This window comes from Adiantum capillus-veneris, chromosome 4, assembly GCF_014529385.1.
Source record: "Adiantum capillus-veneris isolate H3 chromosome 4, ASM1452938v2, whole genome shotgun sequence".
NCBI classification, from domain to species: domain Eukaryota; kingdom Viridiplantae; phylum Streptophyta; class Polypodiopsida; order Polypodiales; family Pteridaceae; genus Adiantum; species Adiantum capillus-veneris.
This window is the reverse complement of record NC_140934.1, coordinates 38928068-39072246: the sequence shown is the minus strand read 5'-3', so window position 1 is coordinate 39072246 and position 144179 is coordinate 38928068. Positions and strand designations below refer to the sequence as shown.

At 42.6% G+C, this 144179-nt stretch overlaps 3 protein-coding genes across 5 annotated transcripts; all 3 read right to left on the bottom strand.

Annotated features, from left to right (window-relative positions):
- Window positions 1–39623: 39623 nt before the first annotated feature.
- On the bottom strand, window positions 39624–112510 carry EMB1789 (CCCH-type zinc finger family protein). Of its 3 annotated transcripts, XM_086510394.1 has the most exons (10): window positions 110772–112510; window positions 110453–110561; window positions 110301–110332; window positions 110245–110250; window positions 110014–110103; window positions 41314–41376; window positions 41087–41224; window positions 40924–40974; window positions 40675–40815; window positions 39624–40597 (listed from the first exon to the last, which is right to left on the bottom strand). In XM_086510394.1, the coding sequence occupies exons 1-10, from the start codon at window positions 112407–112409 to the stop codon at window positions 39782–39784; spliced, it is 3084 nt and encodes a 1027-aa protein (XP_086366520.1). In that variant the 5' UTR covers window positions 112410–112510; the 3' UTR covers window positions 39624–39781. The 3 variants fall into 3 exon arrangements, with proteins under 3 accessions (XP_086366520.1, XP_086366518.1, XP_086366519.1); XM_086510392.1 differs by lacking the exons at window positions 110245–110250; window positions 110301–110332; window positions 110453–110561 and having other exon boundaries at window positions 110772–112508; XM_086510393.1 differs by lacking the exons at window positions 110014–110103; window positions 110245–110250; window positions 110301–110332; window positions 110453–110561 and having other exon boundaries at window positions 110772–112509.
- On the bottom strand, window positions 45918–46829 carry LOC147459005 (uncharacterized). Its single transcript, XM_086510396.1, has one exon. It carries the CDS (start codon window positions 46809–46811, stop codon window positions 46404–46406), a length of 408 nt encoding a protein of 135 aa, XP_086366522.1. The 5' UTR covers window positions 46812–46829; the 3' UTR covers window positions 45918–46403.
- Window positions 47658–49243, bottom strand: LOC147459004 (uncharacterized). The gene has a single exon (XM_086510395.1). The coding sequence runs from the start codon at window positions 49015–49017 to the stop codon at window positions 47740–47742; it is 1278 nt and encodes a 425-aa protein (XP_086366521.1). The 5' UTR covers window positions 49018–49243; the 3' UTR covers window positions 47658–47739.
- Window positions 112511–144179: the final 31669 nt, after the last annotated feature.

Sequence of the window (144179 nt, the reverse complement as noted above, 5' to 3'; positions counted from 1 at the left end):
ATGTGATGGTTATGGTTATGGTTATGGTTATGGTTATGGTTATGGTTATGGTTATGGTTGTGCAATGATGGTATGGTTGTTATGGTTATGGTATGACAAGAAAGTTTTGGTAATGGTTATGGTATGGTAAACAGGTTATATGTATTGGTTTTACAGTTTTCGACTCATGTTTTAATTATGTTAACAGGTTTTGTTACTCTTACAATTTTGCTAATTGCCATACAATCGCTCTTTAGCGTCAGCTTGTAGGTGGAGTGTGGTTGCTTGTGCACTCTTCCTTTGGGTAGAGAGGGCTGTTTTTTTTGCTGCAATACATGCAGCATTAGTTCCCAGCCCTCTCTGCCCAAAAAAAAAAATGCAGATTTGGCCGTCGTCGGTACAGGCAAAGGTATGAGCGTCGGTAGAAGCAAAGTTATGAGTGTCGAAATATACCATACAAATACCGGTGTTTATTACGTTGTGTATTCCAACGGGTATTTGAAGGTTTACTCCGACGTAAGTTATACCGATGTGGTCATACAGACGCTACGATAGCGACGTCTCTTTCGAGGCCTATTTCAGTGCTTTTTAGTTTAAAAAGTAACTTTATTTCGTCGGCACCTGCACCGATTTCTGCGCGAGGTCTTGTAGTGGTGAGTATATCTTGTGGACTTCTCCTTCACTTCACCAGACATAAATTACATAGACTTCGCCTATTATGCTCACCTATACTAGCATTAGCGACAAAACATAATTATGCTCAAATTTCCAACTTGAGCAGTGCCTAGATTAAGTCGATTCTTTGAAACAACTTTTGTTGATTCTTCAGGTATGTTGATGGTGACAAATTTTTGTGGTTGCTTTGCTTCCTTTGTACATCATGTTTGTGACAAGGTTGTTTGTCCCATATTTTTTACTGTCATACTCACAAGTTTCATTAACTTCCTTCATTATCTTTACTATAAAATAGTGATTTATGACATAGCCACTCTCATTGGAAAACTTTGTAGGTGTTATTTAATTTATGCACACATCTAGAGTTGCCATTATTTGCCAAAGGGTTCAAATAACTTCTCAAAAAAAGGCTCTTTCACAAAGTATTTATTTTCTATCGAGCACTCTAGGATACAATCTTCCTTTTTTAGATTTCCACACTCTAATGCTCTACACATCCAAATGTGCTCCCTTCACCAACCAAGCACGCAATTATGTTCGGGATTTCATAGTTACACTGAAGTCTTCCACTAGGGTTTGATTTATATTTCAATAACAATGGTCCTTTGTTGTAACCTTGGTTGTGATACCCTCTTGCATAAGTAGAGATGGACATAGCCCCAATCTAGAACCATTTGGAGTTGATGCATGAATGACCGTCCCAAAATAATCTCAAAGTTGTTGCCTTTTCCAAATTCAACTATAGCAAACGTGTCCGCGTACTCAATTCCACTAGAGGATACAATAATTTGTTCTGACATATGTCTGCTAGTTGTAACTTCATGTGCATTTTTATGAGAGATGGTGTTACGAGATTGATCAAACGGGTGTCCACCTGACCGAACACGTAGCCGGATACCACATTTGTACTCTTATTATTTTTTCGAGCTAGTGTAGTGATACTCTGTGTATATCCTGATTCCAGAGTAGCAGGTCAATTCCTTGATTTGTAATTATGTGATGATGATTGTAAATGTCCATGTGAGTCGGCCACACTAGCCATTTAGAAAGCCCTAGGTATAAAGGTCAATAACTTTAATGTGAAAGAAGTCTTATCTTTAGAGAAAAAGGGAGCTCTAAAAACATACGCTCAAGCTACTAAGCTGCTCCAATTTGTACTCAACTTTCCTAACAATTGGGTAATTAGTTTTCAATTCTAGAACTTGCATTGTGTTCCTCTCTCTTTGCTTTTTCATTTAAGTTTAAGCATTGCCAATTTTGTTGCGGTTCGCAACTATGCATTGTTAGGAATTTTTTGGATGAGCATAAAGTCACTAGGTCATGTCAAAAAGCTTGCCCACTAGCCTCATGTATATATGTGTACATAACCCTGCAAGTTTTGGAAGTGGCCCTGTAAAAATCCATGTACAAAGGTGTGATTTTGCCAGACTTTGGTGCTGATGTTTTGGATTGTGGGAGTCCCCAAAACATGGTTTTTAATAAATATTATTAGCCGTTCTTTAAATATTCTAACTACTATTTGATAGATAAACCTTCGATGCTCTTTTAGCACACACTAAATCAAGAGGATATAGATAATGTGACATAATAGATGCATATATATATATATGTGTGTGTGTGTATGTGTGTGTGTGTGTGTGTGTGTGTGTGTGTGTGTGTGTGTGTGTGTGTGTGTGTGTGTGTGTGTGTGTGTGTGTGTGTGTGTGTGTACTCTATATATAATGAATATCACTTATTAAATGAAGATCAATAATAAGATATCATTAAAGAACTAATATCAATATGAGGATTAGATATAGATAACATGACATAGTTAGTACACAGATCGAGTATCGACTAGATATGAATCATATATTGAGATTCAGTTACTGAAATAAAATCATACAACTTTGTGTAAATGGACAAGGATATCATGCCACTTTATAGCTGCTCCAATTTGTACTCAACTTTCCTAACAATTGGGTAATTAGTTTTCAATTCTAGAACTTGCATTGTGTTCCTCTCTCTTTGCTTTTTCATTTAAGTTTAAGCATTGCCAATTTTGTTGCGGTTCGCAACTATGCATTGTTAGGAATTTTTTGGATGAGCATAAAGTCACTAAGTCATGTCGAAAAGCTTGCCCACTAGCCTCATGTATATATGTGTACATAGCCCTGCAAGTTTTGGAAGTGGCCCTGTAAAAATCCATGTACAAAGGTGTGATTTTTCCATGCTTTGGTGCTGATGTTTTGATTTGTTGGAGTCCCCAAAACATGGTTTTTAATAAATATTATCAGCGGTGCTTTAAATATTCTAATTACTATTTGATAGATAAACCTTCGGTGCTCTTTTAGCACGCACTAAATTAAGAGGATATAGATAATGTGACATAATAGATGCATATATATATGTGTGTGTGTGTGTGTGTGTGTGTGTGTGTGTGTGTGTGTGTGTGTGTGTGTGTGTGTGTGTGTGTGTGTGTGTGTGTGTGTGTGTGTGTGTGTGTGTGTGTGTCTATATATAATGAATATCACTTATTAAAGGAAGATCAATAATAAGATATTATTAAAGAACTAATATCAATGAAAGGATTGGATATAGATACCATGACATAGTTAGTACACAGATCGAGTATCGACTAGATATGAATCATATATTGAGTTTCAGTTAATGAAATACAATCATACAACTTTGTGTAAATGGACAAGGATATCATGCCACTTTATAGCTCCGCTTTGTTTCTAGTGTCCTTTACTAGATAGGATGAGAATAATATAATCGTATACAAATAATGAAATACAATGGAAAATTTCTAATGAGTTCTTAATATCACTAACCTAAGCGGGTATAAGTAAGATCTCGTATGTGGTTGTACATTATCAGTGAGTAGGGTATCTTCTTGACTTACTACTTAGAGTGATTAATGCTTACAATTCTGATACCATTGTCCTATATTATCAACTTATTGTACTAATTAATTAAAGTACTCTAATTAGCATACATAAGTAGAGTATATTCTTGTCTTATTATTTGATAGACGAACCTTCTTTATTAATTGTTCTAGTATGCACTAGATCAGAAGGAGATTAATAATAAGATATTACTAATGAGCATCTAGTGATAGAATGTAATAAGAATAGAATAGACTAATAATAGAGTCTAATTAGCTAGCAATAAAAGAATGTAGTAAGTGATTGTGGTTTCATTGTCTTTTACATAGGATAGATGATTGTATCTAAATAATGTAATACTATGGAAATTACTAATGAGCTCTTAATATCACTAACCTAGTTGGGTATAATTAAGATAGTGTATGTGACAAGATATTATAATTGAGTAGGGTATCTACTTGACTCACTATTGAGGGTGATAAACCTTCCCCATTGCTCTAGTATGCACTAGATCAAAAGGATATAAATAATGTGAACTAAATAATATGTATATGTGTGTGTGATCACTACTAAAGCTAACAATCCTAATACCCTTATCCTAGATTATCAAGTTATTGTACTAATTACTAGAAGTATTCTAATTAGCATACACAAGTAGAGTATCTTCTTGTCTTACTATTTGATAGATAAACCTTCAATGTTCTTCTAGCACGCAGTAGATCAAGAGGATATAGATAATGTGACATATTATATACATACACACACACACACACACAAACATATATATATGAGTGTCACTTATTATATGGATATCCATAATAAGATATTACTAATGATCTAATATCAATGAGAGGATCCGATATAAATAACATGACCTAGTTAGTATATAGATCGAGTATCGACTAGATATGAATTATATATTGAGGTTCAAGTTATGAAATACAATGATACAACTTTGTGTAAATGGACAAGGATATCATGACGCTTTATAGTTCTACTTTGTTCCTAGTGTCCTTTACTTGATAGGATAAGAATAATATAATTATATACAAATAATGAAATACACTTGAAAACTACTAATGATCTCTTAATATCACTAACCTAATCAAGTATAAGTAAGATTGCATATGTGACTGTACATTATTAGTGAGTAGGGTATCTTCTTGACTGACTACTTAGGGTGATGAATGTTTGTCATTGCTCTAGTATTCACTAGATCGAGATGATATAAATAATATGACCTAAATAATATGTATATGTGTTTTTGATCACTACTAATGCTTACAATTCTAATACCATTGTCCTACATTATCAAATTATTGCACTAATTAATAGAAGTACTCTAATTAGCATACACAAGTAGAGTATATTCTTGTCTCATTATTTGATAGATGAACCTTCTTTATTAATTTCTCTAGTATGCATTAGATCATAAGGATGTAAATAATAAGATATTATTAATGAGTATCTATTGATAGAATATAATAAGAATAGAATAGACTAAGAATAGATTGTAATTAACTAGCAATAATAGAATTAATAAGTGATTGTGGTTTCAATATCTTTTACATGAGATATGAAAAAAATAATTGTATCCAAATAATGAAATACTATGGAAATTACTAATGAGCTCTTAATATCACTAACCTAATCGAGTATAATTAACATCTCATATGTGACTGGATATTATCATTGAGTCGGGTATCTTCTTGACTGACTATTTAGGGTGATAAACCTTCCACATTGGTCTAGTATACACTAGATCGAGAGGATATAAATAATGTGAACTAAAAAATATGTATATATGGTGTGTGATCACTACTACAGCTAATAATTCTAATATCCTTGTCCTAGATTATCAAGTTATTGTACAAATTAATAGAAGTACTCTAATTAGCATACACAAGTAGAGTATCTTCTTGTCTTACTATTTAATAGATAAACCTTTGGTGTTCTTCTAGCACGCACTAGATCAAGAGGATATACATAATGTGACATAATAATACATAATAAGATTTTACTAATGAGCTAATAACAATGAGAGGATCAGATATAGAAAACATGACATAGTTACTACACAGATCGAGTATCGAGTAGATATGAAATATATATTGAGATTCAGTTAATGAAATAAAATGATACAACTTTGTGTAAATGAACAAGGATATCATGCCGCTTCATAGTTCCGCTTTGTTTCTAGTGTCCTTTACTAGTGTCATAATAATCAATATCTAATTCTCCTAAATGATTTTCTCATGTTAAACTGATCATTTAATATGGGGAAGTGCCAGGGGAGAAAAAGCTAGAATATTGGTTAAGCTAGCAGACCGGCCACATTAGGGATCCAAAGGAGGGAAAATAGGGATCCAAAGGGGGGGCCATCTGCAAAAGAGCCATGTGAAACAATGGGCTAAAAAGACCCTAAGTTTCAGCCCATTAAGACTTCCAAAATGCTAAGGTTCCAAAATTCAAAGGTTGTGTCCAAAGGTCAACCCTAGGGGAATTGGATGCTTTGTGTGGACAAAAAAGTCTTTAGCAATCCCTACTTAGGAGGGGGTGAGCCTTTCTTGTAGGGGATGAGAGAGAAAGACACACACACACACACAAGCTCCCTTTACACAAAGGGAATGAGGGACACATGTCAGCTCCCTAGGCCAGATGCCCACAAGGTGTACCCAATTCCTATTGGATGGCCTTGGAGGTGGACCAATGAGAATTAGTCTAGAGTAAATCTAGTTTAATTAATTTAAAAACACTTAATAAAAGAACCAATGAGAATTAAGTCCTCTAGAAGACTATTGGACAGTCTCCCAAGGGGTCCAATGAGCATTCAGCAGCCCAATGGCTTGCCTGATTCCTATTGGCCAGGAGGCAAAGGGGTCCAATGAGAGTTTAGTTGAATTATTAAATTACCTAAAGGCGCTCTCACAAAAGGGGAAAGGGGGACACATGTCAAAAGGCTATCACTTATGCTGCTTAATAGTCATTGGCTTGACCTGGGGAGGACAAATGAGGGTAGAGCAAGAGCAAATAGCAAGAGGGCTCGCCCAAGAGAGAGAGGGGGCTGATTTTTGCAAGGCATTATCACACACACACACTCACACAATCTCATGTGTGAAGAAAAGAAGACTATATCTTCCCAAGCTTTAATGGAGAGCTCATCACCTACTCCAAGCTTGTGAGATAGAAGCCTACATCAACACACTCTTGGCATGTGGATGCAAATCCAACCAAGAGCCAAGCTTCAATGCATGCTCATCTCCTCTGCCATGCTAAGTACTAAGCTAAGCTATGCTAATATGAGTGATTATGTGAGGAGATGTACATCTTTCTCGTAAGATACTCCTTCTTCCTCTCAATCTAATCTCATACCCTGCTAGCTCTCACCATCTTCGAAGGTGTGTGAGGTCTTGGGTCTGAGACCGAGGATAATTGATGTTGTGCTTGCTAAGTGTTTTGCTTAGTGCATGAAGCTTTCATCTTCATTGCACTAGCTAGTCTTGAAGGAACACAAATAATTGTATTGTACAATGTCTCTCTTGATGGGAGAAACCATAATACAAAGCCTTTTGGAGGGGGGACCGGCTCCATGCAAATCCGGTCCTCAACTGTTTTCAATAGCTTAATTTCTCTCTCTTTTGAAAGTATTGTTTATGCTATCTAACTAGGTGTTATGCTTTTTGTTGCTCTCTCCACCCAAGCACTCTTGTAATTCTCATTAGGAATCTATTCTAATGAAATGCCCACTATGTTCATGCTAATTTCCGCTACACACAAGTTTTTAGGCCATTAAATTTTACAACTAGATAGGATAAGAATAATATAATTGTATACAAATAATGAAATACAATGGAAAATTACTAATGAGCTCTTAATATCACTAACCTAATCGGATAGAAGTAAGATCACGTATGTGAATGTGCATTATAAGTGAGTAGGGTATTGTCTTTATTGACTACTTAGGGTGATAAACGTTTGCCATTGCTCTAGTATGCACTAGATCGAGAGGATATAAATAGTGTGACCTAAATAATATGTATATATGTGTGTCATCACTACCAATGCTTACAATTCTAATACCATTGTCCTAGATTATCAAATTATTGTACTAATTAATAGAAGTACTCTAACTAAGATACACAATTAGAGTATATTCTTGTCGCATTATTTAATAGATGAACCTTCGCTATTAATTGCTCTAGTATGCACTAGATCAGAAGGATATTAATAAGATATTACTAATGAGCATCTAGTGATAGAATGTAATAAGAATAGAATAGACTAATGATAGACTGTAATTAGCTAATAATAGTAGAATGTAATAAGTGATTGTGCTTTCAGTGTCTTTTACATAGGATATGAATAATATAATTGTATCCAAATAATATAATACTATGGAAATTACTAATGAGCTCTTAATATCACTAACCTAATTGGGTATAATTAAAATAGTGTATGTGATTGGATATTAACATTGAGTAGGGTATCTTCTTGACTAACTATTTAGGGTATTAAACCTTCCCCATTGCTCTAGTATGCACTAGATCGAGAGGATATAAATAATGTGAACTAAATAATAAGTATATACTAAAGCTAGAAAATCTAATACCCTTGTCCTAGATTATCAAGTTATTGTACGAATTAATAGAAGTATCCTAATTACTATCTGATAGATAAACTTTGGTGTTCTTCTAGCACACACTAGATCAAGAGAATACAGATATCGTGACATAATATATACATACACACACACACACACACACACACACACACACACACACACAAACATGTGTGTGTGTGTGTGTGTGTGTGTGTGTGTGTGTGTGTGTGTGTGTGTGTGTGTGTGTGTGTGTATTTATATGAATATCACTTATTAAATGGATATCGATAATCAATGAGAGGATTGGATAAAGATAACATGCCATAGTTAGTACAGAGATTGAGTATCGATTACATATGAATTATATATTAAGATTAAGTAAATGAAATACAATAATACAACTCTATGTAAATGGACAAGGATATCATTCCGCTTTATAGTTCTGCTTTGTTTCTAGTGTCCTTTACTAGATAGGATAAGAATAATATAATTGTATACAAATAATGAAATACAATGGAAAATTACTAGTGAGATCTTAATATCACTAACCTAATCCGATATAATTAAGACCGCGTATGTGGCTGTACAATATCAGTGAGTAGGGTATCTTCTTGACTGACTACTAAGGGTGATAAACGTTTGCTATTGCTCTAGTATGCACTAGATCGAGAGGATATAAATAGTGTGACCTAAATAATATGTATATATGTGTGTCATCACTACTAATGCTTACAATTCTAATACCATTGTCCTAGATTATCAAATTATTGTACTAATTAATAGAAGTACTCTAACTAGCATACACAAGTAGATTATATTCTTGTCTCATTATTTGATAGATGAACCTTCGCTATAATTTCTCTAGTATGCACTAGATCAGAAGGATACTAATAATAAGATATTACTAATGAGCATCTAGTGATAGAATGTAATAAGAATAGAATAGACTATTGATAGATTGTACTTAGCTAATAATAGTAGAATGTAATAAGTGATTGTGGTTTCAGTGTCTTTTACATAGGATATGAATAATATAATTCTATCCAAATAATATAATACTATGGAAATTACTAATGAGCTCTTAATATCACTAACCTAATTGGGTATAATTAAAATAGTGTCTGTGATTGGATATTATCATTGAGTAGGGTATCTTCTTGATTGACTATTTAGGGTGATAAACCTTCCCCATTGCTCTATTATGCACTAGCTCGAGAGGATATAAATAATGTGAACTAAATAATATGTATATGTGTGTGTGATCAGTACTAAATCTAGAAAATTTAATACCCTTGTCCTAGATTATCAAGTTATTGTATGAATTATTAGAAGTATCCTAATCACTATCTGATAGATAAACTTTGGTGTTCTTCTAGCACGCACTAGATAAAGAGAATAGAGATAATATGACATAATATATACATACACACACACACACAAACATATGTGTGTGTGTGTGTGTGTGTGTCTGTAGCAGTTCTAAATCTATATATATATATATATATATATATATATATATATATACGCAAACAAACACTAACTGTTCATAGACCAACAATTCTAAAAAAGTACAGTGGATTTGTACAATAATTTATTTGCAGTTGAAAATAAATTTTGTACAAGGTAATGAAGATAACAGAATATAGCTCAAGAATCCTTAAACCCAAAGTCTGGGAAATTTTGCATCACAATAAGAGATCCACCATTTGCTAAGAACTGGACGTTTTAATCAAGGAAGGTAGCCCTCACGTGCACTCATAGCCACAAGAAAACAGTTCGTTAGCACGTGACTGTACACAGGTGATGCTGGGCATCCTAGTTGTTATCCATGTCACCATAAAAAAACATAGTTCTTAACTTGTAATTTGTTCTTTTAGATAAAAAGTTTTTTTTTTTTAAACGAAGATCCTTGGCTTTTCTGCCAATCTGATACAAACGGTACTCAACCCCATAGAGCAGCCATAAATTCTGATTTTATTGTTTTTTTCAAAAAGCATTTTTTTACCAACCTTAAGATTTAAAGGAGTTTAAGGAGAAAATCAAATTTTTACCAGAACTTCATCCCTAACTAGATAAGAGTGACTTATATTCCATTGATTTATGTATAAGTAGACTCAAGCCAGACCAAAACTAACCACTTCCTTGTATATCAAAAACATTTGTAATAGAACCTATTATTTGGAACTAGTTTTATAATTAAGCTGGGATATCCCCAAAAAAAATCCAGTATTTACCACTTATTACCTAACTGAGATACCCCTCTTAGAAAAATTCATAACCATTATTCCCAAAAATCCTTACTATTATGTTATGTCAATCATACTGCTGCCACATGCCAGCTAACAAATGTATACTACAATACATTGGACGACTCAGTCACAGAGAGCCCACTCACTCAATCCGAGAAATTTTAAAAAAATCTCCGGCCGGGCTCAGATAAAGGGAACTATATGCCATACTCATCTACCATATAATGCATTCATTCCTATCAAATATCTGAAACTAGGGCAATAACCCCGAAGTATTCAGTAAATTCAGAGTATCCTTTTAGTTAAATCAGTAAATTAAATCGTCTGCTCTAAAAAAATCAGAGTAACCAGCCAGGATCCGCTTAAGGACACTATATGATTTACCTTATAGTATCGAGATCCTTTTAAACCAACCCACTAGCAAGATGGTAGGTAAGGACAAGTGCCTATATACTTTAAATTAGAATAAGAAGCCAGCAGAAGATGGTAAGCAAATTAAATTGAGTAGCCAAGGTTCGACCTAACCTTGGCCATCAGAAATCTGTCAACACATTGAATTAGTGTTAGGTTTATCAGAAACTACCACTACTCTTCCTAGCATATGATGAAAAAAACCAGTAAATTAGAAACCTGATTTTATTCAACCTCAGTCCGATATGTGCTGTCAGAATATCCGAGATAGGGCAACATATCAGAAGCCAGTACTCAGTATATACAAAATAATCTTTTAGCCGATTCAGTACAATAGGCAACCGGTAAAAAAGATCAATCTTACTTGTAGGTGATGTATTATGGTAAAAATGGTCGAGTCAATTTGCAAAAACATTATTTACTCCTACATTCGGGTATGCAAAGCCTCACATATCCTATTGTAATATTAGATGACTGGCCAACATTTCCAAAATCTGTTTTAAATGACCTCAGAATAATCTTAAGTAGTTTTAATAAAATAGGCCCCAGAACTAGTAACCGATTTAGTTCTGGGTCAGTCCTTTTACCAAAAATAACTCAGCAAAGTAACAAAACTATCCAACAACTCATATACATCTCATTTTTTTTGTGAGGGACAGGTTATTTTCAGATCTGCAGTACCCCTTTCATAAGTACATTACCCAATTGAGTAACAATATTACCAGAGTCAATCGTATATACACACCATGTCCTTTAAATACCCCACCATCCTCTTTTCCATGCAGCCATAAGATAAGAAATCATTCAAACCTAGCAATCTGCCTTTTTTTCAAAAAAGTATAAAGGACAAATTTCACTCAAAAAAACCAGTTATACAACCCCCTTTTTTTATGAAAACCAGATTTATTACTTCCATCAAACATTACTTGGTAGTTACTCGTTTTTTATGAGCTATTCACATAACCAGGAAGAGCCAGGTTCCTGAGCCAGACTACCTATACTTTATATAGTAATATACATCATTAGTCGAAGCAAAACCCCAATTCCAATCTGTCCCAAAGTCACCATACATTACCACATACTTTTCTCCTCATAAACCTTTTAAGAACAGTCTTCGGAGCAAGTAAAAAATAAAGAAAACAGTCTATTTAACTGGTTTTTTTTCCTTTTGAGAGCACGAAAAGATTTCCCTTTTTTATATATTCAAGAATCAAAAAAAACATATTTCTGTTAACCTGTAGATTAGGAGACGACGATGCCTCCACAATGCCTTTCTCCGAGTTTTTCGCCATGTTGAGCCACAGCAACCGGTAGATAAATACACACAGTTTTGAACTAAGACACGCAGAGAGACGATAACAGAGCACGCAGCTATGTGAGTATGATTACTCACCTTAGGAGCCTTATTTATACAGTTGATGCTCCTCTGTAGCAGACACGACCTTTGAGTTGGACAGGTTAAGCCCACAACCGAGGATGTCAACACAGGAACATACCACGGGATCCCTCACAGCTCAAGATCCGGAGGATTACAGGCGAGATTCCGCCATATCTGCTCCTTATGCTCAAGGGAAAAGGGCGGGGAAGACAGACATAGCAGACCCATACCCCAAAACCTAAGCGGTGGCGTGCAGTAGAGGCAAGAAGGACTTCATACCACACTTACACAATAAAGATTAGTACTATGACCAGAAAATGTAAATCCCAGTCGGACATTCCACCTCACCATATGGTAACTTAAGATAGCATTAATTCCCATAGTCAAAGCCCGGTTCTTTCGACTAGAAGCGGGTAAACTGTATTCGGCTTCGAATAATCATACCAGTAGGTATTTTCATCTGCTATCCGAGCCCGACTTTATGTTTTAGCACTCCACTAGTGTAAAAAACCATTCTACACTGTGAGAGTATAATAAATTATGGGTAAACTTTCCTAATCCCAATTGGTCTTAAGAGTCAATAAACTAGTTTTATTCTAAATGGTTGGTCATATATAATACCCAAGTTCTGAGTATCATTTCCAGAGTAAGTGGTCTTCAACTATTTTGTTTAAGTTAAATGTAAAGCCCGGTCAGATAGTCTACATCACCACAAGGTAAAATTAAATAGCAACAATTCCCATAGTCATAGCCTGGTTTATAGACTCGTAGCTAGTAAGCTGTATCAGGCCTCGGGTATATATACACAGTAGGTATTTACACCTGCTATCCCATCATTATATTAAGCTTCAGCACTCCCAATAGTGTGAAAAAAAGGGAGCCTTATCTACAATGTGAGAGTAAACACAATTTCAAGCACACTTTCCTATTTCCAATTTGGTTTAGGAAAAAAAATTGGTTTTATTAAAGATGGTTGGTCAAATTTAAAACCCGAGTACAGAGTATCATTTCCAGAGTTGAGCATTCTTCAACTATTTTGCATCCTTGGTGTATTATGGCCTACAGTCATGACCAGGTTTTTTTCATAGAAACTGCACATCTCTTTATGTCAAATGAATCTATACGTCGAGCAACATTACTCCGTTATGAACTTCATCTATTCCCACAATTAGGAACCTCTGTTTCCCAAACAAAGTGGTGGACATATCAGGACCGAGTGACACGAGTGATACTTTGGGGTCGTGAACATCTCAAGAACAATATCAGATTGGAGATGTTTACTGAAGCAATGGGTCTAGGGCCAAAGTATTATTATATCGAGCATTCAATAAAGCGTGGTTTTTCAGATCGGCTATATCTGCTAGCCCAGTTTCTACCTCCTCAGAAGATTTTCTTATACCGTAGTTATGGTCATCAGCTACGAGGATATTTTAATTGTACTCACCGCACTCAGGAGTATGGGGTAGCCTTGGCGACTCGTATCGTGCCTTTGGCTGAGCGGCCAAACACTTGCTTCTACTCTGATAGTTGTTTGTGTGATCATGTAATGGGCGGCATAATAGAGATGTAGATGCAAGGTTCCTGAAATAATCATCAGCTAAGCTTTTTTTGTCCCGTAACAGCTTTTGTGTGTGTGTGTGTGTGTGTGTGTGTGTGTGTGTGTGTGTGTGTGTGTGTGTGTGTGTGTGTGTGTGTGTGTGTGTGTGTGTGTGTGTGTATGTGTGTGTGTGTGTGTGTGTGTGTGTGTGTGTGTGTGTGTGTGTGTGTGTGTGTGTGTGTGTGTGTGTGCCCACCCATTCCCAGGCACCTTATCCTATGAGGTAGTAGACCCCATAGAATAGGGGCCTACCACCTCATGAATTGTTTGTATTAGTTTGCAACAAGCTATGCTATGGTTAGATTCATTTTGATTTAAGTAGACTTATCAGATTTTGTAAGTCAAACTTAAGGTAGGTCCAGTTGTGTTTTTCTAGGGAGTTGCAGATGCATGCAACAAGGTCTTTTTTTGTAAACCCGTTCTTAATGAACTTGGTAATCAAAGTTTTGATCTCTTCATATGCGCTAAAACAGTCGAAAGAGGCATATATTATAAGAAAAAGCATTTCTAGACAGGTGTGCAGAGAATTTTTGTACGGTCTATTGCTTTTTTTGTTCGTAAATTCAGAGGACACAAGCTTAAGCTTATCTCTTTTCCAAAAAAAACGAGTATAAAAGATTCCCAAAAATGGGGAAGTTAAAGTAAACTCAATATTCAGGAAGTGTGTTCTAGAAATGATCCATTTATCCTACCATAGCACTCTCTCAGAGAATGTAGGTTCAATACTTAAGCATGGTTGATATATATCTTTAAGAGTAATCTCAAATATTGGGTTGTTGAGGCTACATAGGTCATCCATAAAGCTAAATGAATGTGCAAAGTGTGTGAGTAACGAATTACTTGCTGGGTTATTTAATATTTTTAGGAGCCATTGATATTTGAAGTAACAGAGATAAAGATTACACATAATCGGAGAGCATGCAAAACCCATTGGGATCCCTAGAGTTTGTTTGTAGCAGGTATTACCTAATTGGATACAACTGTTATTCGGTAGCCAAAAGATATACTTATATAGATCTTCCTCTTGAAAGATGAAAGGTGCAGATTTATTTGATTTTTTTACCCATCCTTTATTCCCTTTTTGTGAGATGCATGTATACCCAAGCTCCTTTCTGTAGGCAAAGGCAATCTTTATAAGACACGATAAGGTATAAACAAGCCCAAATGGTCGATCTAAAGGGATATTTTCATAGCATTGAGTTATGTCTGCCGTGAAGATAGAGTAAATGCTTTCTGGGAGGTTAATAAACACCTCAGCTGCGTTTTTTATGACCCAAAAAGGGCAATAATCTATATTTCCTGAATCTCTTTATATCTCTGTGTTTGATGGCATAGATATCTTCGATTTCTAGTAGAACAAAATTTAAGCAGTGGGTGATATCATTCGTAACACAAGAGAACAGGCTTTTGGAAGCGTCAGAAATCCATCTAAATTTATGCTTATGATTCTTATATGTTGGGAAGAGTACAGGAATTTTCAGAGAGTCGGGACTATAACCGAGTCCTGATAATTCATTGTTCAATGTTGTAGCTACGCAAAGTGGAGAGTACTCAAGTTTAAGAAAGTCATTACTATTAAGTCTTGAATTGGTAGCCTCAAATGCCAATTTTTTACATATAAAGGATGCCGTGTTTGAGGATTTATCTAGGCCAATAATGAGCCATTTCTTTTTAGCATCAGAAATAGAGGTCTTTATTTTTGGCGTAAGCTAGGTAGTATCATTGCTTAGCCAGCTCTTCAAGTGTGTCACGCATAATTGATCTATACTGAATAAAGGCAATTTGAGCTAAGACCAGATCCTTCGCTTGTCCACCAAGCCAAGAGCAAAAGAGGGAAAGGTGAAATTTTTCTGCTTTAGCAGGAAAGATACTAGGCAGATTGTTGAGGGCATACCAAATAGCATGGTCAAACCAAATTATGCTTGACTCGCAAGAAGCTTTGGGGTCTAAGAATCTGCAAGCACACTTAAGGTAAGGCCTGAACACTTTCCACACTGTCTCGGTGTAGTAATCAGCATTGCTTTTACTAAAGGTCATCACTCCTTTAGTTCTTGCATATAAACCTGTATTCGAACTACATTTTTTATCATCAAGGAAACTCATATTGAAAGGAGCTTTAATCAAATCCCCTTTGTCCAAGAGCTGGATCCCTTTCAGAACTTTAAGTTTGCATTCCTCTATAGTAGTAGGGGCCAAGTTGGCAAGGAAGACCTAGGTTTACATGGATATGGGTGCAAGAAATCCTTTATTCGGAAACATCCACAGCCTGTGCTCTACTCCCAAGGATTCTACCTCAACTTGTCGTGACGGTAAAAAAGGAAAGGCCCTAGAGACTTTCGATACCATGTCCAAAAGCGAAGCTTCACTCAGTGAACAACGGTCTTTCTGAAATTCCTTTACTGCTTCTAAAGCAGCTGCATCTCTACAGGAGAGACTATTCGGTGGAGGCACAATAGGCGTAGAGGGAGCAGTAACAAAGATCGGACTTGAAGGAGTACGAGCGGAAGTGCGACACGAGAGAGAGAGTGCGAGAAGAAGAGCATGATGATATGGTGAACTCGCTCTACTGTAATGTGTAGAGCATCGTGATTTCTTATTAGGTTTTAACAAAAGAATATGTGTACATACCTGGCGGCCCGCCCACTTACCTGGGCGACCACATTGAGATTTATACCCCAACAACCTCCCACTTAAAGTCCAATGTGGTACTTTAAGTGTGAGAGAAGCCACTATACAAGCTAATATACAAGAGATGTAGAGAAGTGATGTACTACCCTACACCTAACTGCTTGCAAAAATGCGCAAAGCTCTCTAAGGGAAGTCCTTTTGTAAGTAGATCAGCAGGATTTTCTGTGGTGTGAACTTTGACAAGCTGAAGTTGCTTATCCTCGAGCATTTCCCTGATGAAATGATACTTCACATCCACATGCTTTGTCTTTGAGTGATAAACTGGATTGCGAGCCAATTGTATAGCACTTTGACTATCACAATATAACACAGGTATTTCTTCTTTGATTCCCAAATCTGTTACTAGTCGATTAAGCCAAATTGATTCTTTGCATGCCTCTGATGCTGCAACATATTCAGCCTCTGTAGTAGACTGAGTAACACAATCTTGTAATCTAGAACGTCATGATACTGCTCCACCAGCCAATGTAAAGACATACCCTGACGTAGACCTTCGGTTGTCTAAGTCACCTGCATAATCTGAGTCTGTAAAACCCTTTACACTTAGCTCCTGACTCCCATAGCATATACACATACTCTTTGTAGCTTTCAGGTATCTCAATATTCCTTTCACTGCCTCCCAATGTTTCTTGCCTGGGTTTGACATGTATCGACTTACTACTCCCACTGCAAATGCAATGTCTGGGCGAGTAGCAATCATTGCATACATCAAACTACCCACTGCAGACGCATATGGAATCTTATCCATTTCAGCCTGTTCTTCCTCAGACACAGGACAATCTTGTTTGCTAAGTTTCACATATGGTGGCAATGGAACACTCAATGCCTTTCCCTTCTCCATATTGAAACGTTGCAAAACCTTGTCAATATACTCTGTTTGAGATAACCAAATCAACTTCTTTGATCTGTCTCTCTCAATGCACATACCAAGTATATGACTTGCCTCACCCATGTCTTTCATGTCAAACGATTTTGCCATTTTTGACTTCAAAGCTGAAATTTCTTCCAAGTGCTTGCCAGCAATCAACATGTCATCCACATACAAAATAAGGATCAGCCAACTGCCATCCTTAGCCTTCTTTGTATATAGACAGTGATCGAACTCACTACGTTTGTAGCCTTGAGAAAGCATAAACTTGTGGAATTTATGGTACCATGCCCTCGGTGATTGTTTTAAGCCATAAAGACTCTTTAACAACTGGCATACCCAATCTTCCTTGCCTTTCTCAACAAACCCTTCTGGCTGCTGCATGTAAATTTCCACATCTAAATCACCATGCAAGAACGTTGTCTTGACATCCATTTGGTGCAACACCAAATCTAATATGGCAACCAATGCAAGAAAGCATCTCAATGTAGTCATCTTGACCACCAGAGAGAAGACTTCATCAAAGTCAATGCCTTGTTCTTGCTTAAAGCCCTTGGCAACAAGCCTTGCTTTGTACTTTGGTTGACTATCATGAGCGGTGATCTTATACCTGTAAACCCATTTACAAGGTAGAGCCTTTTTGCCCTGTGGTAATTTAACTAGCTTCCATGTCTTGTTTTTATGCAGAGCTGTCATCTCTAACTACATGGCCAATTGCCAATTCCCGGAGTCCTTCATTTGCACTACTACCTTGTAACATGAAGGCACATTGCAACCAGTCAACATGACATAGTTCATAGATGGAACAAACCTATCAGGAGGTCGCGTGACACGTCCAGATCTACGCACAATAGGTGGCTCAGGCTCAGCCACAACCTGTGGTTCCACTCTATCCTGTCCTTGCTCCTCTTGAGCCCTGACATTTTGTCTTGCACGTGCAGGTCCATCTTCTTGGAAGACAACTCTTCTAATCTCCTCAACCCTCTCTGGTTTAGAATGATATTTGGATTCATTAAAGTGAACATCATTGTTGCGGACAAACTTTCTGGATTTGGGATCCCAAAGTCTGTACCCCATCTCACCAGAATTACCATAGCCTAGAAAGATTCACTTTCTACTCTTTGGCTCAAGTTTGTTCCTAAATTCCTTTGGAACGTGAGTATATGCCTCACAACCAAAGACTCTGAGATGCTTGTATGAGGGCATTTTGCCTGACCATACCATCTCTGGCACTGAATCCTTCTGCAAAACCTTGCTAGGAGATCTATTTACAAGATGAACAGTTGTTGATACAGATTCAGCCCAAAACCCATTTGGCAGTTGTGCATTAGACAACATACTTCTGACCTTCTCTTGTATGGTCCTATTCATCCTCTCAGCAACACCATTTTGAGGAGGATTGTAAGGAGCAGTAAGTTCACGTTTTATACCTTTTGACTCACAAAAGTCCTGAAAGGCCTTTGAAACATACTCTCCACCATTGTCAGTGCGTAAGCATTTAAGCTTCTTGCCACTCTGATTCTCCACAAGTGTCACAAACGTTTTGAAAACACTAAACGCTTCATCCTTGTGCTTCACAAAGTAATACTTTCCTCGAGTAATCATCTATAAATTTCATAAACTAAGAAGCTCCCCCTAGAGATAGGTTAGGCATAGGTCCACACAAATCACTATGAAGAAGTGCCAACTGTGTATCTCTTCTACTGCTTCTATGCTTATGTGGCTGCTGTGTTTGCTTACCATACAGACAATGTTCACAGAATTCAAAATCATTAAATGAAAAGCCAGGAAAATAACCAGAACGAGACAAGATTTCCATTCCCTTCTTGGACATATGTCCTAACCGGCTATGCCACAAAGAAACGTTCGGCTGCTCGGTTACATTGATTACATTTTTAGAGACATTTGATACATAAATCATGTAAAGTCCTCCAGACTTTACTCCATGTGCTACTGTCATAGAGCCCTTGGATATCTTCCACATGTTCTGTCCAAAAGTAGTGACGTAGCCAGCATCATCAAGTAAACCTGTGCTGATCAAGCTCTTTGTAATTGCGGGAACATGTCTCACATTCTTCAGCGTGAAAGAAGAGCCATTTTGAAACTTCAATTGAACATCTCCAACACCTAAGATCTCACATGTCTGCCCATTGCCTAGCCGAACATGATCTTTAGTGGTCACATAAGAGGTAAACCACTCCTTGTTTGGAGACACATGAAGTGATGCCCCTGAGTCTATAATCCAGTCACTCAGTGCATTTCCATTAGATGCTGTAAGAAGAGCTGAGTCCATTGTATTCTTCAAGAAGTAGATGTCTCCTGACACTAGACAATCATCCTCTGCAACAGTGTTTGTCACATTTATTTCTTGAATCTTCACTGAGAACTTGTTCTTCTCACCATGGTCTTCAGCTTTCTCTTTGCCTTTTTCTGCTTTCCATTCTCTGCAGTCTCTTTTCATGTGACCCTTCTTGCCACAATGATAGCATTCTATGTCACTCTTGCCTTTAGCACTGCGGGACTTGCTACGAGACTGATTCCTCTTTCCACCTTTGTACTTTTCTTTAGTCCTTCCCCTGACAACTAAGGCTGTTCCTTTGCCTTTGTCCATTGTCTTTCTATTGGTTTCTTTAGTAAGCAGACTTCCTTCTACACCTGCTATGTTCAAACCATCTGGAGGTGCAGAATTACTCAAAGCTGTGCGAAAAGTGTCTCAACTTTCCGGTAATGTGATCAACAGGAACATAGCTCTAACAGGTTCATCAAACTTGACACCTTGAGCTGACAACTGACTATAGATTGTGTTGAATTCATTCAGATGATTGGACATAGGTGTCCCTTCTTTCATCTTCAAGTCAACAAGCTTCTTAAGCCAGTATACCTGTGAAGCTGCACTCTGCTTCTCATAAAGATCACTCAGCTTTAACCATGCTTGATAAGCCGACATCTCGTCTGCTACATTGAAGTAAACGCTTTCTGCCAAAGTCAGCATAATGGTAGAAAGTGCCAATTCATCCATTTCGCTCCATTCATCTTCGTCCATATCTTCTGGTTTTATCCCCTTGAGCTTTATAGGTTTTATCTGCTTCTTTTGTACCAACACGTGCCAAATCTGCTTCTTCCACAATGGGAAATTGGTTCCATACAGCTTCTTGATATTGTAAAGAGCAGTGTCCTGTGATCCAGCCATAGCTACGCTTCACAGTAGTTTACTTTCCTGGGAAAAATTCGGCAGAGTTTCCCCTGTAAACTGACCTCTAAACCAATATCAACCTATCAAATGAATCAAGAAAGCTTCAGATTCTGCATAAATTTCGGCAGAGTCTACTTTGTAAAATGGCTATGGTGTACTCAAAAAACAGACCAAAAAACAGCTCAAAAAACACTGTCTCTCTGACACTGTAAGCTGCGGGTAAACCTGTCCTGCACCTGTACTGTCTCTCACTGTCCTGTCACTATCCTATAAGCATAGACTGCGACAATGCCTCAACGGCAGTAAAGCAAAGATGCAATCCCAACTGTCTAACTCACAGTCAATACATCCTAGCTGCCTATCTAAGGGTGCTCGAGGGATCGCTCCAAGACCTGTATCACCGAAAGGATCTCAACATTCGAGAATCCCCCAGCTCAATAAAACCTCACTCGACCCTCAACAAAGGCTGCAGTAAATCTAACAGTACATAGACTTCCCACAAAGTCATACATCCACAAATTTCCCACTGTATGCTGTAACCGCTGCGGCGGTTGTTTGCTGCGTGACTCACAGCCAGCAAACCCTCAACAGACATACATCATCTCTGACAATACATCCCATGTGGAAGTACCTGCAATGTCAAGATGAAATCTGGAATATCAAGCAGCAAACACAAGCTACCTGATGAACTAGTGGATGTCGCCTATAGTCTGTGTGTAGATGCGCCCATGTCGTATGTGACACGCCTCCAAGAACTGTGAGCCGTCCTTCGATGTGTAGACAGCCACAAATCAACACTCTGGGAGTGTCGATATCCTCAGCACGTGCAATCGTAGGCCGAAAACCCCAAATTTGCAGAGTCGGATCTGCACCCCCTGAGACCACGTAGTCAAAAATGGCCTGCGCAAACCTTTGTCGAAGCTGAACGGTGGCCGAGATGGGGCCGTGTCTTCGCCTGTCGAATTTCACTCCAATCTGAGCTGGTGACTCTAGCCTCCTACAGTGCTGCCCCGAGCCTCGATATGAGCTCTGATACCAGTTGAAGGAGTACGAGCGGAAGTGCGATGTGAGAGAGAGTGCGAGAAGAAGAGCACGACGATATGGTGAACTCCCTCTACTGTAATGTGTAGAGCATAGTGAGTTCTTATTAGGTTTTAACAAAAGAATATGTGTACATACCTGGCGGCCCGCCCACTTACCTGGGCGACCACATTGGGCTTTATACCCCAACAAGACTAAGCCCGCAAAACTTTCTAAGGAGATTGGACAGTTCAGAACCTTTGGAAGAGAAAGAAGCTAAGTCCTGAATATGTGCTTTGGAAAGTCCAGCCAGATTCGAAGTAAATTCCATCAAAAGGTTGATACCATCAGATTTATTTTTTACAAGGAGAGCTAGTACTTTAACCCATAGGTCAAATGAAATCAGTTGGACAAGAGATAGACTAGACTCCTTCGAAGCATCATAAATTAGGACAGAAGCTTCTCTATCTTGTATACATTTTAGTACAAGAAGAGAGGCAAGGGAAAGGGGTTCCACAGGAAGAGCCAGTCCTTGGGAAAGGGAAACAATCTGCAAAATTATCATTAGTTAGAATTCCATAGTCTAGGAAGAGGCGTATAGACCTGAAGATCTAACACAAAGAGTCACATCTTTTTGAATTTTACATCCCTATGAAGATAGGGCCTAGTCCTATGTGAGATACAAGGGAAGGTCTTTTCTATTTCTTTAGCTAGTCGTAATTTCTCTGAAATTAGAGCTCCTTTTTCTGGGTCCGAGCATACTTTCATTCTTGCAGTGAGCTTTCCCACAACCTGGTTAACAGAAGTAATAGATCATGTAAATGATAGTATTTAAAGTAAAGTGAGAAACATAAATATAAAGTGGAATGGTAGTGCTAGCAACCTTTCACTAGTCAGGTTAAAAAAAACAACAGAGACTGTGTGATAGCACCCCAGCCTATTAGAGTATACACATTATACTATAATAGGCGAAAGTTTCTAGAGTCATTGTCTGAGAGAGAAAAATTGTCAAGTCAATCTCTCTTTTGCCTTTATTGTGTGTGTAGCAGTTCTAAATCTATATATATATATATATGCAAACGAACACTAACTGTTCACAGACCAACAATTCTAGAAAAGTACAGTGGATTTGTACAATAATTTATTTGCATTTGAAAATAAATTTTGTACAAGGTAATGAAGATAACAGAATATAGCTCAAGAATCCTTAAACCCAAAGTCTCGGAAATTTTGCATCACAATAAGAGATCCACCATTTGTTAAGAACTGGATGTTTTAATCAAGGAAGGTAGCCCTCACCTGCACCCATAGCCACACGAAAACAGTTCGTTAGCACGTGACTGTACGCAGGTGATGTTGGGCATCCCAGTTGTTATCCATGTCACAATTAAAAAAACATCGTTCTTAACTTGTAATTTGTTCTTTTAGATAAAAAGGTTTTTTTTTTTTAAAATGAAGATCCTTGGCTTTTCTGCCAATCTGATACAAACGGTACTCAACCCCATAGAGCAGCCATAAATTCTGATTTTATTGTTTTTTTCAAAAAGCATTTTTTTACCAACCTTAAGATTTAAGGGAGTTTAAGGAGAAAATCAAATTTTTACCAGAACTTCATCCCTAACTAGATAAGAGTGACTTATATTCCATTGATTTATGTATAAGTAGACTCAAGCCAGACCAAAACTAACCACTTCCTTGTATATCAACAACATTTGTAATAGAACCTATGATTTGGAACTAGTTTTATAATTAAGCTAGGATATCCCCAAAAAAAATCCAGTATTTACTACTTATTACCTAACTGAGATGCCCCTTTCTTAGAAAAATTCATAACCATTATTCCCAAAAATCCTTACTATTATGTTATGTCAATCATACTGATGCCACATGCCAGCTAACAAATGTATACTACAATACATTGGACGACTCAGTCACAGAGAGCCCACTCACTCAATCCGAGAAATTTTAAAAAAATCTCCAGCCGGGCTCAGATAAAGGGAACTATATGCCATACTCATCTACCATATAATGCATTCATTCCCATCAAATATCTGAAACTAGGGCAATAACCCCGAAGTATTCAGTAAATTCAGAATATCCTTTTAGTTAAATCAGTAAATTAAATCGTCTGTTCTAAAAAAATCAGAGTAACCAGCCAGGATCCGCTTAAGGACACTATATGATTTACCTTATAGTATCGAGATCCTTTTAAACCAACCCACTAGCAAGATGGTAGGTAAGGACAAGTGCCTATATACTTTAAATTAGAATAAGAAGCCAGCAGAAGATGGTAAGCAAATTAAATTGAGTAGCCAAGGTTCGACCTAACCTTGGCCATCAGAAATCTGTCAACACATTGAATTAGTGATAGGTTTATCAGAAAATACCACTACTCTTCCTAGCATATGATGAAAAAAACCAGTAAATTAGAAACCTGCTTTTATTCAACCTCAGTCCGGTATGTGCTGTCAGAATATCCGAGATAGGGCAACATATCAGAAGCCAGTACTCAGTATATACAAAATAATCTTTTAGCCGATTCAGTACAATAGGCAACCGGTAAAAAAGATCAATCTTACTTGTAGGTGATGTATTATGGTAAAAATGGTCGAGTCAATTTGCAAAAACATTATTTACTCCTACATTCGGGTATGCGAAGCCTCACATATCCTACTGTAATATTAGATGCCTGGCCAACATTTCCAAAATTTATTTTGAATGACCTCAGAATAATCTTAAGTAGTTTTAATAAAATAGGCCCCAGAACTAGTAACCGATTTAGTTCTGGGTCAGTCCTTTTACCAAAAATACCTCAGCAAAGTAACAAAACTATCCAACATCTCATATACATCTCATTTTTTTTGTGAGGGACAGGTTATTTTTAGATCTGCAGTACCCCTTTCATAAGTACATTACCCAATTGAGTAACAATATTACCAGAGTCAATTGTATATACACACCATGTCCTTTAAATACCCCACCATCCTCTTTTCCATGCAGCCATAAGATAAGAAATCATTCAAACCTAAGCGGTGGCGTGCAGTAGAGGCAAGAAGGACTCCATACCTCGCTTACAAAATAAAGATTAGTACTATGACCAGAAAATGTAAAGCCCAGTCGGACAGTCCACCTCACCATATGGTAACTTAAGATAGCATTAATTCCCATAGTCAAAGCCCGGCTTTTTCGACTAGAAGCGAGTAAACTGTATTCGGCTTCGGATAATAATACCTGTAGGTATTTTCATCTGCTATCCCAGCTCGACTTTAAGTTTTAGCACTCCACTAGTGTAAAAAACCATTCTACATTGTGAGAGTATAATAAATTTTGGGTAAACTTTCCTAATCCCAATTGGTGTTAAGAGTCAATAAACTAGTTTTATTCTAAATGGTTGGTCATATATAAAACCCAAGTCCCGAGTATCATTTCCAGAGTAAGTGGTCTTCAACTATTTTGTTTGAGTTGAATGTAAAGCCCGGTCAGACAGTCTACATCACCACGAGGTAAAATTAAATAGCAACAATTCCCATAGTCACAGCCTGGTCTATAGACTCGTAGCTAGTAAGCTGTATCAGGCCTCGGGTATAAATACACAGTAGGTATTTACACCTGCTATCCCATCAATATATTAAGCTTCAGCACTCCCAATAGTGTGAAAAAAAGGGAGCCTTATCTACAATGTGAGAGTAAACACAATTTCAAGCACACTTTCCTATTTCCAATTTGGTTTAGGAAAAAAAATTGGTTTTATTAAAGATGGTTGGCCAAGTATAAAACCCGAGTACAGAGTATCATTTCCAGAGTTTAGCATTCTTCAACTATTTTGCATCCTTGGTGTATTATGGCCTACAGTCATGACCAGGTTTTTTTCATAGCAACTGCACATCTCTTTATGTCAAATGAATCTATACGTCGAGCAACATTACTCCGTTATGAACTTCATCTATTCCCACAGTTAGGAACCTCTGTTTCCCAAACAAAGTGGTGGACATATCAGGACCGAGTGACACGAGTGATACTTTGGGGTCGTGAACATTTCAAGAACAATATCAGATTGGCGATGTTTACTGAAGCAGTGGGTCTAGGGCCAAAGTATTATTATATCGAGCATTCAATAAAGCCTGGTTTTTCAGATCGGCTATATCTGCTAGCCCAGTTTCTACCTCCTCAAAAAATTTTATTATACCGTAGTTATGGTTATCAGCTACGAGGATATTTTAACTGTACTCACCGCACTCGGGAGTATGGGGTAGCCTTGGCGACTCGTATCGTGCCTTTGGCTGAGCAGCCAAACACTTGCTTCTACTGAGATAGTTGTTTGTGTGATCATGTAATGGGCAGCATAATAGAGATGTAGATGCAAGGTTCCTGAAATAATCATCAGCTAAGCTTTTTTTGTCCCGTGACAGCTTTTTTTGTGTGTGTGTGTGTGTGTGTGTGTGTGTGTGTGTGTGTGTGTGTGTGTGTGTGTGTGTGTGTGTGTGTGTGTGTGTGTGTGTGTGTGTGTGTGTGTGTGTGTGTGTGTGTGTGTGTGTGTGTGTGTGTGTGTATGAATATCACTTATTAAATGGATATCGATAATCAATGAGAGGATTGGATATAGATAACATGCCATAGTTAGTACACATATCAAGTATCAATTAGATATGAAATATATATTGAGATTAAGTTAATGAAATACAATGATACAACTTTGTGTAAATAGACAAGGATATCGTTCCGCTTTCTAGTTTTTCTTTGTTTCTAGTGTCCTTTACTAGATAGGATAAGAATAATATAATTATATACAAATAATGAAATACAATGGGAAATTACTAATAATAAGATCTTAATATCACTAACCTAATCGGATATAAGTAAGATCGCGTATGTGACTGTACATTATTAGTGAGTAGGGTATCTTCCTGACTGACTACTTAGGTTGATAAATGTTTTTCATTGCTCTAGTATGCACTAGATCAAGAGGATATAAATAGTGTGACCTAAATAATATGTATGTATGTGTGTCATCATTGGGTTTCAATCAACATCCTTTATAGACTATCTTCCATAATCTTTGTGAATTTGGATCATTGGTTTGGATTTTGGGCCAAATTTTACAAAATTCAAAGCTCCAAGTCAAGGTTTGACTTTAAAATAGAATATTGGTTTCAAATGTGAAAAGGTGATGGGGTTGGCTTGTCACAATACCCTTTATTACAACTATATGGTCAGTTTTTACACAAAGGTGGGACGATGGATCGCGCTCCATCATTGGTCAAAGTTTAGGTTGAGATTCATACAAATAATTCTAGCAGTTTTTCTAAGCAAAATGGTAAAGTTCAATGCAAATGTAAATCAAAATCACACAATTTAGTCCTAATTTATGACCCTGTCTTTGACAACACCTCTTGTTTTCAAGCGCTTTTTGTAAGTAAATTTGGCCATCTATGAACCCTGATCATTTTGGCACATAGTCTCCTTTGGGTAGATGACATTGTGATGTAGTTAGTAGTCCAATTTTGCTACATATTCACCTCATCTATTGTTGATTCAAGATCTTTGAACTATCACCAACTTCTAAAGATATTGTTAAAGTTAGTATTTATGGTGTTCTCTTATTATTTTGTAGCTTGTTTAAAGTCAAAAAATGGTCCAAACTTAGTATTGGGTCAAGTGGGTTTCAAGTCTCTAATTTTGTTAAATAGTAGTCTCTAAACAATTCTCTGCTTAATTTGGTCACTATCTTCTAAAGTGGAGGGTGACTCCGAGATTTTATCAAGGGTGATGGATTGCAATCCATCGTTTCTAATGTTTTGTACCCAAATTCTTACCAAGAATTTATCATGCCATGTTGGGCACTCTGGCACTAAAATTTCATAAGTTGCGGAGTTAGGTGATCTGACAATCCAAATTTTGGTTGGTTACTACCCAGATTTGTGATTTTATGCTTGATCATAGAGTTTTTATCAAAAACTATACGGTTGCAATGGGCATCTCTTGGTGAGTTTTCATATGTATTTGCCACATAGCACTATGTACGGATTCCATGGATTGTGATCCATGTTCTAATAGATGTGTGACATTTGATAATATAGCCAAATAGGTGACACTAATAGGAGCATCTAGTGTCAAAATTTTGTAGATTTGAGCCTCATAAGGCCTCTGCGCGATTGATATGGGTGGGGACTTTCGGTGATCCATCATTGATTGTGTGTGCTATATGTTGCCTTTGCATGTTGAATTTGACAATATATAGAGCTAGTGTATTGTATGAGGATCTTACATATGAAGTCTAGAAAAGATCAAAGCCCTTGATTTTCAACACAAATCAAAAGTGTGTGCGCCTTTCCCTTGGCCAAAATTCTCCCTCTCCCTCACACACAAAGTGTGTATGTGTCAAATAAGCTAGCTTTTTCATATTTTACCTATATGTGGCCAACTTACCAAGTTGGCAACTTGCACACCCTTCCTTATTGACTTCATTGCTTAGTTCATATTTAAAGATAGTGAGAAATGTCCCTAGAGAAGCACGATTACATACTTGGATTACCAGTAGTAGTATGTACAATATAGAGTCAAACACAACCCACTACAGGCACCTATAAATAGGACCTACTACTTTCATTTTGGGTATGTCATATGTCTATCACTTTGCAATCGCTTTGTATATTTGTTAAGCTATTTATCTAGATGTCGATTGAGCTATGTTGTTATCCAATACTTAGAACTAATTCAGTTGTACTTTTCGCTTCACTATCTGAATATACCAGTTCTTGTATCTAGTTGTCCAATATTTGACTCTCTTTTGTTAGCTTAGTTGTCTTTCTATCTTCCCTATGTTCATTTGAAGTCTAAGTATGTTTGTTCTACTTGATTTGATCTGGCATATGACACTGAAGTTCTAACTTACAATAGCTATCAAGTGACCAACTCAATCGATACCACTCATCATAGCAAACACAGGCATAGGGAAAAGAAATCCAATTACAAGAAAAAATCAAGACGTAGGGAGTGAAAATCAAATCATCATATGTCCAAACATGGGGAAATATTAGTGATCTAAAGATTTCCTTTCCAACATTCAAAGATAGTAGGACGGACAACCTAGATGTATACATATAGGCCTTTGAACAATATGTTGACCTTCAATATTGATGAAGATGAGTAGAGAGAATACTTTCCACAAACTCTAAAGAATGCATCTAGGAAGTGGTATTACCAATATCCAATATGAAAACTTGGGACCTATAGCAAGTTGAAAAAGGAATTTATATTGGAGGACAGTGATAATCATGGGGATGAAGATATACTCTACAAGTTGGACAAAATCAAGCAAGGCAAGTTGGCAGTTAGAAGCTATGTGAAAAAGATCAAGGAGCTAACCAAATAATTGAATGAGACTCCTGTAGAGAAGAGAATGCATGCATGGTTTTTGAGAAGATTCAAAAGCAAGAAACTTTAAGAGCAAGAGGTGCCAGCACTCACTATGAAATTTAATCACTTAGCATAGAAAGCTTTGAAATTGGAGCAGTAGGCAAAGACGGACAAGACCATACTTGTAGTTGTAAAGGTGGAGAGAGTGTGGAGACTCGTGTAACAAGTGTAAATTAAAAGAGCACAAATCTTATGAGTGTTGCTAGTGTACCTAATGTAAAGCATTCAGACATTGGTGTAATAATTGCACGATTAGAATGCAAAGATGTGTACCTGTCGCACATTTGTGGAATTACTACAAAAATAAAATGCACTAGTTTAAAGAAGGCAAAGATGTGTCCCTAAGAGCACTCACAAACCTAGAACATCAAAGCAAGAGGGAATGTCAAAAAATATAAATAATAGGGTCGGCATCAGTAACATGCAATGAAGAAGAAGGTATCAAAATTCAATTGGTAGAGGTTGGGGAGGAGCTAATTTACAAAGCGTAACTTCATATGTTATAAGTATGGACATTTTGCATGTCAATTCCCAAATAATGTTAAACCTAAAGTGCTCAAAGCTAAGAAGCTAGACCCAATTCCAATGCAAGTGATCACCAAGAGCGTTGGGGGTTGTCATTGAGGAACTACAGATGAGCGGGTCAATCAAAGAAAGTAGATTGAAGAGTCTTAGAAGTGGCAGAAGCAAAGAGCAGTCTTGAAGGCAAAGGGAAATGCCAAGGAGATGGCTGAATGACAATAGTAGAGTACATTGGTGGCCAAGATTAGTGAGAGGATTTGGTGAAGAATATTCTAGAGAAGCTTGAATGAGTAGAGGCTAGAGCCATTAAATGACTTTTGCCAAAGGATCTAGAAGCTCTGGAGAAGGAACTCCTAGAGAAAGAATCTAGTAGGGGAGATGATGTGAAGGAATCTGAGGAAACAGTAGTTGGCAAGGAGAAGATCCTGGAGAAGCATGTCCTGCAAGTCAACAATCTGATTCCTCACAAAAGGATCCATCAGCCAGAAGATGCAAGAGGCCAGTATCAACATGGCACTACAAAGATAGTTACCTTGAAAGATCATTGAGCTCATAGATTATCTTTGGAAATAAACAAGACTAGATATATGTTAAGGTATGTGACTGAATTTAGAGTCTTACTATTGGTCAAATTCCCCAATACTTTCTGTATCTAGAAGTTTCAATTATAAATCAAGTGTTCATGCAAGTCAAATGTCCAAATTACTTGAAACTTCTTCCAAGCACTCTATTGCTACCCTGGACCCAATCCCCTTTGAATAAACTTGCATAAGCTCAATTTTTAGGGCAAGAGATATTAAGTGTTCTTATTATCTCCAAGGGCAAAATGAAGAAAGTTTTCAACTTTTTTGTCTTGTGCTAGATGTTCACACCCTAATCAAGCCACAAATCAAGTTTCATGGAGTTTGGTTCAATTTTGAAGCTCCTAGGGTAAATTTTGTGTCTGCGGTCTAGTTCTAGTGATGTCTATCTAGTAACTTACAAGTCCAAATGCTACCAAACTTGAATCAAAACCTCCTTATACTATGCTTATACCTGGTTGAGAAATGGTCAAAATCTTTCTTTTTTAAGCCCTCGGATATTAAGCGCACTTATTATCCAAGTGCTAATTTTTGTAACTTTTCTCATCTTTTTCACTTCCCATAGTTGTCAAAAAGTGTTTTGTTTTCATCAAGTTCTCTTTAGTATTAAGTATTCTTAGCCCCAGTTGTCTTCTTATCCCCATTTGTCTGTCTGTTTAAAGTGAAGGTTGTTTTAGCCCAAGTTTTCCCTCAAATGGAATTGGAATCTCTTGAGCCTTCACAAAAGTGTTAGCATATCACTCGAGCAAGATGTCCATATGAAAAAGGTTCAGTTTTAGGCCCAAGGAAAAAGGTGTTTATTATCTACAGGATAGGATCTGTACTTTTTTGGGAGTTTGATGGCATTTAGGTCTTATACAAGCTACAGCAAATCCTTTTGGCCAACAAAAATTACTTTAGCATGCATCTATCACTGGGGAGATAATAAGCCTATTTTTTGCCAAACATTAAAAATTTTCTGAAAAGTTGGTTTTTGACTTACTCGTAGGTTGCTATAGCCTTTACAAGATCAATGATGATTTGTACTTTTGAAAACCCTCCTTGATTCTTACTTATCGTATTCCTAATCGCGTCAGCAAAAAAGGTAGTGGAAAATGTCCATTAGCACTGGTTTATCTTTGTTTTTTTCTTGAAAAGTGCATCAATCCTCAAACTTTGACATAGCCTAAGCTATCAAAAACCACTCAAAACAACCTAATCTAAGCCTAAAGGTTCTCGATAAGTATGACTACTCCCAAGACACCTCTACATAGCCAAGGTAGACACATCTCAATCGTGCAGTTTCTAAAAGTTAGTTTTTATACTCTAAGAAAACCTAGAGGAAGCTTCAGATAACATTAGCAAGTACTAAGGTTTTTTCCTAGTTTAGATCACCTTGTCCCCACCAATGGTGCCAAAATTTGGGGCTCCCAAAATGTCAAGCCTTGCTATCTTATTGTAGTGACATGGAGAACCACGAACATGAATGGCATGTCATGGTAGGGAGTCGAATCAACTCGTGCATGGAGGCTATGAGAGGTTAACAATCCCTTGGAAAACATAGTCAAGGCCTATACTCAAAGCTACACTCAACTATATGGCAGAAAACAATGGCTATCTACGACACCACAAACGAATCTCAGCAATTCACCAAGCAAACAAATTCCAAACAATAGAAAACTTATAGGACAGGTAGACAACATCTAAAGACACATGTCTATGCCCTCAAATCCCCCTTTTGACCACTTGCCAAATTTGTGCTTATTATATATTAGGCAGATTTGACCCAACCGTTTTCAACCCCAAATGCACCCTAGAGCTTAGCAATGATGCCTCTACACCTCTCCAAAAAAATAATGTTTTGTTATGTAAATCCTAAGTTATGAGAAGCTAAGGAGTAGGTGAGAAACAACAAAAACATAGTTTTACCACAAGAAAAGCCACAAAGAGCTTTCACCTATGAACGTGATAAAAAAGCACCACTTCAAATGGACACTTCACAAGGGATTCTTGAGCTTCAAAAGATCACAAAAGGGCACATAGTGCTCTAAGAAACAGTTGTAATGCTACGTGATTAAAAAGGACCACTTCCAATGGACACTTCACAAGGGATTCATGAGCTTCAAAAGATCACAAAAGGGCACATAGTCCTCTAAGAAACAGTCGTAACGCTTTATTATCCAAGAAGACTCCTCTAGGTTTTACAAACATTGGCTTTTATAACTTAGCCAAAGGTTTTGGGTTCAAAAATGAGAAAATTTCTAGCTCTTTTGCAGCCTAAGATTTTATTGATACAATTTGGAATCATTGAGCCCCTCATTCTGGCTCATAATCACATAAATGTTTACAAATTAAATCCAAAAATCAAAGAATTACAAGGTCTTTAGGTTATAGATGTCTAGATAGATCCGAAAAAGCAGACAAGAACAACAATTCAAACCACTATCATTGCCTCCACAATCATCAAAACATCAGTAGATAGGTTACAAGCTCTACAGAAGAATAGACTGGTGGGGAGTCTAGTAATGGATTCATCACACTTCACTAGTACCCTATAAAGTCCCAGTGCTCACTTACCTAATAGAAAGGAAAGATGTCGTGACAATAACTGATGGATGTGTAGCAACTATCCAGACGGGATGGAGAACCATTGTGAATGCCATCAAATAGATGATGGAAACCCAAAGCTCCATCAAGCAATCGAATGTCACCTATCCAGAACAAGAGCTTGAGTGAGAGATTATGAAATCAAAAGCTCAAAGGAAGAAAATACTCTCACTTAAAAAATACATAATTGAAGAAGAATGCAAGAGGAAGAGGAGCGCAAAGACCATTAAGGAGCTCCAACAAAAAGTGGACCAGTTAAAGGTGCAAAATTCTAGTCTCAATACTAAAAAGTGGAAGTTTACAAAGGAGATGGTTGCATAGAGGGTACAACTAGATCAAAAGACTACAGCCCTCAGCAGTTTAAAAGAAGTGCAGAATAATTTGAAACAATATATCCTCAACAAATATGTATATCAATCATTGGTTGACAGTTCGGACACCGAAGGAAAATTAACTCTCAGTCTAAAGGATGTGCAAAAGCTGATAAGTACCATAAAAGATAATTTGGAGAATAAGAGCTCCATTTATACAATTATCGTCGCCAACCAAGCCCTCATTGAACACTTAACTACTAATGTGGATGATGAGGAAGATGAGAATGAAGAAGATGATAAAGGTGTCCCCAAAGAGTTGGTCTAACGGTAAGGCTTTGGCCTCTCAACCTATGGGTTGTGGGTTCAAATCCCCCGTTGGGTCACACTCTAGAGGGACACCTTGTGCTCACCTGGTGTTCACGTTGCTAGGGCTCTTGCCCTTGGACACTCGAGTGCATCCTCCTCCTGGAGTGGCTCACGCGAGGAGGAGGTTCCTAGCTGGTTGCTACGAGTTCTCTCCGTCGTTCCCAGCATGTGGTGCATCAATTAGGTGGCCATGGTGATGCCTACGCGTGGCTCTTGCCCCATGCTACACGGCCCTTGCCCGACCATGTAACATGGCTAATATTTGGAAGGGATAAGCACCTCCCCCTGTGGGCCCTATGGTGTGTCGAAAAAAAAAAAAAAGATGATAAAGGACAAATATAAAGAGGCAGAGGGAGAACTAGTAGGCAAAAAGGATGATGATGACGTTGATGAACCCCCTCTAGCTCCTAGATCTACTCAAGGAGGTACTTAGTCAAGTTTAAATCATGGAAAGCCTAATGTTCCATCGAACCAGCCCTTTGATAAGCAAGAAAACCACACTAAGGAAGGGCAAGGTGACATGCCACAAAAATAGCAACCAAATGTGTAGCAATAGTAGATGATGTTGATCAGGAAAAACAAAGGAAAAGTTGTGCTAACAGAGCTAGATCAGAGCATAGCTCTGGATTTTCTAACCAATTCTTAAGTCTGAGAAACTGCGTCTAGTGGTCAGGAGCCACAAACTTAGATGACTCTTTGCAAGTAGGAGACTACCCTCAAAAGTCTATTTCATTCAGTTAGAGTCTTGAGAAAAATGATGCAACAAGAAAATCATTTTTTTATCAACTACATAGAGGTCGTTCCAAATTCACCAGTACTAATGTATGCAATACCTATGAAGGAGGAGGAGATACCACGCTTATATCTAGCTCTATATCCCAAGTACAACGAGTTGGCCTATCAGATTAAATAATCGGAATTGTCGACAAGATTCGGGAGTGGTATGAGTAAATCAATGTGCTCTGGGTGGCATGGAAGAATGTACTCAATGAGATAGGCTAGAAAACAAGCGTATCTAAACTTAAAAGTTATTTGATTACCTTCACAAGAATGATGACTTACTGGAGGGGCTAGATTAGTTTACTAATCAAGTACACGAGTGAGTTGCTATAACTCTCAATTGAGGCCTCCAAGATCCTTATGAAAAACTTGGCCAGTAAAGCTAACTTTTAACCTCAGTTCAAAGAGATGGCCGAAGTCCTCTTTGAAGCTCGCATCAAAACCACAACATACGAAGTGAGCAAATGACAAATCGCAGAGAACAACTGGAGTAAGAAGAAATCAACAGAATTATCCAGAAGGAGAACACTATTTCTAGTGCTCCAGGTCAAGTTGAGCAAGGCGTCCTTCATATGCCACCTCAGAATGTTTGGAAGGCTACCTTAAAGAAGGATCTATATAAATGGAATCACAAACACTAAAATCAATGCAAAATCTAGAATTTTGGAATAGGCAAAAATTCAAAGAAAGGGGAGTCTGAGGCTATAGATAGTGAGAACTCCCCCTAGAGAAGCACCAATACATAGGCGGATTACCATTATCAATAGTAATTACCAAGCAGTAAATGTACAGTGCAAAGCCGGTATGAACCTAGTACGAGCACCTATAAATAGGACCCGCTACTTTCATTTTGGGTATGTCACTTGTCTATAACTTTGCAGCCTATTTGAATATTTGTCGAGTCATTGCTCTAGTTGTCAATTGACCTCTATTATAATCCAGTACTCAATACTAATTTAGTTGTACTTTTGGCTTCGCTATTGGAATATGTCAATTCTAGTATCTGGTTGTCCAATGTCTAACTCTCTTCTTTCAGTTTACTTGTCGATCTGGTTTCCATTTGTTCACCTAAATTCTATTTTTGTTCATTCTACCTGATCTGACATGATATGATTTGATCTGACATCTAACTTTTAAGCTCTAATTTGGAATAGATGTCGTGACTAGCTCATTCAATTATTACCTCCTATTAAAACGACTCATCTTTCTGATTTTTGATAATCACGTACTATAGTTCCAAACTTTCGTGCCAAATTAAGCCAAACCCAAAATTTGACATCTTCCAACTTTGACGTGCTTGAAGTTCTTGCTTTGAAGATAAATTAGCATTTTCTTTCAGAACTCAATTCTAATATTTTTTGTGATTTTTATTACTTTTTGAATAATATTTATCATTATTACAAAATTTTAGGAAATTAAGCTAGAAAAAATTACCGCCAAAAAATTAGCGAGATTTATTCCCTAAGGCACTAAACACTCGGATTCCCTTTGAATCCCTAGGTTGACTGAGGTTTATACACGTGATTCTAGCAGCTATTCTAAGCACAATGGTGAAGCACGCCTAAAGATCTTTCCGACAAGTGTTGAACTCGATACCTCTTATCCAATAGGATATTGGAATAACCAATCTACCACACTTGACTTCTTGAAGAGAAAAACCCTTGAGAGAGAGAGAGAGAGAGAGAGAGAGAGAGAGAGAGAGAGAGAGAGAGAGAGAGAGAGAGAGAGAGGGAAGCCACATAATTGAGAGGATATTGGTAATAGGAGCAATATTGAACATTGAGACAACATGTCATTTAGGGTTCAACAATGAGGATGTGTACATCAAGCATTTGCACTAATACAGAGAAGTAGGTTACAATTGTACGGCTTTTCTTTTAGGGGTTACCCACATTCGTATAGTTGGTGATTACTCAAAGGTTCCTACCTCCTCTCTCCTAGCCTTTGGCACCCATGATAGTGGTCTAACAAAAATCTACATAATATCTCCTCAAAAAGATGGGGTTGTTTCCAAAAACTCTCTCCCCGTTACCTAAAGGATAAGCCCGCCAATGTTTTTTTTCAACCACTAAGGCTCATGTGATAGACCTTATCCAGTTTTGTAGTCCATGTCCCACCAATGTTAGGCGTCACACATGGCTTCTCCTCATAACATAGGCCACACACATTGAGAAACAAGGATCATTGTTGGTCTTCTAAGGGTGGTATAAGGGATATTTAGTAAAGCTGAAACCCATTTCTCACAAAAGCAAATGGAAATTCCTTAGCTTTCAATCAAGCTTACCTCTTAGCTCATCCGACACATGCACATGTCATACAATACTACATGTCGAAGTATAATAAATCAAATTAAAATCTTCCAGCCACAATCTCTGGTGAAATGCCATGCACTACTAAAGAGGAGTATTGTTCATGACAGACATAGTAGTAGAAGCAGCCTTACTCCAATAATATGGTGACGTTTATGGCCCAAGGGTCTACTGTATATACCTTCAGCAAACAATACCTTTTTTTGTGGTGTGTACCTACAAGAGATTTCCTTCAACTTTTATGAGTTAATGTCTCCCTGCAACAATTGCACATACCTTCCAATACACTTTTGACTATAATCTTGGTATTCTATAATTAAGGAGACACCTCACTTTTCTCCTTCATGAAATGGCCCTATGGTTTTCTTGGTTGATCATTGAATGTCAAAATTATGTAGATCCTCTTTCAAAGCCAATCATTTAACGAGCCACCAAATTGTGTGAACCATACCTTTCTACTTACAAGTTCATCATGCAAAGAAGCTCTCTTTGATTGATGCCCAAAGCAAAGGGCACAAGCCCATTAGTATCTTTGAATGTAGATAGAGTTATAACAAGCTCCCGTCTGTACATCACAATTAGTGTGCATATATTAGCATGCCTAGTGTATTCGTGTCAAATTTCTTTGTCACCAGCACCTCTGTACCTTTTGCAAACATGGTACATATTGTGCATGATTTCATCTTGGACATATCCTAGCCAATCTCTTAGGTTTGAGAACCAATTATCCATTCTACTCATGCTCTTTAGTATCTAAGCCTACAAATTGGCCTTCAAGCCCTCCTTTATAAATTGTCCCCCACATACACCAATTTCTTTCAGTACTTTGTCACATCAAGTTAACCATCCAAGTAGTATTACACTTTGCTATTTTATAAAGATAATGACCAATCACATGCAATATCATCCCAAGTTTCTACGTTACCAAAACTCTAATCCCTTCATCTCCATGAATAGTTATATGGCTTGAAACACATCGATTCACATCGTATACACTCTTACCATATCTTCATATTCATCATGTGTTCATAACAAACAATCTCTTCGCCTCAACTATATTCATGCAAGGAGACCCATATTTGTATGTATTCTTCTACCATTCCAAGACTTTTCCATTAACAATTGAATCAAGTGACGTGTTGGCACAATTCTTTTTACTACAATGCTCATATTGATGTAGTTGATAGTTTTTTTGACCTCCCTAGGGCTCTATTCCTAGAGACTAGCATCTACAATGTACATCTAATCTGTACAAATTTACCATGTACAGGCAATCTTTGCAAGTCGTAAAACTACTTTTGTAGTGTTAATTTTCATGACCACCACACTTGACGTCCTTCTTGGCTTGCATCGTTGTCTATGTTCGAATAGAAGACCTACTTATGATTGGTTTTTCCTTATGAAGGTATATGTTTACCACCAAGATTTTTCTCCTCGATGCTTAAATCACTATTAATTATGCACACTTTGGGATTTTTCTTCATTTTGGAGGAATGCCTTGAATTGCGAGTTTTTAAATTTCTTCTTGGGACGTGCAAGCATACCTTGAGCTTCTCATAATTATGATAGTAAACCCATATGTGAAACAAATGCTATTTTCTAGCAATGCATGACCATTAACCAATATTCTACTTCTTAGTTGCATGTAGGTAATCTTTTCCACGTATCCTTGGACATTCATGAATCCTTCCCATGTAGCAAATAACCAACAAGCTACATTTTGTTCACGGTAGTTCCACTCTTCGAATGCTCACATGTGCAAGCATAGCCAACACTTCTACAATCCTTCGTTTTGTTGACTTTACAATAGTTTCAATAGCCTTTGCCCATCAACAAGTTGGTCATTCTAAGCATCTAAGAGTGAAAATTCATCTTATCGACTTTCTCATTGAAAACATATGTAGTTCCATCATTCAATAAATTCAACTTTCATTACTCAGATTTGACCTCACCACGTAGAAGAAATAAAGTTCAAGCTAAACCACTAGGCTACAAGCCTATCATGGCGTGCTTAAACATTAAAAAAAAGAACATAACAAACAACCCCTCCCTCCCTCTGCTCTCCTCTTTTCCTTTCTTTCTCCTCACCCTTCCCTTTTCCTTGCTTCTCTCCCTCAACTAATTAATGAGTTCACTAATAAAAACGTTTTGCCCACCTATTAAGACACATTTCTTAATAGTGAAAAAAACTACTTGATCGCTTGCTAGTTATCAAAATGACCAAGCCTCTTAGAACCTATAAATTTTATATATATACATACGAGGGCAAGTATAACCCACTAATTCTATATAGCAACATTAACAATTTCACTTGAGCACCCAAACTTCTGGCAATACCACAAACATAAACTTAGTGTTCTTGTACACAAACTCACATAACTCCAAAATGAACCTATTAGAATTACAGTATTATTACATAGTGCAGTCCATGAAACTCATGTAATCTTAAAGCGCACAATAGCGGACATTTCAAGGTAAGTGTCTGTATGACCAAGAGGGAAAAAAAGAACCAAAAGAAACACCCTCAAATTTGAGTTTGGACAGGGTTACGACCAATTGTTAGCCCAAAAGAAGATCAAGATGGATATCACTAGAGCACCGATTCAAGAATTAGTTTAAAAATATGTACTCAAGGCATGCCCCTAAGCCGAAAAAAGAAAAAAGTGTTTCCCCAAGCTAGTCCATCCCTTGACAATGAGCCATCTCTTTCTTCTTCGACGTTCTAATTAAATGAATCTTCTCTTCAAATCTCTGAAGTAGGAATAAATATGTATGGAATAACTAATCTAAACAACTTGCTTTCTGAGTGGGTATCAACGCAAACATTTTGTTATTCTTCAATGCCAAAAAGATAACCAGTAACAACTTTTAGAGAAGACACTATTTCAAAGGAAAGACCTTGAGGTCATTATGTTACATACATTTACGCAAATAGACAATGTATATTGGGGTATTATCAATAATCTCTTGAACGCAAGTGATGTAGGGAGCTCTTGATGAGTGACAGCCCCAAGATCTCTTCACGAGAATGACCATTACCAAACACACAAGATCCTTCTTTTGTGTGTGAGCACGCACATGAGTCGCGCTGGCCCGGGGGGGGGGGGGGGGGGGGGGGGGGGGGGGGGATCTATCTTGCTTGTTCAATTTATTCAAGATTAGTGCAGCTACCAGAAGAAAGAGAGAACAACAAATTACAAAAGCTATCATACAATGACTCATATCCAACTCTACCAGTTGAATTTTAAAAAAGAGTGACCTATATACAAAACCCAAATGTTACTGAAACAGATTGGAGAAAAAAAAAACACTTTTTACACAAAAACGAATGAGAAGCTCATAATCAGCACCACCAGATCAAATACATATACAGATTTCTTTATTTCAGAAATCTGTCCAACAAGATATCTGATGCACTTCTTTTGCACACTGACTCCTTTGACGCACTTCTCTCTTGCGGTCTTAAAAGCAGGTCCAACAAAGTCGGCGATGACTCCGGCACAGGAGCACCATTTTCTACCAGCTTTCTTTTCGATACTCTCTCTAGGAGAAGGGAATTCTGGAAATTAGAATCTCGAAAATCAAAATCCTTTGCATCGGGTTTACACGAGGCAGCCATACTAGATACTCTGATTGGGGTAGCATGTTGTCCCATTGGCAAAGACCCGGGTTGTTTAGAAAGGGTGCCGGAAACAGGTTCAACACTTTCCAAACTCACAGCATGCCTCCCGTGCACAAGTCTACTCTCATCCAGTTGCAATCGCAGAAACGCCTCAGCATTTCTCCTCCTCTCTTGGGTGGTTGTTGCAGTTACACCAGAAGAGCTCATGGCCACTGCTCCTCGTTGTCCTACTCTATCCATGCCTGTAGCTTGACTACTACTATTCAAATGGCCCCCATTAAGTGAGGGCTGTGTCTTTTCATGCGAACCACTAGAAAATGAAGATTTTATGACACACTTGTTCGCTGCATTGAGAGGCGCACTCGAGAATGTGAAACCTGCATTCTTTGCTCCCACTGCATTATCAGCTTCCTTATCCTTTGCATGTGCTTTTACCTTGCTTCCGTTGGATTTATCAGACAGCGTAGTCCCTTTCAAGCCAGCCCGTCCCACCCCATCAACAACACCATGGCGCACCCTTTCCTCCTCTTCGACTTTTCGAAGAAACTCTTGTTTTGCCTCTTCACTCATGGGCTGCACACACACAACAGTTAATGAACAAAAATTAAAGCTTGCAATCCTTGTTTACTTAGCTCGTAGTTGAGAATTACCTCATGTGAAAACCGACATGACTCTCCTCCCATACAGCGGCCTCTTGTATGAAAATACTTGCAAGGAAACAAGGAAAGTGCATGCGAATATGGACAATCGTCGCCCTTCAAGCAGCAGTTCATTACAAAGTATTTGCACACCTGCGTGACGAGACCAACTACAAATTAAGCTTTGCAATTAAAAACACAAAAACATATCACTATTCACTACTAAACTTAAATTCCGATAAAGAATGGAGCACCCCTCACCTCAGACTTTGTCAGGGGTAAGACATCATGTGAAAAAAGGCAACTTGCACCCTGGAATAAAGTTAAGTGAATCAGAGATGGGACAAACCCAAAACAATGATAGTAGTACACAAAATAACATGTAAATACACAAAAGAAATGCAGATAAGACTGAATTGTGTACCTTGCTGCATTTGCCCTGAACATAATATGAACACGTCTTCTTCTGTCTCTTCTCTGTCTTATCAACGAACGGCTGAAACTTGAGCTTGCAAATACCAGATTTCTCTAATTTTCTTTCGTTTGCTTTATGCTTTGCTCTCTGTAACAAGGTGCAAACATGAGAGAGAGAAAAAAAACTGAAAAGATAAATATGAAGGCTAGAAAAGATCGTTGGGTGCAATTCCTGACCTGTCTTTTCTTTCTCCTTTCTTCTGTCATGGGACCCCTTTTCGTCTTTTTCTTCACCGCCTCCTACAGCAAGAGAGAAACAAACCAGTTGTCAATAAACTGTTTCACAAACGACATACGTGTACAAATACAAAATGCTTCCTTCGAAAAACAAATTGTCACGCAACTGTTTCCTCCACCCTTTCATGAGTGAAGCAAGTAGAAAATACCACCAACGAAGAAATCACCTTTCAATTCATCTCACCCAATCTCCCTGCATTAATTAACACCTCCCCCCCCACCCCCCCAAATCTCTCTCATCAAAATACCACCAATAAAGAAACCACCTCTCAAATTCCTCTCTCTCTCTCTCTCTCTCTCTCTCTCTCTCTCTCTCTCTCTCTCTCTCTCTCTCTCTCTCTCTCTCTCTCTCTCTCTCTCTCTCTCTCTCTCTTTCTTTTGTACTCTTTTGTATTATGTAATCAGAATTACAAGCCCAAAGGCATTACATCAGCCCGTAGGCACACACACGAGATATTCAATGATTACAAACCATAGGGGAAAATGCAAAGTTACAAAAGATGGGTGATACAACAAAAAGCTAGGAGCAAGTGAGTGAAGCAGGAAAAAAAAAACCCATGAGATATTCAATGATTACAAACCATAGGGGAAAATGCAAAGTTACAAAAGATGGGTGATACAACAAAAAGCTAGGAGCAAGGGAGTGAAGCAGAAAAACTCCACCCGCACATCAAGAGGAGCCTAAAAACTCCACCAAAGAATCTCCGATAGCCAACTCCATATCTCCAAGGCCATATACAACGATGAATCCCAGCAAAAGAGACATCAATGTCGCAAGAAGATTCTGCACCAAAATCCAGGGAAAGAGAGCCTCTAGCCATCCCTGGCAATGATAACAAGGCTATGACATTCTTCAACCTGCAAGTAGCAGCAATATATGGTGCAAATCTGAAGGCGAGGTAGGAACCACCCAACACACCAACCGGCCTACACCTACCGAACCAATTCCAAACCTAAATCACCCATCAAACAAGAGAAAAAACAAAAAAGAACAAGCAATAAACAAGCAGAACAGACAAACATAAAACACGCACACACCTCAACCACAAGCAGTCATCCAGAACGCACTCACCCGAAGCACATGCAGATCCATGAGCATAAGCATCACAAACAAAAGAAATAAGGTGCATACAAACAAGCAAGCTAAACAAACGGATACCATGAGAAACAAAGAAAAATACATGCGTAAGAACAACAAACAAAATGGAAGGAAAGAAACCATCACAGGCAACACATGTGACTTAAGAGCGGAACAGATATCCGATGAAGGCGGCCAAGTAGAGCACCTGCGGTTCTGTAAACCTTAAACGACCATCGTAGTTAAAAGTACAATGGTTGCTTAAGGAAGGGAGCCGTTCGTCACAGTGGAAAACTCTCTCTCTCTCTCTCTCTCTCTCTCTCTCTCTCTCTCTCTCTCTCTCTCTCTCTCTCTCTCTCTCTCTCTCTCTCGCAGTGGTTGTATATTGTGTATGAAAGAGGCCTCTGCAGATGCTCAATGGCCTATCACATAGTGGATGTACAAAAGACAAACAACAATGTGAGGGCTATGTAGATATCAAAGTAATCCGTATGCTCTAAAACAGCTTGTTAGCACATGTACCTGCATTGAATCAGTAATTAGCAGATTCGATACCTGTGCAAGAGGTTCTTGCCTCGGCAATTGAGTACACAATCTCCACAACTATACATAACAAATGAGAAGCCCTTGAGATGGGCATTACGATTATGAATTCAAAAGGGGAGAGACGCACGAGAGCAGAATCATCGTGCTACATAAGACTGTTGGGTCTAAAGGCCCTCTTATAGCCTCTCTTACTCATTTGTTCATTCTTTTATACTTGGGTGTGCTCACACCCAAATGCCATCTAAATGGTCCTTACATAATAATAAAACATAGGGCTTTTAGTTGTGTGCCCAAGAAACACACTAAGAAATCGTACGATCTCCTCTCTCCCTCTCTCTGCAACAGCGCTCGCGCTCACTCTCTCTCTCTGCTCGTGGGCTCTTCTACACCCATCGCTAGCCCCTCTATCACTTCAAGCTGGTATCAGAGCCAAGTTCCCTACTCCCGCGCGCATTCCCTCGTGAGAAATCTTCATTTTCTCTCTCCTGCGCAATTTTCTCTCTCTAAAAACAGCAAGCACCGGTGTCTTCTCTCTCTCCTCCCCGGACTCAAGGAAGACAATACCTCAACCCACAAGTGCTTATATGCTGAAAACAGGTTGAAAACAAGTCATTTCGGGCCGTTTCTCTTCAAAAACATGTTTTTTTCTGTTAATTACAGCAAGCACAAGTGTTGCAGGTACATTTGGGACACTTTGGGCAACACCAATCCACCCGGAGAATTGGGGGTTTTGCCCTATTTCCTGAAATTTCAGAGCAAGTTGTCACTTCAAACTTGGGGGTTTTGCACATTAGTGCAAGATTATTCAAGTCTACGCCTACAGGTGTAATTACACGAGAAATTCTCGGGGATTCGAGTTGAGAAATTTAGGGCTTTTGCTGATTTTGCAGAAATTTCAACAAATTGTGCACTAACTTTTGGGGCTTTTGCAACTGTGATGCAATTCTGGACATTTTGTGTCATGTATTGCAATTTGTGGTACAATTGAGCAGAGTTTAAGACTTCTCTGAGCTCTCACATATACAGGAGGTTTATGTGACAATAAACACGTGTATTTACTTGTGGATGCTTCCCATTGAGTCTATGTATTGCTAAAAATACATTTTGCAGCAGCTTTTACCTCAGTTGCAGGCTTGAGGTTGTTGCAAATGCACTTTCGTTTTACTACTGAAGTGGGAGCATTCATGCAGAGGATGTATGCTTCATGTGTGTTCTGAAATTTCAATATTTACTACTGAAATTTATCTCTTTTACTATTGTACACTTTGGATAAAGTGTTTGTAACCCAGTGTTACGTTTCCTTGCACTTCTATAGTGTTCTCTGAGCCTGTAAGAGGCTAAAATTGCAACTTGCAGCCTGCTGTTATAAAATTACAGCAGTGAATTTTTTGTCTATTTTGCATCGAAATGGCTTCCAACGCATCTCTACAAGTAGCAGTGAGTCAAAGTCTTTGATGGAAATCAAAAGATTTGATTTAGAGGCTAAAATTGCAACTTGCAGCCTGCTGTTATAAAATTACAGCAGTGAATTTTTTGTCTATTTTGCATCGAAATGGCTTCCAACGCATCTCTACAAGTAGCAGTGAGTCAAAGTCTTTGATGGAAATCAAAAGATTTGATGGCACTGGCTTTGATTTGTGGAAGGAAAGAATGCAAGGCATTCTATTCCTTAAAGATTGCGAAGATGCATTGCTCGCAGCAAAACTTGAAAACTTGTCAGATGCAGATTGGGCAAAGCTGAACAAAAAGGCTATTGCTTATATTAAAATGGCTATGTCAGATGATGTGCTTACAGATATTAAGCATCTTGACACTGCACATGCTATTTGGCAGAAGTTGACAAGCTCGTATGAGAATAAAACTCCTGTGAATCAAGTTCAACTCATGCAGAAACTTGTAAACATGGAATTGGATCAGGCAAAGCCTGCATCTGAGCATTTGAATGCGTTTACAGGTGTTTTGAGTCAACTTCAAGATTCAGGGTTGCAACCATTTGATGACAAGTTGAAAGCTATCTTTCTTTTGATAACTTTGCCTGACAGTTGGAAAGCGCTTGTTGTGTCATTGTCAAACAATGCTGCTTTAACCTGTGATGGTGTAAGAGGCTCCATTCTCAATGAGGAGATTAGAAGGAAAGCCAGTGGTGAAGGCAGTGGCACAGCTTATCATGTAAGGGGCAGGTCAGAGAAAAGGAACAATGTAGCTAACAGGGGCAAGAGTAGAAGTAAGAGCAAGGGAAAATCTCAAGATATAACTTGCTATCAATGTGGACACAAAGGGCATAAAAAGCCTGATTGCAGATTTTACAAGCAAGAGCTTGAGAGAAAGAAGCAGCAGCAGGGTAAAAAGAAGGATGCAAAAGATGCTAAAGGTGATGATGACACCTCCTCTTCTTCCAAGGATGTTGGCAAGGCCAATGTGGCCTCTAGTGTGGTCATAGAGGAAATTGTTGATGTGGACGAAGCACTTGTCGTAGCTTCGAGTGTCTTTGATGATGTTGTGGCTATGGCAAGTGATATGTATATCACGAAGCCAGATCTTATTGATGCTTTGCTTTCAACACATGATGGGTTGTCCCAGTCTTGGATAGTAGACAGTGGTGCCTCATTTCATGTAACTCCTTTGGAGTCTTTTGCCACATACACTGCACGTAACCTGGGTAAAGTTTACTTGGGTAACAACTATGCATGTGACATTGAGGGTGTTGGCACCATTCACTTGGCTTTGGAAAATGGCCAAGAACTTGTTTTGCATGATGTTAGGTATGTGCCAAGGTGGAACCAAACATAAAATACTGTACGTATTCGGTACGTAAGGTACGCAGTCCTGTATGGATTGAGGTTTAAGGTACGTAAAAATACGCACTATTGGTAAAAAACCCTTAAAAATTAGGAAAAACATTTGAAATTTCACAAAAGAAGCCCACAAATATATAAACTATCAATCTATATGGCTAAATGAAAAGGCCTACCTGCATTAAACATCGATCAAGTGACCTACCATGGTCCATATACGAACATGGGACACAATACCCGATTTCAGTAATAGTATGACAGACTCGATACCATAATCTCAAAAGCAACATAGCATTGTAAGGTAAGAGACAATGTACATCAATGATCATACAAGGGTGAAGATCCAAAGATTGACTAATGATGATTAAAATACTGCAAATACAAAACTCAACACTACAATCATCCCGGCATGAAAATGGCATATCAATCATGACCAATGAGAATGACATAGCAATCATGACCAATGTCTGATGCCAACTACAAAAGCTCATAAACTAGCAAGGTGCAAATGCCAAAAGTTAAAACTAATACATAGCATGAATAATACTAGAAAAAACCCAATGGAGTCCTCAGTCAAGAGACTCAAGTCTCTCTCTCCCAAGACAACTAGCTTAGAACTCATCATCGGATGAAGATGAGCTCTCTGCAGAGGAGAGAATGTCTCCATGTGACAAGACATTGCCCTCGTCGTCGTACTCTGGCTCCACAACCATAGACACTTGTGGCTGCTCTGCAACATCCTCAAGATCCTCCTCCTCAGTGGCGTGAATGAGACGAACCGCCTCATTTGCACGTACTTGTGCTTTGCGGACAGGAAGCTTTCCTTTGCGAATGCTCTCACGTCGTGCAATATCTGGATCTGGAGCTCGCTCTTGGAGTGGAATGTTGTATGCCCGTGCTCGCGATCTGGTCACTCGTCGATCCACACTCTCCAACTCTCTATGAAGTAGTCGAAGAATCTCCTCCTGCTCATCTCTCGTCTGCTGCTCAATGTTCTCTATAGTGGAATCAGGCACCATCTTAACCTGCGTGGGATCTACCTGCTCATAGAAAAAACCGAACGTACGTTACAAAGGGTTCGATCATATCATCATAAGTAAAATCGACGAGTTAACAAAACCACATATTTAATATTACCTGCTTTGGTGTCCCCAAAGCATGGTAGGCTCGCACAAGCTTCATGTTGGCTCTACAGTAAACCAACCTCTCTAGTTGCGCAGTGCTTAGCCTATTGCGTATTTTGGTGTGGATCAATGAGTAGGCACTCCAGTTGCGCTCACAAGCACACGCAGAGCAATCCTTCAATTGGGAAATTACAATGATTTAGGGTTTAGTATTTACCTGCAAAAGTGGCAATGGTTTAGGTTTCGTATTTACCTGCGAAAGTAGGCGTAATGCAAGATCCGTAAGCTTGGGAAGACCCTGTCTCCCATAGCTCTGCCACCAAGTCAAAGGAAACTTGGTGGCCTCCTGTCTCAGTGCCACAGGCCGCACAAAGGAAGGACCTAAGCTGTTGATGAAGCTCGTCATCTCAGCATCAATCTCCAGTTGTGTGTCCTAGTCATACCTCAACGAGATGTATGAATCGCGTAGTGCAAGCAAATCTCTATCATGGAATAGTTCTGGCTTTTTGTAGAGAGGATGGAGACATGCAGCCATTCCATGTATAGGACGGCTCGTGAACGTCCACCGACTCTCCACAATAGCCAGTATGTCATCTCGTCTGCACACATCCATCAAAAAAGAAGCATCTCAGTGTAGCAGGTCCGAGCTATCTAAAAAAAAACAATTGCCAACAATTGTCAATGATGCAATCAAGGAAACATACCGCTGCTGAGACAAAGAAGGACACTCTCTAATGTGGCTCTTCATCTACAAGAATAGATGGTAAACCAGCCCTAGTGTGGACCCCTCCATATCCGTGACACGCAGCAACACGAGAACAGGCTACAAAGCCACTGTGAGAGACTGCACCTCTGTCCAAAAGCTCTCATCAAGAACACGCCTCTGGATGTACTTAGTGTTCTCCTGCTGGGAATTGTGCATGTCTCTCCATTTGGGATCCACCACTGTTTGCATCAGGGAATCCCTTAGCTTGAAGAGCCTATGGAGCACCAAATACATATAGGAAAACCTGGTTTTTGAAGGCCGTACCATATCCAACTGGATGTGGCTCCTAAAGATGGCAAGTGCTTGGTGCTTCTTGCGAAAGAAAGTGGTGATCTTTGTTGCATCAGACACAATAGGCAGCACCCAAGGGAGTTTCCCTATCCCCTCCATGAGTAAATCAAGGCAATGTGCAGCACAAGGGGTCCAAACTATGGATGGAAACTCTGCTGAAATCAAGTCACCCATTGCTTTGCAATTTGATGCATTATCAGTGACAACCTGTACCACATTCTCTGCGCCAACGTCTCTAATGGCCTGCCGAATGTGCGTGTAAATGAACTGACCAGTGATATGTTCCCCTGCCTTCCCTGCATCCACGGCTCGCAAAAAATATGTGCCAAGGCAAGATGACACAAGAATGTTGATGATGTGTCGTCGACGTATGTCACTCCAACCATCTGAAATGATTGTGCACCCAAATTGTTTCCATCCTGCCTTCACTGGAACCAAAGCCCTGTCAATCAAAGCCTTTTGCTCATCAAGCATTGTCGTGCGCATTTTCTTGTACTCTAAGCCAGTCCATGTATCTGTGGGACCAACCTGAGCAATAGCCTTCACCATCCTTTTCCATTGGTCAATCCTCAATACACTGAAGGAGATGTTGCACTCAATAAGAGTGCGAGCAATCTCCATCTCCGCCACCTTTTGTCGCTCCTTGATCCAAGATTGAGTATGCACACGCGAGGGCAAGGTGGTCTGCCTAGGCCCTGTGACATCCTCTGTGTCATTAACATCCTCAGAAAACACATCCTCAACATCTTGCATGACACGAGCCCTCTTCCTGTTAGACTGAGCCTGTGCACTAGGTTCACTACTTCCCACCGTTTGATCTTGAGTGTCCGTCTCCCCAAGGTCTCCGAGAAGGGCATCATGAAGAGCATCTTGTGTAGATTGTTTTCCCCTACCTTTGTTTACTCCTGCCATTGCTAGAAATTTTTCTGCAATCAGTTGATCTTTTACAGCAGGCGGCACCTTCTTGCATGCTCCACAATTGGCTGTACATCCTATTGCCGTTAAGTGTCTGACGACACGAGTGACCGTACTGGTCTTCTGCATCCCACAATACTTGCATTGCCAACGTCGTGTACCTGATCCGGATTGCCCTGGAGTCTTCACAATCTCAATGACATTAGTGTGAATGTTCTAGAGGGGGTTGGCTTCGCGAGGCATGGTGTTTTCTTTGCAAGAAAGGCGCTCACAGACCTGCTCTGCACTTGCTCTGCAACTTTTACAGAAGCGCACACTCTCTGTAAAGAGCTTTACTGAAAAAATAAAACGCTACCCTATCGCTGCAACGGACGCCACACGCGCTGGCCAAATTTTTAAAAAAAAAATACCGCACCGTACGGATGCAATCCGTACAGTACGGATCCGTACTGTACGGACGTACCGTACGGATTGCATCCGTACGTACGTACGGTACTACCTTGGTATGTGCCTGGCATTAAGAAGAGTCTGCTATTAGTTGGGCAGGTGGATGTAAAGGGCTACTTCACTACTTTTGGTGGTGGCTCTTGGAAAATACAAAAGGGTTCTATGTTGATTGTGAAGGGCAGCAAAACAGGAACTTTATACTATTTGCATTGCAAGGCCTTACCTGGAAAGTTTGTTGCTATGACTGAAGTTCATTGTCCAATGGAACTTTGGCATAAGAGACTTGGCCATATGAGTGATAAAGGACTACAGGTTCTCTCCTCTCTTGGGAGATTTGATGTGAAAGGTCCTTGCCTTGAGTTTTGTAAAGATTGTATCTATGATAGTAAACAAGTGAAGTTCTCTTATTCGTCTGGTGTCTCTAAAAAGTTGCATGCTCTTGATTTAGTATATTCACATATTTGCACTATGCCTGTGAGCTCACATGGTGGTGCACGCTATTTTGTATCTTTCATTGATGATTTCAGTAGAAAGACTTGGGTGTATGTACTTAAAAACAAGAGTGATGTTTTTGACGCTTTTAAAAGATTTCATGCTTTTGTGACCACAGAAAAGGGTCTCAAGTTAAAGGCCATAAGAACAGATAATGGGGGAGAGTATGTATCACGTGAATTTAATGTTTTTTGTGAGATGCATGGTATTAAAAGGGAGTTAACATCCCCTTATAATCCATCATCTAATGGCGTTGTTGAAAGATATAACCGCACAATTTGTGAGAGGATTCGTTGCATGTTGTCCACAGCTAATCCTCCGCAAGAATTTTGGAGAGAGGCTTTGAAAACTGCAGTTCATGTATGCAACCGTTCTCCAAATCGTGCTTTGGAAAATGGCATCCCTGAAGAGGTTTGGTCTGGCAAACCTGCTTCATATGACCATTTGCGTGTTTTTGGCTGCGAGGCATTTGTGCATGTGCTTGTAGATTAGAGGACTAAGCTAGACATGAAATCCATCAAAGGCATCTTCATGGGTTATAGAGATGAGGGTGAGATGGGTTACAGAGTATGGCTACCTGATTACAAGAAGGTTGTACGCAGCCGAGATGTAGTATTTAATGAGGCAGTGAAGAGCATATTCAGGTACTTAAAAGGTACATTGGACACATGTATATGTTATGGCAAGGGTACACTATCATTGCGGGGATTCTGTGATTCGGACATGGCAGGTGATCTTGACACTAGAAAGTCTACCAGTGGGTATGTATTCACACTTGTTGGAGGTGCTATTTCATGGTGTTCAAGGTTACAGAAGATTGTGGCACTGAGCACTACAGAGGCTGAATATATTTCAGCCACAGAGGCTTCTAAGGAAGCTATTTGGCTTGGCAGGTTGGTCAGAGACTTTGGTCTTCCTGTATATGATCCAGTGCTTGGTTGTGATAGTCAAAGTGCTGTATGCCTAGCTAAGAATGCCATGTTCCATGCTCGTACCAAACACATTGATGTGCGGTACCATTTTATACGACAGGTATTGGATGATGGCCTTGTCACACTGACAAAGGTCAAGACAAGGGATAACCCTGTAGATGTTCTCACTAAGTGTCTTGCTAAGACACAACATCAGCATTGCTTACACTTAGTGGGAGTTACTTAAAGGTACCACATCGGGCCTTTAAGTGGGAGGTTGTCTAAAGGCCCTCTTATAGCCTCTCTTCCTCATTTATTCATTCTTTTATACTTGGGTGTGTTCACACCCAAATGCCATTTAAATGGTCATAAGTTTGTACCCTTACATAATAATAAAACATAGGGCTTTTAGTTGTGTGCCCAAGAAACACACTAAGAAATCGTACGATCTCCTCTCTCCCTCTCTCTGCAACAGCGCTCGCGCTCACTCTCTCTCTGCTCGTGGGCTCTTCTACACCCATCGCTAGCCCCTCTATCACTTCAAAGACAAGGGAGAAGGCAAGCTTTCCATTGAAGCTTAAGCACCTTCAACCACTACTTACACACATACACACACACACACTGTAGTGCATAAAAGCCCCAAATCAGCCCTTTTCTTCTCTCATCAATTTGGGCACCCACTTCAAGCTGGCCTTGTGCTTCTGGATTTGTGAGGTGTCCTTCTCAAGCTTCCCCATCTGACATTTAAGACTAGCCACTTCTCTACTAGTCAAATTTCAGAGCCAATCAGCCAACCATCTCGTGGCTGCCTAGCGAGTGAAACTCTCAGCCACTAGCCGTTTCACACTGACCATGCAATGTCCAAGCACTTATGATTTCAAAAAGAGAAACCCAAACATTAAATAAAAATCAAGGGAAGGAAAGCAACAAATAAAGTTAACGTTTATCACAGCCTCCTGACATACCCCCCTCTTGAAATCGCAAGCGTCCTCGATTGCATACATGATATACATGCCATGGATGATTTAGGTGTATCCACAAGAAAGACTATCAAACATGAGTACCCATGACTAAATGGAATCTTCACACTTTTTTCATTTCTGTCAATTATAGACAAGCATTGTATCTTTAACAGTGTCAAGCAATGTACACTTCTATTGCACTGAATCCGTGTGAACATGAGAAGTGCTAGCTTCAGCATCAACCCCCTCTTGAGCATGCGTCATAACCTTTGACCTTTGCTTTAATGAAGTAATCTGTAGTTTTTGAGCTTCACCAAATAACATCTTGCAACTTTTCTATCTTTTATGTGCCAAAATCTGTTCAAGTATCAAGACCTCATCAAGTTCCTCAACTTCAGGTCGATCTTTGATTGGCATATCCTGTGGCAGATCTCCCACAACAGATCTTAGAAGACTTACATGAAACACATTACGAATCTTCCAATTGTCTAGAAATTTCAACCTATATGCAACATTGTTGATCTTGTCAAGTACTTGAAAAGGCCCATGATTGCGCATATTGAACTTTGGAAACAACTTTTCCTTGCCCTTCACCTCCTTTAACCTTGCCGTTTCGAACTGCAAGAGTTTTCAATCACCAAGTGAAAACAAAAGTTCACGTCGATGACATCATTAGCCCTTTTCTTCTTTGCCTAAGTCCTCTATAAGGCAAGCTTAATTATGGATTTCATCCATATTTTCTACATATCGATCTGCTTCAAAAATCGTATCTTTTGTATGGGAGGAACCTTTCTACCACCCTTGAACAATTTCAAAGGGTGTTGTCACAAACAGTTGACGTGTCAAGTCACTGAAGAATGGAGCCAACCTGCAGATCGTGACCGAGGGGCCTAAACCGTAAGAGAAGCACTAAAAGAAGTTTTACCAACTCGCAAAGTCTTGCAGAGTGGCAAATTTTAAAGACGAGTTCCCACCAACTTTCGAGACCCCGTCCGATGGGGCCCAAGTAGCCTAAAGACATTAAAGTACAGCACGACCCACAAACACACACAATCTCCAACTCTTGCGTAGAAGACGATGATGTTGCAGTTGTACGGATGCCGACGATTTGCGCTGGCACTGCCACATGGCATAATCTACGGATTTTCGCATTTTGCGTTGACTGTGCTCACGTCGCAGCCTGTACGAATTTTGGTGATTTACGCTAGGCAGCTTTTAGTGCCAGTTTTTGGAACCAGATGCTTTTGAGTTTGAAAGCTTTTCATGTAACTGCTTTTCATGACCAAGGGCCTTTAAATATAAGCCAAGAGCTCATTCTCTTGCATGCTCTGCGTGAGGTGCAGAGGATGGAATACCAACGATGTACCGAGTTCAAGCAATATAAAGAAATACCGGAAGGGGTGCCAAGGTTTGGGGCATGTGCTCTCTGGGGTGGAACTTTGCCACTCCCCATCTAGTATGCCGTGCATCTCTTTCAGTTCACAATTGTTATTTGAAGTGTTTAAAGTTGTTCAGTCTGTTCTTTTCCGTTGGCACATGGTGCCCGTCCCAATGACATGTGCCTTGCCTATATACGAATGCAATGTATGTTGTATGCATACTCAAGCAAAGGTAAATATTGTTCTTACTTGCCCTTATTGTCTAACACATCGCATTTAAGCAAGTCTAGGACAATAGAATTGGCCTCTTCTAATTGTCCACCAGTTTGTGGATGAAAGGAGGACGAAAACTTAAGCATCGTGCCCATGTTTTCAAACAAGCCTCTCCAAAACAAACTTGTTATACGAGGATCCACATCACTAACAATTGACTGTGGCATACCATGGTACTTAAACACATTGTACACAAACAATCGTGCAATCTGGTCAGATTTTATATTCTTCCTAACACAATAAAATGGGCCTGTTTGTTGAGCGTGCTAATAATGGTCTATATACCATCATTCCTTGTCTATATTTGGAGGTTTCAATGAAATTGCAATTGCCTAACTCATGGTCAATGCACAACGTTTTCCATGTTTCTTGGTTGAAAGTGTTTCAGGGAACACCTCCAAAGGACGTTTCGGAAGAAGAAGAACCGGAGATCATCGATGAAGCTGAACTCATGGAGCTGGAGCAAGTCTTGTTGCATCGGTTTCGCCATGGTTCGAAGAAACAAGTACGACAATATTTTTTTAAGTTCAAAGATCGAGGAACCCATGAAGCGGTGTGGGTAGACGAAGAGTTGTTGGCAGACTACAAGGAAGCCATGCAGCTCGGTACCAGTACCTCACTTTAAAAAGGAGGGGATGTCACGTGACACATCCAACCCTATGTGTCCATGGACAAGCTACACCATAATAGGGTTCCCGTCAGTCCAATCAGTCTAGATTAGAAGTGATCTGGCACTTTTGTGAGTCTATTTGTAAACCGTGCATGCCCAGTTACTTAGTGTAGATGCATATCCTCTGGTTGCACACCGCATAAGTATAAGCATTTCCATCAGATTCCATCAGAGTTAGTTGGGGGATTTTTTAAGTGACTTTATCCTAATTTTCCGTATTTTTAACATTTTTCACTTATTTATTAAGTGACTTTTGTTGGGAACTAAGTAGGGCAAATTGGGTAAGTTAATATATAAGCAAACCCAAGTTAGCACAATAGGGGAGATGAGCAAGGAGCACAGCAAGCTTTCCAAGCAACAGGTGTTCCCTCCCTCTCTCAGCAAGATCCTCCCCAAGCCATCCTTGGTGAGACCTCCACCATCAACCTCAGCGTTTTAGCATCGCCATCCTCTCTCCTTCCCTTCGTGTTTCTCACCCAACAGCCCATCGCCATCAAGCTCCCTCTTCCTGGCATTTGTCTCCACTACAGGCAGCCTTCCCCTAGCGTTTACTAACGCTAGCAAGACCTGAAAATTCTCAGCGTTTTCAGCCACAAAAACGCAGCCTCAGGCCTGCAGCAAGGCAGTGTTTTCAGCCCTCGACATCAGCCCAAAAACGCAGATTGATCATTGCAAGAACCTCAGCGTTTTTGTCATCTGTATGAGCCTCTACAAATCAGAGATTTTCAGCCATAAATACAGCAGTAAAACAGGGATTTTCAGCCATACGAAACAGCCCCAAGATCACCCAGATTTCCAGCCATTAAGCCCTTGTGGACAGCAGATAGAAGAGAACCAAATTCAGCCCTAAAGTCATCATCGTCGTCATCGACATAGTCCCCGTTTGCATCAATCCATGCATCATCATTGTACACCTTTGTGCAATCAAAAGTAGACCACTCTCGCCGACGAGAGTGGGGCCTTCAAAGGAGGGTTTTACAACCTCTCGGGTGTCGTATCTCTTTTCTCTCCTTCTCTCAGTCTCATACACTTGCACGCACAATATCCACTCACTTTGTTCGTGATCATAGCACTCTCCATACAGACGGAAGGCTCTCTCCTTCCCTAAGAACTAAAAGGAACCTTGAGCAAATCTTGAGAAAATACAACATTCATTCCGCTGCACCTTACATGGCTTATTTGGAATGGTCAATGGTTGCAACAACCCTCGTGCTTTTTGCCTGTCAAACTTGACCTTTTGGCAAATTGCACATGCTCGCACAAAGGCGTCCATATCTCTCCTCAAAGTAGGCCACCAGAACTCAACCACTTCCATTGTTGCATCAATACCACGATGCATTACATACGGTGGGACATGACTTTCTATCATAACCTTATATCCAAATGGCCAAGTGGCACATAGTCTGCTATGCATCATCATATAACCATCCGTAAGGAGATAGTGTTCATGGTTTGTTGTCCATCTCAAAGATCCTTACAAAATCTTCATCATTAGCATATTGTTCCTTCATATCGTCAACCTCATAATGATAAGGAATCGGCAGAGCTGAAATTTGTGGCTTTCTTGACAATGCATCAACCACTACATTCTTTTTTTCTTCCACATACACAATCTGAAAGTTACATGTGGACAAAAAATTGCCCATCACATATGCTTTTCAAAGAACTTTGACTGTGTCAAGAAGTATCGCAAGGTCTAATGATCTGTTTGGACAACAAAACCAGCACCTAGCATCTAGTGTTTCCAACTTGAAAGCGCATGAATCACAACCAATAGCTCTTTCTCATAGACTTACATAGTCTTATCTGACCCTTGCAAGAATTTGCTTTCATAGGCTACTACCCTACTATCTTGCATTAGTACTACACCAACACTATTGCCACATGCGTCACACTGCACCACGAATAACTTCCTGAGATCTGGCAAAACGATTACCGGATCCGACGTCATCTTTTCCTTCAAGAGATTAAAAGCTGAAATCTCTTTTTGAGTTCATTTGTAAGTGACCTCTTTCTTGTGTAAAGCATACAAGGGTCAAGCAATCTCGGTAAAATTACGAATGAATCTTCTATAAGAAGAGCATAGTCCTAAGAAGCTACGGACATCATGCACAGTCTTCAAATCTGGCATGTCTTGATTGCTTCAACCTTAGCAAGATCCATTCAAATGAACCCCGCCAAAATTGAGACCATTCGTGATTGGCACGAATGGCTTGACTTAAAGAATGTTCATGAAGGTCGTAGTTTTCTGGGTTTGTGCTCAAATTATCGGCGGTTCATCCAAAAATTTGCAAAGATGGCTTCTCCCTTGCATATGCTGATTCAAAAAGGAGTTCCTTTTACTTAAGGATCGACAGAGATTGTAGCCTTTCAGACTCACAAGGAAAAGTTGACAATTAGGCCTTGCCAGACTTACAAAAGCCATTTACAGGACGCCTATTTGATGCGGAAAACAATGTTGTGTAACACAGCTTTTGAGGGAAAAGGTTTTGACCGAGTGCCATTGTCCGCCACCTTGAAGGGTGTTGAGCGTTACTTCTATTGGTCGAGGCTCAAAAAGGATGTGAATGAGTTTGTTCGCTGTTGTTTGGTATGCCAAAAGGTCAAGTTTGACAAGCATAAGGCTGGTACTAGGACTTCTACAGTCTTTACCCACTTCGTCCACGTGGCTGGCCGCTTTGTAGCGGCTGCATCCATATTTCCACATTCGCAAGCTTTTTTAATCTTAGGCACATCGCACCAGGTCGTCCGTCGCTTGTGTGGCAGACTGCTTGAGCGCGCGTCGCCCACTCCACTCTATTGATCCTCCCTCTACTCATGCAGACCGCTATGACTGCACAATCTACCACAGTGAAGGGAAGACCTCTGCACGCGAAAGGCATATGACCTTACACAAGCTGACATTGGCATGGGTGGCAAAATGCAAGATGGGATATTGAACTTGAAGGGAGGGCCTCTCACCATAAGCAATCACCTACTTTGCACCTTAAAGGTACGGATTGCTAGTCAAGATGGGATTGCTAGTCAGGGGCTTTTGGAGAAGGATCCCATGCTTCGCAATGCTCTGGTCGATATGTATGTCAAATATAGTGCCCTCACAAAGGCATGAAAATTTTAATATGGGCATGCTCTCGGAACTATCATTACTTGGAACGCGGCATGGAGGCATTGTGCTATCTTCATCAAATGAGAAAAGAAGACCTCTGCAAATGCCATCACAGCATGTGCCATCACATTTGTGATAGAATCTACCATGACATTATTAGTCAAATGCTGGAGAATTATGTGCACAGTTCTTGGTGGTGCTTTAGTCGATACGTATGCCAAATGTGTCTTTCTCGCATAAGAACAAAAAGTTCTTGATGGGCTTCCTCTCTAGGATGTTGTCATTGGGAGCGCATTAATTACGAAGGGAAGGCCTCTCTATAGATGCAAGCACCTATGCTGTGAAGGTTTGTGCTCTTATACAACTCCATCACATGCATGAGAGAATTCATGCATTGGTCGATATGAATGGCGACATGGTTTTGACCCGACTTCGGATGTGCTAGTAGAGGAGGCAGACATCCCCATCTCAGTCTGCTTTCCGGGTTTACGGAGGGAGTACCTTCCACTTCTCTCCAGGATTGGCTCCACCATCGGGACTGTCCTGGAGACACCTCGTATGGCAGCATCAGTAGCTGCCAAGGCGGCTGGCATCCCTTCACTTCGAGTTTTGGTCAGAGATACCCACACGCTCTCGAAGGTCATCCTTCTGCCTCGGGTGAGTGGGGGTTGGTTTAGACAGAGTGTGGAGTACTCGGGTCTCCCGAACCAATGCTTCATTTGCAGACAGATGGCCCACCTAGCGTAGGCCTGTCCACAAAGGAGGCCACGACCTGCACCTCAGCCTCAGCCTCAGCCCCAGCCTGCCAAGGCTGGGCCGCAGCCACAGCCAGCGGCACAGCGCACAGATTCAGAGCCACCCTCCGAGCCTGGGGCTCCAGCGGAAGAGGGGTGGCAGCAGGCCCGTCGTTGTCGACGCCAGGGGCCACAGCGACAGCCTGGCACTCACAGTGGCCCTCGAGTGCCTACTCACCAGCAGTGGGTTCCCACAGGGAACCCATTTGGTCCTCTTGAGCAGGAGGAGCCCCCTACGCCAACCTCCACCTCCGCTTCACCCTCGCCAGCCGCCCCACCTTCAGAGTTCCCCTCCTCCTCCTCATCCTCCCCCCCCGCCCTCTACTCCCGCCCACTCCCCACCTCGCCCCCCCCCCCCCCCCCACAAGCTCCTTCTCCCTCTCCTCCTGCTTCAGTACCACAGTCGACTCAGGAGACTGGTCCCTCGCCGGCGGCTAGGAGATCTCTTGGCAGCGCTTTTGCCACGAGTCGCCTAGCGAGAGAGGGTCAGCCCTTCTTGCGGCCCCCTCTGCAGATTCAGACATCTTCCCTTGCAGCTATCCCTCGTGGTCTGACGAGCATTGACCTCCGACGCCGCTGGGATTTCTTCGATTATGGGTTCACTCGCTTTCTCGGCGATTCCGCAACAGACCACGAGGCAGCCTGCTTCAGGGTCCATGCTTTGTTCCTCGCCGCTAGGGGGACAGAGGCCTTGGACTCAGCAGTTGGTTTCTCCTTCCCCCTCTGTGGTAGGACCAAGACAGAGTGGTCCCTCGACTCAGTGGTGGGATGGTTGCATACACAAGTTCTCGAGTTCTCTCACCACATGGGAGAACTTGGAGTTACAGATTTGCTGCAGACTTTGTGGCCACTGGCCAAGTTTGCAGTGACACCCCCAGACTCAGCAGGATGTAGGCACATTGTGGTGTACTTTTTTGCTGATACGCAGTGTTTGCCTTGCTATGTATACATTCATGAGAACTCCTGGACAGAGGAGATTGCTTTACGCACGGCTCGCTTTGCTTGGGCTTGGGCTAGGCACTCACTGCCGTCTCGCCTATCTAGAGGACGCTCGGATGTGGATTACTCCCCATCCAAGCCAGCCTCGAAGATAGCCTGTCTTGCTGCTGCGGCAACATCTGTTCTCTCTCGCTCCCCATGAGGATCATCTCGTGGAACGTGCAAGGACTAGGTGGGCCCCAGTTTCAGCGACAGCGGGGCCGATTGCGTCAGGAGCTTCAGCGTTGCCTTGTGGGAGGAGAGATTGATCTCCTTATGCTTCAGGAGCACCATTTGTCTGAGAGCCGCATTCGGCGATGTGGTCAGATTTTGTGTGGACGATATGATACCTTTTGGTCAGCTGCTTTTGGACCTGGAGGCAGCCAGGGTGGGATATGTATGACTATTGCGGACTCATTGCAGCAGGCCATTGTGGGCAGAGGGATTATTGTGCCAGGCAGGGCTCAGTGGATTACTATGCAGGTTCAGGGTGGCCTTGTGGGCTTCCTGAACATCTATGCGCCCAATGTGGCGAGTGCTCGTGCAGAGTTTTGGTCACAGATTGTTGAGTCTTTGCCACAGGTTGACCATTGGTGTGTAGGAGGGGACTTCAACATGTTAAAGGACCCTTCTGACAGGATCGGAGGCAGCCATGCTACTGTGCATGGAGTCGAGTTAGCAGCTTGGGAGAGGTTGTGTATGACTTTGAGGGTCTCGGATACATGGCAGCATTCTGGCTTTGTGAGGCCTCCAGAGAGTCTTGCCTTCTCCAGATCGGACCGCAGAGTGGGAGGAGTGAATCTATCGCGGATAGATCGCTTCTACACTTCTCTAGATAGACCACTTCAGTGACTTGGGGGGATCAATGGGCATCCTGGCAGGGACATCCTTCTCGGACCATGCACCATTGATCCTCACAGTGGCAGACAGGCAAAGGAGTGGGAGCACGATGCTTCGCATCCCAGTGCAGGTCTTGTTGGACTCAGCACTCAGAGAGAAGGTAGAGGCTCTCTGGACAGAGGGCATGGACAGCCAGGCTCTACCTGCAGACAGAGTGGCCTTAGGCCTAGCTCAGCTTAGCCACCTTTTTCTCCAGGAGTCTCTAGCTCGACGGGCTGCAGCGAGAGAGGAGGAGCAGCGTCTTAGCCGAGGCATTGCTTCACTACAGAGGATGCAGGAGCAGCATCCAGACAATCCATGGTTGGAGGAGCAGTTACAGCAGGCTCGACAGGAGCTTGCTTGCACAAAGGAGAGGCGTCATGAGTTTGCCTTTCACGGACAGGCATCTCAGTGGACTCACGTGGGTGACAGAGTGACAGGTGCTTTTTTTGAGACAGTGGGACCTCGGCACTCGCATGCCAAGGTCAATCAGTTGAGGAGACCCGATGGGTCAGTTGTTTGTGAGTCCGAGGATATGCGTGCAGTTGCTACTGACTTTTACCGTGAGTTACTGTCGGCTGAGCCCCAGTCAGAGCGACAGGATGCATGCACGGAGCAGGTTTGGGCACAGATGCCTTGTCTTGTGACTGAGGAGATGCGCCAAAGGCTAGAGATGCCTCTTCAGCTTGAGGAGCTGCACACGGTTCTTAGGGCCCTCCCTCGTGGTAGCTGTCCAGGTGAGGATGGGCTGACTCCCAGCTTTTTCTTGGAGTACTGGGACCTGCTTGGCCCAGATCTTTGTAGTGCCTTTCAGTACATTCTGCACACAGACATGATGCCGGATAGCATGAGTGAGGGCCTGATTTACCTCATTCCAAAGGAGGGTGGCTCCTTGGATGAGATTCGAAAGTGGCGCCCCATCACCATCCTCAACTCAGCCTTAAAAATTCTTGCCAAGGCTCTGAGTTTGAGGCTTCAGCCACTTTTGGAGAGCCTTATACATGGGACTCAGACAGGTTTTGTCAAGGAACGCAGTATCCTTGACAACATCTTCACTTTCTGGGAGGCTTCTGCCCTGGCACGGCTCCGTGGGGAGGACCTTGTGATTCTTCTTCTCGATTTTGAGAAGGCATACGACAAAGTTGACTGGGACTTTCTAGAGGGCACTCTACGCAGGATGGGCTTCTCAGATGCTTGGATCAGAGGGGTGTCAGCTTTGTACAGACAGGCTCACAGTCAGGTGCTTTTGGCAGGAGGTAGAGGTGAGCGCTTCATGCTCACACGATCGGTCAAACAGGGTTGTCCTCTTGCCCCCTTTTTCTTTCTGTTCTATGCAGAGGCGATGAGCAGATTTTTGGTGTCACAGCAGGTTGGTCTGAGGGGCTTAGCACTCCCTATACGGGGGGATGAGCTTCTGGACGCTGAGTTTGCCGACGACTCAGCCTTGTACTTAGAGGGCCAGGAGGCCAATCTACACAGATGTGAGCAGGCTTTGGAGACCTTCTGTTGTGCATCGGGCGCACTGATCAACTGGAGAAAGACAATGGCTTTCTCGGTTGGCAGTGCTCCTGTGCCAGATTGGATGCCAGGAGAGAGTTTCAGGTGGATTCCCCCAGGGACTGCAGTTCGGTACTTGGGTTGTCAAGTTGGTTTGGACTTGTCCCCCGAGCAGCAGATTGCTCCTCTTCTCCTATCCATCAGGAGAAAGCTGTTACATTGGAGCTCAGCACGACTTTCGCTGGCTGGTAGAGTAGTGATTGCCCCCAAGATCACCTAGATTTCCAGCCATTAAGCCCTTGTGGACAGCAGATAGAAGAGAACCAAATTCAGCCCTAAAGTCATCGTCGTCATCATCGACATAGTCCCCGTTTGCATCAATCCATGCATCATCATTGTACACCTTTGTGCAATCAAAAGTAGACCACTCTCGCCGACGAGAGTGGGGCCTTCAAAGGAGGGTTTTACAACCTCTCGGGTGTCGTATCTCTTTTCTCTCCTTCTCTCAGTCTCATACACTTGCACGCACAATATCCACTCACTTTGTTCGTGATCATAGCACTCTCCATAAAGACGGAAGGCTCTCTCCTTCCCTAAGAACTAAACGGAACCTTGAGCAAACCTTGAGAAAATACAACATTCATTCCGCTGCACCTTACATGGCTTATTTGGAATGGTCAATGGTTGTAACAACCCTCGTGCTTTTTGCCTGTCAAACTTGACCTTTTGGCAAATTGCACATACTCGCACAAAGGCGTCCATATCTCTCCTCAAAGTAGGCCACCAAAAGCCTCAACCACTTCCATTGTTGCATCAATACCACGATGCATTGCATACGGTGGGACATGACTTTCTATCATAACCTTATATCCAAATGGCCAAGTGGCACATAGTCTGCTATGCATCATCATATAACCATCCGTAAGGAGATAGTGTTCATGGTTTGTTGTCCATCTCAAAGATCCTTACAAAATCTTCATCATTAGCATATTGTTTCTTCATATCATCAACCTCATAATGATAAGGAATCGGCAGAGCTGAAATTTGTGGCTTTCTTGACAATGCATCAACCAGGTTGAGAGGCTGATCAAGAACTTCCTTTGGTCAGGTCGTGACACTCAGATTGCCCGAGCCAAGGTGGCTTGGTCGGTCATCACACTTCCTTGTTCTCAGGGAGGGCTTGGGATCATTGATCCTGCACAGCAGAGTAGAGCCCTTCTTGGGAAGTTTGTCGTCACAGGACTTCTTCCAGGCGAGGAGCCCTGGAAGGAGTTCTTGCTGCAGAGGCTTCGTGCAAGGGTGCCTCAGTCAGGAGGCCCTTGGCAACCTTCGACCAGATGGATCTTTACAGAGTTGCGCCGAGTTGGTTTGAGCAGGAGACTGGAGGACCGTTTCGCTGTGAGTTTGCTTCGATCTTGGGAGCTCTTACGGCATGGCCTAGAGCAGAGACAGCCGACGTGCACGGAGGAGCACCTACGGCAGCCCCTCGTTTGGAACCTCATGGTTAGCACTCAGAGAGGCCACTTGGTTGGGAGTCGGCCTCATGTTTCTTGGGGTCCCATGGCAGCAGGTCGAGCACGCTCTCTAGGTGACTGGCTAGAGTTCACAGGTTTGTCAGAGGAGGTGCAGGGTTTCCAGCTACAGGGCATGAGAGGGGTGCAGAGCCTGTGTCATGACATCTCAGAGTCAGTTCCAGCTGAGTGGCTCGCGCCTCTCGAGCCAGTAGCACCCAGGTGGATGGGAGCCTTCACACGATTGGAGGTTCTCATTTCAATCGGGGCTTGCTCAGAGACTGTCCCAGCCCTGTTCTTCGAGCTTCACGGTGGGGGACGGTTACAGCGAGTTGCAGTAAAGGCCCCGCAGGTAGCAGAGTGTTGTTTCCAGAGGATCCGAGTTGTGGGCATCTGTGGGAGGACTTGCGTCATAGACCCTGACCCAACAGCTCTTGAGACTGGACACTGGAGGCTATGGGCTTGGGAGTGTTGTCCACTGGTACGAGTACAGTGGGATCCTGGTGAGTGGCTATGGAGGGACCCCCTCTCTTCTGCAGACCCAGGAGTCCACTTCTTTCAGTACACTGTTCGGCTTGGACGTCATATACTTGCAGCACAGAGAGAGGCCCGCCCCGCTGCAGCACGTCATTGGCAGGAGGAGGGCCTCACAGTCGAGTTCTTGGCAGCATTTTGGCAGAGGCTGTGGGACTCCAGACAGCCGAGGCGCGTCACTTTGTTTCAGTGGTTGGTCGCACACAGAGCCACGGCGGTAGGGAGTTGGCTTGTACATGGTGGTCTCTCGACCGCATGTGCAGCCTGTGACCAGTTGGTGGAGAGTCAGCGTCATTGTCTTTGGGACTGTCCCTCGGCCCAGCACGTGTGGCTACGAGTTCTTCGGCTGATGCCTTCTCTCTCCACGGCTCAACAGTACACTTGGGGGGCAGCGGCCTGGTCCACACTCACCGGCCCGGCACTTCAGTTTGAGCTATGTTCCACCAGCAAGATGATAGTGATGCAGGGGGGACGACCTACACTCCAGCCTGCTACAGAGCTTATTCCACAGGAGTGGTGCAGTGAGAGAGAGGAGTGTTGGGAGCTCATCAGTGGCCTGACACTGTGGTTCATCTGGCAGGCCCGCTGTTTCCACATCTTTGAGGCTTGCCCTGTGCCACCAGCAGAGACTGTTCGTGACTTTTGGCTAGACCTGATCCATACTCTCAGAGGACAGCTTGAGGGACTACAGGATAGCTCCGACCGCATGCAGGAGCGCCGCGAGGCTTTCCTTCGACTCTGGCGCCCTGGGCCTTTTTACACCATAGTCCAGGGGGTCCTCAGATGGCACTATTGTCCACCTGTGTGGCTCTTCCCTCCTCCCATCTCTTGATTTAGCCTCATTGTATATATGTTGTTTTTTCATTGGGAGAGTCTCCCCATCATGCTTGTTGTAGCCCTCTCTTGCAGAGGTGGCTGTAGCCCTATGGGCAGTTTTCATTAACTAATAGAAGGATCTCTTTCTCGGAAAAAAAAAAAACTTGACCTATGATGGTGTGCGTGGTTCTATCCTCAATGAGGAGATTAGACGCAAGTCAAGTAGGAGTGGCAATGGATTAGCCTATAATGTGCGTGGACGCAATGAAAAAAGGTAAAATGTTGCAAATAAGCAAAGAAATCGCAGCAAAAGTATGGAAAAACAGCAAGACATCACTTGCTATCAATGCGGAAGAAAGGGGCATAAAAAGCCCGATTGCAGGTATTTTAAGAAAGAGCAGGAGCGCAAGAAACAAATGAATGCAAAAGGCAAGAAAAATGACAAAGAGGACAGCTCTACCCCTAAGGAAAGTGAGCCTGAAAAGGCAAACGTGATCTCTAGTGTTATCATTAAAGAGATTGATGAAAATGAAGACACTAGTGATCTTTGTGTTGCATCTTTAGATCCACATGTCATGACTGTTGAGGATATGCATATCACTAAGCATGATGTGATAGATGCTTTGCTTTCTACTCATGATGGCCTGTCACAATCTTCGATTGTTGGCAGTGGTGCCTCTTTTCATGTAACTCCCTCTTTGGAGTGTTTTGTCTCATACACTGTAGGAAACCTTGGAAAAGTGTATTTTGGGCAATAACTATGCTTGTGACATTGAGGGAGTTGGCACCATACACCTGTCACTTGATAATGGCCAGGAACTCACTCTTCATGATGTTAGATATGTGCCTGGTATCAAGAAGAGTTTGCTTTCAGTTGGGCAGTTGGATAGCAGAGGCTTCTTCACTACATTTGGTGGTGGCATGTGGAAGATCCAAAAGGGATCTACGCTTGTGACTAGAGGCAGTAAGAAGGGTACTTTATACTAACTGCATTGCAAGGCATTACCTGGTCGTTTTGTTGCAATTACAGAAGTGCAATCACACATGGAGCTTTGGCATAAGCGTCTTGGACATATGAGTCATAAGGGACTGTAGACTCTTTCCTCCCTTGATAGGATTGATGTAAAAGGCTCTAAACTTGATTTTTGTGATGATTGTGTACTTGGGAAGCATGTAAAAGCTTCCTACTCTCATGGAGCCTCTTAAAAGGCTAGTATTTTGGATCTTGTACATTCTGATGTATGCACAATGCCAATAAAAACTCATGGTGGTTCTCGTTACTTTGTGTCTTTCATTGATGATTGTTCACGTAAGCTATGGGTTTATTTGCTCAAGGAAAAGAGTGAGGTTTTAAATGCATTTAAAAAGTTTTAAACCTTTGTTTGTACTCAAAAGGGTTTGAAACTTAAATGCATACGTACAGATAATGGGGGGAGAGTATGTATCAAAAGATTTTAATGTTTTTTGTGATGACAATGGGATTAAAAGGGAGCTCACTGCCCCTTATAATCCATCTTCAAATGGTGTGGCTGAGCGTATAAATCGCACGTTATGTGAGAAGATTCGGTGCATGCTGTCTACAGCTAATCTCTCGCAATTGTTTTGGGGAGAGGCACTTAAAACCACGGTACATATATGCAACCGATCTCCACATCGTGCACTTGATGGTGGCATCCCTGAAGAGGTTTGGTCTGGCAAACCGGCTTCATATGACCACTTGAAAGTCTTTGGTTGTGAATGCTATGTTTATGTGCCTGTTGACTTGAGGACCAAACTCGATATGAAATCCTTGAAAGGCATCTTCTTGGGTTATGGAGATGAAGGTGAAATGGGATATAGAGTTTGGATTCCGGGGTCACATAAGGTAATTCGCGGCCGGAATGTGGTATTTAATGAACCTAAGCTGCTGAAAAATGCCACATCCAGTGACTTTGATAAGAAAAAGGTGAAATTTCAGCATGATCAATCACTTCCACATCAATTTTCTACTGAAAATTCAGCTCCTTTTGATGTTGGTCATGAGGGTCAGCGTGTTATCATTGAGCCAGATAATAATGGACAGCAAGAAGATGCTGAAATTCAGCCTGAGGGTCAAAATCAGCATGCTAAAAATCAATTACAGCAGCCTGAAAATCAATTACAGCAGGGTATAAATACTGAAAATCACCCTCTAATTGATGGGGTTAATGCATGACGTAGAACCCTTGCCGGTTAATGTAGATCATTGGGTGAGGCGGTCTACACGTGTAAGAAGACAACCAGAGAGGTTTCAGCCCTCTTTGGATTGTGTCTTGTTTGACGGATGAGGGAGAGCCTCTTACATACAAAGAGGCCAGGTCATGTGAAGATAAGAGTAAGTGGGAGCTTGCTATGAAATCTAAGATGCAATCACTGTATGCAAATAATACATGGGAGCTTGTGCCTTTGCCCAAAGGAAGGAATGCTATTCCTAACCAGTGGGTTTATAAGGTCAAATGTGTTGATGACAAACCCAAGTACGAAGCACGTCTAGTTGCTAAGGGTTATGCACAGAAGGAAGGCATTGATTTCCAGGAGATTTTTTCACCTGTGGTGAAGATGTCTACTCTCCGTGTGCTGTTTGCTTTATGTGCTATCTTAGATTTGGAGCTGATCAAATGGATGTGATCACTGCTTTCTTACATGGTGATTTGGATGAGGAGCTGTATATGCAGCAGCCTGAGGGCTTTGTCATTCCATGGAAAGAGCATTTGGTATACAAATTGAAACGTAGCTTGTATGGGTTGAAACAATCCCCTAGATAGTGGTACAAGAAGTTTGATACTTTTATGCTCAACCATGGGTTCAAACGCAGCCATGCAGATCACTGCCTTTACACTAAAAAGGCTGAGGATGGAAGTCTTATTGTGTTGGTCCTTTATGTGGATGATATGCTACTTGCAAGAAAGCATAGAGAGACATTAGATGCATTGAAGAAAGCTGAATTCAGCCTTTTCTATGAAGGATTTGGGTGCAGCTGAAAATATTTTGGGCATGCGCATTAAGGGAGATAGAAAGAAACAATTGTTGTTTCTCTCACAGGACAAGTACATCAAAAAGGTACTTGAACGTTTTCATATGGCTGATGCTAAGCCTCTTGGTGTGCCTTTACCACCATACCACCACACACAAAGCTTAGCAAGCTTGATTGCCCAAAAGATGATGCTGCCAAACAATTCATGAAAGAAATTCCTTATGCATCCGCCTGTGGTTCTTTGATGTATGCCATGGTTGCTACACCTCCAGACATTGCTCATGCAGTGGGAGTTGTTAGCCGGTTTATGTCCAACCCTAGCAAATGACATTGGGAGGCAGTGAAATGCATCTTTAGATATTTGAAAGGTACACAGGACATATGTATATGCTATGGTGGGAGTACACTTGCGCTGCAGGGTTATTGTGATTCGGACATGGCAGGTGATCTTGACACTAGGAAATCTACCAATGGGTATGTCTTCACACTTGCTGGAGGTGCTATTCCTTGGTGTTCAAGGTTGCAAAAGATTGTGGCACTGAGCACTACAGAGGCTTCTAAGGAAGCCATATGGCTTGGCAGGTTGGTCAAGGATTTTGGTCTTCCTGCACATGCTCCAGTGCTTGGTTGTGATAGTCAGAGTGTTGTATGCCTGGCTAAGAATGCCATGTTTCATGCTCGTACCAAACACATAGATGTGCGGTACCACTTTATACGACAAGTCTTGGATGATGGTCTTGTCTCACAAACAAAGATTTAAACCCAAGACAACCCTGCAGATGTCCTCACCAAGAGTCTTGCAAAGTCTCAACATGAGCATTGCATACGCTTAGTGGGAGTTGCTTAAAGGTACCACATTGGGCCTATAAGTGGGAGGTTGTTGAGGGTAAAGGCCCCCTGTGGCCCCCCTCTTGTATAGTGTACACATACTTATACTCAAAACTCACTTATAAGTGAGTACACACATTTTTATGAAGTGTCCGGCCAAAGTGGCCGGACAACTTATAAGTGTACTTAATAAAACAAAGAACCCTCACAAAACAATCGTGGGTTTCTTACGTTTGAGCCTTCTCTCTCTCTCTTTCGATCTGCTGCGCATCCTTCTTCCTGCATTGTGTGCCTATCTCCTCCTGCTTTTGCACACTCCCTGCACCCAACAGTCAGCAATTACAACAACTGTCCGTACGGCAATGCCGGGGGTTCCTGCACCTGCAAAACCGGGGGGGGGGGGGGGGGGGGGGGGGTGTGTACAATGGGCAACCACATCACCAGTTTGTGACATACCCCCCTCTTGAAAGCATTGTAATCGCCCTCGATTATGCTTGCAAAACAGGCAGAAGCCATAAACTATCTTAGCACACACTGACTGTTAGTACCTACGCACTAGGAACACACATCTAGCACATGTACCAATCGACAGTCACATCACAGGACATCACTTGACATCACAGGACATAACATGACAAATCACATTCAACATTCATTCGGATCTTAGACCATGATTTATCTGCAATGTAATTAGCAATCGCATCTAGATCCACTCAAGACCTCATAGATGCCCGATTGACTAATCCCTATTGCAACCATGTCTATCGAGATCATTCACACCAAAATGCTGCAGTCATTTTGTCTATCAGTTCCTGCACTTAAACAAGTCAAGAACAAATCAGTTTCATATCAATCCGGAATTCCATTTCATAAAGTCATATAGCAGAATATTGTCAGCTCTTAGTATCCCTGAAGCGCCACAAAGCCACCCATCAAACTGGCACTCAAGCAACCTCCTTCTCCGAGGATGTTTATCGAGCAAGAATTACAAGAGGTGGTTCAGACAGCTTTTAGACGCAAACAATAAAGCCAAAAGCACGACAAAAAGCATAAGAAAGGAATTGACATCTCTGGTTATTTGGGTCGTCAATCTACTTTTGCATCGACAAGAAAGCAGAAGAAGCGTGTATAATTTGAAGGACTACCCAGTTCTTCTTCTTCTTCTTCTGACACTTCTTCTAGCTCTTTCGACTCGAGCGAAGAAAACACGAAAGGGAGAAAGCGAAGCAAAAAGCAAAGCTTGCAAAAGGGCAAGAAAAAGGCAAAGAAGCCTAAATTTCGCCCAGTTTCTGACAATTTTACTGAGAACTCCTCCGACAGTTCGGACTCCGACAATCACATGTTTTATGCAAAGAAACAAGCATTTCTATAAAGCCAACCAGTATGACTTCCTCGAAGATAAGAGCAAGAAAGTAAGAGAATTCAAAGAAGGTGAACAGTCAATTAAGTTTGACTCTTTTTCTCGATTTCAAGATGCTCCGAGGGCTTTGGCCTTCATACAGCAGTTTGACATAGCTTTCTCTAGAGGGCATTACTCAGAGCACTCCAAGATTCGGAGGGGCTACATCTTTCTTCAAGGGAAATGCTCGAACACGGTGGTCCACCCTTCTACTGAGAAAGGAAGCTCCGGTTAAATGGTTGAAATTCAAAAGGCTTTTTATTTCTTCTTGGCTGACTCGAGAGTACGAACGAGATATACGAACTGCTTGGAATCATCTTCGGATGACCAAGGGAGATTCTTTGGACGCTTATTGCGAGAGATTTGGGAGCTCTTTTCTACCAGCTTCTTCATTTAAGAAGGTCTTGTTTAAAAAACAGATTGAGCGGTTTTGTTGTGGACTTCATACAGAGATTCAAGACTACTGCTTGAAACAAAAGTCGAATTCAATTCAAGAATTGATGGGTCATGCGAAACGGGGTTTTGCCATACACTCGGGCAATTTGACTTAACCCACAGATGTCAAAGAACCCAACAGACTTCTAATAATGAAAGTAGAAAGAGAAAGTTCCCAAGAAAAGAAAGACAAGGATTCACGACCCCGGCTAACTCTTCGAGAGAGGGCCGACTACATCAAAGAGGGGAAGTGTTTCGGATGCGGAGAACATGGGCACATCTCCGCGAAGTGCCCTAAAAAGGCACAAGAAGGACAGAATGAAGATAGGCCAGAGCGTTCGAGAGCAGCTAAGGAAAGTGGTAGAAAAGGCAAGATGAAAGCAGGACTGGTTCCAAATTGCATGGGCACTGACCCAAGCACGATTGATGAAAGTACAGAACTTTGCCGAGCTTGGGGCAAAGTGAAAGATCAAGAAGCCCTGATTTTCTTTGATGGAGGAGCCAAGGCCAACTTCATTTTACCTGAGTTGGCGGCACGGCTCGAGATTACTGCCGATTGGATGGGACCACAAGCAGAGGCATTTCTAGCGGCACCCGGACGGGACATAGCCATTACACCTGTCATTGGCAAATGACTTCTACATAATGCCCTTGGAAGGTTTTGATGTCCTCCTTGGAGTCCCTTGGTACCATAAAAACAACGCCGTGGTCGACTATCGGGCGAAGAAAGCGACATTGACAAATGAAAAGGGTCGAAAAACTGTACTTGATGTAAAATTGAAGGGCGAGTGTTCCTATTGTATCGGCTTCGATCGTTTCGAAATTAATGAAATCCAATCTGTTTGTTTACTCGATCTTTTTGAAAGAGTTAAATGATGAACACGGGACAAATATGTCTGAACTTGATAAAGAACGCCAAGATTTTCTCCACACTTGTGCCAATTGCTTTTCTGAGGGAATTCCAGGCGAGTTGCCACCAGCTCGTCCTGAGAATCATACTACTGATCTGATACCTGGAAACACACCACCGAACCAGCCACCTTACCGAGTGAGCCGAGCCCAGAATGAAGAGATTATGAACCAAGTGAAAGCCCTCTTGGAAAAGGGTCTCATCCAGCCGAGTACTTCACCCTATTGCTCTTCGGTGTTGTTGGTTTTAAAGATAGACGGATGTTGGAGAATGTGCATTGATTATAGAGCTCTCAATAAAATCACCATCAAGAACAGATTTCTGACTCCGAGGATCGATAATATTCTTGACCAACTACAGGGATCCTCTTGTTTCAGCACGATCGATTTGAAGAGCAGATATCATCAGATCCCAATCGTGTCAGGAGATGTCTACAAGACAACTTTTCGGATGAGCTTCGGTTTACATGAATTTTTGGAGATGCCTTTTGGCCTTACCAAATGATGGACAAGATTTTCAGAGAGTACAGATCTTCTGTTGGCACTTTCTTTGATGACATTATAGTCTTCTCTGAGGATGAGGCAGAACATAGACGACATTTGCTACAGGTCCTTCAGGCATTGCAGGATCACAAATTGGTGATCAATGCCAAGAAGAGCGAATTTTTCTTACCAGAGATACATTTTTTTGGACACATCATCTCAGCAGCAAGAGTGCAGATGGACCCGGCCAAGATTGAGACTAAACGTGATTGGCCCGATTTGAAGATTGCCCATGAAGTTAGAAGCTTCTTGGGCTTATGTTCTTACTACAAGCGTTTCATTAGAAAGTTTGCAGAGGTTGCTTCCCCTTTGCATATCTTGACAGAGAAAGGAGTCCCTTTCTCGTGGGGACCCACAGAGGTGACTGCCTTTTAGACTTTGAAAGAGAAATTGACTACGGGACCCACTTTGACTTTGCCGGATTTGCAAAAGTCATTCGAAGTATATTGTGATGCTTGTGGTCGTAGTCTGGGTGCGGTCTTAATGCAAGAAGGCCATGTCATTGCCTATGAGAGCCGATTGTTTTCAAGGCCGGAATTGACAACACAGATTTTTATGAGAAAGAGCTTTTGGCGATTATCCATGCTCTTACTCAGTGGCGACATTACCTACTCGGAGCCGATTTTACGATCTTCACTGATCATCAAAGTTTACGCTACTTGTCATAGAAACAGCTATCGAAAAAGCAGATGTGGTTGGCTAACATCTTGTCACAGTTTCACTTCCAGATTGTCCACGTGCTGCAGATGCAGTGGGCTAACATCTTGTCACAGTTTCACTTCCAGATTGTCCATGTGCAGGGACAGAAGAACTTGGTGGCAGATGCTTTGTCCCGGAAGCCGTTAGTCTTGGCTATTTCCGCGATTCATCATAGAAGCTTCAAGGACATGGTCGATCAATACACCACAGATCCAGATTTTTCAGATGTATTCAGTTGAATACAGAATGGGGAGGTAGTAGCGGGATATTCCATTCGGGATGGCTACTTGATGAAGAAAACTATGTTGAGCGTTACGTCCACCATTTACGGGTCACCGCAGAATTGACACCACCTTGAAAGGTGTAGAGCGATACTTCTTTTGGCCGAGACTCAAGAGGGATGTGGACGATTTTGTACGCACTTGCTTGGTATGCCAGAAGGTCAAGTTTGACAGGCATAAAGCACAAGGATTGTTACAACCTTTACCCATTCCCACCCGCCCTTGGGAAAGTATGGCTATGGATTTCATTTTTTATCTCCCGAAGACACAAAGTGGGCATGATGGTATCTGGATTGTTATTGACAGATTTAACAAGCAGGCTCATCTCATTCCAGTGAAGAAAATAGTCAAGCCGGATCATTTAGCGAGATTGTTCATTGCCCAGATTACATGGCATGCCTGAGACAATAGTCTCTGACAGAGATCCCTCATTCACAAGTTTGTTTTGGAAGGCTATTTGGTTGCACTTCTCGTCATCTTTCCACCCACAAACAAATGGGCAATCTGAGATCGCAAATTCAATCGTATTGGATTTATTGAAGTCTTACAATTCTGATCAAAAGACTCAATGGGAAAAGTTTTTGCTCTTGGTGGAATTTGCCTACAATAACACGATCCACTCTTCAACGAGACAAGCGCCATTTGAGATTATTGAAGGTGCTACAAAGGCACCCTTCCTAAGCACAAAAGATAAGATTTTTGAAGTGAGAGACTTGGACACTACTTTTGCCAAGGTCCGAGAGGCTTTAGCGAAATCTCAGGAAAGACACAAGAAGGCAGCAAATCGACACCGTCACGATTTGAAATTAAAGAAAAGAAAGACGATTGGGTGCTCTTAAGTTTTGAGAAGGCACGCCTGAGAAAGAAAAAGGAAAAGGAGCGGCTTTTTCCAAAGCTTAGCATGAGATACTATGAACCTTTCCAGATAAAAGAAAAGATAAATGATGTCTCCTTTAGACTGAAGCTACCCGATACTTGGAGAATTCACAATGCTTTTCATGTAAGTCTCTTTAGGCCTTTTGGCGATGTGCCCGATGATGGGGAGCCAGATGAGCAATACTGGCACATAAAGATAGAAAGATTAAAGGTAAAGTGATTAGGCGGTTCTTGGTTAAATTCTAAACTATCCTACATTACTAGATGGAGGAGGAGGACCTAGCAGATACTCCTCAGATTTTGGAACTTTACCCTGAAGCATTCGGTTTAGCATAGTCTACTCCGATAGAACCCCGATTTCAGTATGGGCGAATCTAGTGCAACAAGTTTGCACAAGAGGGGAGTCACTCCGCTCCTTTGTCCTCAGATTGCCCCTTTTTTTTATATTAGAGCCACGGATGTCCCTTTCGGTTTCAGGGATACTGCTGGGCCGACAGTATTCTACTGTATGACTTTATGAACTGGAATTTCCGAAAATAAATATGATATTGATTGATTTGTACTTGACTTGTTTGAGTGCAGGAACTGATAGACAAAATGACTGCAACATTTCGGTCTCATAAATCTCTATAGACATGATTGCAATATGGATTAGTTAATCGGGCATCCGTGAGGTCCCGACTGGATCTAGATGTGATTGCTAAATACGTTGCCGATTAATTATGGTCTGAGATTTGGAATGATTTTGAATGTGATTTGTCATGTGATGTCCTATGATGTCAAGTGATGTCCTGTGATGTGACTGTCGATTGGTACATGTGCTAGATGTGTTGTGCCTAGTGTGTCAGTACTAACAGTCACTGTCTGCTAAGACAGTTTATGGCCTCTGTCCGTTTTGCAGGCGTAATCGAGGGAGATTACAATGCTTTCAAGAGGGAGGTATGTAACAAATGGGTGACGTGGCAACAGACCCCAAACACACACTGACACCTCGCAGCAACACTGATCCCCGCAATATGCGCCAACAGGCTGACGTGGCTATTGTACAGAATTTTTGGATTTAGCGGCACAAAACGTGCTAACATGCTAATGTGGCAGCGTACAGATCTCTGCAAATTACGGAGGCTGATTTTTGTTGGCTGAATTCGCTGGCTGATTTTTGGAAGCTTTTGGGACACTTGCTTTTAAAATTAAAAGCTTTTCAGTTATTGATTTTGGGGCTCTGCTTTTGGGCATCCCTTGTACCAATAAATAAGTGGGCTAGGCCTCACTTCCCAGAGCATCTGGACGCAGAGTCTGAGAGTGAGCACCTATGAGCTCTCTTGTACTTTGAACATAGATTAATACAAAAAGAAATACCAAAAGGGGCGCCAGTCTTTGGGGCCAATATCTCTAGGCACGGAACTACGCCGGGCCGTGTCGACTCAAGTGTGAATTGTGAATTGTTTTGAAGTGAATTTCTGCTGCATCGCGGTAGAATCTTGACTTGGGGTGTCCAAGTTTGTTACATTCAATTATTCCACCGAAGCAATCGGCATGGCCGAATCACAAGATGACAAGAACTCTATTCCACCTGAGGACTCGATAGTAGTTCTCAGAGCAGATGGACACACTTTCGACAAGTCTCGCATCAATCAGGATTGGCTTGAGCAGATGCAAACGCAAACCTCTTTCCAAAGTCATTCTACTGCTTCTCGAACACATGGTGCTTCTTTGCCATCTTCCAACGCTTCAGTGGTCGACCAAGAAGAACCACTTAAACAAAAGCCTTCGGAACCCAAATTTTCTCACCCAAAACATGGTTTCTCAGAGACAACTAGACACAAAGTACCTTTGTGCGAGCAGCAAAAGTCTTAAGCATGAATATTATATATATACCTAGATGAATCCAGGATAAGCCCAGATTCACCCTTGAAGGAAAGTGCAAGGTATGAACCCATGGTAGTCACCCACAAGACAATATAATCATGCATAGTATTGACTAAATACCACGACATCCCCACTAACGTCGGCAGTGCCCACTAGTGGGTGTAGAACTACTAGGTACTAACATATGCTCCCAAACACAACACACACCGCACACACACACACACATGAGCATACATCAACACAAAGTTCAACGTACTAAGTTTCTGTCATGACTCCGGAGATCAAGGGCAGACTCAGCCATACTGAAGCCTAGCACCAAAAGAAGCATTAAATCAAAAAAATTAGCACAAAAATGAGGTAGTTGATAGGGCATACGCACCACAAAAGATAGAAAGAATTAGCACAATATCAATTGGTCGTAGGACGAAAACTTCACAATGTGATGTCACGTGACACATCCAACCCCATGTGTTCGTGGACAAGCTACAGCATGATCAGGGTTCAATCAGTCCAATCAATCTAGATTAGAAGTGATCTGGCACGTTTGTGAGTCTATTTGTAGGCCGTGCATGCCCAGTCACTTAGTGTAGATGCATATTCTCTGGTTGCACACAGCATGATCATCAGTATTCCCAGCAGAATCCATCAAATTCCATCCGGGGAATTTTCCAGTGCATTTAGCCTATTTTACCTATTTTTGACATTTTTCACTTATGTTTAACTGACTTTTGTTGAAAAGTAAGTAGGGCAATTTTACTAAGTTTGTATATAAGCAAACTAGAGCTAGCACTATTTGGCAGAAGAGGCAACAGGAGCCAAGCTCAACAGGCAACTTCTCAAGCAAGACCCCGTGGTGGACGTTCCCTCCAAGCAGCAGATCCCCCCCATGCTAGCGTTTTCTTCATCAGCCATTGCCTAGCATTTTCAGCATCTGCACCATCGCCAGCATGCCTCAACCTTGGCGTTTTTGCATCAGATCCTCCCGTAGCATCCCACGGCACCTAGTGTTTTTGAAGAAGCTCAACTTGACCTAGCGTTCTTGACAGAGCTACACCCTAGCGTTTTCAGCAGTAGCGACCTCAGCCTGCAGCGTTTTTCAGCAATGAATTACTTGCAGATTCAGCCCTAAGAAGGTAGCAGATTCAGCCCGGAAAGACCATCAGTTTTCTGCCTAAAGAGACCTCGGTTTTCAGCCCTAAACCTGCAGAATTTCAGCTACAAAGACCTACAGAAACAGCCCCAAAATCAGCGTTTTTCGGCAACAGCAGCTTTCAGCCCATAGCGTTTTTGGACAGCAAATACCAGATTGCAGATTTCAGCCCTTAGGTCGGTCTCGTCGTCATCGCCGACATAGCCTAGACTTGCATTAGTCTCATGCATTCCCATTGTACCAGATTGTGCAATTATAAGTAGACGACTCTCGTCGATGAGAGTGGGGCCTTCGAAGGAGGGTTTTACAACATCTCTGGTGTCGGATCCCTCTTCTCTCTCTATCTCTCAGTCTCATACACTTGCACCAAAGTGTCCATTCACTTTGTTTGTAATCATTGCACTCTCTCATTAAAAACGGAAGGCTCTACCTTCCATAAGAACAAAAAGGAACCTTGCGCACAGTTCGGAGCACTCATCTTGAGCAAAGCGCAAACAATCATTCCGCTACACCTTACATTGGTATCAGAGCTTTGGCAGTGTTCTGTATCACTCAAGGAAAGAATCACAAGAACCACAAAAAAAAAATTTCTTTGTTGAGGTCGCACGAACCCAAGTTCACTTGGGCATGTCGATTCCTAATCGTGTTTTTGAAGAGTGATAGGAAACCCAAGAAAGAAGGGCTTGTCCAGCCTCCCCTTGTCCCTCTTTTCACTCATTGAGAGCGGACCATGCACTTAGCGGCCGGCCAATCGACGTGAGGTGGGAAAAAGAAACCTTGGTGTGAGAGCAAGGCCGCCAAGGGGTGTGCCCGTGGAAAATAGTAGAACTCGGGTGAAGAGAAGATCCTTCTCAAACACGGTTTGCAAGCAAAAGAAAACCTCAAGAACCTCAAGAACCCAAGACCCCCAAGAACCCAAGTTCCTCGTGAACTTAAGAACCCAAGACCACAAGAACCCACGACTACAGTGGATGGTCATCACTCGAAGCGGAATGGATACTTCGCTTGGAGGTGATGAGCATGAGAGAGGCGAAGAAGAATTTTTCAAACCAAGAGGTTTATCCGACCCTCCCTCTTCCCCATCTACGTCAAGGATTGCGCTAACTCCTATGGAGGAGTTTGACCAAGAAAGAGAAGCAGAAAGAAAGGCCTACGCAGAAGAAATGGCAGCCATAGAGCGTCAGTACACTTGGAAGAAAAAGAAAGTCAAGCAAGATTTGATCGCGAGACCAAAGCAAGAATGCAAAAGATGTTGCGATTCTTTTCTCAAGTTCAGGCACAGATGCAAGAGATTCGGGAAAGGGAGACTCTCTCAGTCTCTTCTTCTCCAACGCAAGACACACGTGATTTGCATGATGATTTGAATGACAATGATTTGCATGATGATTTGGATGATACTGATGAGCTACACCTTACATGTGAAGTCTGCATATCCGCTATACGACTAAAAAAAATTATACCTAGATGAATCCAAGATAATCCTCTTGGAATGGTTACAGATCTAAGCAACCTACTTCTTATTGGAATTATCAGCAACATAAGCAGCGACAGGAAGCTTTCAAAGGATCTCATCTTAAAAAGCAATCAACCATATCAAGATGGGCTTACTTAGTCGCACATATATCCGACCCTAGTCAAGTACTCGGTAGTGACTACCGCGACGCTGGACAAGTTCCCCCTCGCGAGCCATGCCCTACATTTAAGTCTTTCTTATCTGATGGTGGTAAAATTGAAGGTTCATTGATCCTTTCCTTGTGCAAGACGATTCTTCAGAGATCTAAGAGGCAACAACTCCCTCAACCTCCCCCTTCTCAATTGGAAGCCTTAATACCCACTAAAACAACTGAAGATTAAGAAGATTCTGGTTCTTGTGTGACAACCAACAAGCACATAACCCTTTCTTCGGCCGCGATCCAAGCAGGAAAATTCGCCTCGTCACCGCCCTTGCAAAATTAAGTCTCTCTATGAACAGATACCAAATGCAATGGTGAATGATAATTTTTCAAACTTGAAGACTCCAGTCCTTACCTTCAGCGTTGCAAAGGATAAAATAGATACAAACTCTTGCAGCACGACTTTAGTCACTGCAACTGAATCTTTGGACACAATTTGTTCTATTGATAAACCTTCACAGATGGATAAAACTCCAAACACTACTCAGTCTACGACATCCCTTCAGGAGGATTTTACTTTTCCAGACAAACGAATAGAATACCTTACAGATTTTTAACAAGTAGTCATCACTCAATAGAAAACTCAAGTCAGTTTACCAATAGTTTCACTCGAGGCAGATAAAGATTCAATCTTTTCTTGGATAAAGGTCGTCTCACAAACTGTTGACGTGTCAAAGCCTAAAGAATGAAGACAACTTACAGATGCCGATCGAGGGGCCTAAGAGAAGAGCAAGTAACAGAAGAAGTCCTACCAACTTATGGGGACCCCGTCCAATGGGGCCCCAAGTGACATAAAGGATTAAAATAAAGCAGGACCCACACACACAGAAAAACCTGATGACATGACAAATTTCCAAAAATTGCTTGGCATGATGACATGGCAGGCTGTACGGAATTCCGCGTTTTGCGCTGGCTGATGACGTGGCAAGCTGTACAGATTTTCGTAAATTGCGCTGGCAGCTTTTTGGCTTTGCTTTTGGACCAAATGCTTGTGAGTTTGAAGGCTTTTTACTTTAAACTGCTATTGGGGCCTAGGGCCTTTAAATATGAGGTTAGGGCTCATTCTCTGGCATCTAGAAAAGGTGGAGAGTCTGGAGTACCGGCTTGTACTGTGTTGATGCAATATAAAGAAATACCAAAAGGGGCGCCAAGGTTTGGAGCCAATACTCTCTGGGGTGGAATTCCGCCACTCCGTGTCGCATGTTGTCTCTCTCTTTCAGTTCAGGTGTTATTGAAGTGTTCAAAGTCTATTCAGTCTGCTCTTTTCTATTGGCACGTGGTGTCAGTCTTGTGACAGTGGTATCAGGGCATCAGGCGTGTGCTTTTTTGAAAGTATACCAGTCCTACACAAGTGCAGACAGAGCTATTGGAATTTTATTTGAGGTACCTTCGGCCTCTGACCCCGGACTTATTAGCCACTCACACCCTTACTTCATCACGCATCGGGCACGCTCCCGTCTTCATCAATGTGTCTTACAGGGCATAAGCCATAAAGAACCCAAGACTTGGAATTCATGGATTCAGCACAATATTTGCAGTTTGTGCTCAACGAACTCCACGACATTCTTTCGCGGCATCCACAGCAGAATCTTCCGATGCTGTGAAGTTTTCAACAATTTTTGAACTACATGTTACCCCCTCTGATGCCCCAGCTGGTACCTCCTCCTCCGGCATCAGAAAGTACGAGACCTTCCAATGGGCAACCTTCTCAGCCGTCTTTTCCGATCGGGGGAGTTTTCACGAATATGGTACAGCCATCTGACCCCGATCCAATGCAACCGCCTTTGCCACCGCCATTGCCCCCACCTCCACCACCGCCGCCGCCACCAAGCTACAATGGTTGGAGCCCATATGGATACCCTTATTATCCATACTCGGGATATGCGCCTAACCAACCCAAAGATTTCGAAGATTGCGGCACGACAATCAAATTTTTCACTTTTTCCGGGGTGAACGATCGCAAGAAAACATTGCAGTTTCTACAACAATTCGACAACATCTACGCTTTGGGAAACTATACAAAAGAATCCAATATTTCTCGAGCAGCGGGATTTCTTAAAGATAATGCTATGCAATAGTGGAGTTTGATCGTGACACAACCGCATGCTCCAAGGACATGGCAAGCTTTCAAGTCAATTTTTGCACGTAGTTACATGACTTCTATGTTTGAAGTACGGATTTTGGCAACGTGGGGCAACTTGAAAATGCTTGCCACCGAAACCATGGACGAATATAACCAAAGGTTTCTCGACGTGTACCTTCCGATGTCTTTCTTTAGATCTTGTCCCCTGGAGGCTCAATGCGAGCGATACACCATTGGACTACCATCACCATTGCAGGAATACTGTCTATCCAAGCAAGTCTCCACCATGCAAGAACTTATGGACCATGCCGCAGTCGGCTACAAACTGATGAAGGGAAAGCTAGAGTTTACCACAAAAGAATCTCCGACCACTAACCACAACTCTCGCCAGCAAAGAACAAATTCTCGAGTGTCTCGTGAAAGTCAACCACAAAGGTCTCGTTTGACACCTCAACAACGAGACACCTTACTACAAGAAGGTCGATGTTTTGGATGCTTTCAAACAGGACATAACTATTTTGGTTGTCCCCAACGCAGTGACAGACCCGCGGAGCCGACTCCCGCATCGACGGTCAACAGAAACCCACGACCATCTCCAGCCAAACGAGCTAAACCGACTATTGGATTAGTACCTAACATCTATGGCATACGCCTTGAGAGTACAAATGAATTGTGCCGAGCATATGGCAAAGTCAATGGCTTCAAAGCCCTTATTTTCTTTGACCCCGGAGCTACAGAGAACTTCATCCATCCAAAATTCTTAAAGCAGATGCACTTTGATTATGATGCAGAGGGTGGAGAAATTGAAGCTGAGCCACCACGAGGCAAACTCAGAAAGTGGTACCGCTCATTGGTGCTCTTCCAGTGACTATTCAAGACTATGATGAAAAAGCTGATTTCCACATCATGAATTTGGGCAATTGTGGCGTTCTATTAGGCATGCCTTGGCATGACAAGAATGATGCCACTCTCCAGGCTCGGAACCGAACCATCACCGTGATGCAGAAGGGCAAGCCAGTCGCCCTCAAAGTTCGGTTGTCCGAACAAAACCCTGAGTGAACTCTCTAGTTGTTTTATAGTTAGATACTTTTGAACTTTGTATTGTTTGAAACTTTGTTTGAAATGGATGGTATCTGTTTTGAACCTATCTTGGTGCCGATTTGAAATGTTTGACTCTGGTTTTAATACTGGTTTCAATGGTTGGTGATTTTACTCCCGGGTGGAGGGTGAAAAATGATCTTTGAGAATGCTTGTTCATACTCATGGCCCGGACCCTTGTGGTTATTTGCGGGGGGAATATTGAATGATTGAAAAGTGTTGTTACTCATGGCCCCGACCTGCATGGTTATTTACAGGGGGAGTATTAACAAGTCTGAGTAGTGGTTACTCTCAGCACCTCCAAACGACACACGCTGCGGTTTGGGGGGCGTTTGGTTGTAAAAGGCCTCTATATCTCATGGCCCGGACCTTTTTAGGTTATTTGCGGGAGGAGTGATGAGGGAGTCGTTGAACAGCTCATGGCCCGAACCTGGATGGTTATTTGCGGGGGGGGGGGGGTGTTCATCGGTGGCTTTATGTTTCTATGTCTTGTAACATGCATATGTGAGCATTTGTGTTGCATTGTGATGTGCCAACCACTGAATATTCCTAATTGAATGAGATTGCCTGGGTATGTAATTTTAGTACATCAAGACACCCGTGGAAGATCAGTACGGTCTGGGTGTGATGACTAATTTTACTACGCCGGAATATCGAGACTTCCGATCTAGACGAAAGAAGAAGCTAACTCCTTGATCAAAAGAGCGGAAAGGAGAAGCTAACCCCTTAACAAAAAGAGCAAACTGATTGTCCCTCGGAATGACCCTCGGAAATTTTGAGCTAAGTTGAGTTGTGTTGCAGATATGCTGTAATCGCAGACGATTACTCTCTTTCAAGAAGGGGAGATGTTACAAACTGCTGACGTGTCAAAGCCTAAAGAATGGAGCCAACTTACAGATGCCGGCCGAGAGGCCTAAACCCTAAGAAGAGCAAGTAATAGAAGAAGTCCTACCAACTTATGGGGACCCCGTCCGATGGGGCCCCAAGTGACATAAAGGATTAAAATAAAGCAAGACCCACACACAAAGGAAAAATTGATGACGTGACAGATTTTCGAAAATTGTGGCATGATGACGTGGCAGGCTGTACGGATTTCCGTAAATTGCGCTGGCAGCTTTTTGGCTTTGCTTTTGAACCAGACGCTTTTAACTTTGAAGTCTTTTTACTTTAAACTGTTTTTGGGGCCTAGGGCCTTTAAATCTGAGGTTAGTAAATATGAATGAGGTTAGGGCTCATTCTCTGGCATGCTTCCTAGAGAAGGTGCAAAGTCTAGAGTACCGGCTTGTACTATGTTGATGCAATATAAAGAAATATCGAAAGGGGCGCCAAGGTTTGGGGCCAATCCTCTCTGGGGTGGAACTCCGCCACTCTGTGTCGCGTGTCATCTCTCTCTTTCAATTCAGTTGTTATTGAAGTGTTAAAAGTCTGTTCAGTCTGCTCTTTTCTATTGGCACGTGGTGCCAGTCTTGTGACAGCTCGAAGTTACAAACTTTGACAAAGACGCTTATCAAGTTGCAGATATGATCAATTTTCAGTTTGGCAAAATAGTTATGGTCAATAACAGCGCCATGACGTGGGACTTAACAAAAAGATCTTTGGATGTAGAAGCACTACAACAATACATTTCCTTCTCCCAGAGTTTTTACAACTACCCTGGGTTTTATTTTAAATGGAAGGGAATGTCACGATTGTGACGTATTCTTTGTCTTTGTATTACCCACTCCGCTTGATTCTTTTGCAGATACGAAGACGCACCATATCTGAGACCCCGATTCTCCAAAGGATGCGTCCCTTCGCCCAAGAGTCGCACATGTTCAGCAAATAGCCATGCCTCTTCAGCAAATGGTTGTACCTTTACGACGAAGGGTCACGACTCTACAGCAACAAGACACGACTATTGGCCTAGAGTCAATGTCTCTTGACCTATCGTCATGTCTTACCATAGTGTCTCTTCAATTTCTATATAATAACGCCCTGGTAACACATTTCAATCAAGGAATCAAACACAGAGTCTTCTGAGTCTTGTCTCTGAGTCAAGTTCAAGTTTCTTAAGTCTTAATCATGAGTTTAAGTACTTGATTAAAGATTAGTAACTAGAATCCTTACACTAAATGATGAATATTAAGAACTATGCTTATGTTAATGCAAAATCGCTAGGGCTGATCTGCTGCAAAAGCAATGGGGCTAGATCTGATGCAAAACACTAGTGTTGAACTAGTGTTGTAGGTTGAAAACGATGGAGCTGAGGGTACTGACAATAATGAAGGTGCTAACGATGGAAACATTGGTGGGTGCTTGTGCTACGGGAACTTGTTCTATTTTCTTTAAGCTCAAGGCCAAGTGACTCTTTTATATGTTTATTAACCGTTTGCCCTACCTACTTTTATAAAAATCATGTCAAAGTCACTTATTAATAAATGACTTGAGTGATTGTTTATATGCTTAGTGACTGTACTATGCAAGTGAAGATATGCAACTATGACCTGCCTAATCATGCACGTCCTTCTAGAGGCTCACAAAGTTGCCAGGCTAGATCCTAAGCTAAGATTGACACTAAACTATAGCAATAGCTTGTTCGCGTGGCTCCGATGCAATGCGCACGAGACATCCCCCTCTGTTAAAAATGAGACACAACTGCCAAACTTCTCCATGTGGATGCTTTATGTACTTATGTTGAATACTTCCGATACTTGTGGATGCATAAAATTATGAAAACTCTTCCAAAGTTGTGGATATTGCGGATGTATGTATTGATGCGATGTAAAACACTGACCAGCCGAACTACTAGGTAACCTTACTACTGTCGCAGAAAATAAACCTTGATGCTGACTCTGCCTTGCAAGCAAGTACTATCACCCAAAAAGTCCTACAGTGAAAACATTGTGAGTGAACATGAAAGGTAAGGGTGCTAGGAGGAATATCCAATGGTTCCATGTCAACGGAAGTGGATGAACGCTAAACGCGAATGCGAATGCAAAAGAGAATGAGGGCTCCTTTCTCCAACTCTTTCAATATCCGCATTCGAGGCAAGTAGAGCTTGGTACTCAAGATCTAGATCTTTGTGTATCCGATGCAAATCTTCATTCAAAGACATAGTGATGAAGACAGGAGCGCATCTGATGCGCATTGGACTAAGGGAGGGAATGGCTAATAACTGTAGGCAATAGGTATTAGTCCGGTGCAGGGACACAAAACTTCTCTAGGGAATTTTGAGAGAGGTTCCATGTGTTCTTGGTCCTTCTTGGGTTCTAGGTTCTGGGTTCTGGGTTCTTTCCTTGAGTTCGAAAGCCGAAGCACGTCCAGAGCTCTAATACCAAATGCCAAGTTCAACAAAAGTGATTGATGGTGAATGCTCGGGATAAGTGCTCAACGCATACTCAAGGTTCCTTTTACTGAATGGAGTTCCTTTTACTTCATGAGAGATGTGCAAAGACTATAGATAGAAGAAAGAATGATATTGTGAGTGAAGGTTCTATGAGCAATAGAGAGAGAGAGAGAGAGAGAACTAACACCAGATGGGATCCCAAACACCCCTCCAAGGGGCCCAGAATGATAATGTGAGTGAAGGTTCTGAGAGAGAGAGAGAGAGAGAGAGAGAGAGAGAGAGAGAGAGAGAGAGAGAGAGAGAGCACCAGTTGGGATCCCAAGCACCCCTCCAAGAGGCCCACAATGATATTATGAGTGAAGGTTCTTTGAGTAATATAGAGAGAGAGAGAGAGAGAGAGAGAGAGAGAGAGAGACCAGATGGGATCCCAAACACTCCTACAAGGGGCCTAGAATGATATGAAGGTTCTATGAGTAATAGAGAGAGAGAGAGAGAGAGAAAGAGAGAGAGAGAGAGAACATAGAAGACTAATACCATAATGGATCTCAAACACCCTCCAAGGGGCCCCCTCTCTAACACTAAAGAGGTATTTGCTTTAGATTGCACAAATGATGATACAATGGTCCTAAATGATGAGATGTTGATGGGATCACGACTAGAAATAGAAGAAAGAATGATACTGTGCGTAAAGGTTCTGTGTGAGAGAGAGAGAGAGAGAGAGAGAGACTAAACCCAGATGGGGTCCCAAACACCCTTCCAAGGGGTCCCTCACTATTTGCTTTAAATTGCACAAATGATGATACAATGGTCCTAGATGCCGAGATGTTGATGGGATCTTGTTGTAGGTTAGAGAGCACTGCAGTCTTTTTTGAAGTTCAAGTATCACGGACCCCACGCAGTACAATCATAGTTACCCGGAACGCAAAACAGGAACTGTGTCAGGGACCCCAGCGGAACGAGGGAACGATCGGGTCTCGGAATGGGAACGGCGCAGAAAGGGAGGCATAAAAAACACCCAAAATAATGCATTTTTTAGCTCTACATGTTTAAAATTTGAATACAAGCAGTATTAGAGTCCTTTGACTCTAATACACACAAAAAACTCGATTTCAAGACCCCTAGGCCATGGATGATGCGAAAGAGAGAGAGAGAGAGAGAGAGAGAGAGAGAGAGAGAGAGAGAGAGAGAGAGAGAGAGAGTTCTATTATCATTCTCGGAGGTCAAATATGACCTATGGGACCAAATGAACATGAGAGAGAGAGAGAGAGATGTAAGGATTAAACACATGCCTTCACTCCATCTCTTAGCCATGTCGGAACTAGCCCTAGAACACTCTAGAACATCTCATGAGAGCCTACATAAGAAGGTACCCTCCACAAGCTCTAGACATCACTTGTAGTTTACAAGCTTTGCTTATGCACTAGTTATTTTGTTCATTTCAATGGTGTAAGTTCTCCTCTTGAGACTTGCATAGGCATTTTATTTCTCTCTCATCTCTCCTCATTTTGTGTCTACAACATGAATGCTACATGTGTGTATCCACCCTAAAAACCCAACAACTGGTATCAGAGCATTAAAGACCCTCATGGGCTCGCTAGCACACACTAGCATTCACTTTTAGGTGGTTTTCTCACACTCTCTCTCTCTAAAACGTTTTTGGAAGAGCTAAAAGAGGAGAAAGTCAAGCTTCACAAGTGGGCATGCAAGTGGACAAGTGGCCTTGAAATGTGGAAAGTGCTCTTCACTTGATTCTTGCTCATTCAACCACCTACTTTCTCTCTCCTCTAGGAGCTTCTCCTTCTTCCCACCAAGCTTTCATGGAAAGCTTCAGCTCTCCATCAGCCCCAAGCTTAATCTCAATGCTCCTTACTCTCACTTGCTTCATTCTTGCAAGACTAGGCTTCTACTAGCTCCTATTTTTGTCTATCTTATTCTCTACTTCACAAATAAGCTCTCGAAGCTTCCATGACTGTGTTTTCTTCAAAAACAGTCCATTTACTTGCTATAAGCCCCATTTCATGCTCATTTGATGCCTAAAACTCCGTACATTAATAGTACAAGACTAGCTAACTAGTCACTAGCTACTAGTCACATTTTCATGAGTTTTAAGCTTCATTAATTCTCTGTTTTCATATCGGAGAATCAAAAGTGGAAAACAGGCCCTTAAATCTAATTTTTATGCTCTATTAAGCACTCTTAAGGCTTGGGCAACACTCTACGACACTTGCCGACAAAGACTACATCAATCGGGAGCGTCTACATCACTAGTTCGAGGCCGATTCTACTTCAACAAAGGGGGACATTTCAAATCAGCAAAAACAGCAAGCAATAGGCTAATTGCTCATCATTCCACATTCTTCAACAAAGGGAGAAAAGGACGCTTCAACTCTACTTTTAAGTGGCAATACATTGCCGCACTTGGTAACCCAAAACAAGCATTTTGTAACTATATGCTACATTTTACTTGCTTCATTTGTATGCTATTGTAACCGGCCAAGACACCATCAAGAGAGTCTCTTGATAGGATCGCTCTTGCCATTGCATATTCACCTACCATCATACACTATGGGTAATGATAATCTATCTATCTTTAATGGGGTAGGATTCCACACTTGGCAAGTTAAGATAAAGGGATATCTATTGAAAAAAGGGTTATGGAGCATAATCACATCTAATATTGATGAAGAGAACCCACCTTCACGTGCACAACAACGTGAACTTCAAATTAAGGATGAAAAAGCATTGGGCATTCTTCTCACAAGTGTAGCGGATGAGATAGTTCACTATTTAAACCAATCCACTACCGCTAAGCATGCATGGGAAATACTTGAGAGGAATTTTGGGGCAAAATCAACACTCTAAGATTTCTCTTAAAATGCGACTCTATAACTTGGTTATGCAAGAGGGTGAAAGCTTATCTAGCTTAGTCAATAGACTAAAAAGCATTTGCACGCAACTAAGTTACATAGAATGCAACATTGAAGAAGAAGACAAAATTGCGTATTACTTAAGTCTCTTCCATTGCAATATGATAATATTGTGACGGTCTTAAAAGAGAAGGAGCCAATTCGTTCACTTGAGAGCATTGTCAACTCTTTACAAGAACAAGAGAAAAAACACACACATAAAGAAGAGAACACCTCACAAGCTTTGTATGTTTCATCTTCTTCTAAAGCATTGTGGAAAGACAAATCATATGTCTTTCAATTGCTACAAAATCAAGAAGTGTGTGAAGTGTGGTAAAGTGGGGCATGCGCCTCAATTTTGTAACCACAATGGGCTCAACACCGACACTACCTCCGACATTCAACGAGGTAAAAGGTCTTCCAACAAGGTTCACTATATGCATAGTGATGATGATGACGACGGAGATGACGACAACGAGGATGCCAAGAGCATCAACTTCATCCATTCAGCCATCTCTTCTCCTTCCTCTAGTTTTTCTAATAAAAAGCATGTGGAGGGTAACCCCAAATATGGCTCAAAATCCAAATCCAATTATGAGTATGATAATATTTACTAAATGTTCATTTTCAATCTATTATGTTTAGTTACCCACTCCTTAAGTTGTATCCTAAGGGTGATGATGCTTTGTATCTCTTTGAGCACCGTTTTATGTTGTATCAATGTAGGGCATAATGTTGTATCCATATCAGAAACATTATGTACCACATTAGACCCAAAAAATGATGTATCCAAAATGTATGAACCTTCTGCATACCTTTGTGCAACCTTAGGAGTTCCAAGCATTAAGTTTAACGGGGAGTTTGTAAGGGTTAAATACATGCCTTCACTCCATCTCTTAGCCATGTGGGAACTAGCCCTACAACACTCTAGAACATCTCATGAGAGCCTACATAGGAAGGCACCCTCCACAAGCTCTAGACATCACTTGTAGTTTACAAGCTTTGCTTATGCACTACTTATTTTGTTCATTTCAATGGTGTAAGTTCTCCTCTTGCATAGGCATTTTATTTCTCTCTCATCTCTCCTCATTTTGTGTCTACAACATGAATGCTACATGTGTGTATCCACCCTAAAAACCCAACAAGAGAGAGAGAGAGGGGGAGAGCGTAAGAGTGAGAGGGAGAGACTTAAGAGAGGGAGAGAGCTTGAGAGAGTGAGAGGGGGAGAGCTTGAGACTCGAGAGTCGAGAGAGCTTTAGGCTTAAGCCTTAGACCTTGAAGGCTTGAGGGCATGTGGATTTGCTTGAGAAGGGAATGAGTGTGAGGAGGTGCAATTTGAGTCTTTACCTAATGTTCACTACCAATATGCAAAAATCTGTCCATTTCTCCCCATTTTTGAGAGTTGGCCGTTCCGAGCCGTTCCGATATCAAGAGGTCACCCGGAACGGCAAAACGTTACGGGATGTTCCGGCTTGGCAAGGGGGGAGGGAACGGCGTTCCAAGGCCTAGAGAACGCGTTCCCCGGTAACTATGAGTACAATGGGCCGCCGAAGACTTTTTCGCACATTCCCCGGAGTTGTTGGCAGACTACACAGAAGCCATGCAGCTCGGTACCAATACCTCGGCTTGAAAAGGGAGGGATGTCATATGCACATCTAACCCTATGTGCATATGGCCAAGCTAACTCTTGTTTCTAGACTTAAGTAAGTCGTGTTCTGGCACCCTTGTGAGCCTGTACGCAAGACCTACATGTCCAAGCACTTTAGGTGTCACGTGACACATCCAACCCTATGTGTACGTGGACAAGCTACAGCACAACAAGGGTGCAGTCAGTCCAGTCAGTCTAGATTTAGGAGTGATCTGGCACTTTTGTGAGTCCGTTCGCAGACCGTGCATGCCCAGATACTTAGTGTAGATGCATATCCTCTGGTTGCACACAGCATGATTATAAGCATTCTGATCAAAATCCATCAGAAGCCTTTAGGGAAAATTTTCCAGTGCATTTAGCCTATTTTCCCTATTTTTGACGTTTTTCACTTATTATTTTAAGTGACTTTTGTTGGAAAGTAGGTAGGGCAAATTGAGTAAGTTTGTATATAAGCAAACCTAGACTAGCACTAATTGGCAGAAGAGGCAACATGAGCACCATCGCTCAACAGGCAACTTTTCAGCAGAACCTCAAGTCCTAGCGTTTTTACTCCACAGCAACCACCTAGCGTTTTTGGACCAAATCAACCAACGTTTTTGCTTTCGCACATCCCTGGCGACAGAAGACTCAACAAGAGACCTAGCGTTTTGCAGTTGCAAGCCATCCAACGACAGCAAAGCCATTTTCAGCCCCTAGCGTTTCTGATTTGCAGATCAGTCCCATCGTTTTGCAGATTCACCCCGACGGAACATCAAGAACCATCAGCGTTTTCAATGTTCAGCACTTAAGACACCGCAGATCAAGCCCCGAACCTTGCAGATATCACCTTCCTGCAGCAGTTCCTCGCCGCACGGTCAGTTTCCGCAAGGTTTACGGTTTCAACCTGGAAAACGCAGATTTCAGCATCTGCGTTTTCAGCGCGTCGTCGTCGCATCGTCGTCACCGACATAGAGTCAGAATTCAGCAGATAAAGATTCGCAGAGTTCAGCCCTTAGTGTTTTCAGCTTTCAGCCCGTCTCGTCGTCGTCCTCATCGTCGTCGACATCGTCGGCAAGTCCAAGCATTGTAGAGATTTGTTCAATAATAAGTAGACCGCTCTTGCCATAGAGAGTGGGGCCTTCGGAGGAGGGTTTTACAACGTCTTTGGTGTCGTATTCTCTTCTCTATTTCTCAGTCTTATGCACTTCCATTCACAGTGTCCATTCACTTTGTTTCTGATCATTGCACTCTCTCATTCAGAACGGAAGGCTCTCCCTTTCATAAGAACAAAAGGAACCTTGAGCACAGTTCGGAGCACTCATCTTGAGCAAAGTTCAAACATTCATTCCGCTGCACCTTACATTGGTATCAGAGCTTTGGCAGTGTTCTATATCACTCAAGGAAAGAACCACAAGAATCACAAGAATTTTTTTGCTTGTTGAAGTCGCACGAACCCAAGTTCACTTGAGGGTGTCGATTCCTAGTGTCGATTCCTAATCGTGTTTTTGAAGAGTGACAGGAAACCCAAGAAAGAAGGGCTTGTATAGCCTCCCCGTGTCGACGTGAGGTGCGAAAAAGCAATCTTGGTGTGAGCGCAAGGCCTCCGAGGGGTGCGTCCGGGGTGAAGAGAAGATCCTTCTCGAACACAGATTGCAAGCTAAAGAAGAACTCAAGAACCTCAAGAACCTCAAGACCCCAAGACCCCCAAGAACCCAAGTTCCTCGTGAACTTAAGAACCCAAGACCACAAGAACCCACGGCTTCAGTGAATGGTCATCACTCAAAGCGGAATGGATACTTAGCTTAGACGTGATGAGCATGAGAGAGGCGAAGAAGAATTTAGGAGGTTTTTCCGACCCTCCCTCTTCCCCATCTACATGAAGGATTGTACTAACTCCTATGGAGGCTTTCGACAAGCAGGTGATGGACATGAAGTTAGAACGCGAAGTAAGACACGAAGAAAGAAAAGCAAAAATGGATCGCAGACACGCAGAAAGAAAAGCAGAAATGGATCGCAAACACGTAAAAAGCAAAGCAAAAAGAAAGGCAGCCAAAGCAAGACAAGAACAGAGCGATCGACACATGCAAGAGTTCTTGCGACTCTTTTCTCAAGTGCAGGCACATATACAAGAGAATCAGAAAAAAGAGACTCTCTCAGTCTCTTCTTCTCCAAAGCATGACACACATGATTTGCATGATGATGATTTGAATGACAAGCATGATGATTTGGATGTTAATGATAAGCATGATGATTTGCATGATCAAGATGTGATTTCTCACAAGCATGTTGATTTGCATGAAGATGACGTGATTGTTCACAAGGATGATGAGTTAGTTGATGCTTTTTCTAGCGAAGCTAACCTCGTTGCAGATTCGATCAATCATGACGGATCGATCTTGGCTCTCGAGCCTAGGTCCAAAGAATCCTTTCAGGAAGTATTGTGTGTTCGCATGGTTAGTCAGCACACATTGTACGAGTGTTTCATTTCTGATCGTTTCCTGTATTTTAGTCAGCGCCTTTATGTGATCCCTTTTACTAGGCATGACATATTGTACGTTCAGCACGTTTCACTCAGGAATGAGCACGAATGTATACGGATTGTTCATGAAAAGCTGAAAAGTATGTATGTTAGGAAGTCACATTCCATGTCTCTTCCTTGGCATGACACATTTGTAGAAAGAGCACATGAAAGTATGAGCACCAAGCATGGGCATTTCCGTTGTGAATTGCCACAATTGATTGCTTTAGATCAGAAGAGACAGATTCGATCTCATTGTTTGCGTGTATGTGGTGAACGGTTTGGCACTCCGTCTATTTGTTCATCTACATTGCATGCACAGTCTTTGAGGAAGACAAGATTTTTTCCAGTCACTTTACATGGAATAGGTATGTTCCATCAGGGGAATTTTCCAATGATTTTAGCCTATTTTACCTATTTTTGACATTTTTCACTTATTAATTTAAGTGACTTTCCAACAAAAGTAGGTAGAGCAATTTTGATAAGAAAATATATAAGCAAACCCAAGTTAGCACTAAATGGCAAAAGAGGCAGTAGGAGCTCCCCGCTCAACAGGCAACTTCTCAGCAGAACCTTGGTGGATTTCCTCCAAGCAAGATCCCAAGCCAAACCCTTGGCGTTTTTGCATCAGATCGTCGTTAGCAAGACCATCACATGCCTGGCGTTTTTCACATGCCCAGCGTTTTTGGAGATGCAAGATCAGCTAGCGTTTTTGGTCAACCTGAGTCTCTAGAGTTTTGGATTTCAACAATAGAAGACTTGCAGATTCAGCCCACAAGAAGTAGCAGATTCAGTCGGTAAAGACATCAGTTTTCAGCATTTAGGAACCTCAGTTTTAAGCCCTAAACCTGCAGATTTTCAGTGTCAAAGACCCACAGAAACAGTCCCAGAATCAGCGTTTTACGACTAGCAGCAGATTTCAGCCTATAGCGTTTTTGGACAGCAGATAAAAACGCAGATTTTCAGCCTCCGAAAACGCAATTTCAGCAGTAGGAAAAACGCAGCAGATTCAGCCTAGTTGGTTGCAAATACACCGCATTTTCAGCCCATGAAAACGAAGCCCAAACAGTCTTTTTTAGCCACCGAAACAGTCCCAAAAAATTCAGCAGTTAGAAGACCACAGATTTCAGCCCTAAAGTCGTCATCGTCATCACTGTCGTCGTCATCGGCATGGTACCGAATTGCATCAGTCCATTGCATCCGCATTGTACCACTTTGTGCAATCAATAAGTATACCACTCTCGCCGACGAGAGTGGGGCCTTTGGAGGAGAATTTTACGTCGTCTCTGGTGTCGTATCTCTCTTCTCTCTCTCTATCTCTCAGTCTCATTTACTTGCACACACAGTGTCCATTCACTTTGTCTGTGATCATAGCATTCTCTCATTAAGAACGGAAGGCTCTCCCTTCCATAAGAACAAAAGTAACCTTGAGCACAGTTCGGAGCACTCATCTTGAGCAAAGCGCAAGCATTCATTCCGTTGCACCTTACATTGGTATCAGAGCTTTGGCAATGTTCTGTATCACTTAAGGAAAGCACCACAAGAACCACAAGAATTTTTTTGCTTCTTGAGGTCGCACGAACCCAAGATCGCTTGGACGTGTCGATTCCTAATCGTGTTTTTTGAAGAGTGACAGGAATCCGAGGAAAGAAGGGCTTGTCGAACCTCCCCTTGTGTCTCTTTTCACTCATTGAGAGCGGACCGTGCACTCAGCGGCCGGCCAATCGACGTGCGGTGGGAAAAAGCAACCTTGGTGTGAGCGCAAGGCCGCCAATGTCACCAGTGTGTGACTACTATCTATCCTTTTCGTTGATTTCTTTCTTATTATTTATTCATTTTCACTTTTTGGGAACACCCCTCGGGAAATCTAACTGCCCTGCATTGCATAGCTAGTGTGGAACTGTTCAGAGGGAGTCCAGGCCTAAGGGCAAGAGAGCACTAAGCTTGGACAAGGACTATGGTTAGCCAAAGTGGGGTCATTGACTAGCCAAAGTGGAATCCTTTGCTACAAAGGCTACATTTCAGTTCTTGGTGTGGCTGCAGTGTACAAAGAGGGTCGGATGACCTAGAAAGATACAATGGCAGCATCTCCTAAAATTTAGGGAACTGCTATTTTGGGACCTGAAAATGTGTTCACGTCATTACCTCCGGAATGACAAGGGGAACATTTTATTACAGTCAATTGGGCAACCGGTCGGGAGATTTTTAGGCGGCAACCCCGAAACGGTAAATGGCCTGTAAATGTGCCAAGTGGCACATTTCTGTGCACTTTCCTCATGCATGAAGAGGGGGCGCTGATTTTAGAGAGGAGAGGGGCTCATTTTCTCTCTGTCACAGGTTGAGAGCTTCAATGGAGTGTTGGCTTACCTCTTATGGTCAGTGCGGTGCCAGGAGTGATGCCCTGCACGCTACGCATTGCCCTCTCTCTCCCCTATGGCAGTATGTTATGCCCCTCTAGTGGGCTTTTCAATTGACCAATGTACAATTGTGTGGGTTCATGCGCGATTGCCGAGGCAAGAGCCTCTTGCACAGGTACTGGATTAGCTAGCGGCTAATCCCCCGCAGGTACAGGTGATTCGGAGAGGTTTCACACCTAAAATCTCGTCCGATTGAAAGGGCAAGTAGCCCTACACGTGCGGGAGCTTGAGGACTTGCTACGGATGCGACCGGCATGCGAAACGGAGCCCGAAACAGTTATTACAGCCTGCTGTGTATTTTTGCAGGTTTAGGGTTTTGGCCCTAAACGGACCCTAATACCCCCAGGAGGTTCAGGGACACGAGGGGACCATTGTACGGGTATCTGGAGCATTTTCGGGGCTGAAAACAGAGAATTCAGCGTGTTGCAGATTCTCGCCAGGTTTTGCAAAGTGCCCGTATGCGTCGGGAGAGTCAGTCAATGCGTGGGAATACTGACTGTGAAGGGTCCTCCTAGTACAGTTATGCTGCCGAAATCGGGCCAGAACAATTGAAATTCAGCCAAGCTTGTGCGGGGCAGCTTGTAGGGAACCACAGCGCTTATTCCCTCTTTTAAACAATAAAGAAATACCGAAAGGGGCGCCTAAGTTAGGGGCCAATCTGGTGTCGATCTTCTCACACAGGTGCAATCTAACAACCTGTATCCCTTTCCCCTTTGTTGTGTCTTGAAAGTACAGGTAAAGTGGGCGACAAATTAAATGGGTGAAAGCAAATAAGGTTTAAGTCTAAAGTCTACCGCCCTTTTTGAAGTTAATAGGCCGGTTTCATGGTTCCATCGCCGGGATTAAATCACTTTTTCCTATAGAAGTGAGCCTTGGTCAGTTTGGATTTGAAGACACAAGGGATCATAGGCTAGACACAGGGAATTGCAATTATGGCTGACAGACCAGATGATGTGACTGAAGAGGTTTCCTCCTCACAGGGTCAACAGACACATGAAGTGGGTGAGTCTTCAAGACCACCACAGACGGATGATGATATATTCCGGACCCAGTTGGCGACTGCTGTGGCTATGTTCACACACGTAATGCAGAACCCGAGCTCCTCTTCCATCTCAGCAAGTTGGGTCACTGGATCAATGGAAACACCTGTACACTTGACGGAGACCATGCAATCTCCACAACCTTTGCCTAAGGTGCAAGAACAGGTGGCTGAGATGCCAGTCTTTCAAGCTGTACCACTTCAGCTAGCCACTTTTCAGCAGTCTATAACTGGTTCTAATGGGCAGGGAAGCAACCTACAGGCTATGCAACAGGTCTTCCCACCACCTTCAGTACACCATGGCTATTTTGGAGGTGAATCGGTATTCCAGAGCATGGCTTGTCATGCACTTGGAAATCAGTTTTACACGCGAGGAACAGTGTTCGGGGGTGCTCAAACAATGATGCCTGACCCCATGTATGGTGTCACGGGCATGCTACCAGGGTTTCAAAGCATTCAGGGCCAATTTGAGATGCCACAGGCAAATTTTGGTATGGCTGGAATTACAAATCAACAGCCAAATATGGCATTTCCAGGTCAACTTAATAGCGGTCAAGGAACACAGATGAACCCTAATAGTGTTCCCATGTTTCAATCACTTCCATATGACAACTTAACGCCGCTGGAGAAGCCAACTCCGTACAAAGAAGGTGGCAAAGGTGTGGCATTCACGACCTTTACAGGATTTGATGACAGGAAGAAGGCTCTCTCATTCCTCCAGTAGTTTGACAAGGCCTATGCAGGGGGAAACTTTACAGAGGCTTCAAAGGTCCGCAAGGCAGCCACTTTCTTGACAGGAAATGCGGGACAATGGTGGACAACTTTATTGCTTCAAGGGCAAGCTTCGTCCACATGGATTTACTTCAAGCAGATTTTTACAGCAGCATGGTTATCTGATGACTTTGAAGCAGATGTCATGACAGAATGGCACTAGCTTAATGTTGCTACTTGTAAGAATCTGGATGACTACAATCGGAAGTTTTGGAAAGCTCTACTTCCAGTAACTTCCTATAGGTTTGTGCCATTGACAGAACAGATTGAAAAATAATGTTGTGGCCTACCCAAAGGATTGAGAAAGTACTGCACGAAGACCAAAGTCACAACTTTGACGCGGCTCATTGAGCTAGCGAACACTGGGAATGGTTTGCTCAAGGGAGAAGATTGTGAATTTAATACTGGCGTCAAGGAAGGATCAGCCAAGAAAAATTCAGCGAAGAAGTACGTTCCCAATGAGGTTCCTAAAGCGACTCAGGAGCCAGCCAACGCAGGGAAAGGCAAAGCTACCGCTGAATCAGAAAAGGGACCAGCAAAGAAATGGAAAAGACGTTTTCCTGGCAAGTCGGAAGAGCAAAAGAAGGTCCTGAGGTCAGAGAACAAATGTTTTACCTGTAAGCAGCCTAGCCACATTGCTTACAATTGTCCTACAAAGAAAAGGCCAGCTGATTCTTAAGACAAGGAGGACAGGAAAGGAAAGAAGCCCATGGCTGGTCTAGTGCCAGATATGGTGGGCGACAAGCCAAATTCAGATACAAGTGAGCTTTGCAGAGCATGGGGAAAGGTCAGGGATCAAACAGTGCTTATCTTCTTTAATCCAGGTGCCAAAGCCAACTTCATTTCCCCAGAATTTGCTTCAAAGTTGGGAATCAAACCTGAAGAGATGGGGTATACAGTAGAGGCAGGTTTGGCATGTCCTGGCCATACAGAGGCTGTGACACCCATCATCGGAAAGTTGCGCCTACATATCCAATCCTATGTAGATGCTGAAGAATTTGACATCATGCCACTGGACGGATGTGATGTGTTGTTAGGTATTCCTTGGTTATTTCGTGTACAGGGAATCATGGATGCCTACAACAAAAAGATCATTGTATAGAGCAGAGGAAAGACTCACATTCTGGATGTAAAGCTTAAAGGGGAGTCTAATCCCACTGTATCAGCTTCTGCTATTACTTCTGTAATGAAAAATCATCTTTCTGCGTACTTGATTTTTGCACGTGAAGTGTCAGATTGTGATGAATCAAATTTATCTATGTTAGATAAAGAAAGGTCAATGTTTTTACAACAGTACAGTGACTGTTTTTCCGATTCATTACCGTCTTAATTACCGCCAGAGAGACCCGAGGACCATGCGATAGATTTGGTGCTCGGCAGTAGCCCACCAAATAAGCCTCCGTACAGGGTTAGTGCGGCTCAGCAGAAAGAGATAATGAGCCAAGTACAGGAGCTGTTAGAAAAGGGGCTGATTCAACCCAGTTCATCCCCATTCTGTTCTCCAGTGTTGTTGGTGCAGAAAAAGGATGGCTCATGGCGTATGTGTATCGACTACCGTACACTGAACAAGAATACCATCAAGAATAGGTTCCCTATACCTAGAATTGATGATATTTTGGACAAATTAGAAAGAGCAGCTATGATTAGCAGGATAGATCTAAAGAGTGGGTACCATCAGATCCGCATTAGATCAGAGGATGTGCACAAGACTGCTTTTAGAACGACGTTTGGCCTTTACGATTTTTTAGTGATGCCCTTTGGTCTCATAAATGCTCCTGTTACGTTCAATAGGATGATGGACACAATTTTCCGTTCACACCAACAGTTTGTTGGTACATTCTTTGATGACATGATAGTCTACTCAAAGAATGAAGAGGAGCGTAGGCATCACTTGGCCATTGTGTTCAAAGAGCTACGCAGTCATAGGTTGCTCATCAATGCAAAGAAAAGTGAATTTTTTCTGGTAGAGATTCACTTTCTGGGACACATTGTCTCAAAGGATGGTGTCAGAATGGATCCTGCAAAAGTAGAAGCGATCAAGTCATGGCCAGATTTGAAGACGGTGCACGATGTCCGAAGTTTCTTGGGACTATGCTCCTATTACAGAAGGTTTATCCGAAATTTCGCTGAGATTGCTTCACCTTTACATGCTCTTCAAAAGAAGGCAGTCACCTTAAGATGGACACAGAAAGAGATTTCAACTTTTAATCTCTTAAAGGAAAAGATAACTTCAGATCCAGTCATTGTGTTGCCAGATCTTAGGAAGTCATTTGTGGTCCAGTGTGACACCTGCGGTAGTAGCATTGGTGCAGTACTAATGCAAGCTGGCAGGGTAGTAGCCTATCAGAGTAGAATCTTGCAAGGGCCAGAAAAGACTATGCAAGTCTATGAAAAAGAACTGCAGGCCGTGATTCACGCACTCTTAAGTTGGAAACACTACCTGCTGGGTGCAGACTTTGTTGTCCAAACGGACCATCAAACCTTGCGATACTTCTCGACACAGGCAACGTTATCTGAGAAGCATATGCGATGGGCAAATATCTTGTCCATGTTCCACTTTCAGATTGTGCATGTGGAAGGCAAGAAGAACGTTGTGGCTGATGCCTTGTCTGACGTTCCGGGTGGCCAATGCAAACCGGAACGGCCGTTCCGGAACGTTCCGAAACGCCCCCGGAGCCTGGAACAGCCAACGGCTACAAACAAATTTGGCAAAAATTAAAAAAATTGAAGTAAATGTTTGGGCTTCTTTTGAAAGTGTGCAAGGCCTCAAGGACTCATAAAATGCACCCCCCTCCCCCTTTCTCTTCACAAGCTAATCCTCAAGGCTCAAGCTCTCTCCCTCTCACTCTCAAGATCTCTCCCTCTCAAGACTCACTCTCTCAAGGCTCAAGGCTTCAAGCCTTCAAGCTCTCTTCCTCTCCCTCCCACTCTCTCAAATCTCTCCCTCTCCATCTCACTCTCTCTCTCTCTCTCTCTCTCTCTCTCTCTCTCTCTCTCTCTCTCTCTCTCTCTCTCTCTCTCTCTCTCATCATCTAGTCATAGCAAGGTTGAATGGTCTTCAAAACGAGTTTTTTGTGAGTATTAGAGTCAAAGCACTCTAATACTCCTTGTATTTAAACACAAGGAGCTAAAAATTGCACTATTTGGGTGTTTTTTATACCTCCCGTTCCGCGACGTTCCCGTTCCGGACCCCTAGCCGTTCCCCCGTTCCGCGGGGATCCCGTTGCCGTTCCGTTCCGCGTTCCGGGTAACTATGGTTATTGCAACCACTACATATTCCAGATAGACCATGGGAAAGTATTGCTATGGATTTTATCTTTGATCTTCCGAGAACGCAGACAGGAAACGATGGTATTTGGACCATCATTTGCAGATTCAGCAAGCAGGCTCATTTTATTCCTGTCAGGAAGAAGATAAAGCCAGATCAGATGGCACGCTTGTTTATGCGCAATATTTTCAAGTATCATGGCATGCCACAACCGATTGTTAGCGACCGTGATCCACGCATAACAAGTTTGTTCTGGAGAGGCTTGTTTGAGAATATGGGCACAGCACTCAAATTCTCTTCGTCATTTCATCCTCAAATAGATGGCAGTCAGAAGAGGCAAATTCTATTGTCCTAGATCTGCTAAAGTGCTACGTGTCGGAGCATAAAGCAAAGTAGGAGTAATATTTGCCATTGGTGGAGTATGCATACAATAATACAGTGCATTCATCAACTGGCAAGGCACCTTTTGAGATAGTTAAAGGTGGCAAGAAAGTTCCTCCCATACTGCATACAAGGACAAGATATTTGAAGCAGATAAGTATGTTCAAGACATGGATGAAATGTACAAGAAGGTCAAAGTGGCCTTGGAAAAGACTCGAGCAAAGCAAAAGAAAGCAGCTGATCGTCACCGTCGTGAAGTGGTATTTTCACTTGGTGATTGGGTGCTTCTACGCTTTGAAAAGGGAAGATTAAAGAAGATGAAGGGCAAGGAAAGACTGTTTCCAAAGCTCATCATGCGTTACTATGGGCCTTTTCAAGTATGCAACATAATCAATGATGTTGCATATAGGCTGAAATTGCCTGAGAGTTGGAAGATTCACAATGTGTTTCATGTGAGTCTTCTCAGACCCTATGTGGGTGATGTGCCAGAGGATATGCCGGCTGAAGATCAGCCGGAAGTCGAGGAACTTGACAAGATCTTGGTCCCGGAACAGATTTTGGCACATAAGGAAAGAAAAGTGAAAGGCAAGGTTGCTAGGCGTTACTTGGTAAAGTTCAAAAACTATCCACGAATGGATGCTAAGTGGATGGAAGAAGGTGAACTTGCAGAGTCACCAACTGTGTTAACACTTTACCTTAAGGCCTTCGATTTGCAACCTACCTTGACCCCTTGAGTTTCAAAGCTACATGGATTGTCAATGTAACAATGGCTTCTGAAACAAATGATGTACATGGTATTTAAAGTGAGCTCAAATCAAGTACATGTTACATGAATGTTAGAGCTGTACAGATTGTCAGTTTGGCAATTGCTCTTATGGAATGTCCAAAAGTTTGGTTAGTGCTATAGAAGTGAGTATTTCTTGTCAGTTTGTCAAGGATACAGTAATTGCTTCTATTAAAAGGTACATGTGTAACTGCATTCTTAAACTGTCGGATTGGGTATGCTCGAAAGTGTTACTGGATCCAACGTGTACTAAAAGACAGTGGCAAAATGTGAAGCTACCATTTTGTCATTGGAAAGTTAATGACTCAAAGCAATGGCACAGTGTAAAGCTACCACTATGTCATTGGGACAGGGTTCACACGCAGGCAATACATGTGTCGACAAGGTGTTGAATACACCAGGGTTGACAATGAGCATGTATATGTCGTACATGTGTCGACAGGTGTTGAATACACCAGTGTTGACTGTGAGCATGTACGACATAGATGCAAACGAGGACGTTCGAGATTTCAAGAGGGGGGTATGTCACCAACGTGTGACTACTATCTATCCTTTTCGTTGATTTCTTTCTTATTATTTATTCATTTTCACTTTTTGGAAACACCCCTCGGGAAATCTAACTGCCCTGCATTGCATAGCTAGTGTGGAACTGTTCAGAGGGAGTCCAGGCCTGAGGGCAAGAGAGCACTAAGCTTGGACAAGGACTATGGTTAGCCAAAGCGGGGTCATTGACTAGCCAAAGTGGAATCCTTTGCTACAGAGGCTACATTTCAGTTCTTGGTGTGGCTGCAGTGTACAAAGAGGGTCGGATGACCTAGAAAGATACAATGGCAGCATCTCCTAAAATTTAGGGAACTGCTATTTTGGGGACCTGAAAATGTGTTTGCGTCATTACCTCCGGAATGACAAGGGGAACATTTTATTACAGTCAATTGGGCAACCGGTCGGGAGATTTTTAGGCGGCAACCCCGAAACGGGAAATGGCCTGTAAATGTGCCAAGTGGCACATTTCTGTGCACTTTCCTCATGCATGAAGAGGGGGCGCTGATTTTAGAGAGGAGAGGGGCTCATTTTCTCTCTGTCTCACAGGTTGAGAGCTTCAATGGAGTGCTTGCTTACCTCTTATGTACAGTGTGGTGCCAGGAGTGATGCCCTGCACGCTACGCACTGCCCTCTCTCTCCCCTATGGCAGTATGTTATGCCCCTCTAGTGGGCTTTTCAATTGACCAATGTACAGTTGTGTGGGTTCAATGCGCGATTGCCGAGGCAAGAGCCTCTTGCACAAGTACTCGATTAGCTAGCGACTAATCCCCCGCAGGTACAAGTGATTCGGAGAGGTTTCACGCCTGAAATCTCGTCCGATTCAAAGGGCAAGTAGCCCTACAGGTGCGGGAGCTCGAGGACTTGCTATGGATGCGACCGGCACGCGAAACGGAGCCCGAAACAGTAAATTACAGCCTGCTGTGTAGTTTTGCAGGTTTAGGGTTTTGGCCCTAAACGGACCCTAATACCCCCAGGAGGTTCGGGGATGCGAGGGGACCGCTGTACAGGTGATCTGGCGCATTTTCGGGGCTGAAAACAGAGAATTCAGCGTGCTGCAGATTCTTGCCAGGTTTTGCAAAGTGCCCGTATGCGTCGGGAGAGTTAGTCAATGCGTGGGAATATTGACTGTGAAGGGTCCTAGTACAGTTATGCTGCCGAAATCGGGCCGGAACAGTTGAAATTCAGCCAAGCTTGTGCGGGGCAGCTTGTAGGGAACCACAGCGTTTATTCCCTCTTTTAACAATAAAGAAATACCGAAGGGGGCGCCTAAGTTAGGGGCCAATCTGGTGTCGGGCTTCTCATACAGGTGCAATCTAGCAGCATGTATCCCTTTCCCCTTTGTTGTGTCTTGAAAGTACAGGTAAAGTGGGCGACAAATTAAATGGGTGAAAGCAAAAAAGGTTTAAGTCTAAAGTCTACCGTCCTTTTTGAAGTTAACACGCCGGTTTCAGCCAAGGGGTGCACCCGCAGAAAGGAGTATAACTCGGGTGAAGAGAAGATCCTTCTCAAACACGGTTTGAAAGCGAAAGAAAACCTCAATAACCTTAAGAACCCAAGACCCAAGACCCGCGACCCGCAAGAACCCAAGTTGCTCATGAACTTAAGAACCCAAGACCACAAGAACCCACGATGCAGAATGGTCATCACTCCAAGCGGAATGGATACTTCGCTTGGAGGTGATGAGCATGAGAGAGGCGAAGAAAAATTTTCCCCACCAGGAGGTTTTTCCGACCCTCCCCCTTCCCCATCTACGCCAAGGATTGCACTAACTCCTATGGAGGAGTTGAAGCAGTTATTTAAGGAAAGACAGTTAGAACACGAAGAAAGAAAAGCAGAAAGAGAAGCAAAAAGAAAGGCCTACGAAGAACGAAGGGCAGCCATAGATCGTGAATACGAAGAAGGAATGGCAGGCATAGAGCATCAGTACGACTTGGAAGAAAAAGAAAGTCAAGCCAAATTTGATAGCGAGAACAAAGCAAGACAAGCAGAATTTGATCGCGAGAACAAAGCCCTCCAAGAAAAGAGTTACCAACACAACAAAGAGTTACGACAACTCTTTTCTCAAGTTCAGGCATAGATACAAGAGATTTGGGGAAAGGAGACTCTATCAGTCTCTTCTTCTCCAAAGCATGACACACAGGATTTGCACAAGCGCATGGGTGTAGCCAGAAAGCACTTGATGAAGTATAAAGACAAATATGTAGCCAGACACAACGAGAAAGCGAGAACCGAGTTCTTCCAAAAAGGTGACTTGGTACTGGTCAGTGCACAGAACATTAACCTGCCAGAGTTGACACCCAAGTTCAACCATCCGATACTATGGACCATATCGAGTTCTTCAAGACTTCAACAACGTCTCTTACAAGCTTGCGGGTCAATGTATTCCACATCACCTTACTTAAACGATTTCAAGTTGATGGGAAATACGGCCGCCATATGCCTCTACTAGACAAAGGAGTGAATTCTTTTGAGCCAAAGATCATCATCAAACATCGTTCGAGACGCAATAACCTGGAATTCTATGTAAAATGGCAAGGACGCCCTATGTCAGATTGCACTTGGGTGCCAGAAGACAGAGTCATTGCAATGGACAAGCAGCTGCTACTTCGGTATTACAAAATCCCGGAGCTCAAGCACATGCCTAGGGCATAGCAGTCAACAAACATGTACAGCAGAATAAGCAGTAGTTGTAGGATGCATTAGTTCAGCAATTATGCTTCAGTTTTCAGCACATTAAAGATGCAGTATGCGACAGTTATGCGATGTATGCACTATGTGGTCAGATGTTCTCAGTCTTGACGAGGACATCAAGTTCCTTAAGGTGGGGGAGAATGTTGGGATCCATCAACATAAAGTACAATGGAGAGAAATACGTTATCCAAATGCTTGGCATAGAAAATTATTTCAATTTTACTTCATGATAAGAGACCGAAATTGAAATTTGGAATAGTGGACTTTTAACTAAGATAATGTGAGATATACCAGAGAGTTTGGTTAGAGCAGGTGTTACATCTCTCGCCGAGAATGTCCAAAATTCTCTTTATCATTTCTTACTTTTTATGCTGGGTATTCATGCAACGCGTCACAACCAAGACAGACGATGCAATGTTTAAAGCTTTGTCACCAACATGATAGAATAGTGCATGCATGTTTGTGCAAGTACCTTGCCATGAGAGCCGGTCCTAACGTTCATGCTAGGCTTTTTTTTTTTGTGCACAAGGATCAAAACCTGGGTGGTTTGAAAAATGGTGCCAGGGTGTACGATTCTTGCTCATGACCAGCTTTTTCCCCGACGGCCGACGGCCCTCCCGCGCTCCACCTTGCCCCATGCACCCCATGCGTGGGCTGTCCCTCATGCCCGCCGACGCTCCACGTTCCCATTCCGCCTACGGGCCTCTAGCCTCATATCCCAACGTGGAGGGTGCTTGAGGGGGACCCCGGGTCCATGGTGCCCCGTTGGGTGAATTGTCCCTCTCCGCGGCCATGCTCCGTGCGGGCCTCCACATCACCACCCGTGGACCCGTCGCTCCCGCGAACACAACACGGCTCTGGGAGCCCCCGAAAGGCTTTTGCAAAGTGAGAGCCCCACTTGGGCTGTGGCCGGGTCCTCGGGGTCCCGTGGTCCAAATCGGCCCGGGAAGCGCCCGCAAGACCGTTACGGCGTTTTTCACAGTTTTCGGAACCACGGCTCTGTGTAGTCTGCCAACAACTCCGAGGAATGAGCGAAAAAGTCTTCAACGGCCCATTGTACTCATAGTTATCGGGGAACGCGTTCTCTAGGCCTTGAAACGCCGTTCCCTCCCCCCTTGCCAAGCCGGAACATCTCGGAACGTTTTGCCGTTCCGGGTGACCACCTGATAGCGGAACGGCTCGGAACGGCCAACTCTCAAAAATGGGGAGAAATGGGCAGTTTTTTGCATATTGGTAGTGAACCTTAGATAAAGACTCAAATTGCACCCCCTCACACTCATTCCCTTCTCAAGCAAATCCACATGCCCTCAAGCCTTCAAGGTCTAAGGCTTAAGCCTAAAGCTCTCTCGACTCTCGAGTCTCAAGCTCTCCCCCTCTCACTCTCTCAAGCTCTCTCCCTCTCTTAAGTCTCTCCCTCTCACTCTTACGCTCTCTCCTCCTCTTTTTTTTTTTTTTTTTGGAAAAATCAGGGTTGTATATTACTGAGTACAATATAATCCCCAACGGATGCCAAAATAGCCTATCACGTGAACCCCAAGAACCCCAAGAACGCAAGACCCCCAAGAACCCAAGTTCCTCGCGAACTTAAGAACCCAAGACCACAAAAACCTACGACTTCAGTGAATGGTCATCACTCGAAGCGGAATGGATACTTCGCTTAGAGGTGATGAGCATGAGAGAGGCAAAGAAGAATTTTCCCCACCAGGAGGTTTTTCCGACCCTCCCTCTTCCCCATCTACATCAAGGATTGCACTAACTCCTATGGAGGCTTTCGACAAGATGGTGATGGACATGAAGTTAGAACGCAAAGCAAGACACGAAGAAAGAAAAGCAAAAATGGATCGCAGACACGCAAAAAGAAAAGCAAAAATGGATCGCAGACACGCAAAAAGAGAAACACAAAGAAAAGCAGCCAAAGCAAGACAAGAACAGAGCGACCGACACATGCAAGGGTTCTAGAACAGAGCGACCGACACATGCAAGGGTTCTTGCGACTCTTTTCTCAAGTGCAGGCACAGATGCAAGAGAATCGGGAAAAGGAGACTCTCTCAGTCTCTTCTTCTCCAAAGCACGACACACATGATTTGCATGATGATGATTTAAATGACAAGCATGATGATTTGGATGTTAATGATAAGCATGATGATTTTCATGATCAAGATGTGATTTGTCACAAGCATGATGATTTGCATGAAGATGACGTGATTGTTCACAAGGATGATACGTTAGTTGATGCTTTTTCTAGCGAAGCTAACCTCGTTGCAGATTCCATCAATCATGACGGATCGATCTTGGCTCTCGAGCCTAGGTTCAAAGCAACCCTTCAGGAAGAACCAATCTTGCCTCTCGAGCCTAGGTCCAAAGAATCCTTTCAGGAAGTATTGTGTGTTCGCATGGTTAGTTAGCACACATTGTACGAGTGTTTCATTTCTGATCGTTTCCTATATTTTAGTCAACGCCTTTATGTGATCCCTTTTACTAGGCATGACATATTGTACGTTGAGCACGTTTCACTCGGGAATGAGCACGAATGTATGCGGATTGTTCATGAAAAGCTAAAAAGTATGTATGTTAAGAAGTCGCATTCCATGTCTCTTCCTTGGCATGACACATTTGTAGAAAGAGCACATGAAAGTATGAGCACCAAGCATGGCCATTTCCGTTGTGAATTGCCACGATTTATTGTTGTAGATCAGAAGAGAAAGCATAGTTACCCGGAACGCGGAACGGGAACGGCAAGGGGATCCCCGCGGAACGGGGGAACGGCTAGGGGTCCGGAATGGGAACGGCGCATAACGGGAGGTATAAAAAACACCCAAATAGTGCATTTTTTAGCTCCTTGTGTTGAAATACAAGGAGTATTAGAGTCCTTCGACTCTAATACTCACAAAAAACTCGTTTTGAAGACCATTCAACCTTACTATGACTAGATGATGAGAGAATGAGAGAGAGAGAGAAAGGGAGAGGGAGAGAGAGCTTGAGAGCGTGAGATGGAGAGACTCCAGAGAGTGAGAGGGAGAGGGAGAGATTTGAGAGAGTGGGAGGAAGAGGAAGAGAGCTTGAAGGCTTGAAGCCTTCAGCCTTGAGAGAGTGAGTCTCGAGAGTGTGAGAGGGAGAGAGCTTGAGCCTTGAGGATTAGCTTGTGGAGAGAAAGGGGGAGGGGGGTGCATTTCATGAGTCCTTGAGGCCTTGCACACTTCAAAAAGAAGCCAAAACACTACCTCAATTTTTTCAATTTTTGCCAAATTTGTTTGTAGCCGTTGGCCGTTCCGGAACTGTTCCGGAACGGCCGTTCCGGTTTGCATTGACCACCTGGAACGTCCAGACGTTCCGGGACGTTCCGGAACGTTCGAGAAGGGAGCTGTCCCCCGGAACGCCGGAACGGGGACTAGGGGGCGTTCCCCGGTAACTCTGAGAGAAAGATTCGATCTCATTGTTTGCGTGTATGTAGTAAACGGTTTGACACTCCGTCTATTTGTTCATCTACATTGCATGCACAGTCTTTGAGGAAGGCAGGATTTTTTCCAGTCACTTTACATGGAATAGGTATGTTCATGGTTTTGTGTTGGAAATGTTTTCAGGAATATTCAGCCATGAAGATTCTTGAAGAAGAAAGAAGCATGACTCTCGACGAAGTTGAAGCATTGAAGGAGCCTCAAAAGACTTTGTGTCGCTTTCAACGCGGCCCAAAGAAGCAAGCGTTGCAGACCTTTATGAAGTTTACGTATCGCATGACCCACTGTCACGTGACACATCCAGCCCTATGTGTCCGGGGACAAGCTCCAGCATGATCAGGGTTCAATCAATCCAGTCAAGTCTAGATTTAGAAGTGATCTGGCACTTTTGTGAGTCTATTCGTAGACCGTGCATGCCCAGTTACTTAGCATAGATGCATATCCTCTGGTTGCACACAGCATGATCATCAGTATTCCCATCAGATTTCATCAGGAGAATTTTCCAGAGATTTTAGCATATTTTACCTATTTTTGTCATTTTTCACTTATTAATTTAAGTGACTTTCCAACAAAAGTAGGTAGGGCAATTTTGCTAAGAAAATATATAAGCAAACCCAAGTAAGCACTAAATGGCAGAAGAGGCTGCAGGATCCCCGCTCAACAAGCAACTTCTCAGCAGAACCTTGGTGGATTTCCTCCAAGCAAGATCCCAAGCCAAAACCTTGGAATAGGTATGTTCATGGTTTTGTGTTGGAAATGATTTCAGGAATATTGAGCCATGGAGATTCTGAAGAAGAAAGAAGCATGACTCTCGACACAGTTGAAGCATTGAAGGAGCCTCAAAAGACTGTCGCTTTCAACGCGGCCCAAAGAAGCAAGCGTTGCAGACCTTTATGAAGTTTAAGTATCACATGACCCATGGATCAGAGTGGGCCGGCGAAGCGTCCTTTCCAGGATTCCGCATTTTATTGGCGATCTCCCTCAACGCCATACAGTTCGGTACCAGTACCTCACTTTGAAAAGGAGGGGATGTCACGTACACATCCAACCCTATGTGTCCGTGGACAAGCTACAACACGACAAGGGTTCAATCAGTCCAGTCAGTCTAGATTTAGAAGTGATCTGGCACTTTTGTGAGTTTGTTCGCAGACCATGCATGCCCATATACTTAGTGTAGATGCATATCCTCTGGTTGCACACAGCATGATCATAAGAATTCCAATCAGAATACTTCTGGGGAATTTTCCAGTGCATTTAGCCTATTTTTGACATTTTTCACTTATTATTTTTAAGTGACTTTTGTTGGAAAGTAGGTAGGGCAAATTGTGTAAGTTTGTATATAAGCGAACCTAGACTAGCACTAATTGGCAGAAGAGGCAGCAAGAGCACCATCGCTCAACAGGCAACTTCTCAGTAGAACCCCACGCCCTAGCGTTTTTGCTCCACATCAACCACCTAGCGGTTTTGGACCAGATCAGCCGGCGTTTTTGCTTTCACAGATCCCTGGCGACAGAAGACTCAACAAGAGACCTAGGGTTTTGCAGTGGCAAGCCATCCGGTGACAGCAGAGCCATTTTCAGCCCTAGCGTTTTTGATTTGCAAATCAGCCCCAGCGTTTTGCATGGAAGTGCATGAGACTGAGAGATAGAAAAGAGAATACGACACCAAAGACGTTGTAAAACCCTCCTCCGAAGGCCCCACTCTCTATGGCGAGAGCGGTCTACTTATGATTGCACAAATCTCTACAATGCTTGGACTTGCGACGATGAGGACGACGACGAGACGGGCTGAAAACTAAAAACGCTAAAGGCTGATATCTGCAAATCGTTATGTGCTGAATTCTGACTCTATGTCGGTGACGATGTCGATGTCCATGACGACGATGCGACGACGACGCGCTGAAAACGCAGATGCTGAAATCTGCATTTTCCGGGCTGAAACTGTAAACCTTGCGGAAACTGACCGTGCGGCGAGGAACTGCTGCGGGAAGGTGAGATCTGCGAGGTTTGGGACTTGATCTGCGGTGTCTAAGGGCTGAAAATTGAAAACGCTCATGGTTCTTGATGTTCCGTCGCCGTGCACATGACTCTTGTGTGCCACGTGGACATACTTCATCGACTTCCAGAGCCAGTTTTCCCCTTCTTCCTAGATAGGGATGTCTAGAATCCTAGGAGGATTAGTACCGGCAATTTTGTGAGCCTGTTCGCAGGACCTGCATCGTCGTCAAGTCATTAGAGTTTGCATTGAGGTATTCCATTGTGTATACATTCCATTTACGCAATCTAAAGCAAATACCACATCGGTAACAGTGTGGGGGACTCTTGAGAGGGTTGGTTGGGACCCCATCGGGTGTCGCTCTCTTATTCTCTCTCTTTCTCTCTCCCTCTATACATCTCTATTGCATTCTCTCAACCCCTCTCTTCAGGGGAACATAAAAGGAACATTCATTGAAGTACAAAGCATTCACTAACACAAGGAAAGAAGGAAAGGATTTTGTGGAAGAGTAAAACTAAATCTTCACCATTTTAATTCCGATGCACCTGACATCAAGGCCTACCTACATGTGCATTCGGCACACAAAACAGAGCTCAAAACAGAGAATTACAGCTTGCTGTGGAAGCTAGGCAACCGTCAAACAGGTGTTCTGGTGCATTTCAAAGGCTAAAAACAGAGAATTCAGCATGCTGTCTATAGAAGTGTTCTAATGTACGTGGCAAGTCACCAATTACATGGGGATTTGTGTGTGAAGCCTTCAACTGTCATTATGCTGCCAAAATTGGGCTACAGTAGAGAATTTTCAGCCCAATAAAAGTGGGACAGCTCGTAGAAGATTACAGGTTTTCCTCCAAGTTCAATTGGAATAAAGAAATACCCAAAAGAGCGCCAATCTTCGGGGCCAACAAGGTGTCATTGTCTACTTGGGAGCACTCTAGCTACCAAGTGTTAAATTTTTGTTAAGGGGTGAATTCCTGTTTTACAGGTTTATAAGGGGAGGCAACTGGGCACCAGAGATAGTGCTAGATCTACTGCTGAAATGGAAGATGAAAGTGCCAGGGATGGCTCAAACCCTACTGTGTCTTGTGTCTTTGAAGCGACCCCTATGGTCAATTGCATAAGGACTGAGCTCTGGATCTACCATGAGTTAAGATATAGTGGTGTCTTCCCCAAATATAAAATAAATTTTGGCAACCCCTAAGTGATTCTTCCCAATTCTTTCCATGACATAACATTACCATATGGGGCTTTACAGAGACAAAATTATACAAGCATACATCCTGACTTCTAGAAATCTTTGGAGAGAAAGATTGGAACTTACTTGGCTAGCCAACTTTTCAAAAATTCCGGCATTAAGAGTTGGCAGACACATGCCTTCATTGATATTCAATGATGATAATCCAATGTGACTCTGTCGATTGCATCAAAAGAAACCCAAGTAAATAGCAAAAATTCTTGGTATATGGTAGAAAAAGATGAAAGAGTCCAAATACTACTGCATCCCAAATACTTGTCAATATTGAGCATGCTTGCACTAATCAATAACAACAACCTTAATCTTTAGGTCTTCCACTACCAGAGTTTTTGTAATCTGAGATGGCAACTCACTGAATAAGTGACACCCTCATCAAACAATGTGCCTGGAAAATGTTGCACTAGCAAAAGTTCAGTAGCTAGTGATTGCCTGAAATGCTCGTCTCAAAATCATCAAAAATCCATCTTAGGTGAACTGTACATTTTCACACTTCTAGTCTACTTACTCTCAGGCAAAGAGATTATCAAGGGTAATCTGAGAGAACCATCAGATGAAACCAAACAAGGGAAAAAAGGGCTTTTGGCATTTCCCACATCCTTGCATACTTTTCCAGCCTACAAAGACAAGTAAAAATTCTATGCATGAGATACAAGGTCTCACCGCATCTTAGTCCCTTACCTACAGAAAATTTGACTAGAATAGAAGTTCACCCTATGAAAAAATACAAATTCAAAGATACCTGTGGAACCACATCCTGATAATGTGATGGAAAGACTTCATTTTAATCACACAAATCAGAGGAGAAAAAAGATATGAAAGTGTACCTCTGGCTGATCGGCTCCAGCATTGGACGCTTGTACCAACCATTTATCGGGTGTGTCCTTTGCTCCATCCATCCTTACGTTGCCAGCAGGATCTATCTTACCTTGTGCAAGTACCTGGAGTGAGCCATTCTGCAGACCCAACAGTCCGCCATCATTTTCATCTGCAGGAGCAACCACTCTACTGAATCTTTCAAGCAAAGCCTTCCCTTGATCAGATTTAGAACCCAAACTCGCACTGGGGGTTTTCTCTAAAAGGTGCTGCTCTTCCTCTGTCCTCACTTTTTGTTTAACTCTCTTCTCCGAGGACTCACTGTTGCTATTCAGGGATGACGCGAGCTTTGGCATTAACTGCATGTGACATCGAGACACATATGAGCTAATTGGCTCATTCATTTCTTCATCTGTTTCAGAGTCTAAAACCCTTTTCTCAGGAAAGGTGCCATCAGGAGGGCCCCCTCTTGACATGCCAACTTCCAGTCTGCTGGCGTCAGGACAGCCCTTTCGAATGTTTCCCTCTCCACCAACATTCTCTTCCTCAATAGTTGTCAGTTTTTCATCACCTGACAATCTTTCAGAGAGTTCCCCCTCTTCCAAATCATCAGCCAGCTCGAGACTGACAGGAGCTTCCATAGAGACATCCTGCAAAACTTTATGTGGTACCTCCATTGAAAAAATGGCATTAGACACAAGCCTTTCAGCTGCCACCACCTCAGGCACACCAATAGTCTGCCCGACTGCCATCATTATCTCTGAGTTACCCTCACAAGTGTCAAGGGTTCCATGTGAAGGAGGAAACTGAAGAGAATCGGCATCCTTTGGATGTGCACAGTCCTTAGGATCCTCCAAACTAACTACTGTAGAGAATTTGACCGTGTCATTTGGGGGTCTACCTTGCAGATGATGAGAGCAACTAAGTTGAGCAGAGTCATCACCTTGGAGATGCAAACGATTCAATTTGGAGTCGATATCCTTTGGATGTGCACAGTCCTTAGGATCCTCCAAACTGACTACTGTAGAGACATTAACAGTGTCATTTGGGAGTGGGGATCTACCTTGCAGATGATGAGAGCGACTAAGTTGCACAGAGTCATCCACTTGGAGAGGCAAAAGATTCAATGTGGGGCTTAGTTCTGGAGTTTCTGAACTTGTGTTTCCAAGTGTTGTACTTCTACCATCGTCAATGATGCATGGAGTAGCACCACCGCCATTATCACTGCATACTACATCTGCAATGCTGGGGACGCTTTCATTGTTTTGCTTGCAAGCATCGACAAGAGGTGCAGCATCAGAAAACAGCGAAGCAAGAGAAGCTGAAATGGCGACAGTCCTGTGGGGAAGTCGACCCTCAATGAATCTATCAGAGCCAGAAAAGGGAAATGGAGGCGGGGGAGAAGGCCACGGGGGGTGGGGATTGCTCCATTCGCTAATGTTGCTGAGAAGAAAGTTCGTAAAGCTATGCAAGCGGTCTTTCAAATGGTGGGATGGAGTGAAGGCAGGTTCTTTCAGGCCAGTCTCGGGTGATGGGGGAGAACCCATCTCCAAAGCCCGCAGGTAAGCTTGATTCAACGTGCAGCAGCGCGTGATGGCGGAGAGCCCATCTGTACAGCCCACCGGTGAGCTCGACCCAACATGCACCATCGCGTCACGGCCATCAGAAACGCTTCTGCTTCTGATCTTTCCAACGTCTTTAGGGTATCAATTACGCTCTTTATACAATACAATAATACCATAAGGGACATATTTATTCCTCACGTGCGCTCCACCCCCGCCAAGGCTACGTGCGAATGCGCCTCTGATCTTTCCAACGTCTTTAGGGTATCAATTACGCTCTTTATACAATACAATACAATAAGGGACATATTTAGGCCCGTGTCACAAGAGGACGGTGGACATATCCTATGTGGTGTAGAGTGACCGTCGGCCATTCTGAGCTAAAAAAGTTGTGTCCTACATTGCAGTTACACAAGGCGGCCACACTTCCAGAAAATTCATACAAAAAGCTTGGCGCTGATTGGCTCGTCTGCAAGATGGGCGAGGGTGGGCAGCTCAGGCCCCTCGGGACACCAAACCCATCAGCGTGGCCGTCGACCAGGCTTCCACCTCACCAAGCAACAGAGTTGTCCACCACCCTGTGTGACAGTCGATGTGCAAGGTGAAAGAGGAGATTGGTCCAGCTCAGTAGCGTATACGAGCGTCCGGATGCATCTGACAAAGGCCTTATTCCTCACGTTGTCGTGCAGCTCCGCTGTCATGATGAGAAAAAGAGCAGAGAAATGCAAGCTAAACTTCTTTGAAGTCTACACGTTTAGTGAGCAGTGATCATGGCTTGATAACAGGTCATGTTTAATGATTAATGTGTGCCAGATGTTGCTTAAAAGGGCCAACAGATGCCTTAATGATGCCAAAAATGAGTATGCTTGAAGTGAGCACAGATGAAAGATTATGACTTAGAACTACAGTGCTTGAAGTGCTCTACCGGCTTGTCTTTACGGCTCGTCGATTGGAGCTACGGTGAAGAAGTTATGGCAGTTTGAAGTTTATGTCGATTGCAGATTTGTACCGGATTGGGCAACTCCAGCTGAGGGTACAAAACTGAAATGAATGCATCAGGTTGAAGTGCTTAATTTCTGGAGCATGTCGGTCTTTTCAGATCAGTGATCAGAGTTACGGTTGCCAAGTTATAGGCCGTTAGATTCACCGGGGGCCGGCTCCGTACCAGTCCGGTCGGCTCAGTCGGTGTGCCATCTGGGAGATTTTGGCTCTCAATCGGATTTTGGAGTGCAGCAAAGTAAGTGCTCGAGGAGAATCTTGTCCAAAATATTATCTCCTGCAGTGCATTGATAGCAGCTACATGTACGTCAAATGTGGTGTACGTCTCATTAAGTACAAAAACTGCTTGAAGAGCTTCATGTGATCTCATAGAATGCAATGATTGCGGGATAACTCCAACAAAGGCAGGGCCAGGAAGCTGGACAAATGCAATCATGTGCGCTTATATCTTGAAGGCAAGCATCACCATGCAAAATGATGCGGGCATCAAAATTCACAAAGACATTGTTAATCAAGGACTACTGGGGAAAGATGTAGTGCTTAAGCCGCCCAGCCAATATGTATGCCAAATGTGGTGCCCTTACAGGTAACTATGCCGCCTAATGGAGCACTAAGGCCGCCCATTGTGTTAGATAAGGCCCAAGTGTGAGCCAAAGGGGGTAACTCAAATGGCCACCCAATAATCTATGGAACAAAAGGGCCGCCCAAAGGCCAAATAGTATGGGCTGCCCACTTTGAAAATAAAGGGTTTTAGAAGAAATAAATGTGGAGCATGGCGGGCAGGGAAAACAGCGCAGCGCATGGGAGGAGGAAGAGCTCATAGCGAGCTCTACGGGCATCGGTTGACGAAGGCCTAGAAGCGAAAAATGACGAGCAAGGCAGGGCGATCCTATTTGGTCCGAGCGGCGCGCGTTTAGGTGTAGTTTTGCCCGCCACTGCCACGTCATGGAGACGGTTCTCATGCCACATCAATGACACCAGCGCCATTGCAAAAAGAGGGCACACACTATTAATAGTGGAATTTTCTTTTGCATGAGGGTATTGCAAGCCAATGAAGGCAGGAGAGAAGGAGCCAAGGCGAGGAAAAAGAGGAAAACGAGAGAAGAGGGGAAGGCGAGGAGGTGAAGGGAGCCAAGGGAGGAAGCATCTCTCTCTCTCTCTCTCTCTCTCTCTCTCTCTCTCTCTCTCTCTCTCTCTCTCTCTCTCTCTCTCTCTCTCTCTCTCTCTCTCTGTGAAGCCAAGGCAAGGAAAGTCTCTCGCTCTCTCTTTCTCAAGACCTTGAGCCATAAGAGGAAGCCAAGACTCGAAGGAGCAAGAACACGGCGTTCTCTCCCTCTCTCGGCCATAATCAAGAGGAGGCATAAGGGAACTAGGCTCGGCTTCAAGCTCACAATTGAATCGGAAAAGCTAGGAACTCTCTCGCTCAAGAGTAAGAAGATCTCGGCAAGGGAAAGGATGATTGGCAAGAGCAGATAGGCAGATTCCGGCAAGATAAGGTACTCAAGAAAAAGAGAGTCGGAGGACCAAAGGCGAGGATAATTGATAATAATTGAGGCTTGATGATTGAGGCAGTAAATTGACTTGAAGCTTGCAAAATCTAATGGAACTTGAAGTAGATAAAGCGACAAGAGATAATTTCCATCACCGTCATCCGTTAAACATTACATTAGCATTTTGTTAAGTCCGGTGTCGTTAATGGCTCGTAATTAGAAGATGATCCAAGTGACGACGCTGTTAACAGCCCGCCTTGGCTAAAGATTAAGTTATACTTAAACGTATTAATCGATTAATTGATGATTGCCAGAGTTATCAGTTGTTCTTGTTCTCTCTCTTTCACACCTCCCACAGCCAGAGGTCCGGCGCCTGCCCGGCTCACGTAGCGAACACATATCCCTCGACAACGTGCGCTCCACCCCCACCACGGCTACGTGTGAATGCGCCCTTAGCTTCGCTTGTTCCATCTATACTATGGCTGGGTTCAGACGAGGCTGGAGGAAGAAAGGCTTTCTGCGCCGCCTCGTCTGAACAGTGCTGGAGGAAGAAGAGCGAAAAACAGAGAGAGGTGGAGAGAGGCCAGCAACTCTTCCGGGGGGGGTGCTGGAAGAAAAATGGTGGGCCCGGAGGAAGATGATACCTGCTCTGCAGCAAATAGGCTTTTCCACCCAGTTTAGACGCCCCTGTGGGAAGCATTTCCGTCGCAGGGTCTGAACTGGCCCTATCTATACTACTCTATAATCTATATCTATATCTATATCTATCTATAAATGTTTTTAGACATGCAGGTGGTGTTGGGATTAAAGCCCAAGTGGCCTCTTATGCGGATATGGCCGGCCGCCCGCCTAACTCACTTACCTCTAACTCTTTGTATATACTAACATATTCTTTGTGAATACTAGGGATTCAGGAGATAACCCTTCTAACAGATCTCTGCGTACTGTGTACTGTGTAAGCTCACTGTGTGTGTGTGTGTGAGAGAGAGAGTCGACCCACGCTCCGCTCCGCGACTTCAATTGGTATCAGAGCCTTGGTTCAGTGCGGATTTGCGCAATCGCGCGCGCGCACTTTTTTGGCAGATTCTAGATCCGGAGTTCGAAAATTCACACTCGGCATTCCGGGAGCGTTTCCACCAGGCGACCTGGAGTTTTACCCCCCTTTCGAAGCCGTTTATGCCCTCAGAATTTCGTTCTGAGCACTACAGCAGAAGATAGATTTCAGCCGCAAAGAAATCCGTCTTGTGTAGATTGGCAAGCAGGAGGTGGTCGACATCAATATCGACATCGACATACATCACTTATTCGTCTTCAGAGCATCATCTATAGACCAGGTACACATATATATCATCAGATATATATATTGCAGTCTGCATTGCTACTTCTTGTGCTTGCCAGGTTCCAGGGGAGGTGTGGCCATACGACGGCTTGACACCACTGGCATGTATTGCAGATTGATGTACTGTGATTGTGGGTCTGCTAGTTGTGAGTCACGCTAGCAGACAGACCGCTGCAGCGGTCATAGGACAGTGATTGGTCTATTATAGGATGTATGCTAGTTCTGGGCAGTTTGCTGAGCCATCTGAGAGGGTCGTGTGTGAGGTTTTTTGAAGCCAAGCACTGGGGGCTGGGTTACCCAGTGTGAGGTGGATTAGGTTGCTGGAGTTCCCCTCTACACGCATCCTCTTCGGCGACTTTTATCCCTTAGGATGTATGACTTTGTGTAGACACTGGATTGCATCTTATGCGTCAGGCCGTTGAGGCATTGTTCAGGGTTCAGTCTTGAGACAGATACAGGTTCTGTCATCGCCCAGAGAGGAGACAGTGTATGCTTACTTCGTCATTGGTCAGCTATTTATGATTGTTTCTTGAGCTATCTTTTGGTTCCCAGAGCTCAGTTTACAGGGGAGACTCTGTCAAAAATTTTCAAAAATACTGACAGTTCCTGAGGAGAGGTGTTCAGCTTGTTGATTATAGCTTGTTTACTGTGTACAGAGGCCAGTTTACAGGGGAAACTCTGCCGGATTTTTCTCAGGAGTAAACAGTTTGGCAGATATGGCATCTTCTCACAGTGAGACTCTTTACAACATAAAGAAGCTGGATGGCACAAACTTTCCATTCTGGAAGAAGCAGATTTGGCAGGTTTTGGTGCAGAAAAAACAAGTGAAGCCACTGAAGCTCAAAGGGGAGAGACCAGAAGGTATGGCTGAAGATGAGTGGGAAGAGCTTGACGAGTTAGCTTGTTCCACAATCATGCTGACACTGGCAGAAAATGTTTACTTCAACGTAGCAGAAGAGACTACAGCGTATGGCGTATGGCAAAAGCTATGTGATATGTACGAGAAACAAAGTGCTGCTTCTCAGATTTACTGGCTCAAGAAATTGGTGGATTTGAAGATGAAGGAAGGGACAGCCATGTCAAATCATCTGAATGAATTTCACTCAATTTTCAGCCAGTTAACAGCACAAGAGATAGTCTTTCCAGATTCAGTGAAGGCTATGTTTCTCTTAATCACTTTGCCAGACAGTTGGGATACTTTTCGTACAGCGTTAAGTAATTCTGTCGTGCCAGAAGGTCTTACGAGTGCCAATGTAGAAGGCAGCTTGCTCACAGAGGAAGTGAACAGGAAGAACATTGACAAAGGCAAAGGCAATAGCGCTTTGGTCGTTCGAGGGAGACAACAGTTTAAAGAGAAGAAGGGTAAGAAGGCACAAAACCGAAGTAAGTCTCGTGATTCGAAGTCAAAGGATGACATAGAATGCTACCATTGTGGCAAGAAGGGTCACATGAAGCGAGACTGTACGAAGTGGAAACAAGAAAAAGGCAAAACAAAGAGTTCTGAGCAAGATGAAAAGAAGAGTTCAGTGAAGATTGAAGAGGTGAATGTCACAGGATCTGGTTCAAACAATGATTCTGGTATAGCAGCTGGTGACATCTTCCTTACAAGCAATCTTGATTCTGTTTTCTTGACTGCAGAGGATGGACATGCTATGAGTGATTGGATTATCGACTCAGGGGCATCTTTACATGTTTCTCCGCACAAAGAGTGGTTTACATCATATGTGGCTACTAAAGATTATGTCAGACTTGGCAATGAGCAGGTTTGTGACATACTTGGAGTGGGAGATGTGCAGTTGAAGTTTCAGAATGGCTCTTCTTTATGGCTCAAGAATGTCAGACATGTTCCAGCAATCCGAAAGAGCTTGATTAGTACAGGGAAGTTGGATGATGCGGGTTATGTGACAGTTTTTGGGAACAGCGCTTGGAAGATCTCCAAAGGTTCGATGACTGTAGCACATGGCAGCAAGTCAGGAACTCTGTACACTTTACATGTTTCAGAGGTTAAAAACCATGTAATTAATGTGATTGAGCAGCCAAGTGTGTCACTGTGGCATCGTAGGTTGGGACATATGTCCAAAAGAGGAATGGAAATACTTTCTCATTATGGTTATTTGCCTGGATTTTCATTTCAAGATTTCGAGTTTTGTGAGCATTGTGTTTATGGTAAGCAAACACAGGAACCGCACAGATCAAAGAGGAATCGTAGGGACGAACGGTTAGCTCTTGTACACAGTGACCTATGCGGACCAATGCCTAGTTTGTCACTAGGGGGAGCAGCGTACTTTTGTACATTCATAGATGACTATTCTCGCAAAGTATGGGTTTACTTCTTGAAGCACAAGGATGAGGTGCTCAAGGTCTTTAAGACATTCTTGCAGCTGGTGGAGAATCAGAGTGGTCAGAAGCTGAAGTGCTTGAGAACTGACAATGGTGGAGAGTACGTTTCCAAAGCTTTTCAAGACTTTTGTCAAGAAAAAGGGATTAAGCGGGAACTTACTGCACCATATAATCCTTCACAGAATGGGGTTGCAGAACGTATGAATAGGACCATACAAGAGAAGGTCAGAAGCATGTTGTCAAATGCTGAGTTGCCTGATGGATTTTGGGCGGAAGCAGTGGCTACAGCAGTCCATTTGATCAACAGGTCTCCTAGTAGGGTTCTGGATAAGAGTGCAGTGTCCGAGATGCTATGGACAGGCAAGGCACCTTCGTATAAGCATCTCAGAGTCTTTGGTTGTGAAGCTTATAGCCATATTCCTAAGGAGTTCAGAAATAAGTTAGAACCAAAGAGCAAGAAGTGTATATTTCTTGGCTACGGAGAATCGGGCGAGATGGGTTACCGGCTTTGGGATCCTGAGTCCAGAAAGCTTATTCGTAGCAATGATGTGCATTTCAATGAAGCCAAGTTTCACTCTAAGCCAGAGAAGACAGAGGAGATCAGAAGAGTTGTCTTCAGGGAAGATGGACCTAGTGCTAGCACATCAAGACAGCATAGTCAGGCTCAGGAATAGCCTATAGTGGCTAGAGAGGCAGAATCAGTTGTGGTGAGACGTTCTGAGCGTGTCTCCAAACCACCTGATCGTTATGCGCCATCTCTAAATTATGTCATGCTCACAGATTACGGAGAACCATCTTGTTACAAGGAAGCATTACAAGTGGTTGACTCGAAAAAATGGCAGTTGGCCATGCAGTCAGAGATGACAGCTCTGCATAAAAACCAGACATGGAAGTTGGTTAAATTACCACAGGGCAAAAAGGCTCTACCTTGTAAATGGGTTTACAGGTATAAGATCACCGCTCATGATAGTCAGCCAAAGTACAAAGCAAGGCTTGTTGCCAAGGGCTTTAAGCAAGAACAAGGCATTGACTTTGATGAAGTCTTCTCTCCAGTGGTCAAGATGACTACATTGAGATGCTTTCTTGCATTGGTTGCTATATTGGATTTGGTGTTGCACCAAATGGATGTCAAGACAGCGTTCTTGCATGGTGATTTAGATGTGGAAATTTACATGCAGCAGCCAGAAGGGTTTGTTGAGAAAGGCATGGAACATTTGGTATGCCAGTTGTTAAAGAGTCTTTATGGCTTAAAACAATCACCAAGGGCATGGTACCATAAGTTCCACCAGTTTATGCTTTCTCAAGGCTACAAACGTAGTGAGTTTGATCACTGTCTATATACAAAGAAGGCTAAGGATGGCAGTTGGCTGATCCTTATTTTGTATGTGGATGACATGTTGATTGCCGGCAAACACTTGGAAGAAATTTCAGCTTTGAAGTCAAAGATGGCAAAATCGTTTGACATGAAAGACATGGGTGAGGCAAGTCATATACTTGGTATGCGCATTGAGAGAGACAGATCAAAGAAGTTGATTTGGTTATCTCAAACAGAGTATATTGACAAGGTTTTGCAACGTTTCAATATGGAGAAGGGAAAGGCATTGAGTGTTCCATTGCCACCATATGTGAAACTTAGCAAACAAGATTGTCCTGTGTCTGAGGAAGAAAAGGCTGAAATGGATAAGATTCCATATGCGTCTGCAGTGGGTAGTTTGATGTATGCAATGATTGCTACACGTCCGGATATTGCATTTGCAGTGGGAGTGGTTAGCAGATATATGTCAAATCCCGGCAAGAAACATTGGGAGGCAGTGAAAGGTATCATGAGATACTTAAAACATACAAAGAGTATGCGCATATGCTATGGTAGTCAGGATTTGAGTGTCAGAGGATACACTGACTCAGATTATGCAGGAGACTTGGATAAGAGGAGATCTACATCAGGCTATGTCTTTACATTGGCTGGAGGTGCCATATCATGGCGATCTCGATTACAAGATTGTGTTACGCAGTCTACTACAGAAGCTGAGTATGTTGCAGCAAATGAGGCATGCAAAGAAGCTATTTGGCTTGGTAGATTGGTTGCAGACTTGGGAATCAATGCAGATATGCCAGAGTTATATTGTGATAGTCAAAGTGCTATACAATTGGCAAAGAATCCAGTGTTCCACTCGAAGACTAAGCATATTGATGTGAAATATCACTTCATTAGGGAAGTACTTGAAGACAAGCAGATACAACTGCTGAAGATCCACACCAAGGACAATCCTGCTGATCTACTCACAAAGGGACTTCCAGGAGAGGGCTTTGTGCATTGTCGTGAGTTATTGGGCATTGGATAGATGGCAGCCATGTAAATCTTTGTACATTTATGTTCATAGATTTACAGTTACTTAAAGTGCCACATTGGACTTTAAGTGGGAGGTTGTTGGGATTAAAGCCCAAGTGGCCTCTTATGCGGATATGGCCGGCCGCCCGCCTAACTCACTTACCTCTAACTCTTTGTATATACTAACATATTCTTTGTGAATACTAGGGATTCAGGAGATAACCCTTCTAACAGATCTCTGCGTACTGTGTACTGTGTAAGCTCACTGTGTGTGTGTGTGTGTGTGAGAGAGAGAGTCGACCCACGCTCCGCTCCGCGACTTCAGGTGGCAATGGAAAAAGACTCCGGGACGGTGAGCGGAAGTTGAAGTTGGTGGGGAAAATTGGTGAGCCCAGGGAGGACAAATGGGAGGCGATCGGGTGAGAGAGAGAGAGAGAGAGAGAGAGAGAGAGAGAGAGAGAGAGAGAGAGAGAGAGAGAGAGAGAGAGAGAGAGAGTCGGGTTGTTGACTGTAGAGACCGAGAGAAGAGAGAGAGAGAGAGAGAGAGAGAGAGAGAGAGAGAGAGAGAGAGAGAGACTCAAAGTCTCGCTTGTCTCATTCAAAGAGCCTCCATTCAGACTAGCACCATGATTGTCAAGGACATCATGTCATCAACCATCATCTTCTCACAGTACTTCATGGCCAAAAAGCACTCCTTGGTACCATTTAAGTCATACATAGATTGAGCTTTGAGAAGAATGAGGTTGGGGTGCCCACGAAATGCTTTGAGAGCCAAGACTCCCTTTTTTACGAGGTCAAGGGACTTTGAATCAATGCATATGATGTGCTTGAGGGCAATGGGCTTGCGCAACATCAGGGGCTAGGTAAACACGTGAGAAGCCCCCTTGGGCAGTAGTACTTCGGATCTGAAAACGAAGAGAGCCCACATCCATTGTTTTCCCCTCAAGATCGGCTGGATCTTTCAAGATAAGCTACTTCAAGTGCCACATGGCCTAATCGTTCCTTCGCTGAAACCATGACCACACAATGCAAGCTGTAATCAACAGTTGTTTGAGTCCACTAAAAAATCAGCTATGAAAATTTTCGCATGCAGATGGGTCGGGATGCAGGCCAAGAGAGACAAACTAGAGGACGTTCACCACACTAAAAGCCGATGCGCAATGTTGTAGAGGATGACGAAAGCTAGTCGCAATCAGCCTCATTTTGCACGCGGAAGAGGAAAACATGACAGATCGGAAACTCACATCGCCTGAACTTTAAACATCATCATCCTAATAGAATGAAATTGGGGACTCGTATCGCCTAAACTTTAAACATGACGGATCGGGGACTCACATCGCCTAAATTTAAACATCATCCCGGTAGAATGAAATTTCCCACGTGTCATACGCAATAAAGACAATGATGCTAGATACATCTATACTACTCTATAAGGGAACCGTTTCAGGCATGCCAGGTGGCACTAGAAGAGAACTTAGGGGTGGTGAACCGAGATCTGGCGGGGAATATTGGTGAGTGAGAGGGCAAATGGGAGACGAACAGGCTAGAGAGAGAGAGAGAGAGAGAGAGAGAGAGAGAGAGAGAGACTCAAAGTCCCACCTATCTTCTACAAAGAGCCTCCATTTTCATGTCCCATGAGAACCTGCGAGCACAATGCACTGTTAGGAAATGAGACGTAGCTAAATAGATAATTGAGTAGATTACTTAATGGAGGGAGACAGATTTACATACACGAGATTATAGAGTAGAGTGTGAGAGAGAGAGTACACACGATATACGTGGTTCACCCAATGTGGGCTACGTCCACGGGAAAGCAGCCACTCAATGGCTTTAGTACTTCAAAACAAGAAGTAGTTTACAAAGGGATTATACCCTTAATGGAGCTCCCGCCTTGCTTCACTCTCACCACCTCACACTCACCTTGTTGCATCAACTTCACACTATGAAATGTGTGTAGAAATGGCCTCCTTTTATAGGCCAAAAGGGCTGTCCTCTCTCATGAGAGGCAGCCGTGTGTAGCCGCCCTTGTGTAGATAAGTCCAAATCGGACCCTTCAATCCGCCCATGTGTGGCCGCCATTGAAGACAAGTCCGCTTTTGAATTCGGCCACCAGCCATTGAATTCGACCACCAGCCACCGGCCATTGACTCTCGAACACCGGCCACCGGCCATGACTACCGGCCGCCGACCAACCGACTGGTTGTTTTCCGACCACTTTCCGGCCGCCGTCCAGCCATAATATTCCAGCGAAAAGGAATATTCCGACAAGGGGAAAAAAAATTCTCGAGGGTTTCGCCCCCGAGGCCCCTAAAGTTGCCCCTGATTTTTGGCCGTGAAAATTTTGGTTTCCAGCGAGCGATTTTCCTTCACGCACGATGGCTTCTCCTCATGATGGGGGCCTTACAAATGTGCGCTTTTACCACAGAAAATTACAAGGGTAAATCAGGCTCCATACTTAACAATCTCCCACTTGGAGACTGATCTCCAAACCAAACCTGTGACTGCTTTCCATTATGGCTTCTTATCCTTGAATGCCGATTGAAGATGAGCAAAAGCTCAACTTCTCCTTGTTGACCACCTTTGTAAACATGTCTGCAGGATTTTCACTTGTATGCACCTTTCCTAGCTTTAGCTATCCCTCTTCCAAAAGAGTGCGTATGAAGTGATATCTCACCTCAATGTGCTTTGTCCTTGAATGAAAGGCTGAGTTCTTTGCAAGATGGATAGCGCTTTGACTATCACTGTACAAGACACAATTGTCTTGTTTGAATCCAAGCTCTTCTAAGAATCTGTGAAGCCACAAAATTTATTTGCTTGCCTCTGTCATTGCTACATACTCTGCTTCCGTGGTAGAAAGTGAAACCACTTTCTGCTGCTTTGAAGCCCAGCTTACTGCTGTGCCTCCAACCGTGAACACATAGCCAGTAGTGCTCCTTCGAGTATCTTTGTCACCTGCCATATCTGCATCAGCATACCCTTCTAGAAAAATATCAGTTCCTCCAAAATACAAAGCATTTGTTGTTGTCTCTTTTAGATACCTAAGTATCCACTTCACAGCTTGCCAATGCTCTTTACCTGGGTTGTCCATGAACCTACTCACAACTCCCATTGCATGTGGAATGTCTGGCCTTGTCCAGACCATAGCATACATTAGAGAACCTACCGCTGCAACATATGGAACTTTAGACATATAGGCTATCTCCTCTTGTGTCTTTGGACACATATCCTTCGTTAGTTTAAAATGACCAGCCAAAGGTGTAGAAACTGGTTTTGCATTTTGCATTGCAAACCTTTCTAGTACCTTCTTGATGTAATCTTCTTGAGATAGCTTTATTGTCTTCTTTGTCCTGTCCCTTGATATTTTCATACCAAGTATCCTCTTTGCAGCACCTAAATCTTTCATTGAAAAAGATTTAGACAGCTCCTCTTTTAGGTCTTTGATGTCCTGCATGTTAGCACTTGCAATCAACATGTCATCAACATACAACATTAGGATGATGAATTTCCCATCTCCCAAATTCTTCGTGTAGACGCGGTGATCCGAGTTGCATCTTGTGAATCAATGATCCAACATCCATCGATCAAACTTCAAGTACCATTGTCTTGATGCTTGTTTTAAACCATACAAGCTCTTCTTTAATCTGCAAACCATCTTCTCCTTACCTTTTACTTCATACCCCTTTGGTTGAAGCATGTAGATTTCCTCCTCTAAGTCACCGTGAGGGAATGCCGTATTTACATCCATTTGCTCGAGATTTAAATCATGAGCAGCCACAAGGCTTAAGAAAAGCCTAATTGAGTTCATTTTTACAAAATATTTCATTGAAATCAATACCTTTATTTTGAGAAAACCCTTTTACCACAAGCCTAGACTTATATCTTTTCTTCCCACCTTCTTCTTCCTTCACCTTGTACACCCATTTTTTTTGAAGTGCCCGCTTACCTTTAGGCAACTCAACCAATTCCCATGTTTGGTTGTGATGTAGTGAGTCCATCTCCAGTTGCAGCTCTTCGTCCATTCTTCTTTGGATTCATGTTGCATAGCTTCTTCGTATGATTCTGGCTCTCCAGAATCTGAGATCAAGAGATGGTTGAAGGAAGGAAAAAACCTTTCTGGAGGTTTACTTGCTCTTGTAGATCTTCGGGGAATAGGTTGAGGCTTCTCATTTGGTTGACGTTGTTGCACATTGTCACCGTTTGCAGTCCTTGAGTCTTCACCGTCCTCAAGCTCCATGTACTCATCACCTGTTTCTTTTGTTTGTTTTCTTTCCAAGTAATCTTTGTACATATTTTGTTCATTAAAAATTACATCCCTACTCCTTAAGATTTTACCATCTTCAGGATTCCATAGGCGATACCCAAAGTCACCTTCTCCATAGCCAATGAAGAAACACTTTTTCGACTTTGCATCTAGCTTTGATCTTAGGCTTCTATCTATGTGCATGAAAGCCTCACACCCAAACACTTTGAGAAATGCATAATTCACCGGTTTACCTATCCATGCCTCTTCTGGAACTCCCCCATCCAATGCCATTGAGGGTGACCGATTGATTAAGTACACAAACGTACTTACAGGTTCCGCCCAAAGCTCAAGCGGTAGGCCAGCATGTAGCCGCATGCTTTGTGCTCGCTCCATGATTGTCATGTTCATCCTTTCTGAAATCCCATTTTGTTGAGGTGTCCTTGGGGTTGTCCTTTGTCTCTGAATGCCATTCTTAGCACAAAAGCTTTCAAAAGCTTGGCTGCAATATTCACCTCCATTGTCGGATCTGAGGCATTTAACCTTGGGACCTGTTTCATTCTCCACAAAGGCTTTCCACCTTTGAAATATGGAAAATACATCGGATTTATTCTTCATGACATAAACCCATGATTTTCTAGTCGCATCGTCTATGAATGTTACATAGTACAATGAGCCACCAAGTGATGGTGTACTTGAAGGACCCCAAACATCAGAATGAACCAACTCAAGTTTTTTATTTTTTCTTTCATTTCCTGATTTTTGAAATTTTACCCTCTTTTGTTTACCATAAACACAATCTTCACAAAACTCTAAGTCCACTTCTTTCAAACCTGGTAGAAGCTTCTTTGTTTGAAGGATTTGCATTTCTTTGGCACTCATATGCCCAAGCCGGTAGTGCCACACCGCGCTGTCAACTTCTGTAGTTGCTGCACAAGCTGAAGGTTGCGTGCTAACAGTACACAAATAAAGTGTACCGACTTTTTCTCCCTTGGCAACCACCAAAGATCCCTTTGAGATCTTCCACCGTTTGTTTCCGAATGCAATGTTGTGACCTTCATCATCCAATTGTCCTATAGAGATCAAATTTTTCCGAAGAGAAGGAACATGCCTAACATCTTTAAGCTTCCATTCATTTTCGTTAGAGCAGTTTTGACAGAAATTGTACCTTTGCCGACAATCTCACAAGCTTCATCATCTCCCAAGTATACATACCCAAAATTACCTTTGGTGTAGTCTTGGAAATGTTGCTTGTGTGGTGTCGTATGGAATGAAGCCCCAGAATCTACTATCCAGGAATTAGACACATTGTATAATGAGAGAATTAGAGCATCTTGCTCTACTTTACCTGCCACATTGGCCTTCGATGTTGGCTTGTTGTCTTGAGACTCAGTCTCCTTATTCTTCTTGGACGAGCAATCCTTCTTGACGTGGCCCTTCTTGCCGCAGTTCCAACATTCAAAAACTGACTTTGTGCGTGATTTGCTCCGTCTTGAGCGATCACGACCCTTTTGGTTTTTGAACCTCTCCTTAGGCCTTCCTCTTGTTTCCATTGATAGTGCAGCACTTGATGATTCTCCTGTGCTTCTCCTTCGCATTTCCTCGCTTAGGAGAACACCCACAACATCATCAAACTTAAGAGTATTTGTGCCAAAGATAGAATTACTTACAGCCATCACAAGGCTGTCCCAACTATCCGGTAGAGATGATAGTATAAGGAGAGCTCGCACTTCGTCATCAAAATTGATTTTCACCGATCAAAGTTGACTTATGTTTGTGTTAAAGTCATTTAGGTATTCTGCAACTGAACCATTCTCTGCCATCTTTAGATTGAACAAGCGCTTCATAAGAAATACCTTATTGGATGCCGATGGTTTCTCGTAGAAGTCGTCAAGTGACTTCATCAAGTCCTCCGTGGTCTTCATCTCCGAAACATTGAAGGCCACCGTTGACGCTAAGCTTAACCGGATTGTTCCCAGTGCCTTTCGATAAAGGACAATCCATGCTGCATCTGCCATTGTTGCGGGCTTCTTAGCAAGACCGCCTAGTGGCAAATAGAGGTCCTTCTGGTAGAGATAGTCTTCAATATGCATCTTCCAATGTTGGTAGTTTTTGCCATTGAAATTCTCAATCTTGAGCTTCCCTTCCTCCTCCATAACTCCCACTCAATTCAAGGAATCCTTTCCTTGAAATAATTTAGCTATGAGCAAACCTTGCTCTGATACCAGTTGTTAGGAAATGAGATGTAGCTAAATAGATAATTGAGTAGATTACTTAATAGAGGGAGACAGATTTACATACACGAGATTATAGAGTAGAGTGAGAGAGAGAGAGAGAGAGTACACACGATATACGTGGTTCACCCAATGTGGGCTACGTCCACGGGAAAGCAGCCACTCAATGGCTTTAGTACTTCAAAACAAGAAGTAGTTTACAAAGGGATTATACCCTTAATGGAGCTCCCGCCTTGCTTCACTCTCACCACCTCACACTCACCTTGTTGCATCAACTTCACACTATGAAATGTGTGTAGAAATGGCCTCCTTTTATAGGCCAAAAGGGTTGTCCTCTCTCATGAGAGGCAGCCATGTGTAGCCGCCCTTGTGTAGATAAGTCCAAATCGGACCCTTCAATCCGCCCATGTGTGGCCGCCATTGAGAAGACAAGTCCGCTTTTGAATTCGGCCACTGGCCACCGGCCATGACTACCGGCCACCGACCAATCGACCAGTTGTTTTCCGACTACTTTCCGGCCGCCGTCCGGCCATAATATTCCGGCAAAAAGGAATATTCCGACGAGGAGAAAAAAAGTCTCGAGGGCTTCCGCCCCCGAGGCCCCTAAAGTTGCCCCTGATTTTTGGCCGTGAAAATTTTGGTTTCCGCCGAGTGATTTTCCTTCACGCACGATGGCTTCTCCTCATAATGGGGGCCTTACAAATGTGCGCTTTTACCACAGAAAATTACAAGGGTAAATCAGGCTCCATACTTAACATGCACTACACACACGTCTAAATGAAGATCTTCTAATCAGCCTCTCTATGTGCCCTTCTTCTACAACAACTCTCTATTAGAAAACACCTAGCAACGATAAGTGTTAGCTGCATTGTTGTAGCTATGCGCAAGGTGCAAACCTCTCATGCAATCTTGGCCTCTAAGTTTGCTTGGGATGCTTAGTTTTCCAAGCATTGTTGGCGCTCCCAAAGTTAAATTCTATCTTGCTACTTAAATATGAGATACTCAAGCCAATGTTGTTGATTGCATGCCTAGTGTAAGCCAAAATGCACACTGACTTAAAAATGCTCCGAGGGACGTTGGAGAGGGGGAATGGGGGAACACGCTCAGCACAAAAAATACTATCTCCCTATAGCCCAGGGCGTACACAGCACCCGAATCTAGTAGAGTTCACCTTTGAAACTTGCAACATACGTTGGCACGCCACCGCCCGCACACATATCGATGCGTAAAAGCGCACACAACAGCTAACCACGCATTTCACTGGTCGTTTCACATCACACACCGTTGCCGCACACTAAATTACACTCTCACTTCCATTCCGCACACAAAGAAGGGGCCCAGGGGGCACACACATCCGCACCGGCACCGCACACACAGGCAGAAGAAGTAGAGAAGGAGGGGCATGGGGAACGATGCGAGAGAAACACGATGGAGGCTTCACCACTGCTCAAACACCATTTACAACTGACTTACCCCAAATGGAGTACCCACATGGTCGACGGGCAAGAAAACGCACACTTGGGGCTTTGCAGGCACACACCTCTGCACAAAAAAGCCAACCCAAGAACTCTCACACACACTCTATCTTTTGGCTCTCTGCAGGCTCACCGGCAAGCTTCTGGCAAGAAGCCTACTGTGGCAAAAAGCATGAAAAATGGCTAAAAAATGGCTTATATAGGGGTGCCCCTTTCAATTTGGGGATCTGGGCTCTGATTGGTCCACTTTGCATCCTTCTTTTGCAACTTGGGAGGGGTACCCCGCCTTTGGCTTCCTTTGCTCTCTATCTCCTTTCTTTGCACTTGAGGGGGGTGCACTAGCAATATCGCTAGTGCCCCTTGGGATTTTTTTTAATTATTATTTTTCCCCCTTTGTACTATCTTTGATTTGGCTCAACTTTGGCTTCATCTCCAAAAGGGGGGCCCCTTCACAGGCGTGCGGGAACCTAGCCCAGTCGGGCGCTTGCCACATTAGCATCGCGTCGAACCACCGCCAGCCTTCCCCTGTCAGCGCACCACCCGTTTAGGCCAAAACCATTGACTGCAGCACCCACAGCGCTGATCAAAGTCGCCGAAAGGCCCGCCATATCCAAGCACGCAAGAAGAGCTCTCTCTCCCACTTCACATGTCCACAGGGGTGACGTTTCACTTCAAATACCCCGACCTCTGCTTTCAAAATCCCGCATGTGGGATTTAATTGATCCACATGGCGCGTTCAACTTCATTGTCCCCCAAAGCCTTCAAGAAAATCCATTGATGAGAAAAAAAACCCCATTGGGTGCCCTTGTTTGGCTTGTTGTCATTCTCCATCAGAGGTTCCAATCTTCAATCTGCAAGGACCGGCCAAAGATCCACCTTTCTAGCTCTAAGCCATAAAAACCCTACCGCCCTCAAACTCCGGCGCAGCCCCGAACTGACACCGCCAAAAGAGTGAAAAAATAGTCGGCATTGCGGGCAACCGTCCTTCGACTTCAAACCTTAACATCTCAGTGTTCTGAGCTCTGATTGATGCGTTGTTAGCTCTTGTTGACTTTCCATGATGCACACTACCATCCAGAACCTGTTAGGGCCCAAAAAATGCCAGATGGCATGACTCCCCATGCGGTCAAGTGGGCACCAACCCAGCCCCCGACAAAACTTTAACTAGCTAAACTTGCCATCCAGAGCTCTGATTAGCAATCCGAGAAGACACGCATGCTCCATAATTCAAGCACTAGGCGTCTATACACTAACATCCACTTGGGCCACCTGTCCCAGCTGCTCTGTCTGTCGGGGATCTGCTAAACCTTCTAACTCCAAACTTCAGTATCTCGCACACCATGGCTCCGTTTGACGAGCCATCTGGACCGGCTTCTAGAGCACATCTAGCACTACATTCTAGAGCATTGACTTGGCACTTCGGGCACCACTACCTTTCATCCCAACTGAGCCACCCTTGAGCCCTTTTTGGCCTAAAAAACCGCATCTGACATACATCCCCGCTGCCACTGGTCTGCCTAGGGATCTCATACATGTTCTAGCCTTTTGCAATGCACCTGCCTGCTGCCTTAGCCTGGCATTGCACACTTTCTAGCTTGGACCAACTTGGCTACACTAATGTGTTTGAGATGCCGGGAGTTGAAGCCAATGCTAGGACCTCACCAGCAACAAGCCTATTATCAATACACAAAACAAGCAACCATGCTCTTTAATGTAGTCATCTACACTCTCGACTACCAAGAATAGCAGTCTGCATGTGTTCCAAAACTGCTGCTTGATAATTGAGATGCTTGACATGCTTGAGATGCTAGGGTTGTACTTGAGGTGAGAACTTAGCCCAAGCTTGAAGTGCTTAAGGGCCAATCTTGTGGTGGGAGTTGGGCCTAAGCTTGAGGGGCTTGAGGTGTTAAAAGTAAAAGATCTAATCCTTACAAGGAGGGGGCGAGCCCTACATGAGGGGGATGAGAGAGAACACCCACACACTACACAAGGCCTACTTGGTACAAAGAAAGCAAAGGGGACACTTGTCAAGTTCCTCCTCATGTTGCCTTCATTGTGTGCTTGAAGCCTATTGGTTGGCCACCCAAGGGGTCCAATGATAATTTAGGAGGTTTAATTAATTGTCTTTGCATTTATCAAGTCCTCTCTCTCAAAGGGGAAAGGGGTACACTTGTCCCAAGGCTACCCTTGTTGCTTGTAATCTCTCCTGCTTGTGATTGGCTAGGCCTGGAGGGGTCCAATGAGCTTCAAGCATGAGCTACAAGGGGGGCTAGACCAAAGCAAGCTAGGGGATTTCTTAGGGGGTATACTCTCCCACACAAACTCACACACACTCTCATTATGCAATGTACAAAGTGCAAGAGCTCCCTCTCCTTCTCTAAGCAAGTAGAGGTTGAGAGCCTACACCAGCACTCTTGGCTATGGAGTGCAAATCCAACCAAGAACCATGCTTCAATGCTTAAGCTTTCCATCTTCTCCTTCTTCATTACTATGCTATTATGTATGCTAGAAAGAAGAGTTACGATAAGTGAGGAGCTAATTCTTTCTCCTATGAAATGTTTCTTCTTCCTCTTCCCTACCCTCATTCCTTGCTAGCTCTCTCCACCTTTGAAGGTGTTTGAGGTCTTGGGACTGAGGCTTGGGATAGTTAAATCTTTCTTCAAATTTTATGTTATGCTTGTGATGCATGAAGCTTTCCATTTTCATTGCATCACCTAGGTCACAAGGAAATTGTATTGTAACAAGTCTCCCTTAATGGGAGAAATCATAATACAAGTGCCTATTGGAAGGGGGACCAGCTCCACATAAATCCAGTTCTCAATTGTTGTCATGTTCTCTAAATTCTCTCTCTTGCAAAAGTATTGTTCATGCCAAGTTAACTAATTTCTATGCCTATGTTGTTATCTTCAATTATGTTCACCCGCTATACTCACAAAGTAATTTCTCAAAAGTACTCTCATTAATTTTTGCTACTCTCAAGTTAATAGGCCAATTCCATTACATTGGTATAAGAGCATTTGGTTTCTCTTTTCTTGCTTAAGAAGAGAGGTCCTTAAGTAGCCTATAAATGGTTGATTTTGTTAATTATATTAGGGTATGTAGAGCTGGGATCTATTATCGGTTTTTTTGAGCCCACTATGTGGGATATGGTGCACACCTCGGGAGCTTTGGACTTAATAATGGAGTCTTTTTGGACTTGCCTACGGCTTTACCATTATTCAGCCATAGGAAGTCCGAAAGGAGCTAGCCCTTGGCAACTTTGCTGTTAGACCTACTCCACTACTCTCTATAATTAACCACTTTGAGCCGTGGGTGTAGATACTTAAGAGCCAATTTTCAAAGGCTAAGAGGAGTGGTAACTAATGTTTTGGATTGCCAAAGCATACACTAAGTACATACATAAATTTTGTTAACATGGCTGAAAATAATCAAGAGAGTAGAATGAACATTGCTAGCTTTGATTTTGCACATGAAGGTGCTAATGATGATGCCCCCATGTTTGTGAATGATCTCGTTACTAGGTTGCAGCAAGCTATGGGCAACCCTGCTTTGCAAGCCGAAGTTACACAACAATTCGCGCTTATGGGATTTCCCTTCCTCTCCAAGAGGAGAGAGAGCTTAGGAGGCCTCTTGAAGAGACCCCCAAAAGAAGACTCTCTCCCATTCAAGAGGAGTAACCCAAAGAGCAAGAAAGCAATGAAACGTTATGTGTGTTCCTCTGAAGATGTGGCTCCACGATGACGGCGGTCTAGACAATCGCCCACTCCTCCCAAGAGAAAAAGATCAACACATAGTCCTTCTCCTCATTGTTCTGAAAGAAAAGAGAGGAAACAGAAGAAGAAAAGGGCTAGAAAGAGGTCACCCTCTTCTCCTTCTTCTTCACCTTCCTCTTCTTTCGATGAAAGCTATGGCTATTCTCCTAGAGAATATAGGAGGGGAGGACATCGCAAATCATACCCTGCATGGTGAAGGTCACAAAAGCTAAAGAAGTTCAAGGAGGGAGGAAAGAGTATCTCTTTTCTCACCTATGATGGCACCATTGGTGCTACCGACAAAGTGTTGGCCTTCATCCAACAATTTGATGCGGCCTTTGGAGACGAGCGCTTTGCGGAGTCCTCCAAGCTACGCCATGTAGCTTTGCACTTTCAAAAATCAGCTCGTCAATGGTGGGCTAGCCTTCGTGGCAATGGCGAAGCCCCAAAGACATGGAAAACTCTACGAGTTTCCATCATGAAGCAATTCCTTGGAAGCGATGCAAAGGACAAAGTGCTTACCGAATGGCGTAACTTGAAGCTTCTCTCTCATGAGTCTATCCACAAGTATGTAGACAAGTTTTGGGATTTACATCTCAAGGCTACTGTCTTTCAAAAGATAGACTTTGCTGAGCAAAGGCAGTAATTCTGTGCGGGATTACCTGAAGAGATGGCCAAATACATCAACTCTCAACGGCTTGGTACTATTAGCAAAGTAATCCATCCCACCATGGTTGCTTCATGTATCAATTTCCATCAAGGGGCTAGACGGAATGTCAAGCCCATGGAAAACAAAGACAAAAATGATACAAAGAGGAAAACCAATGTTTAAAATTCTTCCCAAGGCACTTCCAACAACAACAACAACAATCGGTCCAAGGAGAAGGGAGTTTACAAAGGCAAAAAAAAACTCTCTCATGAAGAGGTTGAAGCTTTTTGCAAGGACCATATGTGTTTCAAGCGTGGGGAGCAAGGACATGGGTATCGTTCTTCCCCCAAGAAGAATGTTCGCAATGAGACTCCTAGGGCTTCCACCATCGAAGCTCCAAAAGAGGATGCTCATTGCAAAGGATCATCACTTTCCTATGCTTGGGGAAAGGTAAGAGAGCATGATGCCTTCATCTTGTTTGACCCTGGCTCTACTCACAACTTCATATCAACGGAGTTGGCCACCAAGTTGGGCATTCAAGCTTTTGAGATGGGAGATATGGTAACGACTAACACAGCTTTCAAGGGACAACAAGCCTCCGTTACTCCCTTGATTGGGAAGTTGAGGCTCCATGTCCAAAGCTATGTCGACAAATAAGACTTTTTCATCTTTGCTCTCCAACATGAGGATACTATCCTAGGGGCGCCATGGTTTGATCGCATGGTTGCCAATATGAAGTTCCTTGAAAGGAGAATCTACTTCACCTATAGGGGAAAGAACATGTATATAGATGCTAGTGAGCGTGGTCGCACTATTCCACTTGGTAATCCTCTTGCTTTTGACAAGTCAATGAAGAGCTCAGTTTCTACGTACATGATTTTTGTCAAAGAGTCTCTAAAAGTACCTAATGTTTCATCAAATGTAAATGGTAGGAATCAAGAAGAGTTAGACTTGTCTAATTTTCTAAAAGGATTCCAAGATGTGTTCATCGATGATATCCCTATGGAGTTATCTCCAAAACGAGGGGATGATGACCATCAAATTGAGTTCCTTCGAGGAAGCTCACTTCCTAACAAGCCTCCTTATCGAGTCTTTCAAGCTCAACAAGAGGAGATCATGAGGCAAGTACAGGAATTGGTAGACAAAGGGATGGTGAGGCCTAGTTCCTCTCCCTTTTGTTCTCCAATCCTTTTAGTGCAAAAGAAAGATGGTACATACCGTATGTGTGTGGACTATCAATGAGCACTAAACCATATCACTATCAAAAACAGATTTCCCATGCCTCGGGTAGATCTGTTTGATAAGCTACAAGGCTCTACCTACTTTAGTAGGATTGACCTTAAAAGTGGCTATCATCAAATAAGGATAGTGGATGAAGGTATCCTAAAGACCGCGTTTCGCACAACATTTGGTCTTTATGAATATCTAGTCATGCCTTTTGGCTTGACTAATGCACCAGCTACGTTTAATCGTCTAATGGGGAGATTTTTTGGACCTTATTGTAAATTCACTGGAGTGTTCTTTGATGATATCACCATCTACTCCAAGTCTTTGGAGGAACATAAGCAACATCTCCAAGTGATTTTTCAAGCATTGAGGGAGAACAAACTTTTTCTCAACCAAAAGAAAAGCGAATTTTTCCTTCAAGAGATTTAATACCTAGGTCATATTATCTCTCAAGATGATGTACGTCTGGATCCATCAAAGTTAGAGGTAGTAAAATCATGGCCTAATCCAAGGAATCTACATGAGCTAAGAAGCTTTATTGGTATGTGCGCATACTATAGACGCTTCATAGAAAAATTCTCTGAAATAGCAGGACCACTACATGACTTAACTAAGAAGAACATTAAGTATGTATGGACTGCTAAGGAGAAAAATGCTTTTGATAAGATCAAGGAGAAGCTTACCTCCCAACTAGTCCTCATGCTTCCGGATCTCTCAAAGCCATTTGAGGTCCAATGTGATGCTTGTGGTGATTGCCTTGGAGCAGTTTTGCTTCAAGAAGGGCATGCCATAGCATATGAGAGTTGAAGGCTCAATACAGATGAACGAGTCTTGGGCATTTATGAGAAAGAGCTTTTAGTTGTTCTACATGCCCTAGACACATGGAAGTACTACCTCTTGGGGACTCCATTTATCCTACAAACCGACCACCAAAGTCTCAAGTATTTCATGACAGAAACCAAGCTTTCTGACAAACAAATGACGTGGGCAAATTTCCTTTTGCAATTTAATTTCCATATTGCTCACATTGCTGGTAAGCACAATCAAGTGGACGATGCACTTTCACGACGACCAAAAGTTAATGCGAAGTCTATAGCTACTCACAATGATCTATCGTCTATGATAGATGAGTATGCTACTGACCCTGAATTTAGAGACATAATGTCATCCCTTGCTTTGGGGAAGAAAGAGGAACCATTCACCTTGCAGGATGGTTATCTTCTCCACGACAATAGGCTATGTGTTACCATTCCCTTCGTGAGAAAGTTATGTATGAATCCCATGTTCCTCCCTATGCGGGGGATAGAGTTATTCAACCTACTCTTCGAGAAGTAGAGACGTATTTCTATTGGCCTACCATAAAAGTGGACATACAAGAGTAAGTTTCAAAATGTGTAGTATGCCAAAAGACCAAATATGATAGAGGGAAGCAACCTGGATTACTCCAGCCATTGCCTATCCAAAATTCACCTTGGGAGCGTATATCCATGGATTTCATCTTTGGATTGCACAAGTCTATCCATGGGAATACGGGAATATGGACAATAGTCGATAGGTTTAGCAAGCAAGCACACTTTATTCCTATCAAAAAGACTATTAATGCACACCAAATGGCAACTCTCTTCATATCACAGATTTTCAAACATTATGGATTACCAACATCCATCGTGTCAGATAGAGGTCCTAGAATGACCAGTAATTTCTGGAAAGGTCCCTTTGAAAATCTAGGAACAAGATTGAATTTCTCTTTGGCCTATCATCCACAAACGGTTGGCCAAAGTGAGATAGCCAATCTTACGATACTCGATCTACTCAAGACTTATGCTACCGAAGTAGATCAACGCTCACAATGGGAAAAATACTTACCTCTTGTAGAGTATGCCTACAATAATACTGTACATACTTCTACAGGAAAAGAAGCTTTCGAGATCATTGAGGGAAGATCTAAAAGTCCCTTGCTACTCAAAGTACATGGGAAGATCTTTGCCGCGGATGAGTATAGCCGTGACCGACAAGAATCTTTTCAAAAGATTAAGGAGGCTATATCCATCTCTCAACAAAGGAAAAAAGCTGCTTCTGACAAGCACAGTAGGGCCTTAACATTCAAAGAAAATGACTGGGTCTTGCTTAAGTTTCCTAAGGCTCAATTAAGGCAAACCACGGGCAAAAATCCTACGGGCCATCAAAAGTATTATGCTAAACTAGCAAAAAGATATTATGGCCCTTTCCAAATTTTGAAGCCCATCAATGAGACGGCTTACCAACTCAAGTTGCCTAACCATTGGCTCATACATAATGCCTTTCATGTGAGCCTACTTAAGGTCTATAAAGGAGAGCCACCAAGTGAACCAATTATTGAAGACCCTCCCAAAGTTGAAGACCAAGAAGAGATGCTACAACCCGAAGCTATCCTTCGGCATGAAGACAAGGTACTATGACATGGTAAGATTATCCGACGGTATCTTATTAAGTTCAAAAATTATCCTTTTGAAGATGCTAGATGGATGCAAGGACTACAGCTTATGGATAGTATGAACCTTGTCAATGCTTACAATGCTACATTAGAGTAATCAAATGTACAAATTTCTTTTAAATGACTCATGTCTTTGTTTTATAAGACTAGTCTCTTTTTAATTGTGCACAAATTTAACTAGTATGCATGCTTAGAATCATGTTTGTGATGACGACGTCTCTCAAACACCAAGTAGAATTTGTCACTCTACTTTGGGAGAATGAAATGGACTAAAGAGCAGAGATGCTTGTGGCAGCTACGTCTCCCAAGCACCAAATGGATTAGTCATCCATCTTGGAAAGATGTCATAGGGTAAAAGGGATGCTCTACTGCTAAGTAAAATTGACTAATGACTAAGGCTTTATCTCTTCTACCTCATAGTCGAGGACAACTATGATTTCAAGAGAGAGGTAATGTCATAAAATCTAATATCTAACCAACCCAAATGATTTTCTCATATTAAACTGATCACTTAATGTGGGAGAATAAATGGGAATAAGGGTTAAGATATAGACATGTGCTTATAGATCTATCTCAACACGGGGCCCAAATGAGAGATGGTCTATCAAAGAGCAAGGCTAACCAATGGATCATAAGACCTTAGGGTTGGCTTCATTGAAGACCCCTAATAATGAGTGTAAAAGTCCTTTGACCTTAGGTAAGCTAGGGTTGTGCTTGAGGTGGGAACCCGGCCCAAGCTTAAGGTGCTTGAGGTGCTTGTCATGCTTGATGACTAAGGTGCTTGAGATGCTTGAGGTGCTTGATAATTGAGATGCTTGAGGTGCTTGACATGCTTGAGATGCTAGGGCTGTACTTGAGGTGAGAACCCAGCCCAAGCTTGAAGTGCTTAAGGACCACGCTTATGGTGGGAACTGGGCCTAAGCTTGAGGGGCTTGAGGTGTTAAAAGTCAAATATCTAATCCCTACAAGGAGGGGGCGATCCCTACATGAGGGGGGATGAGAGAGAACACCCACACACTCACACAAGGCCTACTTGGTACAAAGAAAGCAAAGGGGACACTTGTCAAGTTCCTCCTCATGTTGCCCTCAGAGGGAACACCAAAGCCGAGCGCATATTCTCGAGCGATACGAAACCTGAGCGAGTTTTTAGTGTCAATATTATCAAATGCTATCACATAATACCCAATGAAATTTATGGGCCCTCGATTTCAAGGGAAGGTTGAGGGCTATTGGGGGCATGAAGACCATAACACGGTTTTTGCCAAAGGACATATTTTGCAACCAAAAACAAAATGTATTCCTAACATGTAGACATACCTTGATGACATCTGATTGAACATCCAAAGGAAAATATATTACCGATGATAGGTTTGTATCTTGAAAAACAACCTGTGTCTTAACATCCACCATGAGCTCAATCATGCTATTGTCAGACAAAACTATCATTTTATTACCTTGCTTGGAACTCTAAACACTTTGAGGTGCTTGTTTAGAGCTTCGTGAGAGAGCAACAGTGTGCGCTAGAGAAAAAAAAGTGTCCATATTCCACTAATAATCTTTTTACTAAAAATAGGCTTGTGTACTGTCGTGGTTTTGCAAACAATTTTGTTTCCTTTGTATTGTGCATCAAAATTATTTTCTTGGCACCTAGTCGCTAGAGATAGAGGAAAAATGCAAGGAACTTCAACGTCTATGTGCAAATCGTCTAATCCCTATGACTCCATCTTGTTGAATACTTGAGCAATTGGCTTTTTGAAAGTTAATGCAACACTCGTTTTCTTTAAAATGCTAGGTAGTTTTTCTATAGTAATAGAACATGATCCAGTACTATTTTTTGAGTTTGTTGATTAAGTTGAAGAAGTCATTTCTCACTCAAAGTGGTCGTACATGGGGTTTGAAATGAACCCCTACATTACCCACCATAACTTTAGGGGGCTGCCGCCACCCCCTCGCGTGCACATGGACGCTCCATTGGATTGCCAGTGCAACATATACGTGAGACTTCCACCGTGAGCTCTCTTGCATACATTAACAAAGACGCCGACCCTGCACGAAGCGTGTCGTAGATTGATAACCACATCCTTGCACCCTACTTTTGCTAGCTGACGTTGCCAGTATATTCTACCTAACACGTAGGATTTTAATGGACATAGCGTCCAGTTTGGATGTCATGTGTGGAGCCTTTCAATTAGCTCTCACAAAGACTTCCAAGTTTTAATGGCATCTTGTAGACTATCTGACCCTCACTATCTCTAAAGTTTGGTAAGATAATTATTACTCATCCACATTCCAAACAATGTGCTAATCCGCGGCTATGACGTTCGAACCGTGACTAATTTTTAAAAGAGTTATTATTAGGTTATTAATATTATTATTATGACAGAGTGGCAAGGCTTGATGTATTTTTTACTTATACTCATGATAGGGGAAATGCACGTATTGAAGTCGAGGGCCACGACCAGCACAAGCGACCATGCATGATAGCTACCTTAATCATTGTATATCCTACATGTAGCTACCTTTCGCAATCGAGCTACCCAATCTTTCATTGTAGCCCAGCAAAGGAAGAATAGCACAACACTTGGCATTTGAGAGCTATCGTCAGCTCTCTTCTCACAAGGTTGGTGGATTCGGTTACATGAAAAATATTTCCTTTCCTACCTACTTTGGGCCCTTGGAGGAGATGCACAATGAACCTACTGGTTGTTGCATGTTTTTATTTAATATGGAATTTTCCATTTCATTTTATGGACCTTCCCCCCGCCCTCCCCCACAACAAAAAATTAGTCCCCGACTCAAGCAAGCAGAAGAAATTTTGTTGGGCAACCTGAAGCAAATTTTTGTCACAATATACATATATATAAATATAAAGAAATCCCTGACTCTCAAAAAAACCCACAAAAATCAGTCCGCGTTAACACGGACTGATTTTTGTGGGTTTTTTGGGGGGTATGGACTATGGTGTACGCAGCCAAGAACGACGCCACCCTTATATTTGCCTTCGTCCTGCACTTGGTTGCCTCCCCCTTCTCTGCTCCAAGCCCATAATGTTGTTGCAGCTTGGTGCAATCGGCCCTCCATGAGTCTCTCGTCAGAAGGTAGCAACACTGAGCACTCATCCTCTCTCCGACGTCATTGGGTTTGGGAATGCCTGTTGCGCATGCGTAGCCAATGGTTGAGCTACTGGTTGGTGACAGCGGCCTTATGACCCTAGTCGATTGGAAAATCTGCATGAACTACCTAGCCCCCATGTTCTTCTACCACCATTTTTCCAGGGGATGGGCCACCTCTCCAATACTCTCCACCTACCATCACCTACACCACCACCACTGCTGTCGTGTTCATCATGAAACTCGAAAGGCTTCCAAAGGCTTGTGTAGCAATGTGCTCGTTTTATTTACAAGCTGGGTGGCAGAAAAAGCAAGAGCGAGATAAATAATATTGGTGATGTTTCATGCAAATCACCCTCCCCAAAAGCCCCTAAAATAGGGGCTTTTGGGGAGGGTGATCTTCTCTCCATTAATTCTCTAAAAAGACCAAAAGATTAGTCCGCGGATATGTTGGGTTTTTGGGAGGGTAATTGAATGGAAGGCAGACCCAAGCTTGGAATGGAGAGCAAGGGTGGCCTCTACAGTTCCGATCCTGGAAGAAGCTCTATATATGAACCCTCAACTTTTGGAATCCCAGCTAATGTATGTACTCCGTCAGTTTGAAGCAGGTAATGGACCCTTCTTGCTGTAAGGGTGTACTCCTATTCTTCCTCCAGTTTATCTTCAGCTAGAATGTCTCCCTTTCGTCAAACCAGATTGGGTCATAGTCTTGCAACATGTTAAGGGATTTTTGAGCTTGCAGCTGAGTAGAGGTGCGACAGAGTACAAGTCTCATGCATGGTGAGTTTTCTTCAGCTTTTGGTCAAAGTTCTACCATGCCTAGTCCCAATGTACAAGAGTTGCAAAATTAGGTGAGGCAGACTCCAAGGGCGAGCATCTTCACAACCATGAAGGTAATGCCCCTAAGAATCCAATTTTTTTTTTGGGTTTTTGCGTGCAGGAAATAGAATGAATGGGGCATCGCACAAGCTGGTGGCATCACATGGAAAGGTACACCAACATTAACAACAGAAAAGAGGATGGTATCCTTAGTGGCTGGCATTCATGAGGGAGGGGGAGGTGAGGACTAGCGTAGAGTTGAAAGGGGCATCATCATCAAGGTTGCTGCAGTGGACCAAACACACATTGATGTTGCGGCATACACCTCATAGAGCCACAAAAAGGCTGTAGAGCCATAGTTCAGATTCACATCAACCACTTGTCCGCATCCACATTGAGCTTGAATCCAAAGAGCGTTCGGAGTTTCTGGGTAAGTGAGGCAGCATCCCCCCTATCCAAAATGTTGCTCGCACAAGATTTCGGACATTGTGGCTTACCTCAACATCATGAGCTTTTGTGAGGGACGCGCCGCATACCTAGCTAGGTATGATTGGGGGTAGGGGACTGCCGGCCTGGTGGGGGGGCCGGGGGTCCCCTGCCCCAATCGTACCTAGCTAGGTATGCAGTGCCTCTTGAGCATAAGCTCATGATGTTACACATTGTATGAAAAACACAGAGAAAGACTCTCTTTTCCTACATGAGAAAATTTCTAAATCTTCTTGTGATAGAAGGCTCCTGCTTCTAAAGGAGCCAAGCTGTACCCATCAATCAATCAATAGCATTCCTGAAATGAAACATCGCCACAAATACATTTACATGTCTAGTCATGTGCCTGATTCTTTAGAGCGATGGATGGCCACAAGAGCATGGCCTCCAATAGAGCAGTAATGACAATGAAGAGAAAGTGGAAGAAATAATAAGATCTGCAGGCTTGTTGCAAACTTGGAAGCTGGCATTTCAAAAGGAGACAAAGAAACAAGACGTTGTCGAGAAATTTGCGGTCTTGCGAGGAAAGCACCGGGCTTATGGCTGTGAGAGTTTGTGAGAGAACTCAACAAAAACTATATGAAGGAGTTAAACCATAGATGCCATGAAGACTAGGGTTTGGAAAGAAGTGCAATCAAAGAAGATTCACTCTTTCTCTCTTGCGCTCACACACACAAAGAAAGAACACAAAAGAGAATGTCAAAACAATACGAAAATGAAAACATCAAGGCTATGGTCATATCGTATCATGGGTAATATGAAAGGATTAATAGATGAGTTAATGGCATCCAATCTTGACTGACCAAATAGGCTACGAATTGTTCTTTGGAATTGTAGTTTTGTGCTTACCATAATATATATATTTTGTCTAGTGGTTGGGATTAATTGTGTGTACAAATCCTCTTGGTTCATAGCAAGATAAATACGCTTACGTAAAAATAAAAGTTATAGTCTATGAGAGGTAGTATGATGGGATCCGGTGATAGAAGTATTTCATTAAGCCTTTCTGGGCCAAAGAGAAACACTATACGTTGTTGAAAGTGTATTTTTCGGCTAATCCATACGTTAATTCTAATAGATCGTACAGAGTGAAAGCGATAGAAATGATCATCATGTGGGTTATTCATCTAGGATAGTATGTGAGAAATGTAGATATGAGAGAAGTGAAGAGATGAGAAGTTTCCCTCCCAAGCCCTATTCTTGCACGTAGGCAATAAGGATATTGCGGGGAGAGATGTACCTGTAGCAAAGAGAACCTAGAGAGGATGAATTACTAAGAATGAGAGAGATAGGTTTGGTTAAGGAGATGAGATTAGATACATATATATATGTTGGATTAGAGATAAAAATGAAAACAATAAGAAATCAAGAAAACATCAATGTAGAACACATCTTACTTGAAACCCTTCGGCACCATTATTGATGGGAGAGAGAAGAAGAGGGGAGAATTCAATGTTGATTGATACGCCAAGTACAACACCTTCTTTGATTAGAGTTGATCTTCCAAGGTTAGCTTGTTGCAAGAATGGCTAGTCTCCCTCTAGGAGAAAGTGTAGGCTTGGGCTTATGTTAATGGCTAAGTACAATTAGGCATTACTACTCACTCCCTCAAGAATTGCTCTCATCAATGGCTTGAATGCTTGGGTTCCTTCCAAGGAAGAAGAGGTCCCCTTTTATAGGTGAAGGGAACCCCCAAGGGTTTACACAAGAAGAGAGGAGCCAGTGTGAACAAGAATTGGAAAAGTTGGAAATGAGCTGCCCCTGCATGATGTGGGCAGATTGGGATCCAGTATTTTGATCATATCTCCTCAACCGTGGCTCCAAATAAAAAAGTAAAAATATGGGCAAAAACTTCAGCTCATTAGCTACGATTTTCATTTTAAATCGTTTTCCAATTCGGATTGGAACCTTGTGTAAAAAATTCATCAAAATAGGGTCCATTTATGGCAGCAAAAGTCTTCATGTGGTCTCCTTAGCCTAGACTTTCATTTAATTCCAAAGGACACCTCATGCCATATGAAAGCATGACATTGCTCCTTGACAAAGTTTTGTAATCATGCTTGCAATAATGCATTAAAATAAGTGTATCTTTGAAATCATGCCACCTAGTGTCCCACTAGGATTTGATTCTCTCCTAGTAGCTATTTAAAAAGAAATATAAGAAAAGTATAAAAAATACATACAATATATATATATATTGGAGTTTACCCTAGATATAGGATCTAGCTAGGGTGTGAGATGATAATGAGATAGTAGAAATAAAGAATCAATGCTTTTTGCCCCAAGTTAAAGAGGCGGAGCTATTGATGCTTTTCCCATAGTATTTTCTGATGGTAAAGTAAGGATAGGTTACCCTTGAGAAAAATAATAGGATGAGATAGAAGGTTTATTATTATATTTAAATATGCATATGTACATTATAGGAAGGATAATTATGGATCTAAAAAATTACAAGATAACTCTTGTAGCATGCGTTCCCACTGTACGTGTCACAACACGACAACGTCGATTAATAGTTGTGGTTACTTTAGCTAGCTGCCATCCTTCCATCCGAGTTGCTCATGCTGCTGGCCCATGGCACCTTCAGTTTTTGTCTCATTTTGACTATAGCCAATGCCTAGGGTGCGCTCCGATGGAGCGGTTATCTGTAGCTTTGCGTCTTAAAAGCTAAATATAGGGAGGAGCCTCTCAGCCTCAGAAGTGTTTATTACTCATTGTTGTTGTCATACTCATCTTGATTGCTGTTCTCGTCTTCTCAACAATATTACAAGACATGTTGGACTCATAAGTTTATAATTTTAGCGCAAGATGGCAATGCTTGTTTCTTTACCCAGGAAGCATATTGAAGTGTTTGAAGACTCACAAACAAAGAAATGATCATAACAAATTTAAGAG

What these genes read in the sequence shown, in the direction of transcription:
- LOC147459005 (XM_086510396.1), bottom strand. Translation starts at nt 46,811, where the DNA reads ATGGTGCCTGATTCCACTATAGAGAACATTGAGCAGCAGACGAGAGAT.
- EMB1789 (XM_086510394.1), bottom strand. Translation starts at nt 112,409, where the DNA reads ATGGTGCATGTTGGGTCGAGCTCACCGGTGGGCTGTACAGATGGGCTC. An exon ending in TTGAAAAGTTGGCTAGCCAA is followed by an intron (nt 41,377 to 110,013) that starts GTAAGTTCCAAT and finishes CTCTTGCTGTAG; the next exon opens with GAGGCGGTGAAGAAAAAGAC. An exon ending in CATGTCGGTTTTCACATGAG is followed by an intron (nt 40,598 to 40,674) that starts GTAATTCTCAAC and finishes GTGTGTGTGCAG; the next exon opens with CCCATGAGTGAAGAGGCAAA.
- LOC147459004 (XM_086510395.1), bottom strand. Translation starts at nt 49,017, where the DNA reads ATGCAGAAGACCAGTACGGTCACTCGTGTCGTCAGACACTTAACGGCA.